Source organism: Carassius auratus, chromosome 21 (genome assembly GCF_003368295.1).
Source record: "Carassius auratus strain Wakin chromosome 21, ASM336829v1, whole genome shotgun sequence".
Taxonomy (NCBI): domain Eukaryota; kingdom Metazoa; phylum Chordata; class Actinopteri; order Cypriniformes; family Cyprinidae; genus Carassius; species Carassius auratus.
The window spans coordinates 8850559-8994737 of record NC_039263.1 but is presented as its reverse complement, the minus strand read 5'-3'; the positions used below and the strand labels follow the sequence as shown (position 1 = coordinate 8994737).

At 38.6% G+C, this 144179-nt stretch overlaps 4 protein-coding genes and 1 long non-coding RNA gene across 14 annotated transcripts in view; 3 read left to right on the top strand and 2 right to left on the bottom strand.

Moving 5' to 3' along the window:
- slc47a1 (solute carrier family 47 member 1) overlaps positions 1-24147 on the bottom strand; it is a 32658-nt gene extending 8511 nt beyond the window's left edge. Inside the window, exons 1-14 of one of the 5 annotated variants that reach the window (XM_026195738.1) lie at positions 23084-24147; positions 16827-16928; positions 9599-9667; positions 8720-8868; positions 8085-8127; positions 7070-7114; positions 6880-6977; positions 6659-6756; positions 5599-5712; positions 4651-4718; positions 4176-4260; positions 3965-4040; positions 3686-3755; positions 818-950 (exon numbers count right to left, since the gene is read on the bottom strand). In XM_026195738.1, coding sequence (XP_026051523.1) covers positions 818-950; positions 3686-3755; positions 3965-4040; positions 4176-4260; positions 4651-4718; positions 5599-5712; positions 6659-6756; positions 6880-6977; positions 7070-7114; positions 8085-8127; positions 8720-8868; positions 9599-9667; positions 16827-16928; positions 23084-23254 — 1321 coding nt within the window. In that variant the 5' untranslated portion in view covers positions 23255-24147. Of the gene's footprint in view, positions 1-817; positions 951-3685; positions 3756-3964; positions 4041-4151; positions 4261-4650; positions 4719-5598; positions 5713-6658; positions 6757-6879; positions 6978-7069; positions 7115-8084; positions 8128-8719; positions 8869-9598; positions 9668-16826; positions 16929-23083 lie in introns of all 5 variants that reach the window. The other 4 variants (XM_026195737.1, XM_026195739.1, XM_026195740.1 and 1 more) reach the window with 4 other exon arrangements.
- Positions 24148-26024: 1877 nt separating this feature from the next.
- tmigd1 (transmembrane and immunoglobulin domain containing 1) lies at positions 26025-28542 on the top strand. Of its 2 annotated transcripts, none has more exons than XM_026195743.1 (6): positions 26025-26228; positions 26659-26738; positions 26987-27271; positions 27753-28037; positions 28149-28252; positions 28403-28542. In XM_026195743.1, exons 2-6 carry the CDS (start codon positions 26681-26683, stop codon positions 28418-28420), a joined length of 750 nt encoding a protein of 249 aa, XP_026051528.1. In that variant the 5' UTR covers positions 26025-26228; positions 26659-26680; the 3' UTR covers positions 28421-28542. The 2 variants fall into 2 exon arrangements, with proteins under 2 accessions (XP_026051528.1, XP_026051527.1); XM_026195742.1 differs by having other exon boundaries at positions 26027-26228; positions 26984-27271.
- A 45505-nt stretch (positions 28543-74047) lies between these two features.
- On the top strand, positions 74048-121742 carry pimreg (PICALM interacting mitotic regulator). 4 transcript variants are annotated; one of them, XM_026195733.1, is made up of 6 exons: positions 74048-74183; positions 74750-75065; positions 75150-75457; positions 76644-76739; positions 77401-77435; positions 121278-121742. In XM_026195733.1, the coding sequence occupies exons 2-5, from the start codon at positions 74778-74780 to the stop codon at positions 77426-77428; spliced, it is 720 nt and encodes a 239-aa protein (XP_026051518.1). In that variant the 5' UTR covers positions 74048-74183; positions 74750-74777; the 3' UTR covers positions 77429-77435; positions 121278-121742. The 4 variants fall into 4 exon arrangements, with proteins under 4 accessions (XP_026051518.1, XP_026051520.1, XP_026051521.1 ...); XM_026195735.1 differs by lacking the exon at positions 121278-121742 and adding an exon at positions 87665-87843; XM_026195736.1 differs by lacking the exon at positions 121278-121742 and adding an exon at positions 77540-77803.
- Positions 121743-125755: 4013 nt separating this feature from the next.
- Positions 125756-136475, top strand: LOC113038377 (uncharacterized). Of its 2 annotated transcripts, XM_026195730.1 has the most exons (6): positions 125756-128269; positions 130618-130832; positions 131042-132209; positions 132381-132555; positions 135232-135343; positions 135888-136475. In XM_026195730.1, exons 2-3 carry the CDS (start codon positions 130631-130633, stop codon positions 132070-132072), a joined length of 1233 nt encoding a protein of 410 aa, XP_026051515.1. In that variant the 5' UTR covers positions 125756-128269; positions 130618-130630; the 3' UTR covers positions 132073-132209; positions 132381-132555; positions 135232-135343; positions 135888-136475. The 2 variants fall into 2 exon arrangements, with proteins under 2 accessions (XP_026051515.1, XP_026051516.1); XM_026195731.1 differs by lacking the exon at positions 125756-128269 and having other exon boundaries at positions 129661-130832.
- Positions 136476-139712: 3237 nt separating this feature from the next.
- On the bottom strand, positions 139713-142227 carry LOC113039171 (uncharacterized). Its single transcript, XR_003274891.1, has 3 exons — positions 142182-142227; positions 140678-140763; positions 139713-139751 (listed from the first exon to the last, which is right to left on the bottom strand). It is a non-coding gene; the product is annotated as an uncharacterized LOC113039171 (long non-coding RNA).
- Between the last annotated feature and the right edge of the window lie 1952 nt (positions 142228-144179).

The window sequence follows — 144179 nt, the reverse complement described above, 5'->3', positions numbered from 1 at the left end:
ATTTTAATATTGCCTAAAATATCCAGGTATTGGCTGTTTGCACATTGCTGGTTGATCATTGTGTGAACAGAGTAGATGACTCATTATGCTTTCGAATCGCTCTTGCACCAACTTTGTATGAACGAACAAAAATATTTGCATCGCTCTGATCATTACTTTTGATCTCACTTTCTCACGCACAGCCCCATGATTGGTTGATTATGTCCAATACCTGCATGTTATTGGTCAAACATCTTTGGATTCTTTAGGCAATATTAAAGGTGCATATGACCAATATAGTCTATAGAAGTTTGTGGTTGGTAAGATGTTTTAATGTTTTTCACCGAGGCTGCATTTATTTGATCTAAACTACATTAAAATAGTAATACTGTGAAAGAGTTATACAGTTTAAAATATTTTTCTATACTAATGTATTTTAAAATGTTATTTATTTATTTGGTGGCAAAGCTGACCTTTCATCAATCATTACTCCAGTATTCCGTGTCACATAATCCTTAAAAAAATGATTTGATACTCAAAAATATTTCTTATTTTACCACAAAATATTTATATATTAATTTAGTTACTATTTATTATTTTTAGAATTCTTTGATGAATTGAGACATTTTTTATAAAAAAATCATATAGTCGTTACTGTTACTTTTCAATTTAATGCATCCTTACTGAGTAAAAGTATTAACTTAAGTTCGGTCTGGAAAAAGGAAAATATTTAAAACTAAACTGCAGGGCAAAACTGGGATGCCACATATCTGAATGGAATTAAAGATCTGGATTGGCTTGATATTCTTTTTTGAAAATAGGAATTAAGAAAGGGTACCAAGTATCCTGAGCTTGGCCAGAAACATCAGTGATATTCCTACTGGTAACCCAATGCAGTAGTAACAGATCAAGTTGGACAATGCTGCTATCTTCTGCTTCCCAGCACCCAGAAGAATCCCTGAACACACACACTAAAAGACAAGACAAACTAGTCTGTTGTAGAGATATTGAGACTTCAGCGTAATCAGTAAATTACATAGTTTCACAAAACGTCCGGGTACGTATGGTAACCCTCGTTCCCTGAAGGAGGGAACGGAGACGCTACGTCTGTGTCCGACGAATATGGGAAATCACTTCAATAGACCAATCTACTTTGAGTGTAAACTAAACGAGCCAATGCACATTGGCATGCAATTATTGCATCCAGCTGCTGCTGATCACTGCGTGAATATAAGAAGGCAGCAGGTGCAATGCATACCAGTTTTTAGCTGAGGAGCCAAGCCGGGGACCCGGCAGCTTAGCGGCGGTACAGCAACCATGGCGACGGGATGTGGCGTCTCCGTTCCCTCCTTCAGGGAACGAGGGTTACCATACGTAACGGAGACGAATATGGGATCCCTGTCAAAGCGCCATGGGTGCTGCCCCTTCCAGTGCCCTGTGCGAGCCGCCTGCGCCCCTATTAGGTGTAGGCCGGGGATCAGAACAAGTAGCCCCACTCACTGTTGTCAAAGTACTACTTCACTGGAACTGGTAGTACTTGTAGTACCGCTTGGAACCGGGACACTGTGGAAGCCCCATCCTTCCCGAAGGAGGTCTCGGAGGCAAATACACATATAGCATCCGTTTAGGAGTATACTGAGAAATTTGAGGTGATTAAAACCCTCTTGGGAAGGCAGAAGTCTGCCGGGGAAACACGGGCTCTAAGGCTATACCGTGGACTATACACATACGAGTACCGATTAGGTCTCAATATGGAACCCACCCTTCCATGGTTCTTATGGATTCATCATGAAGGTCTGGCGCAGGACGTTCCGTCGCATCCAGCAACTTAGGGTGATGGAGGATCTCAACAGGGTCTACAGTACGGACACTCTGGAGCAGTTTAAGCAAGCCGACACTAAGCAGGGCCTCTCAGTGCCACTACCCGTTTGAGGTGAGAACACAGGAGGATACCAGCCTTACACGAAGGCTATAGAACCTAGCGAATGTGTTAAGGGTCGCCCAGCCCGCAGCTCTACAAATATCTGTCAATGAGGTGCCACGAGCCAGCGCCCAGGAGGATGCAACACTTCTAGTTTAGTGAGCCTGAACGGGAAGGGCACACCCTGAGCATGATTAGCCAGGGTTATGGCATCCACAATCCAGTGGGCCATCCTCTGCTTAGAGACGGCACTCCCCTTCTGACGGCCTCCATAACAGACAAAGAGCTGAAGCTTTGTGTCCGGTCTACGTAGCACCTTAGGGTAACACTGACCGTGCACGTTCCTCTGTGAGGCGTGCTGTCTGTGCGACCAAATCCAACTCCATACCAAGAGAAGAGATCCTCTGCCTCAGCGAGGACCGAATCACATAGCCAAGGCTGATGGTCCGCAGAAGCCAGCAAGACGGGCTGGGTAGCACTGACCAGGCGCTTAAAATCCATACAAGTGGGACCAGCGGAACCACAGCCGTACCCGCAGTGGGGCAGCGAGGTGGAACACAGGGACCCAACTTGGGCAGCTTGGCCGGAGTGTGGTGTGGGGTGCACGGCTCACCTGGTTCCACGGGTTGGCAGAGGGTGCATGAGTAGGGCCTTTGTTGACGCTCTCGAACTGCCCGCTGCTGCCATCTGGTGAAGGAGGAGGATGAGTGAGGTCCGGAGCTTGTAGGAACTGAAGGACCTTCACAAGGGTGGTCACGCCCCCCAATAGGCCGGTCTGGGACACAGGGGAATTGAGGAACCGGACCTTGTCGGAGTCCCTCATGTCTGCCAGACACAGCCAGAGATGGCTCTCCTGGACCACAAGCATGGACATCGCATGACCCAGGGAACTTGCGGTGACCTTCGTCGCTCGGAGCGTGAGATCAGTGGCGGTTCGGAGTTCCTTTAGAACTTCTGGGTCGTGATAACCCTTGTGCAGGTCCTTCAGTGCCTTAGCCTGGTGCACCTGCAGTAACGCCATGGCGTGTAAGGCGGAAGCAGCTTCCCCGCAAGCTGCATAGGCACTGCTGGTCAGACCAGACGAATGCCTACAGGCCCGGGAAGGAATCGTGACCATCACCCGGTGCCAGGTAACGACCGCACCCAGAAACGCACGGGTGAAATGGCATCCTTAAAATGACGTCTTTAAAAAGACGCACCCGTGGAGCTCTTTTAGAGAGAATTTGTTCTTTTAGGAATGCTCTTTCAGTGCTGAGACGCACAGGGGAGATGGCCGCTTGCCACACGACAGGGGATAGTGCAGCCTGAAGTGTGCAACCCATTTGATACTGGAACGACCACCACTGTAGCACCGTCCGGCCAACACAGGAAGCTTCCTAGAGCGTGCTGAACTCGCAGTTCACCGTAGACACAGTCAAGGTAAGCAGAACGCCAGAAGAATTGCACCTGCTGCCTTCTTATACTCACGCAGTGATCAGCGGTAGCAGGATGCAATAATTGCATGCCAATGTGCATTGGCTCATTTAGTTTACACTCAAAGTAGATTGGTCTATCAAAGCGATATCCCATATTCGTCGGTTGCCGACATGGCATCGAGAGTGACCGACTGAAAGGAAAACAAGTTTATCACTCATAGCTACTGTAATGATGGAAGACAGAATATAACACAATGCCAGTTAAAGTATATGACCTGAAGTTCAATCACAAAGAATATATGTATTAAAATTATTAATTTGTGTACCCTTCCTTTGAATGCATAAAAATTATAAAACAATTCAAACTTACCACGAGAGCATCAAAAAACTGCAGGAAAACGTACAGGGTGAGAATTTCCGAGACAATTTTCACTATGCTCCTGTTAGATTAAATCAAGAAGTGAGAACTGCAAAACAACAAAAGAAAAGCTTCACTCTCATTGCTAAAATTAGCATTGATTTATCTGTCATCCTGATACTTTTATTTATCTTACGAAGAAAATGATCATGATATCACTTCATCTATAATAATCCTAGTTTTATCATAACCCAATAATGTGTGTATTAGTTATGAGAGAAACAAACATACTCATCAGAAGTGAAGATGTATCCCACTACTGACTTTGAGGAACCCATCACGATTCCCTGTAAAATAGCCAAAACTCCTGCAATGCAGTGAAGGTTTAAAGGAACTTTCCTTCTGGATGCTTATTGTAAGTTATATACTGTTTACTAAACTTTATTGTTAGCACTGTGTATATCTATATTCTACTGACCTGAGATCATAAGAGTAACTTTACTTGTGATCAGGGCCCTGTTAGTGTCTCCAGCTCCCAGCGCATTTCCCACACGCACACAAGCGGCCGCGTGCACACCTAATGGAAACTGAACATAAAATATTTTTATTAAAGAAGCAAATGTTCACACATTAAAATTAACAAATAGAATTTAACAGGATAATTTGTTTGTAAAGCATCTGTTGCAGACAATTTTTGAAGGTTACCATATTAGACCAGTAGGTAGCGATAAAGTTGTGGTAATTGTTTTGGAGCATTACAAACAACTGAGGTGAATCTTTGAAACCTAACAATAACAAAAGGTTTGTCCATGTCAAACTTGCAGGAAAAGCTTTGTTATAGAGACTTCTGCCTCGGTTAGACATTAAGTCCTTAAAAAGATCTCAAATCATCTCCCCTTTTTCTTCAGTATTGATAATGAAAGTTCTTTCACATTAAGGGTGATAACTATAAAAAAAAATAATGATGATGATCTTACCATGTAAGTAATGGCCCCCAGCTCCAGCAACACATGTTGAGCAGCAAGATCCACCTCCCCCATCATTCCTGCCAATCATCAGGGGGAAAAACATAAAAGTATGAATGGATGTCATTTAATTATATGTTAGTCACCTTTATTTATATAGCGTTCATTAGCTATATAGTTTTAAAATATTTATTTTTGTCTGATTGTGGCATTGTACAACTCAAATGTAGTAAGGCAATTTATGAGATTATAAAACAACTGCAAAACAATTGTGCACTTCCACCTGGGGGAATAAAAAGATTAACGAAAAACTGTCTGTCAGGTATTTAACGTGATTGCAGAGGGACTTTGGTTGAAGACCAGTAGGAATATTTTAACCCTATAAACCCTACTGTATTATATTTTATATGGAAATGTCTAAAGCCTCAATTTGTTCAAAACCTGTTATACACAGTCTTCCATTCAGTCTTCTGTCATCTGATTTTTATTTTTTTGATAAACATCTTTTAGTACAATTGTAAAAATGCTCACCTTCAGGTTGTGGTACACGTCTTTTTGTGTAATCCTTACATATCTTAATAAGTAAATGTAAGAATACCTTTCATATTGTTAGAATTGTTTCAGAATGAATTGAAACAACTTAGGTTCACTTGATTATAGTTAAAATATCTAATTGATTTACATTAAATTACATAAAAATTTCATTTTACTTTTTGGTCATAAATATCAGCAACTGCACCAAATAGCATAACTCGATCATGTTGGGTCTCTGAATAAAACTGGGGTGGTGTTTGTTTTTCTTTCTTTCTTTCTTTTTTTAATTGTGATTATGAGCTCTGTATTCTCCCATATCATACATGGGCCATAAAAGCATGATTTATTAAAATATGTTACTATTACAGTTAATAAGAAATACAAGAGAACACAGATATGTGAAACCTACTTCACACATCTACACACCTGCAAGGAAACCTCCAATATCATAGACCCACCACTCAAAACAGAGCATGAGAGTGCTGGGAATAGCCAGTTTCATGTAAGAGCCCCACTCCTGCAGTGCTGCAGTAGACCAGCCTGTAGAGGGCGACAAAGGCAAACACACATTCTTTTAATCGCAACAGCAAGACTACTCATACAGTATACAGTACATATCTCTTGTCATCATTGACTGACTAGCTATGCAGAATAATTGCATTTGTTATCTACTGTATATGTTTTTTTTTTATGTTTTCCTATTTACAGTGGTCATTGTGGGATTTGGACATTTGGGAAAACAGCCTCACAAATAAACAACTAAGTATTTTCTGTCACTGGAAAATTGCCAAGCAAAATTGATTCTGAGGCACTGTTAACTGAGTCCTTTCGACCTTTGGAGAAGAGTTAACTCAGGCAAATCGACCTATAATTAAAATCATTCTCAGATCCTGCATGGTTATAGATCCAATAGTCATATGTTTCAATATTTATTCATCAGCTGAGCTGGTAAAAATTAAATTAAATTAAATTAAATTAAATTAAATTAAATTGGTTCCAACAATATAATTTCTCTATGCCGGTATTGTTATCATTGTGGTGAGGATTCTGGTGTTCTTTTAAATTAGTTTAAAAATATATATTATTGTTATCGTTATAATTTGCATTGGATAATGTTCTCGGCCTTTGGTCTGAAATTAGCTTCAATTCCAGTATCAGTGCTACTGTAGGTCTTATTTTACTATTGTATTCAAATATATCAGATGAGGCATCACTGACTGCACTCCCACTTGTAGTCTCTGCATAAATTGCTGCTCATTTGTATACATTGTAGCTCCTCTAACATTGTTGCATTGTTAATGTCTCTTTAACTCACAGCCATTAAAAATGTATCACTTTGTCAATGTTGAATGTGAACACCCTCTTAGTGTATGATAATTATAGTTGGCTTAATGTAAAAATTGTATAAGTAGAGTAAGTGACCCCATAATGACATAAAAGCAAACTTGAGTGTCTCTGTGTGTGCAGCTCTCCATATATTCCTCACCACCCCAGGTGTTCAAATGCAGCTTTTTCCAGCGTATGTAAGCAAACAGCAAGAGGCAGATGGAGATCTGTGAAACACTGTTGGCTGCAGCAGAACCCCTGCAGAGACACAAGCAACTGCTTATACTAAAGATAATTTATTTCCTGGCTTATGGTCATCACAAATCTATAAAGCATGTACTGCTGTTTAGTATTGATAAAATTAGCAGTAATCATACATACATCACTCCCAGTTTCATTGAGTGAAGAAGGATGTAGTTTGTTGCTACATTTAAAACATTGGCAGCAACTGCTGTGTACAGCTGTGGCAGGATGATGCCCTGAAATATGACAATACATTATCTTTTGTGTTTATATATATTTTGCTGTCTTTTGTCCAGTGCAGAATCTTGTGCTTACTGAGAGGTTGTACCTGGTTTTGCAGATAAGACACCTGCAGATGGTGCAGAAACATGGCCTAGGAAATTGAAGAATGGACAGTAAAAGTCATCAGTACTGTCAGCATTAGGGAAGCTTGTGACAGTGACTGTATGTGTGGCTAGGCTGTTTAAAATGTACGTCTTGAACATAATAAAGAATTCGACAGGAAACATTTTGGTTAATGACCAAAAAATTGTCCTGAAGTGTGAGCAGCACAAGTGTAGACAAAATGCATATTACATTTACATTTAGTCATTTAGCAGATGCTTTTATTCAAAGCGAGGACAATAAAAAAAATTAAAAAAGAGAGAAAAAAATAAAGAAAGCAAAGCAAAGATATACAAGTTCTATAACAAGTCTCAGTTAGCTTTACAAAGTACACATAGCAAGGTTTTTTTATTTTTATAATATAATAAGTAGAAAGAAAAAAATACAGAATAGAAAAATAGAAATAGAATAGAGAATTCTAGAGTTAGAGGGTCAAATAAAAATGGAAGATATGTGTTTTTAGCAGATTCTTGAAGATGGCTAAGGACTTAGCTGCTCGTATTGAGTTGGGAAGGTCATCCCACCAGGAGGGAACATTTCATTGAAAAGTCTGTAAATGTGATTTTGTGCTTCTTTGGGATGGCACAATCAAGCGATATTCACTTGCAGAACGAAAGCTTCTAGAGGGCACACAAGTCTGAAGTAATGAATTTAGGAAAAGGGGTGCAGAGCCAGTGGTGGTTTTGTAGGCAAACATCAATGCCTTGAATTTTATGCGAGTAGCTATTGGTTGCCAGTGCAAATTGATAAACAGAGGTGTGACGTGGAGTCTTTTTGGCTCATTTAAAATTAATCTTGCTGCCACGTTCTGGATTAATTGTAAAGGTTTGATAGAACTGGTTAGAAGACCTGCCAAGAGAGCATTGCATTTGAAATTATACTCTAGATAACAAGGCCAACACAGAGATGAAAGTACATCCACAGTTGTGTTATTTTTGTACAAATGTTGTTATACTTACAGGAACAGCAGGGAGGAAAGCCATAACATACAGCTGTGCAGTGCTGAAAAAGGAGCATAAGAGTCTATGAACAGTGTGGTACCCCAAAAAAGCAGGATCATTGACACTCCATAAATAGGATAGAATTTGGTGTCCTATTACTTTTTTTTAAGCATTAAAGCACAAATCAAATGTTTTGTGTGTGTGCGTGTGTAAAACCATTATATCCCTTGTTAGAAAAAAGTAATTTTAGTATTACAATCATGTACTTAAATGTGCTTTATTTTCTAACATGAAATTAATTTGGATGCATCCTGAAGTGATGCAAAAACTACCCAACTAATACTGCAGTCCTCAATTATATAAACTTATAGGTCATATGCAGACCTATGTAGATTTACATTTATAAATTTATTCCACAGACCTACAGCTCTTTGTAGCCTATTTCTCAGAAGCTTTAATTCTCTCAAAATTTAAAGACGTATAGTGATATTCTGTTCTTCTGGCACAACACACTGCTTTCACTACATAAATATGATCCTCTATCTAAAGAAAAAACTAATAATAATAATAATTTGTATGGTAATATCATAATATGGTAATAGGTACCATACTAAAAGTTCTGATTTAATAATCTAGTACTGGATCAGTCTGACCTGGCCACCTCTGGCTCTTGCCTCAGGGTGAGTAGTATTGACTCAGCATTGATGAGTATGGCCCAGCATGGCAGGCAGAAGAGTAAGAGGATAAGAATGCTTCTCTGGAGAATCTCCCCCACACGCTTAAGGTTCTTACTGCCAAATGTCTGGACATCAACAATAGATAATTAGTTCATAATATAGGTTAACTTAATGCCAAAAAACTCTAGATGTGCAAAATTAAGGTTGGTTCACCCAAAAATGAAAATTTGCTGAAATTTTACCTCAGATCATCAAAGTAGATGAGCTTGTTTTTTCATCAAAACAAATGTGAATTATGTAGCATTACATAATTCGCTCACAAATGGATCATTGAATTGAATTTACAATTCCAGTCATTAAGGCACTTTAACATAAAAATTTAAATGGTCAAAATATGTGTATGTGATTCATAATACTGCTTCCCCCAGAAAGTCCATATCCCTGCTGTTTTATTACATCAAAATATATATATATATATTTTTTTTTACAATAGTTTTATATTTATATTTTCACTTGTAAACAGTACTTTATCTGTGGATATTTCTCTTTTGGCCTGGGGGTGAGAGCATTTTAGGCAGATTTAAATAGTAGTATTAAGTTAGTAAGATATTTTGCATGTTGGTTGAGATTTTAATGGCGATATAAATAAATGCTCAAAAAAGTATAATTAATAAGTGAATTGTTTGATCTCTCAATGTACAACCTGCCAATGTCAGAAATACAACCACCTAAAAACTAGGTTTTGAGGGTATTATACAAACAATGGGCTATTAAGCATATCTGCTGCATATCTGCTGGCAGGGTAACACATATCATTCCTTGAACCATGTTTAAGTCCGCATCAGTTAAGACTACCTGAGAGACTAGTGTGTCACATGCGAGGGCCAGACCGCATCCTGTGGCTGTTGTGGTCACATTAATAGTCTGAGGGAGACAAATGATGATTTAGCAGTGCAATTACCAAACACTCTCTCCTTATATCACACTGCTTCCTTCATGGAGATACAGATATTGGATTTTCAATTGGATCAACTTCAGAAGCACTCCTTGAAACAGGAATTAGTCTTGGTCTCCCAAAAAACAAAAACAAACAAACAAAAACAAACCAACAAACAAAAAATTATATATATATATATATATTAGGGGTGACCCCAAATACTCAACGATTTGATGCTTCAATTCACAGGAGCCTGATTTGACTACCAATGTCATAGTCCAATATTTGATGCTTCGATTCAGGAGCCTGATTCGACTACCAATGTCATAGTCTAATATTTGCAGGATGTTATGAGCGCTCAAATGTCTGATTTCACGTAGAACCCACATAGCAAACAGACTTGGCACAAATGTGGCCTCAAGCTGGCACTGCTGGCCTAATGTCTGCAATGGCATGTACCCTTTCAGCCACAGCTGGGCCATGTGTGGAAATGACGGCACGGCGGGGATCCGGCAAACAATATCTGGGCCGATTGTTGGTGGGAGGCGTGTGGGCCAGATCAGTCAGGTGATATGTGGCCCAAATCAGGCTAAGATCTGGCAGCATATTATGTGACCCATGATAAACAAGATAAATACAATATTGCATGATAATGGTTAAATAATCACAGACATTTTAATGAAGTGTAGTATTGTTAAAATGAAGTCTTTGAAATGGCAAATCAAAACAGAATGAAACATTATCATTTCAAAATTAAGAAAATCAGTCAAGTGCATTAAACTGCACTTAATTACAATTTTATTACATTTTATATTATTATTCTTGGTACAAATAATCTTAGAATCCTTACATGAAGAGAGAGAGAGATAGAGAGAGATCATTTAACTATTATCTTGTAATATTTATTTGTTTTTCCATGGGGCACATAATTTTTATTAGTATGCTGCCATGCACAAGCATTAAATAAAATGATCGTGATTTAAATCCTCTGTTTCCATGTGATGCTTGGTGTGAGGAACAGATCCAAATCACAAACCACATTCATCAGCGATATGTATCTCCTTCCTCTGTAGCTATAGTAACAATTGAAAAAATTGCCATTAAGAAGTTTTACAACAAGTTTTACTGCAACGATATCAAACGCTCATTGGCTTTCGCCGGTTTCGTCAAAGATTACGACATGCCGTGTTTCCGGTAATGCGTGTTTTGAACACGGTTGGCCACCAGATGTCACTGTATGTTTGTTTGAGCCATAGACAGTAAAATAAATGGACACAGCGACGCCATTGGATTCAACAAGGGGGGCAGGGTTTCATATTTTATTGAAGCAGCCCTGGGCGCTCGTCATTGGCTAGCGGACTCCCACCTGCTGTTAGCATTCCATTGACTCCCATTCATTTTGGCATTACTTTGACTGCGAATAACTTTACATCTGAAGTGTTTAAAGACTCCATTTGTCCATTAATTATTTCTAAAGAAACACAAAAATGTATAAAAGGCTCCATTACCATAGAAGCAGTTTTTGTAAAAATAGGCTAACGATTGCGGCATAACCAGGAGGAGAAGCTCACAGGCAATGTTTTACTGTCTATGAGGCTATCAGGGGGACGTGGAGGCATAAAGTCAAGGGAGATCAGTTATAAAAATACTTGCTCCTGTTCACACTCGCCTTCTCTGCAAGATTTGGTGGGTGATTCAGATTTCTCTTGGCACAGTGATCAGAAGACTTACAATTGTCAGACAGGTTGCTCACGTGACATCTACATCATCAAGCTCAGTTTGAGTCTGTGCAGTACGCTCAACCCAGCTTTATTTCTGTATTGTAAACGAAGTAATGCAGATTTTATTTTTGTCCAAGACAGTCATTCTTGTGAATCGGACAACAATTTCTGGAAAACTCAGTGGGGTAATTCAATCTACAAAGTCGTTTTAATAATGCTTATTTGATTATAGCTGGAGATTTTAATGAAACCCCTGACGATGCACGTGATAGATTTCCTAAAAGAACTACCTCTAATTCACATGATAATATTATTTTATGGTTGTGTGAAAATCTTTCAGTGGTAGATGCTTGGCGTTTCTTTAACTCTGGTTTTAGAGGCTTTACTTGGTCGAACAAATCAGGATCACTTAAAGCTAGAAAGCTTTTTCTCATTTCTCATGCTATTTGAAAGATATCCATACTGTCAATCCTCAGTTTGCCCTGTTTGCTGACTACATGTTAATTTATTTGAATCTTGAATCTTAACAGTAAGTTAAATAGAACCAGGGGTTACTGGAAATTTAACAGTTGTCTTTAGGAAGACGCCTATTTTAATGATAGTATAATTCAACTGGCTAATTCTAAGTAATACTCTAGTAATACTGAGAACCCTGGCTCTAGCTGGGAGTTTTTTAAATTTACAGTTAGAGACCTTGCTTTTAATAGAAGTAAGCAAATCAAAAGAGAAAAAAACATTAAAGAATTAGAACTTATTCATAGATTAAGTGTGTTAATGCAGAATGAAAATCCCAGTTAAGAGGATGTGGTAAAAATGAGCACGTCATTTGCAAATTGAAAATATGTACACAGAAACTGCTAAGGTTGCTTTAATACACTCTAGAGCAAAATGGATCGAGAAGGCCGAAAGAAACATTAATTACTTTTTTGCTCTTGAAAAAAGAAATCGTAAAAAGACATATTCACTCTGCTTTAAACATTAATAGTGTTTTATGTACAGATCCAGGAATGTTTCAACTTTGGTTTACTCTTTTTATAGAAAACTGTACACTTCTGACGAGTTTCTTTTGAGTATTTGTGATAAAATTTCAGGTATTAAGGATGACTTTAAGCAACTTGTAATTCTGGTATCTCTATAGTTGAAATGGAGGATGCACTGAAATCTATGAAGAAGGGAAAATCTCCAGATACTGATGGCTTATCTGTTGAATTTTATTTACATTTTTGGGACATCTTAAAGCAACCTCTGCATAGTTTGTTGAAAGACTGCATTAAAAAAGGAGAGATGACTCCCTCAATGAAGCAGGGTCTTATTTCCTTGATCCCCAATACTGATAAAGACCCACTTTTAATTGAAAACTGGAGACCTATATCACTATTAAATGTTGATTATAAACTACTTGCTTTAATTCTGGCAGTTCGATTAAAATCTGGCCTTAATAGTTGGCGAAACACAAAATGGATTTATGAAAAATAGGCATATTAGCTCTAACATAAGATTAGTTCTTGATCTTATTGATTATTCAGAGAATATTGATTCAGAAGCTATTATAATGTTTTTGGATTTTTATAAAACATTTGATTCCTTAGAACACCAATTTTTGCTTAAATCTCTTAGTCTTTTTGGTTTTGGATGTACTTTTATCAACATGGTGAGCATGCTTTATAATGACATTAACGCTTTAGTTATGGTTGGTTTTCAAACTACTAAACGCTTTAATTGTGACGGGGGAGTGCGCCAAGGTTGCCCCATTTGCCCATTTCTTTTTATGTTAGCCGTTGAATTGTCATCAATTGTTATTTTAAAAAATCCCAGTTTAGAAGGTATTTCTATTTTTGGTAAATAATTTAAAATCTCTCAACTAGCTGATGATACAACTATATTTCTTAAAGACCAAAGTCAAATTCCCCTGTGTATCAATATTATTAATTATTTTTCTGAAGCTTCAGGCTTATATTTAAATGTATCAAAGTGTGAACTATTCTGTCTGTATGACACTCAACAACCTTCGATGCACCATATACCTGTAAAAAACTGTATCAAGTACATGGGGATTTTCCTTACTAAAGATAGATTGCTTTGCCAATTACTTACTTTTTCACATACAAGAAAAAAAAAATTATTTGCTATAATGGTTCTGTTTGGTACTATGTCCCAACTGCCCCAATTTGTTACAATCTCCAGAGTTTCTTTTAAAATGTAATTTCACCCCTTCTATATTACCAATTTCTCTCTCCAAATTTCACCAACAAGTTTTACTTGCTTGGAAATTGTGTTATGTGCACAATTTTTCTCCCCTCAAAGAAATTCTGTGGAATAATTTTTTCAAGGTTCAATATAATTTTTTATGGATAAGAGGTATGATAGAGGTATTGTTTTTGTTTTGAATTTATTTAAAACTGATGGCAGTATACTGGAATATGAAGAATTTATGACTTTGTATAATTTTCCTCTGCCTGCTAGGACTTTCAATTCTGTCATCAAAGCTTTGTCTCCAAGTTATGTGCATTTATTTAAAACACATCTTTTCTTCAATGAGAGAAAAACAATTATGCACAAACTTTTATTGGATGGAGTTAGCCTTATTGATAAAAAATTGAATACTAAACTTATAAAGCTATTGTTACATTACACAGTTTACACATCCCCTCGATGTAAATCTTTCTGGAATATTTTTTTTGACAGTATTCACTGGAAGAGGGTGTGGTTACTCCCAGAGAAATATTGCATGTCTAATTAAATTAGAGATGTACACTTTAAGATTCTTCATAATGTTTATCCAACCAACTCACAAATTGCCTCTTTTGTTGATCTCTCTGACCTCTCTGTGTATTTTTGGGAGAGCTTGGGTTGTTATCTTCCTCACTTTATCAATTATGATTTAAAATTTTAATTGATGGATATGTTTCTCTATTTTTCTGGGAGAGACTATGTTATTGATAGTGTTGTTTATTTCTTTGTGCTGCATTGTAAATTGTTTATTCACAAACACAAAATCTCTTAAAATCTCTTAAACTCACTGATAACAGTAAGAACAACAAGTTTCTTAAGAACTATGTACGTTTTTTTCTTACTTGTTAGAGGAGTCAATTATTGTTTTTATTTATCATTATTATTATTATTTTATTTATATTATTAAATATAATAAACCAAAAATAAAACCTCTTTTGGCCCAGTTCAGGGCCAGTTAAGGGTGATTAACTGGCTGAGATTCAGGCCAGTTATGGCCCATGTGTGGCCCTAGTCTTTAATCCAGTTCTGCGCCACTTCAGGGCTGTCATTCTTTGCTGCACTTGTGCCGAGGGAAAAGTGATTGTGTGGCCTGGATCTGGCCAGAAGACATTTGCTAAAAACTTTACTTTTAAACTTTACCAAGATTCACACTGACATAGGCAGAGAATTGATTTTTCTAACAGGTAGGGTACAAGTGATTTCAAAACATTTCAGCCGGTGTATATATATTGTGAATATATTATTTACCTCATTTAAGATGCATTTGGTAGCCTATTGAGTCAAGCGCTTCATTGTAGTACTACGGTGATATCTCTTAGCGCACAGCACGAGCAGGTCAAACTACAAAGCAGAACATTAATAACTATGACAGGACTGTCACACCCATACCATTATAATGAGACCACCATTATAATAAAACGCCATGAATGTTTAGAATTTAGCTGCCGTGTTTCTGCACATTGTTTCGTGAAGAACACGTCCACAAAAGGAGTTTGCATTCAGAACCGCACAGACACGTTCATTTGCATTCAGGCTCTTTTTGCAGATAGCCTATAAAGTCCAAATATCAACATTATGTTGTATAAATAACGAAGCGAATTCTATTCACCGTCCTTCGGATGAGACGTTAAACCGAGGTCCTGACTCTCTGTGGTCATTAAAAATCCCAGGATGTCTTTCGAAAAGAGTAGAGGTGTGACCTCGGCATCCTGGCTAAATTCGCCCATTGGCCTCTGACCATCATGGCCTCCTAACAATCCCCATATCCGCTGATTGGCTTCATCACTCTGTCTCTTCTCCACCAGTAAGCTGGTGTGTGGTGGGCGTTCTGGCGCACTATGGCTGCCGTCGCATCATCCAGGTGGATGCTGCACACTGGTGGTGGATGAGGAGATACCCCCTGTCTATGTAAAGCCCTTTGAGTGCCTAGAAAAGTGCCTAAATAAATGTAAGGAATTATTATTATTATTAATTATTACATGAAATTATGAGTTTAATCCCAATGATTAAAAATGTGCTATATAAATGCTCACTCTACTGGTCATCTTTAGTGCGCGCAGCTCAAAACAGAAATGCTGAACATTAATAACTACTGTCATATAGGCTAACGTTATAATGAGAGCACTTTTGTAAAAAAAAATGTGACTTGTTAGGGTTTCACTAACGTTTAGTGTTGACTATCTTTTAACCTGATAACTGTCAGTCATGTTTTTGAAGATAGACTTGAATGTGCATGATACACACCTAAATTTTTATATTTCATGTCTGAAAACATTTTGTAACATGATTCTGATGTGCCATTTACATGGTAATGCAATGTCTGATTTTAAAATGGGTTTTGAAGGATGAATTTTGAGATTTTATGTTTTCAAGTGATATATAACTTCTGATGATTTCTAAAATGTGATAGAGAAAAAGGCAACAAAGGTCAAAGCTCCTTTTGTAATGTAGATTTCTGAGGGTGCACTCTTGTCATAAATTAATCTATTACTTTTCCTACATAATTTTTAACAAAAAATATTGGTATAATATGTATTTGGGAGTCTTAGACCTTTCCAACGATATATAGTTTGTCAAGATTAGATTAAATTTGATTGTAATATAGTATAGTCAACGTAGGCGTCCCGTATACAGGACGGGGTGACATTTAACAGGTTAATCACAACATAAAAACATTATTTACCTCGTTTGGATCTGTGAGGTATTTGATACACATTTTCCCTGTGTTAACATCAGTGATGTTAGTCGAATGTGAATAAATAAAATAAAACAAATATGATAAGATACTGAGGCTTTAGATTTTTCAGTGAAATATATGAGGGTCTTTAGCGTAAGATGGATTTTAACATTTTAAATATAATAATATATTTTATTATCAGAGAGATGTAATATCTGAAAGTAATGTTTTAAAATAAAATAAAATAAAAGTAAACTGACAGAATAACTGTACTTGTCGCTGTCACTGGGGCATTACCTTCAATTCTGTACTGAATTTACTGAATTTCAGGAGAATTACGGCACTAATATACAATCCTACAGGGCAGATAAGGTACAAAAGTGTACATTTTCATTGTTATTCTATTCTATTATTTGAAAGTACTGCCCCATTGGCAATTTTTTGTACCTCTCAAAGTATAGTTTTTGCAAAAAAGTTTTTTCTTCTGACAGATACATTATATGGTGGATGAATTACCGCAGAGGCCAAGGCATATCCAGCCAATTCAGAATTTCCTAGGTGACCACAGAATATCGTGATGACAAATGGCAGTAGAAAGTTTAGGATCCTGGAGATGAGCTGTGGATGATGAAAATGCAGATATCAACAGGGAACATGAGTGTAAAAAAAAAAGAAAACAGATATATTCACCAGTCCTACACTAGACTATTTGAACTCCAGGTTATGCCCATCAAAACCAATATTAGTTTTAATATGAAATAAATACAAAAAATGTCATAAATATCATTTATATGGAAAACAATTCCACTTTTAAAATAAAAACCAAAAATGAATTTATATACACTGTTAAAAATCGCTGTAAAAAAATGGCCAAATTTTGACAATAACATACTGTTTTTCATTTAAACGGTGCATTCTGGGTAATATTTATCATTTTCGAGAAGGTAGCCTGCTGCGATGTATCGTAAATTAACAACATTCAAAGTCGACACTCAGCGGCTGTGTTTCAAATCACACCCTACACCCTCATTCACTATTCCTTACATGAGTTTACTAATATAGTCCACCTGACAGAGAGAATGAAAACTAATGAGTGAATTCAGACACTGATCAACAGCTGCTGTTAACGAGTAGAATCACTGAAGAAAAAAGAAACAAGACAAACACATGAATTACAACTGACTTCAGCCACAGCCTTAGATGAAATCAACTGAAGATTTAAACAATCAACAAACAGCTTTATCAACTTCACTCATTACTAACCAGACTATTTCTATCAGATCAGAGATCAGAGATCAAAAGATCTTACTGAGAATTACAGAGATTTAGATGATAATGTTAGTTTCGTTTAGCATCACCATTGTGGAGATCAGTGTTTGCTTTAGTTGAGCTCCTGACCCTTAACTTTTGTATTTTAAATTTTATTTCATTGCTGTATTTGTGTTTTTATGGTACATCTGTTACAGCAATATTAATGTTAATGGTCAAGTGGTTATGGCTGTTTCTGTCAGGCATTATCTACTAGACTTGCTTAAAGTGTTGCTGTAATAGTCAAATATTAATTTTGTTTTGAAATATGTGAGTGAATTACACAATTTTTTTGTTTCTTTAATTTTATGAGAACAAACAATAATGAGATAATCTGAACATATGGATTTAACGACAGTTTGAGTTTTAAATATTTTGGGCAGAGACCGCAACACTCAAAGAGAGACATCAACAATCCGCATATGAATCTCAAAAATGGTGACAATCAAAAGGTTAATGATGCAATGCATGCTGGGTACCAGCACAGGATAAAACTCATCCATGACTCCCAGCATGCATTGCGGCATGAATAAATTATGGTGCTGAATTATTCACTTATTTTCTTCAGCTCTTGTGTGCTTATAATTTTGCTTTTGTCTTAAGTTTAGTAGCATGTATTGTAATGTTCAGAACTTATCTGTTTATTTATTTTGTGGATTGTCACCATTGTTGTGATTCATACGCTGATTATTGATGTTTCTGTCTAAATTTCAGCAAAGGTTTTTTTTTTTTTTATGAGCAAAATTTTCTTAACAGTCTTTCATAACTTAAGGCTCAGAAATGTTTCTTATCTTGCTGCAGTATCAATATTCAATAAGATAAGGGACATGGGATTGGAGCAGAAATAATAGTGTTTGTTCTTGTCAATCTATAAACAACAATACCAGCTTTTTTTTCTTCTGTTCATTTCTTTTTTTCTTTTTTTGCAATAACAAGTTCCAAAGATGCATTGTTATAGCATGCAAAAAAAAAAAAAAAAAACTCTAGTTGTTGAAAGGTCAGATTCAAGAGCCCAACTAAAGTAAACACTGATCTCCATCATGGTAGTGAAAAAAAAAACACCTAAACCTATTTAACTCTCAATAATATCTTCTGTAGACATCTGACAGAAATAAAGTCAGTCTGGTTAGTAATTTGAATCTGGTGAAGCTGTTTTAGGAGTTGTTTAATCAGATCTTTAGAGATTTGATGAATTATTTTATTTCAATTGATTTCATCTAAGGCAATGGCTCAAGTCAGTTGTAGTCCTTGTGTTTCTCTTTCTTTTAGTAATTTTGTTTGTTAATAGCAGGTGTTCATCACTAATGCTCAATCATCAATTAATCACAGAATTATCTCATTAACTTCACTGATACAGCGTTACTCAAACACTCTGTAGTGTGCACACATTATAAGTGTTCATTTAAAACTGAGGATTTTGTTGTGGGGTTTAAAGGGTTAAAGATTTAAGATGAAGAAAAAACAGCATGAAACATAATTTAACAGTAATAAACTGTAATTAATTTACAGGAAACAAACTGTAGAAAAACAGTTATTTACTGGCACCCCTGCCAGTTTTTCTGCACTGTTAAAAATCGCTGTAAAAAAACGGCCAAATTTCGACAGTAACATACTGTTTTTCAGTAAAACAGTGCATTCTGGGTAATATTCATCGTTTTCGAGAAGGTAGCCTGCTGCTATATATCGTAAATTAACAACGTTCAAAGTCGACACTCAGCGGCTGTGTTTCAAATCACACCATACTCCCTCATTCACTATTCCCTACATGAGTTTACTAATATAGTCCACCTAACAGAGAGAATGAAAACTAATGAGTGAATTCAGACAATGATCAACAGCTGCTGTTAATGAGTAGAATCACTGAAGAAAAAAGAAACAAGACAAACACAAGAAATACAACTGACTTCAGCCACATCTTTAGATGAAATCAACTGAAAATTTAAACAATCAACAAACAGCTTTATCAACTTCACTCATTACTAACCGGACTGACTTTATTTCTATCAGATCAGAGATCAGAGATCAAAAGATCTTATTGAGAATTACAGAGGTGTAGATGATAATCTTAGTTTCGTTTAGCATCACCATTGTGGAGATCAGTGTTTGCTTTAGTTGGGCTCCTGACCCTTGACTTTTGTACTTCAACTTTTGTTTCATTGCTATATTTGTATCTTTATGATACATCTATTACAGCAATATTAATCTTGATGATCAAGTGATTATGACTGTTTCTGTCAGGCATGATCTACTAGACTGACTTGTTGTTATAATAGTCAAATAATAATTTGGTGTTGAAATATGTGAGTGAATAACACTTTTCTTTTGTTTGTTTCTTCAAATTTATAAGATTGAACGGTAATGTGATTATCTGGATATGGATTTTTGAGCTTTAAATATTTTGGGCAGCAGTCCTCACAACACTGAAAGAGAGACATCAACAATCAGCATATTAATCTCAACAATGGTGACAATCAAAAGGTTTATGATGCAATGCATGCTGGGTACCAGCACAGGATAAAACTCATCCATGACTCCCAGCATGCATTGCGGCATGAATAAATTATGCCACTGAATTGTTCACTTATTTTCTTGAATTCTTATGTGCTTATCATTTTGCATTTGTTTTAAGTTTTAGTAGCATGTGTTGTGATGTTCAGAACTGATCTGTTCATTTATTTTATGGATTGTCACCATTGCTGTGATTCATACGCTGATTCTTGATGTTTCTGTCTAAATTTCAGCAAAGGTTTTTTTTTTTTATTATGAGTGAAATTTTCTTAACAGTCTTTTATAACTTATGGCTCAGCAGTGTTCCTTATGCTGTAGTATCAATAAGAGAAGAGACATGGGATTAGATCAGAAATAATAGTATTTGTTCTTGTCAATCTATAAACAACATCAGATTTTTTTGCTTCTGTGTACTTTTGTTTTGCTATAACAGGTTCCAAAGGCGCATTGTTATAGCATGTAAAAAAAAAAAACCTTAATTGTTGAAAAGTCACGTTCAAGAGCCCAACTAAAGTAAACACTGATCTCCATCATGGTAGTGAAAAAAACACCTAAACCTATTTAACTCTCCATAAGTTCTTCTGTAGACATCTGACAGAAATAAAGTCAGTCTGGTAAGTAATGTGAATCTGGTGAAGCTGTTTTAGTAGTTGTTTAATCAGATCTTGAGAGATTTGATGTATTCTTTTATTCAGTTGATTTCATCTAAGGCTGTGGTTGAAGTAATTTGTAGTTCTTGTGTTTCTCTTTGCTTCAGTGATTCTGCAGGTGTTTATCACTAATGCTCAATCATCAATTAATCACCGAATTATCTCATTAACTTCACTGATTCGGTGTTACTCTAACACTCTGTAGTGTGCACACATTATAAGTGTTCATTTAAAACTGAGGATTTTCTTGTGGGGTTTAAAGGGTTAAAGATTTAAGATGAAGAAAAAACAGCATTGAACATAATTTAACAGTAATAAACTGTAATTAATTTACAGGAAACAAACTGTAGAAAAACAGTTATTTACTGGCACCCCTGCTGCCAGTAAATGACTGTTTTTCTACTGTTTCTTGCCGTAAATAAATGTTTGCCAGCAAAAAAAGTGTTTTTCTACAGTTTGTTGCCGTTAAGTCAAGGAAAAACAGTAATATACTGTAAAATGTAAACGTCAGATTTACCAAATGAAAAAAAAAGTTAATTTAACTAAAATATTTGTAAACATCCATAGAAAAATTAGGCAAAGTCATACACTGATAATGAGAGTAAATACTGAACTTGACTGTATTAATGTGTGTTTGCACAAGAGAGATCGTTTAGTTTAATGTAGTTTGGTTGTTCACCATTGTGCTGGAGAGTAGAGCCTGTGCTTCAGTCAATGATGAGCCACAAATTCTGATCTTCTGCTGCTTTATATAAACACAGTAAATGTGGAGTCGCCGATACAGTGATGATCTCTGTGTTAAGTACTTCAGCACATACATGTGTGCTATAGCTGACAATGAGCTACAGTGATTTGAGTAAAAGTCATGTATTTAGTTACTTTATTACTGCACATTAAGTGTTTGCATCGTTATATTAAGAAATATTCCTTCTCAGTGGACTCAAATGAAATAAGTTCATAGTACTAACATCGTAGGAATGCTAGTTTTAAAAACTCGAACTGTTTGAAGCAGTGGGAGTGGAGTTAATTTCCATGGTAGAATTTACGGTAAAATACTGTTAAGAAATAGGAGCGGTAAATTAATGGTTAAGAGCTGTAAATTAACAGTACTTTACTGGCACCCCTGCTGCCAGAAAATTACTGTTATTTAACGGCAAATTTTTTTACAGTGTGCAGTTTGTTGCCGTAAATTAACGGTTGCCAGCAAAAAAAGTGTTTTTCTACAGTTTGTTGCCGTTAAGTCAAGGAAAAACAGTAATATACTGTAAAATGTAAATGTCAGGATTACCAAATGAAAAAAAGTTAATTTAACTAAAATATTTGTGAACATCCATACAAAAAAAATATGCAAAATCATACACTGATAAAGAGCGTAAATACTGAACTCAACTGTATTAGTGTGTGTTTGCATAAGAGAGATCTGTTAGTTTAATGTAGTTTTGTCGTTCACCATTGTGCTGGAGAGTAGAGCCTGTGCTTCAGTCAATGATGAGCCACAAATTCTGATCTTTTGTTGCTTTATATAAAGACAGTAAATGTGGATTCTCCTGATACAGTGGTGATCTCTGTGTTAAGTATTTCAGCACATATGTGTGAGCTGCAGTGATCTGAGTAAAAGTCATGCATTTGGTTACTTTACTATTACACATAAAGTGTTTGCAGTTTTATATTAAGAAATATTCCTTCTCAGTGGACTCAAATGAAAGAAGTTCATAGTACTATCATCATAGGAATGCTACTTTTTAAACTCGAACTGTTTGAAGCAGTGGGAGTGGAGTTAATTTCCATGGTAGAATTTACGGTAAAATACTGTCAGAAAATAAGAGTGGTAAATTAATGGTTGAAAGCTGTAAATTAAAAGTACTTTACTGGCACCCCTGCTGCCAGTAAATTACTGTTATTTAACGGCACAATTTTTTACAGTATACTGTGTATGTGTTGGGATATGTTTTTAAAGGTTTTTTATGGTTAATTTTATTTATTTATTTATTGAAACAGACAAGGATAACAAAAAATCAAGAATTACCAAAAGTGAGGGACAGACCACAGAAATTCACTTTGACTCTCAGACAAGCACTCTTCACAACTATTAAACAGGAGCCATCATTTACATCATCATCAATTATAAAAAAGAAAAAGAAAATACTATACTAACTCCAACACTAACTTAAGTTACAGACATAGGTTAAAACCAACCATCACCCCATAACCAGATTTAGCTGGCAAAGCTTTTGTATTTAAAGTTTAATGTGAGTTGCAGCACTTGTGGAGTACATGGAAGAGACATGGAACAAAAAGAGGACTCACCAGGGGCCCTGACAGGCGCAGGACATGGTTGAGCTCCTCTCTGTAGGCCAGGGGAACCCAGCGACGCACACGACTGCAGCAGAAGAGTTTAGAACTAGGTGCTGTTGTTTCTGTGATTTGTTCATGGCTTGCCAGGGGCCCGCAAGCCTCAGGCATACCAGCTTTATCCATTCAGCCGTTGAGTGCAAGAAAATAAGAGAAAAGAATGAAGAGAGAGTGGGAATAAAATAACAGAGTAAAAATAATAAAAGCAATATAGGAATGAGACAGCTTCTCTCCAGCAGTGATTTTTCCAAAAATGTTGTTATCAGTCCATGGAGGCAGAAACAATCAAATAGTGCTGAGACCCTGATTAAGTAACCTACTGCCTTCAGTCACTGAGGGAGCCCAAGAGAGGCAGGTCACAAGCAAGCTCTTTATTATTCCCTGTAGCGATTACAGCAGCTCTTTGGGGGCTGTAAGGGGCAGGTTAGCCTTTCATACTTCTTAAACGCAGCGGTAATCTTATCAGGAATGCCTGTGTAAATAACAGATTGCTGTTCCTTTGAGGAACCCATGTTAGAGCATTGCTTTCTAAGTTGTCAGCTTTTTAATGCAGCATAATGAGCAGAAAAAGCTTTACTTTGGGAAAGATGATCCATAAAGAGGTCTTTAACATGTAAATTTGGAGTTAAGTAAATTATATACTTGCTAAACCACGTCTAGACTGTTAAGGTTTGAATCCCACAAGGATCATATTTGTTAGAAAATTTTTGTGTAGTATAAAATGTGTTTTAATGTTTGGCAAACTAAATCACTTAGATCACCTAAAAATCCTTATTTGTAATATACAGGCACATAACCTCTTGGTAGCTTGCCATGGATCTCCAGCACAAGAAGTCATGGTTGGCATATCACACGCAACCTTTGGTCATTAACTTGCCCATTCAGTAAAACAGTAATGCTTAACCTCTGTCAACCTAGTCTTACACAACCTGTGCTGATTATTTACTAAACTAGACTCTTTGTAACTATTCAAAAAAGTGTGTTCATATATTATTAAAGCTACATGTTTGTTACTGAACAAAGATTCATAATGTAATGAGATATAATATTAATAATAAAATTGCTTTAAGAATCTTTAAAAAATAAAGAAAAAATAAATTTGTAATTATTGTATGTAAAGAAACATTTAATATTCTGCATAAAAAAATAAAAATAATAATAATAACTTGTTAGGATCTAACGTACAAAATGTGCAAAAGTCTTTATTTGTGTGTTCTAAGTCATGCACAGTATGTATGTACATCTCTGTGGGTAGCAAATTAGAACAACCTTTAGCCTTTCCTTTGCAAGTTATCCATTTCTTATCTGATATGCAGTAAGAAATGCTAAAGACTGAAAGGCGGAATGGGAGGGAATAGAAGGAATGAACTAACATGCAATACATTTTTTTTTTATCTTCGCTTATACAAATGCTTGCCACATACAGTATGAATGAATGCATACATAAAGTACATGTATAGTATGATCTGACATGAATACACTCACATTTTTAAGCAAAGACAGTCAATTATGTGTTTATGTATGTGTAATAATGTCTCTTTTGACATGTTCTCAAATTCTTTCCTCTGAATGTTCATGCATCAACCTTTGACGCTGATTCAGTAACTGCATTCTATAGTGCATATTGATGCTGTTCAAGCATAAATAAAATTTTATATGTTATGACAAAAAAGACAAATTATTAGTGGGAAAATAATAAAGTTAAATTTAAAACTGATTTGACAAGTTTAAAACTCACTAATAAAACAAACTAATTATTCAAACTGATGATGTGACTCTTTGTACAGAGGGTCACATGTTCCTGCCTCCTTTGAAGATGTTCTTTTTATCATTCTCAAATTACGATAAATAATAACTTATATACAAATTATACAAATAACTAAGTGCACTTAACCTTAGTATTATTTGTGTGTTTATGTGTGTCTGTGTGTGTGTGTGTGTGTGTCTGTGTGTGTGTGTGAGAGAGAGAGAGAGAGAGAGAGCAATACATCAGTCAAATTTTTATTTTATCATTAACATCATTAGCTTACAATGGTCAAACTGGGCCCCCTGGTGGATAATAATCAGTGCCTGCCCATCGTTATATTATGTAAAAACCCTAATGCATGTTTTAACCAAAGAGTTTAGATATTTTTCCTATTTAAAACTTGATTCTTCTGTAGTTACATCGTGAGATTTTCTAGGCTGATATGGCTAAGAACTATACACTCATTCATCACCTATACACTACGGCGTAATAACCAATGAACTTTGTTGACATACCACAGGTGTAGTAGGTGCTGTGATATAATGCATTTATGTGATATTATGTGATATTATGTAGTTGCAGCAATACAGGAACTATTTTTAGGCACTGCATAATATCACTGCATCTGCTGAACCCATGTGGCAGCAAAATTCGTTGAGTTTTAAATAAGAAATATATCGAAACTCTCTGGTAATTTTTGAGTGAGATGCTTACGGTCTAATAAGATTCAATGAACAATGCTAAGCTAAGCTAAATGTGCTACTGCCAGACCTGGAGATGGATTAACCGGATTTCGAAAATGGTAGAGGAGTTGAAAATGAGCCTATTTTCAGAAATAGTCTAATGTTCCTTTTAGATAACAGTATTTCTATCAAATTTTATTTTACTGTAACATTATTTGCAGTACAAAAAAAATAAAAATAAAACATTACCCTGTGTCACCTTCACTCAACACAGATATCACATACAGTTTAAACACTGAAAGAATTTATGATTCACTTGGGTTGGGTTATATATATTTATATTTAATGCTTTTGGCATTGCCATCCATTATAGGACATTCAATTTGTCTTATCACAAATGTTTTATGAATGTGAGATTATATCTTTATAGGATTTCTCTCTTTTCATCCTTCCAATTCCTTCTGGAGAGATAGAGATGACACTTCAGCCATTCAGCCTATTTTTGCACAACACTAAAAGGTCTGTGACCGTGAGGGGAGGTGATTTCAATTCCTGTTAAGTGCAGTAAAGTGACATAATATAAAGCATTGGAGTGAAGACACAAGCCTCTCTAGCCTTCATGCAACCTTTGGATTTGGCATTTTCCAGAGAACTGTCGCACAAAGCTTTGGTAAGTAAATAGTACTCAAAAGTTGCTATGAATTTCTGAGAACGCATTTAAGATTTCACATTTTCTATTAAATGACTTTGCAACTGCCAGAAATGATTAAAAGCATAGTGTACACTGAAAAATGTAAAATCTTGCAATGATTTACTTACCCTCATGTTGTCCAAAACTTGTATATATATATTATATATATATATGTTACGGTCCGCGATCTTTTGTGCTGTGTTTTTTTTTCTCCATTTTCACTCTCATGCTCTCAGGTACCACCTTCCTTGGATTCTGCAAGGAATATTAGATTATATATATATTAGATTATTTTCTTAAATATTTCTGGCAAGATATTAATTTATTTATTCAGTTCCATAAATCATTCCATAAATAAGACTTTCTTATACATTTTCCAGACTTGTTTAGATATCTTTTTGTTATTCAGGATATCTGGCAGATGTTCAAAGATGAAAGTATCTGTTAGTGTTTCTTTGTTCCTGATGTGCCTTGTCAGTCAAGTAAAAGGTAATGTATTACTACATTTTCAAAGTCTCATGCTTCAAAGGAGATCCAAATACTGCTTGTTCTAACATTTCACCAAATGTTGTTTAGTATATCAAAACAGAAAGAGTGTTTTAACCTTTAGAGTATAATTATATATTTAACCTGATTATTATTATAGGACATATACAGGGTATTAACCAGTACTGCAACAGTTTTAGTTTCTTATGCCTGAACGAATTGCTCAATAGTTAATTTTTTCTAAACAGCAGTCACCATTGAGTCATGTCCACTTGCCACCGGGAACTTGCTTCGGACAGAGATTGAGAAAACTCTCACTCTGACTTGTATTATTGATGAAGGTATTGACCCATCCAACCAAAATGAATTGCAGTGGTTCCGCAACGGTGTCCAGGTGAACCTGGCAGAAGAAAACCGCCGGTCCAGAAGTAGTCTGTGCGTACAGCCTGTCACTAAAGAGGACAATGGAGCTGTCTTTATCTGTCAGCTGAAGGCTGATGCAAGTGTAAACAGCTCCATCGAGTTTGACGTCCAGTGTAAGTTTAATGTTACTTGGGGGAATATAAGTAAACTAAAACATTGGTATACATTTAATTTCTGTTCTGCAGTTTCAGCATGAACTCCGCAAGGAATCTATTTTCATTAAATGCACATTGTTATATGTTAAGGAATGTTAAGGTTATATCCATTTTTACAACTTCATTGTGACAATGGGCCTCTAAACCCTAAACAGTGTTACAGTTTAAACAATAAACATGCTTTAAATTAGTTATTAATGAAAGTGTTTTAAACTAACTTTGAAACTTTAAATGGGCCTTGGATTGGAATCTGGACCATTTCTCAAAAATAAACTAGAATGGAACTGAGCCAAACTCTTGTGATGAATATGCTGTTGCAATATGTGAGTGGCTGGTGAAAAATTGCTGGTTTTTAACTTTGGATGTTGGCAAAATAAAATAGTAAGCAGAATTGTCGAGCACTGTTTTATTTTAAGCTTTGAATGCCATTATATTACAGATCCCCCAGACCTTAATGACACTAAGGAAGTATTTGTTGAAGAAACAAGTGATGTTGTTCTGTCCTGTGATGTCCGTGCCAACCCACCAGTAACTGTGGCTTGGAAAAAGGATGGTGAAGTTCTGGATCTGACCTCTGGCAGTTACATAACAACTAATAATGGCATTAATGCTAGGTTATCAATCACAAAAACTAAGCGTGATGTACATCAAGGAACGTACACATGTGAAGTTAATTCATCTGTCTATGGAATTATGGGCAGGACCTTTACTGTTATGGTTCAAGGTTTGTTGTCCTGTTTTATCCTTATTTGAACTTTGATGTTTTGTAGTCTGTTTTACTTTTATAAATTATATTACATTTTTGAAAGGTATATTCAACTTTCTTTTCCCTTAGATAAAGTGCTAAGGTTCCCTGTAGGACCCACAATTGCTGGAGTGGTGGTGGTTTTATGTACAATTGTATTCGCACTCATTTCTAGAAGGAATAAAATTATTAAGGTAAGTCAGCTTCAGTTTTGATTAAAAAAAATAAAAAATAAAAAAAGACAGTGGCCATGTCTAAAATAAAAGTTGTTTATATTACTTTTTTTTTTTGCCTTAAACTATTGAAACAAATTAAAAAGGCTTTGTCTTTTTGGTGTCCTATAGTGCATTAAACCAAACTGAACATCTCCACATGGAATTCTCAAGAATTCAAACCACAGCTATTTGAGATGTTAAGCATGGAGAAGATCATTACTGGACTTCAAAATGGGACACCAATCTTAAATAAAAATTTGAACAAAAAACAAACATCTCCTTTCATTCCTGCTTAGAACCCTTTGTTTTTTTATTGTTAAATTAGAATGTGAATAGATGTCTGTTAAACAAATCTTTATTGTGATTTTTTTGTTTTTTTGTTGATGATTTCATTGTGTGTTTCTTCTCGGATTCCAAGGTTATTGAGCAATTGCATTAAAAAAGACTTTATATTTTGTCTCTGAGCCAGCAAAGACACACCTAAATTGATGGGTGCATTTGTTAGCGACAGTAAAACAATCTCATTAAAGTGAATTGCAGGATATTTTACATTCTCAGGGGCAAGATTTTTATTGCATAAATTGGCCTGTTAAGTGTACTTAGAAGTCATTAACCTTTAACCATCCACTTAGATCATAAGCAATATGTGGTTGTAATCATAAAGAAATGTTCCATTTTATTCTAATAAGGTTTAGGTAGGCTATTTTCACTGTTTGCATTGTACATTGCATGTCAAGTTAAATGCTGAGACAAATAAAAATTGTATAATATTTCAGATTTGTTGAACAGACCTAACTGCACATTTAGAATGTTTCCTTTCTCTGACGTACCAATTTCAGGGTTGCTCGGTGCAAAACATTTTTTTAAATGTAAATGGTAGTGCACTGAACACTGTTCTAATGGCGCAAGAGCTGCAACTATGGTAGCTGAGAAGGCCATTATTTGTGTTCTTTTTGAAGAATTTTCAGAGCCTGATGAAATCGGTATTAATACTTGTTTAATACTGCAAAATATGCTCAATGTTACAGTCACTGCCCCCTTGTGACGATTCGTGTACCAGAGAGACACAGGAGAGAGTAGATCCAATTGCAGATGTTTATTGTACAAGGGTAATCCAAATCGTAGTCGAACAAGCCAAGGTCAAAGCCAAAACAGACAGTCCAAAATAAACAAACAAAAAACAAAGAAGGGAACAGGAAAGGGAACTCGGAAGACGAGAGGTTAGGTTGAATCTCGGAAGATGAGAAGACGAAGGAGAATCTCGGATGACGAGAAGACTGATAACACGAAGGGTAAGGACTCAATACAAACAACAGGAAAAGACTGGTATTTATAGGGAGGCTAATGACAATAAAGTTACTGCACCTGATGCAATTAACAGGAGTGCAATTACTGTGAAGACAGGACCAGACTAGAGGAATTTTAGTGCCTAGGGTGAAGTGCCTAAGGGGAAGTGAGCCCACTAGTGGACACCCAGGGAAACAGAGACTAGACAGTGTGACACCTTGCCGTCCAGAATAAAAGCGAACATCCCAATCGAGTGAAGGGATGTGGTTCCTAATTATTGTGAGCCAACGTGAAGGATAATCCACTTCTTACCTTCAAGACTGTGTTATGATCTATATGACCATATTATTTTTATTGTGAGAATTATGCGTATCATTATTGCTAATCACTGTTGTTGTGCTATGTTATTGTAATATTCACCATTATATAATCAGAGGAGTATAGAAAAGTTTATGAAATTGTCCCTCCACAATACAATAGCAAAATATATAAACATGTATAGCATTCATGTAAAATTAATCACTGTCTAGCACACCTTTCTAAGGAAAGGATATGGACAGTGTTTTCTCTACTTCCTGTTGGCCTTCATTAGCTAATCATAGCTCCATGTAGCTGTTTTTATTTTATATTTTTTCTCTATAATCTTTCTTACTATCACTGTCTGTTTGTTTCTTACTGCTAAATTCAGAAAAAACAGAGATGTTAATCATAGGGCCTAAAAACTCTGCTTGCAATAACCTAGAACACTGTCTAAGACTTGATGGTTGCTCTGTCAATTCTTCGTTATCAGTAAGGAACCTAGTTGTGCTACTTGATCGCAATCTTTCCTTAGAAAGCCACGTTTCTAGCATTTGTAAAACTGCATTTTTCCATCTCAAAAATATATCTAAATTACGGCCTATGCTCTCAATGTCAAATGCAGAAATGTTAATCCATGCATTTATGACTTCAAGGTTAGACTATTGTAATGCTTTATTGGGTGGTTGTTCTGCACGCTTGGTAAACAAACTACAGCTAGTCCAAAATGCAGCAGCAAGAGTTCTTACTAGAACCAGGAAGTATGATCATATTAGCCCGGTCCTGTCCACACTGCACTGGCTCCCTATCAAACATCGTATAGATTTTAAAATATTGCTTATTACTTATAAAGCCCTGAATGGTTTAGCACCTCAGTATTTGAATGAGCTCCTTTTACATTATACTCCTCTACGTCCGCTACGTTCTCAAAACTCAGGCAATTTGATAATACCTAGAATATCAAAATCAACTGCGGGCGGCAGATCCTTTTCCTATTTGGCGCCTAAACTCTGGAATAACCTACCTAACATTGTTCGGGAGGCAGACACACTCTTGTAGTTTAAAACTAGATTAAAGACCCATCTCTTTAACCTGGCATACACATAACATACTAATATGCTTTTAATATCCAAATCCGTTAAAGGATTTTTAGGCTGCATTAATTAGGTAAACCAGAAACGGAAACACTTCACATAACACCGTACTTTCTACATCATTAGAAGAATGGCATCTACGCTAATATTTGTCTGTTTCTCTCTTGTTCCGAGGTCACCGTGGCCACCAGATCCAGTCTGTATCCAGATCAGAGGGTCACTGCAGTCACCCGGATCCAGTACGTATCCAGACCAGATGGTGGATCAGCACCTAGAAAGGACCTCTACTGCCCTGAAAGACAGCGGAGACCAGGACAACTAGAGCCCCAGATACAGATCCCCTGTAAAGACCTTGTCTCAGAGGACCACCAGGACAAGACCACAGGAAACAGATGATTCTTCTGCACAATCTGACTTTGCTGCAGCCTGGAATTTAACTACTGGTTTCGTCTGGTCAGAGGAGAACTGGCCCCCAAACTGAGCCTGGTTTCTCCCAAGGTTTTTTTCTCCATTCTGTCACCGATGGAGTTTCGGTTCCTTGCCACTGTCGCCTCTGGCTTGCTTAGTTGGGGTCACTTCATCTACAGCGATATCTTGCAAATAAATGCACAGACACTATTTAAACTGAACAGAGATGACATAACTGAATTCAATGATGAACTGCCTTTAACTATCATTTTGCATTATTGAGACACTGTTTTCCAAATGAATGTTGTTCAGTGCTTTGACGCAATGTATTTTGTTTAAAGCACTATATAAATAAAGGTGATTGATTGGACCAGAAGACATTGCAATTACTAAATTATATTTAGACCGACTTAAAGAAGTTCCAGATCTATACTTGTGCTCTTATTATTTCAGTTATCTTGCCTTTAAAGGGGGGGGTGAAATGCTAATTTTCACTCAATCTCCTGTCAATCTTGAGTACCTATAGAGAAATACTGAATCCCTCATATCTCCAAAAAGTCTTTAGTTTTATTATATTTATAAGAGAAAAATAGTCTGTGCCGATTTTTTTCAGAAAAACACGAGCCGCTGGAGGCGTGATGTGTGGGCGGAGCTAAAGAATCACAAGCGCAAATAGGCTTTTGCGTTGAGAGCGTTTGGAAGTTGTGACATTACTGTGAGGAAAAAAAAAACATCATTCAAAACAAACCATGGCTAACAGTCAGATTCTTTTTATGAAGAATGAGTTTATTTATGATCCAGAATCAGATCCCGAGGCTGAAACTGAACAAGAGCAGCTGCAGCAACGACTACAACAGCGTCTATGTATTGTATGTATTGAAACTGTATATATTTGCTTATGTAACCCCTCTCTCCTGGGTCCTTTCTGGCGCTCCTCGCACTCGCTCCGAGCGGGGGCTCGAACCCGGGTCTCCTTGATGTGCTTACGCGCCGATAGCCAAGTTACCAACACAGAGATATTTGAAGCAGTTTTTATCCTTAAGAAATAAACGATATGCAAATCCGGCGTCAAACTGGGCCTTGTTTGTAAAACAAGCATCTTCAAAATGCAGGGAACAAACAAAAACACTTGCACAACTCTGTCGATGCTCTTTAAAAATAAACTCTTTCCACTGGTCCCTTAATGTTTTTTTTGTTTTTTTTTTGGTAATCTGTGCAGGGTTGTCTTGCCCTCGCAACCAAAAACACACTTCTTTTGTGACATTTCACTCAGAATGTCTCTGCTCTGCTCTGCTATACGGGAGCGCACGCTCTTCCGGGAGAAGTGCCCTTAGGACCCATATAAGGAAATTCCACTCCATTTAACGTCACACAGACCCATACTCAAAAAAAACTTTCCGAAACTCGTGACAAACCGGAAGAGGTATTTTTGGAACAAAAATACTCCTTCAAACGTACAACTTAATTTTTGAAACCATGTTTAGCATGGGAATACAACTCTTTAACAGTGTAAAAAACTCAGTATGCATGAAATAGCATTTCACCCCCCCCCCCTTTAATGTAAATAAACATGCGCAAACAATATACAGTGCCCCTTCATTTTTTCATACCCCTTCATTTTCCCCCCACATCAATCTAAACTCCATATACCATAATGTTAAAGCAAAAAAACATGTTTTTAACATCTGTGCAAATGTATTAAAAATAAAGAAACTTAAATTATTTAATTTCATAAGCATTCATACCTTTATCTAGGACAGTTGAAATGTAGCTCAGGAGCATTCATATTGCTTATAGATGTTTCTACACTTTGATTGACGTTAACCTGTGGCAAATTCAGTTGAATGGGTAAGATTTAGAAAGGCACATGTCTCAATGATAGGTCCAATTTGTAATCAGCTAATAATGCATATCGGAGCAAAAACCATGCCATGTGGTCAAAATAACTTGTAAAGCTCAGAAACAAGCCACACATCTGGAGAAGAGGTCAGAAAAGCATTCTGCTTTATTGAAGGTTCACAAACATGTAGTCTCTGTTACCCTTAATGGGAAAAGTTTGAAACAACCAGGACTTTTCCTAGAGCTGGCTTCCTGGCTAAACTGAGCAATTGATTGAAAAAGGACTTTGGTTTGAGTGGTGAACAAAAACCTGATGGTCACTCTAGTAGAGCTCCATGATCATATGTGGAGGATAAATAGGATAAATCTACAGAAGGACACACACAGGGACGGATTGGCAATCGGGAATACCGGGAACAATCTTGAACGGCCGGTCCATTTAAGGGCGAATCGGCCGGTGGTCAAATTTTTTATTATTATTTTTTATTATTATTATTTATTTTATATGATAAGCCTTCCGTACCGGCCTGTGGCCGGCCGCTCAGCTGCAGCGGAACGCAGCTGTGTAGCTGTGTCCAAATTCAGGGTCTACATCCTTCGGAGGACGCATTTGAAGGATGTTACGTCACAGCGCCGCGACGAAGGCTGTCCAAATTCGTAGGATCCTTCAAATGCGGCCCACAAATGCGTCCTCCTTTTCCCCGAATTCGAAGGATGGGTGTGATGGATCCTTTCGCGTCCTACCTATCCCATAATTCTTTTCGGCAGGACGAAGCGAGCGGTAGCGGAGTGGGGGAGGAGTATTATTTTCGATGTTTTTTAAAACTGGCTTTTCAAAAAGATATATTTTCAGTGGTTTTCTAGTTAGGCATTTTGTTTTAGCATTAAGCATTTTTTTTTTACATGTGTACGTGTATATGTAAAAAAAAAAACGTTTACTTTCGTAAACTAGCTTCTTCCTTACTGCCTGTGTGAATATCCCCTTACACACAGTTTATTTGTTAGTGATTGAAGCTGTTTTAACGCTTCTAAGGACGAAAGAGCAGACAGAAGTGTTTATAAAGCTCCGGGGAGAGAACGATGAGCTCTTCACCCGCTTCTTGCTTGGCGCTGTCACGGTTGCTAGGCGACAGGATATGAGCAACGGTTAAGGGAGGGAACTGAAAGAAGGGTAGGCTGTCCAAATTCACAAACACCGACTTCCGGTTTTTGCGGTCGTCGGAGGACCCATCCTCCTTCAACCGGGTAGGAAGGATCCTAAGGAGGATGCAGACCCTGAATTTGGACACAGCCTGTGTCTGTCTGTGTGTGTTTCAAACTGGGCCCAAACCAATACTTCCAATCTTAAGGGGGGATACGAGCGGCCCCTCCCAACTTGGACTGATCCTCGTATTTCCTGACATCCGATTGGCTCAAAGGCGCCGATCAAAGGAGTTTACTTGGTTAGGTTTGAGTTTGTGTGAATGCAACAGAGACAGACGGTAAAAATGGTGAAACGAAGGAAAGAAGAGAAAGAAATGGGTGGGGCCGAAAAAATAAGAATGAAAAAGAAAAAAATGTTGGCACAAGAGGCAGCTAAATGTGCCAAATTAACGGACCTTTTCCGCACTGAAAAGGGTGCTGTGGCAGGAGGTGCAGATCAGGAAGGACCCAGCAGCATGGATAGGACCGATAGGACAGGTGCACGATTAGGCCGGCGAGCGGCGGCGACACGCTGGCTGGCTGACTGTGCGTGAGCGAGGCGTTTCTTTTGAGTGTAAGCTGCGTGGTGTTTGCGTAGCGTTTTCCATGTCTTTGCCTGGTCTTTGCACACCAGAAACGTGTCTGACGCAGCGCTGCTGCTAGGTGACATAATATGATAAGACTCTGGTAAAAAAAAAAATAAAAAAAATAAAAAAATAAGCCTCTGGTGATACATTTGTTTAAATTACATTTATATCTTCATTTATGTCAAAACCTAGAGACTCTTAAATATTAAAATGTTATTTATTAATATTTATTCGTGTCAAAAAGACATAAACATCTTTTCCTATTCTATTTTGGCTGGAAACGCTTCCAACACGCTTGTCATACATTAAAAATACATAAATAGTCAGGGATGCATGACACAATAAAGCCCCAGACTTAAATAAAGCCCAAAGACTTATACCCCGAGGAGGAGCAGCAGCAGCAGGAAGAGAGAGGAGGAGGAGAAGAGAGGAATAGGAGCAGGAGAGAGGAGGAGAAGGAGCAGCAGGAGGAGAAGAGCAGGAAACAGACAGGTAGAGGGGCAGTGTGCAGGGCTGGGTAGGCAATCATATTAGGCATATCAATCAATCAATCAAAGCTTTATTAAGAACACGCACACAAAAATAGAAAAATACAGCACAATGTTACATATTTACATAAAGGATAAAATGCCAATAGTTCCACATACTAGATAATAACCTGACTGAAGCACAGATTGAATTAGAAAATGTATTATTCTTTGTCATATTTATTACTCATGTTCTTCTCATGCATATGTTATGTAGCTGTACAATCAGTAAGCAGAGACAGGGTCCAGCACAGGGGAAGCTGAGGCAGGGAGCGTTGAAAGTGAGTACACACACACACACACACACACACACACTCTCTATTGTATGGGACTGCATTGTAGTTTTTGAGTATGAGTGGGTGTGAGTATTTGTAACTATTTTATCACTCCGACTGACTGTACACATGACATGCTGGTAGTTCGCAGTATACTGTGTGACTTATGTGTCTGAGATTAGGTTTTGCTGACCTGGTTGTGTTCAGTGCAGTGGACTTGCTTATACAACCTGAGGAGGCAGGTGTTATCCTAAAGTTTCTTGAAGGTCTTCAGGTAATCTGATTGTCTTTATACCATAAAAACACTATTAGAATGAAAATAACTGCAAAAAATCCTGCTCGTGCTACAAGGGCACTCGCGTAAAAGGCCTCTCCGTCTTAAAGTCCCGGGCTGAATTTCAGTCCCAGTACGTCCCTGGACACACATCACTGCAACACTCCACAGATCTAGGCTTTATAGCAATGCTTTGTTTACAAAGTTGTGACAGTTCTGTTTTGGCTTTACTATTATGGTGTATGGAGTGTAGACTGATGTAAAAAAAAAAGTAATTTAAAGCAGTTTAACAAAAGGCAGCAACCCAAAAAAAAGGAGGAGTACGAATACTTTAGCAAGGTTGAATTTTGACTCTTTTGAAATTCAAAAGTTTGATGTTAAATACATTGTGCGAGCTGTCTCTTTAATACTGCATAGTCTACACTGAATTCTGTGAGACCAATGTTACTGCTGATTGTGCTGACATGATGGACACACCCACCAAACAAGAGAAGACATATCATTCATTGTCTTACTGTAGGGCAGGGGTCAGCAACCTTTTTGGCACGCCCAGCCATTTGCAATTTTCTTGTTAACCACTGTGCCAATGCATTACAACGGTTCAGTTTAATCTGTTAATGTGTGGCTTTAATTGATGAATGTGCTCTCTCACACACACACACACATATCTGAGATTCCGCTGTGCAAAATCTAACATTCAGAAGTCCATAAACTTGTCAGTGATGCCATGTTACTTTTATTAACCCTTTCACAAGTGAGCTTAAAATATTCTAGCTGAGCCCCCGGCGTAAGTTTTTTAGAGTGAACCGCCTTACTGTTTCCAACACCGAGATGAACCAATGGCCACCTGAATAACCACCCGAGGCGACGGATCAAGAAACACAGCGGGAAACGCGCTGGGATTCGCAACAGACTAAGGAAAAGAGCACACAGCCCTCCTCTGCCGAGAATTCTGCTCGTCAATGTCCAGACTTTGGAGAATAAGATGGATCATCTTAGAGCCAGGATAAGTTTCCAATGGGACATTAGGGACTGTAACATCCTTTGTTTGTCTGAAACATGGCTCACAACCTCATTTCCCAACGCTGCTGTAATGCCATCTGAAAACCTCTCTGTTTTACAGATGGACAGAACAACTGAGGCCGGTAAATCCAAAGGTGGAGGAGTGTGTTTCATGATCAAAAAGAAACGGTGTGACCCCAGGAATATCTCCACTCTGTTGTGCTCCTGCTTGTCCTCATCTGGAACATTTATCAATTATTTGCCGCTCATTCTATCTGCCCCTGGAGTTTTCATCGATCATCATCACTGTTTATATCCCACCACAAGCAGACACCAGTTTGGCTTTGTCTGAGCTTCACGATGCGCTTAATGGTAACATCAACAAACATCCTGACACTGCTATTATCGTTGCTGGGGACTTGAACAAAGCCAACCACAGGTAGGTTATGCCTAATTTTTATCAACATGTATCCTGTCCAACCAGAGGACCGAAAACACTAGATCATTGCTACACTCAGTTTAAGAATGCCTACAAAGCTCGCTCACTACCGGCTTTCGGCAAATCGGACCATGCCGCTATTTTCCTCATACCGGAATATAAACAAAGGCTTGTTCAAGATTCCTGGTGCAGAGAGTGGTGACGCATTGGTCCACCCACTCAGAATCCATGTTACAGATGGCTATTGATGAAGTAGACTGGGACATGTTTCAGGTAAGTTTATCTGACGTCAGCGAGCTCACGGATATAGCATTAAGCTTTGTTAAACCAGCTCAGGTGGCATTCGTGGATAAGTCCTTAAGTGCTCCTACCCATGAACAGATGTCAAGTCAAGTCAAGTCACCTTTATTTATATAGCGCTTTAAACAAAATACATTGCGTCAAAGCAACTGAACAACATTCATTAGGAAAACAGTGTGTCAATAATGCAAAATGATAGTTAAAGGCAGTTCATCATTTAATTGAGTGATGTCATCTCTGTTCAGTTAAATAGTGTCTGTGCATATATTTGCAATCAAGTCAACAACATCGCTGTAGATGAAGTGACCCCAACTAAGCAAGCCAGAGGCAACAGCGGCAAGGAACTGAAACTCCATCGGTGACAGAATGGAGAAAAAAACCTTGGGAGAAACCAGGCTCAGTTGGGGGGGGGGCAGTTATCCTCTGACCAGACGAAACCAGTAGTTTAATTCCAGGCTGCAGCAAAGTCAGATTGTGCAGAAGAATCATCTGTTTCCTGTGGTCTTGTCCTGGTGGCCATCTGAGACAAGGTCTTTACAGGGGTCTGTATCTGGGGCTCTAGTTGTCCTGGTCTCCGCTGTCTTTCAGGGCAGTAGAGGTCCTTTCTAGGTGCTGATCCACCATCTGGTCTGGATACGTACTGGATCCGGGTGACTGCAGTGACCCTCTGATCTGGATACAGACTGGATCTGGTGGCTACGGTGACCTCGGAATAAGAGAGAAACAGACAAATATCAGCATAGATGCTATTCTTCTAATGATGTAGCAAGTACATAGGCTGTTATGGGAAGTGTTTGCGGTTCTGGTTTACCTAATAAATGCAGCCTAAAAATCCTTTAACGGATTTGGATATTAAAAGCATATTAGTATGTTATGTGTAAGCCAGGTTAAAGAGATGGGTCTTTAATCTAGATTTAAACTGCAAGAGTGTGTCTGCCTCCTGAACAATGTTAGGTAGATTATTCCAGAGTTTAGGCACCAAACAGGAAAAGGATCTGCTGCCCACAGTTGATTTTGATATTCTAGGTATTATCAAATTGCCTGATTTTTGAGAATGTAGCGGACGTAGAGGATTATAATGTAAAAGGAGCTCATTGAAATACTGAGGTGCTAAACCATTCAGGGCGTTATAAGTAATAAGCAATATTTTAAAATCTATACGATGTTTGATAGTGAGCCAATGGAGGTCAATCGCTGCATCTGATGAAGAGCTCTCTGAGGAATATTTGGCTCCACTGCCCCCCTCCAGGACAGTGACAATGCCTGAATTGGATCTAGAGATGACAGCTATGCTTTTCCAGCCCGCCATGAACTTAGTGCATTAGTGGAAACCTCCAACGTGTCCTGAGCCTTCGAGGCTGGTTTCTCGGGGTGTGCAGTTACACATCTGGCCTGTCCGACAATGCTTATATGTCCTGTGGAGAAGCTGCCTCCGCCTTACATGCTACGGCATTACTGCAGGTGCACCAGGCTAAGGCACTGAAGAACCTGCACTGAAGAGGGTGGTTATGATCCAGAAGTTCTGAAAGATCTACGAACCGCCACTGATCTCACGCTCAGTGACACCAGACCTAACTCATCCCCCATGTGTTCCTGCGGCTCAGTGGTAGAGCACTGCCTTAGCAGCACCAAAGGTTTTTGGGTTCAATTCTCATACTGGAATCACACATACTGAAAAAAAAATTATAGCCTGATTGCACTGTAAGTCGCTTTGAATAAAAGTGTCTGGTAAAGACTTCCGCTTCCGGTCGTATGGCGTGAGCAGAGCGAAGGACCAGCTCCGTGTAAATTGTATTAAAGAGCCAGTAAGATGAAAATTCTAAGCTTCCTATCACTGTTTATAAGTCCTGTACATTAGGTTTAAATCCATCTAAGGTTAAAAAACATTGTCATTTTGTCAAAATATCATTTTAAAATTATCTCAATTCTCAGAGATCCCCAAACGGTTCGTGCGAAGCTGTTCAAAAGATTCAGTTTCCTTAAACCCCACCTTTCGGTAGCATACTGTGTTCTGATTGGTCAACTAACATAACCAGTTTGGATTGGTTGTTCTGCACACACCTCCACGGTAAACTATGCGTTAGCATCTGTTTGGGGTGGATTATGTCTTATTCCTCTCATCGCGAAGCAAACAGTAAAATAAAAAACTTGAACAGCCTCACTGCTTTTTCTTCTGTGTGGGTGTATTCAAGCCGCAGTTTGAATCTGAATAGCGCGTTCAGCGCGGGGGCGTGGTCACATTGGATATAATGAAGGGAGACATGAAAAACAGACATCGCGTTGTTTTCATATGGATTACTTTATCACAGAGTATCTGTTAGCAGCACTTGTTTAGTTTTAAAGTAGACATGTCAAGCTTTCTATGGATATCTCTCTCATGTCTCTTCGTTGAGTATTCACAGATTTACACTTCATTTTAATGACAGCACAAACAAAGGCTGCAGAAGCACACATACTGATAAGACACTCGGGAGAAAACAGACACATAACTTCATAATCATACTTCGCGTTGTGATTCGGAGATGCTCGTTGTTCTAAATAAAGATGGTAATGAACCATCTTTTATGGCCAAACGCTTTGAAAATCCCGCTGTACTCACCGAGATTAGAAAAGCAGTCATCAGTGAAATGTTGTGAACACAACAAAAGGAATTTGTTGTACTGCTCTGGTATTGTGGTGAAAATGAATTTTAGCCATTGGTTCTTCTGATCTTCATTCTTTGGCAGTGAAAATAAAACAAACGGTCTCCTCGACATGATGCTCTCACACCAAACAGAGCGTCTGTGTGTGGGGGTGGGGCAGGTCATAGTTCCGTTTCTCCCAACACGGTAGGCGGAGATTATTATGCAAAGTGCTCCTAGTGAAGTACATAGAGATGGGCAAAAGATTTGAAATCTATAACGACTCGTTTCAGCGATTCAGAGTCGACTCCTTACTTTAGAAGCCAATAACTTTATAAATCGTGTACTTTTTGGTTTAATTATTTGCACATTGTTTACACAGATGGACAGCAACATCATACACTGTAATACAGGTAATTTTTGATTTGCCATCTGTGTGGCTCTTTAAATTTGATTTTCCAGTCCATCTAATTTCAAACAAACTGAGCCACAACGTCCGTGATATTAAAATGTCTCAAAGGAAAGGCAGACAATACACGCAGACGACTCTGGAGGTCGAGTCCCACGCCGCCACCGCAGAAAAAAGCGATGGTGCTAAAGCTAGTGGAGCCACGGGGCTAACAGAAGAAAGCCCAATCTCACTAGGCAGTTTGCTGGCTGAGCTGAGATCAGAATTTAACTCGTACGGAGATACCATGCGATCATTTCTTAAAACAGAAACGAGATCTCATCCTTGCGGGAGACAACCAAAGCGGACATGGAGCAATCCCTCAGCGACACTTCTGACAGGCTCATGGCTCTAGAGAATTCTTGCCAATCTCTTGCTGCTGATCATAAGAAATTTCAGGAAAAATGGAGAACAGGAGCCGCCGCCAAACATCAGGATACTAAACATACCAGAGGAGTCCGAAAACAACACACCAACTGCGTTTGTGGCCAAGTTTTTGTCTAAAGTGCTTGGTGAAGAAAACTTTGACGGCCCCATCCTTATTGATCGTGCCCACAGAAGCCTTGCCCCAAAACCACGTAAGGGTGAACGGCCCCGACCCATAATCGCCCGGCTTCACTACTACTCGGATAAAGAAAAGATCATGTCGTTGTCCCGGTCCAAAGGCAAGCTGTCCTTCGAGGGAGCACAGGTTCATATCTTCCCTGATATGAGCCCAGAAGTAGGATGACAACGAGCAGCCTTTAATCAAGTGAAAGCCAAACTACGTGATGCTGGAATCCAGTACAGAATGTTTTTCCCGGCCAGGCTGGAGATTACAACCGATGGTTCCAAAATGTCTTTCGCCGACCCACAGGCAGTGGAGAGGTTTATCAACAGCAAAAAAATCATCATCACTGGAGTAGCATTAAACGTAAAAACATTAATTTGGACACTTGCGTGTGGTAATTCTATGGCCTACACGAACTGAGTAACGGACTCTCAACCAGGTACCCAAAGAATGTGAATCCTTTTATAATTTATTTATTTATTATTTATTTATTTATTTATTTTTTATTATTATTATTTTTTTTACTTATTTGTTCTTACATTTCTTTACTTTGAATATATATGTACATGCTTCGGCATGTACATGTGTGTAGTGTATGTGTAAGGGAAACAGGTCAATTTAGCTCAAAGGGAATCATTTAAGATTTTAAAGGGAATTTGAACAGAATCACTGTTTCACGGCTGTTCACGGAGACGCGCCTGCGGTTCAGTGAACGAGCTGTTTAACATCAAATCTGCGCTGGATACTAATATCCAAACTATAGTGAAACACTATCAATTAGCACAGTAACAAGATCGGCAGTTTAAGACTTTAACTTGTAAGCACAAAAACACAAGATACTTCTCTTTTCAATATGATTAAGGATTTATTAGATAAATCTAAGACATATAAACTAATCTAACACATAAACGCACGCACTCACACATTCACACAAGTTGCAGGAAGATCTAAAGTTAGGAAAATATGAGTTTAAGAGAATGGAAATATGGAATCCCAAGTTTACAGCAATACGTTCAATTGCATAGACATGAACAACCAATAATCACGTAATTAGCGCTTGCATTGAGTTCCTCAATGGGGTTAAAATTTTATTAGATACACCAGCACAACAAATATCTGGGAATACGTTGCCTTCGTTTGCTGTGAAAGGGACTCCCGTTGAAAGGGGTATCCCGGTGTCGCTGATTGGCTGGAAGTTCAGTAATGGCTGAAGTGACGTCTTGGGGAGCCCGTGCTTGGGCGTTGGCTGAAGCTGGAGTTGTGTGGCTGGTTGGAGTTCAAACGCGCAGACAAGGTCGACGTTACAAAACTTAACTCAGAACACGAAACTCTCAAACGGAAAAGAAAAGAAATAAAGTTTGACGAGACTAGGTTGTGTTCCTTCTCATTGTGGCATAGTAGCAGCAGGCAGGCACGCTGGAACCGCGCTCAAAGAACAATGATGACTAACCGCATGGCTAGATGCTACAAGCTAAAGCTAGGTAGCAAAGCTACAAGCTAAAAGCTAAGAGCAGGCATGACTAATAGCATGACTGATAGCACGAGCAAGGCTGGAACTAAAAGCAGACTAAAAGCCCGCATGACTGATAGCACAAGCAATGCTAGACTAAAAGCAAAATTTCATGGGGTCAAACGTATTTAAACTTCCTTGTTGGCCACCCCTCAAATGTTGCCTTGACCAATCAGATATGGTCTTGAGTCTGGGGTATCATAAATCATTTGTTTATCTTACCAACCATGTGGTTCTTGCCTCACAGGGTCTAATTTTGGACATGATTCCTATAACATGATTATGATATATTTTACAAATAAATGATTGTCAGGACAATATCAAGCAAGAAAATTCGATTATGTCAATACTAGACATGACTATGTATCCTATAGTTATCAAAAGACATACACAATAAGTGATTATACATGATAGTCAAATGTGTGGGTTACACATAAATGAATATGGAGTTAAGCAATGGAACGATTCATTTACAAGTCTTTTTGAGTTCATTCTGGTCCATATATAATGTATAAAAAGCAGTTTCTTTGCCATTCTCTGGCAAAGGGACTTTTCTGTGAAGACAAAGGTTTAAAGCCCTTCCCCCTTAGGAATTTCAGTCTGGTTTCACTGGCTGGGGGGAAGTCAATGCAAGTATTTAACTTGATCTCCTGGGTTTACATGTGATGTCCAGCGTTGCATTCCAATCACGAACAATAAATTTGACAATCTCTTCTTCGAATTAAAATTGTCAATAATTGTTATATTGGTGTTAATGTTGAAAGCTGTTGTGTGAACAAGTTGGTTGGTTGGTTATCTTGCTTGGTTCTTGTGGCACTAGAACTGATTTATGACTTCCTGAGGAGTTCGGCTCTCGTTTCAATGCACACAGCTCTGATAGACTCTTTAATTTGTCTGGTTCGACTCATTTCTGCTACATATATCCCCCTTTCGATCGGCGAGGTGTTTAGGTGAAGACATCGTCGATCGCTGGAGAAACAAAGGCAGAAGAAGCAGACAAACACAGCAAACAGCAAGACAACACCTCCATGACAGTTACTGTACTGGTGCAGGCATCAGGTTATTTAGGTACACGTGGTTAAGTTCAATTAGTCAATGTAGTTTAGCACATTGAGGATAGTTTAGATCGTCTTGGAAATTGTTTTTATTTTGATTCATCAATCAAATTTGTGGTTAACTTTGTTTGGTTCTTCTAGGATGTCTTACTTTACATGTTTACCATTAGTTTTCTAGTAATTTCATTTTCAATTCAATGGATTGACCTATCATGCATGGAGCTCTCTGGCTTCCATTCAGTTTAGAGTGGCTGGCGGATATTAGGTGTTGCGAGTCAATCCTAATATCAGACCTTCGACCCTCGCAGGGTGTCTAGGCGTTTCACCTACTCAGGAAAGAGGGGAAGGAGAAGGATAGGTAAAAGAAGAACAAAACAAAACAAGGCTGCTGTGGTTTTCCTAGCATGTGTTACAACTACTATTGAGCTAGGATGTCAGGTGCAGCTAGTGTGTCGTGAACCTTAACTTAGTGTCAGGTGTTCTACCTATTGTGAGGATGGCTGCACGTTTCTTCATGGTGGGTATGTGTAACTTTGTTACGCTAAAAGTTGGATATTCTACCTGTGGGAAGAATATGTTTGTTGACTTTGTTATCAGTAGATGTGTTTACCTCTGGGTGTAGGTAATGTTGTGTGTTACTGGTGTAGTGCATGTGTGGTCAGATCTGTTCAAGTCTGTGTTGTCTCCCCCTTTTTCTATCATGTCACTGAAGACTGGCTCTCAGCATCCTTGGCTTGGATGAGGGCGTGTCCATGGTCTAATGAGGGTCAGTCCAGCAAGGCAGGAAGTTCTTTAGCAGACAGTCGGAGGCAGTTTGGCATGGCTGTGTGAAGCTGAGTTTCAAAACTTTGTCTCCTATGTTGCATTTTTCTTGTGATGCCTTCTGGCTGTAGCAGACTTTCTGACCTTCTGTGCTCTGGTGGTTGCTGTTGCACAGACAGGGAGTTTGGTACTTGGAGTTGGAGTTAATTTGACAGTTTGTTAGTGACTGTGTTAGGTGTCTGAGGTGATGTCCTTTAGTACCTCAGATTTTTCACCAGCAGTTGGCCGTGAAAGACTTGTTCGTTCTGGGTCGTTGTTGAACAGGTGCTTGTCATCTCTGATGTGGTGCACCAGGTGATCACCGGCCTTCCGTTCTGTCGCTGGTCACAGCGAGCATGACTCAAATTTGTGGTCACCTGCATGTAAATTGTCTTGAAGGAACTCTCTTAGTTGTTCCATGACTTGTTCCGTGTCTTCTAATGGTAAGCGGTCATGTTCTTGTGCATACTCAGCACTGTGCATGTCTGAGTGATGCTGAGGTGGGTTTTGTTGTCGCTTACACACACGAGTTGCTCTTGGATGAGTCAGCTGATTACCTTTGGATATCTGGTTAGGTTTCCAGATGTTCTTATCCTTTTGGTTTCTTGAGAAGCGTGGCTTGTCCCATGAATTTTTCCAAAAAAGCGGTCGTCGATATGGGCGTCACGTTCTCTGTGCTCTTGATGGAAGACTCTGGTGTTGTGATGCCACTGGGTGTCATCCAGTGCAAGGCTTGAGTCTTTGTTGACAGAGTTCAAGAGTGTGGATGTTTTGTTACCTCTCTTTGAGGCCACCTTCTGCTTGTTATAGGCCTTCTGTGTTAGGTCACGCAACTGTTGGATGGTCATGGAGTTCGGACAGGCCATGACACCTAGATGGTGACTGACTCCAGGGTGCAGATTTCTTAGGAAGAGGCTTTTGAAGTTCACATCCTCTTCAAGGTCAGGGCTGTTGTGTGCACCAAAGTAGGCTTGTCGGAGTCGGTTGTAATAAGCTTGTGGAGTCTCTTGACGACCGTGTTTGGTTTCCAAGGCAGTTAACAGTCCATGTTCAGACTCTGGGTCTGTAAACTCTTTAATCAGGACCTCACGAAGTCGCTGGTAGTTTGACTTGGTTTGACTGGGCTGTCGATCTAGAAAGTTTCGTACCTCGTGACTGGACGTGGCTCTAAGGAGGTATAACCAGTCTCTGTCAGTCACATGAGGTCTCACTTCCAGGTGAAATTCGATATCTCGCAGGTAAGCTTGGATGTCGGGGCTCTCTGTGGAGTTCGGGTTGAATCTGCTGATGTTTTTAGACAGCTTGTTGAGGTCTTTGATTGTCATCCCGTGTGCAGCTTCAAGGCCTTGGATGGGAGGTTTTCTTTCGTTGGCAGGAAAGGGTTGTGTGGCGAAGGCAGGTGAGGTTTTGGGTTGTGGCCCTTCGCTCCTTTCGTCATATGCCAGTTCTTGGACGTGGGACTCTGCTCTGCTCAGCAGTGATGAGGCTAAGAGAGGTTTCTCTTTCCTTGGCTCTAGTTTGTGCTTGTAAGCATTTTGGAGTTCTTTTCTGACCATGTAGAGCTCATCGTTGGTATCATCTAGTTGTTGGGTCAGATTGTCCATTTCAGTTCTGTACCTTTCAAGGTGGTCTTTCAAAGCACTGATTTCAGAGTTCTTGTTTCTGATGTCTAGCTTGGCTTTCTCTAGTAGCTGTTCGGCATACTGGAGTCTGTTTACCAGGTCTTTCTGAGCAGCCGTTGTATGTTGCTGGTCGAGCTGAGCTGCTGCCAGGGCTGCTTGGAGCTTCATAACTTGTTCTGTTGTATCCTGCTCCCTCTCGCTGGGTGCTTTGAGTTGATTTTGAACTTTCACTTCCAGCTTGTCTATGTGACGTTGAGCACGTGTCAGCTCCTCTTGAAGGTGGGTGATGTGCTTGTCGCTCAGTTTCAGCTGGGTTGTGAAGGCATAGCTTAGTGAGCTCGTGATCTTGACTAGCTCCTCGTGGTTGTTGTTCTGGCTTGAATCTTGTGTCAGGAATCTTCTCAGGATTAGGATTATTATTAAAAATAATAACAGTTCAAATGTCTTTGGAGTGAGGCTGTCTGTTATGCCTCTCAGCCAAATGTTCACATCTTCCCCATGGGAAATGGGGTCTGCAGTCTACGGCATGTTGGCACGCTGGGGAGAAGAGAGACTGACACAGATCTGTGTGGAGTAAAAGCCTATGTGTGGTGGGACAACTAAGTGTTGTATCAGTGATTGTGAACCACTAGTGAAATGTGGTGATGACTGTGTTGGTCTCAGGGTGTCTAAGTAGACTAGAGATGCGAAGACTTTGTCACTCTAATGAGGAAGAGGAAAAGAGAGACAGAGGTGAAAAACAAATTCAAATGACAAGCAAAATTTCTGTTTTTCAAATGAGGAAAATTATTTTTTCCAATTAAATGTTATCAAAAACGTAAACAATATTATTATATTTCTTGCTTTGGACAAAAGTATACAATAATAATTCTGATATCTCTTTTCTTAGTCTGACAGGATTGACACCGTACACCTTTCAGTTGGACCGCTCACCAGGGAGTCAGCGAAGGCGACAGTTGCTCAACACGTATCTCTATTAAATTGATCTCAACGTCGGATGAGATGCTAAAACTTGGATTGCGTTTCCAAATGTAGGGAGGTTAGGAAGAACAAATGAGAGGATGATTACAATCAAATTCATAAGAATGATTCGTCGTCTTTGGCACGATTGTGTATTTACTTCACTTAGAATTGATTGATGGTTCTTACATGTCCTACAAATGTAAAAAGAGAAGAGGAAAGTAAAGGAGAGAGAGGACGGAGATGGTAAGTCTCAGTAGCGGTTATCTGAACTACAAGGAGAGCGTTGTGTTAGTTGCTGCACAACTTATCAAACAAAATAAACTTTAAGTGAAAGAGAGTTGTCTTTCTAATTTATTTGAACTCGTAGTGAGGGATAACAATGTCTCCTTTTAGGGCTCAGGTTTGTCGTTCCCAGGCTAGGATACACAAAAGAAATGGTAAGAAATAGGAAAATTAAAAAAATTAATAAATGGGCAGAATATGCAAAAATGAAATTAAAAAGAGGAAATCAATACGTAAAACAATAGTGGTTAAGTGTATAACCAAAACAGGAAGAGGGGTAAAACGCATTCAAATAAGTAAAGGTCTGAATAGCATATATTCAGATGGGTAATAAATAAATTAGGAAGAATAAGTTTACTTAACTTCCAAAGTTCAAGGCTTATTCATTCCTAAAATAATTAGGCCCAAAAGAGAATACTAGAAATAAAAGATCATATGAAATGATCTGAGAGGGAAATTTTAAATGTTTCCAAATAAATTTAATGTTTCAATTAAATTTCAATTTGACAATTAATAATTGTGAGTCAGTATTTCCCTTTCTAGTAAAATGAAAATAAGTGGTCTAGTGAGAAAAGAGAGTGATAAAAAGAAAGAGACTAACAAGTGTTAGTTAAGATGTTTAAAATGGTTAAATCACGTCAGCGTTGCCCAAACACACATTATTCTACCACTGGATGGTAATACTAACGGCTAACCTTTGAGGCTAGTGGCTTTAGTATAGACTTCAATGTAAATGCAATGGTTTCGTTAGCTTAGCGACACCGCGGAGTTTGTGCACTGCGCGTGCACAGTTCAGAGTTGCTCCTGAAGTACGTTAGGCTTCCGGGTCACGGTCGTCACTATGGCAACCAAAACACATTCTAGTGGATTAGCACATGAATCGTTGCATTGTTGCAAATACAGATAAGCATGTTACATGAAATGTCGGCTCATTTCAACACTGTACAAATAACAACACCGCCTTTCAGTTGGTTTTGCGATGTGGCACTTAAACTCTCAGTTTTTATAGAGTTAAATTTATCTTAATTCAAATAGCAGCTTCCTGCTGTAGTTATTATATCAATCTCAGCAATTTGATTCTCCGTGCCAGTTTTTCTGGACACAAACATAAAAGTTTTCCTTCGCTGTTGGTACACAGTTAAAATTTACTTGATCAAGCTTTTAAAACAATCCCATTCAAATTACTCTCGGACACACGCAGTGTTACGCGAGATTGCATTCACTTTGTGAACGGATACAAATGGACAAACATTGTTCTCTAATGTTTAACGTTAACTTAGGGGAGTCGAATATCAAATTTGATTCGGCAGTGGAACACGCACTGGCAATCAAACTATATGAAATATGAATACGGGGACTTTGATAAATAGATTGAGGAACCCGCTCAAAACTATTCTTTATTCACCGATTTATATCCCTTTTGAAACACTAACAGTTTAGCTCCGTTCAGCAAACAGTGACTGAGATAGCGTTTGAGACACTGGAACACGCAGTGAAATCAAATCAGCTATAAAACAAGGCATTACACAAATGAGGAACACGCTCAATTTCTACCTTATTGTACGATCTCAGATGTTTACTTTTAAGTTCACTTACTGCTGTTAACATTGAAGAGACGGACTTGAGTTAAAGTCTCTTCTAGCTCCTTTCATTCAAGCGGGAGGGCGCGCGCTGCTTACGTCACGCGTCACACAAACACACACACATACTCAGGTCTCGGAAGCTTTTCATCCGTCATTCCTTTAGCAAAATCAAAGATTAAATAACTTGGTTTATGCTCACAATTTAGATTAAACTGCCCGCATTTTCTCCACCATTCAATGTAAGGGAAACAGGTCAATTTAGCTCAAAGGGAATCATTTAAGATTTTAAAGGAAATTTGAACAGAATCACTGTTTCACGGCTGTTCACGGAGACGCGCCTGCGGTTCAGTGAACGAGCCGTTTAACATCAAATCTGCGCTGGATACTAATATCCAAACTATAGTGAAACACTATCAATTAGCACAGTAATAAGATCGGCAGTTTAAGACATTAACTTGTAAGCACAAAAACACAAGATACTTCTCTTTTCAATATGAATAAGGATTTATTAGATAAATCTAAGACATATAAACGAATCTAACACATAAACGCACGCACTCACACATTCACACAAGTTGCCGGAAGATCTAAAGTTAGGAAAATATGAGTTTAAGAGAATGGAAATATGGAATCCCAAGTTTACAGCAATACGTTAAATTGCATAGACATGAACAACCATCAATCACGTAATTAGCGCTCGCATTGAGTTCCTCAATGGGGTTAAAATAATATTAGATACACCAGCACAACAAATATCTGGGAATACGTTGCCTTCCTTTGCTGTGAAAGGGACTCCTGTTGAAAGGGGTATCCCGGTGTCGCTGATTGGCTGGAAGTTCAGTAGTGGCTGAAGTGACGTCTTGGGGAGCCCGTGCTTGGGCGTTGGCTGAAGCTGGAGTTGTGTGGCTGGTTGGAGTTCAAACGCGCAGACGAGGTCGACGCTACAAAACTTAACTCAGAACACGAAACTCTCAAACGGAAAAGAAAAGAAATAAAGTTTGACGAGACTAGGTTGTGTTCCTTCTCATTGTGGCATAGTAGCAGCAGGCAGGCACGCTGGAACCGCGCTCAAAGAACAATGATGACTAACCGCATGGCTAGATGCTACAAGCTAAAGCTACGTAGCAAAGCTACAAGCTAAAAGCTAAGAGCAGGCATGACTAATAGCATGACTGATAGCACAAGCAATGCTAGACTAAAAGCAAAATTTCATGGGGTCCAACGTATTTAAACTTCCTTGTTGGCCACCCCTCAAATGTTGCCTTGACCAATCAGATATGGTCTTGAGTCTGGGGTATCATAAATCATTTGTTTATCTTACCAACCATGTGGTTCTTGCCTCACAGGGTCTAATTTTGGACATGATTCCTATAACATGATTATGATATATCTTACAAATAAATGATTGTCAGGACAATATCAAGCAAGAAAAATCGATTATGTCAATACTAGACATGACTATGTATCCTATAGTTATCTTCCGTTCGGGTTATTCGGGGCTCCAGCCACTTTTCAGCGTCTGATGGAAAAAATTCTCTGTCTGCTTGCTGCATATGCTGCCGCCTACCTGGATGACATCATCATCTACAGTGGGGATTGGCAGCGACATATGCAGCATTTGCGAGCGGTCCTGAAGACGCTGAGGAGGGCTGGGCTTACGGCTAATCTGAAGAAGTGTGCAATTGGGCGGGTGGAAGTGAGATATCTGGGTTTCCACTTGGGTCATGGACAGGTGCGTCCCCAAATTGATAAGACTGCAGCAGTTGCAACATGTCCAAGTCCTAAGACCAAAAAGTAGGTTAGACAGTTCCTGGGGCTGGCAGGTTATTATAGAAAGTTTGTACCTAATTTTTCGGATACTGCTAGCCCGCTGACTGATTTAACTAAAAAGGAGGCACCAGATACAGTCCAGTGGACAGAGCAGTGCCAGCAGGCTTTCCCCCAGATAAAGGCTGCTTTGTGTGGCGGACCGCTCCTGAATGCTCCTAACTTTTCTCTCCCCTTTATCTTGCAGACAGACGCGTGGAAAAGAGGGTTGGGCGCAGTCCTGTCCCAGGAGGTGGAGGGGGAAGAACGGCTGGTGCTGTACATCAGTCGGAAGCTCTCTAAGAGAGAGACGATGTACAGCACCATAGAAAAAGAATGTCTGGCGATCAGATGGGCTGTTCTTACCCTCCGGTATTACCTCCTGGGGCGGGAGTTCACCCTCTGTTCGGACCACGCTCACCTGCAGTGGCTCCACCGCATGAAAGATACCAATGCGCGGATCACCCGGTGGTATCTCGCTTTACAACCTTTTAAATTTCAGGTGATCCACAGGCCGGGTGTAAAGATGGCTCTGGCTGACTTCCTCTCCAGGATGAGGGGGGGGAGAGGCTGCAGGCCGGACAGCTCCCCGGCCTAAGTCGGGCGGTGGGGGTATGTGGCGAGGGGGGCGTGGTTTAGCGGAATCTGCAACGGGAGATAGACGAGGGAGCAGAGCGAGGCGTAAGTAGGTCAAGTGCAAATAACAAACACGTGTGTTTGATTGCAGTAATTGGCGTGGAGAGACCGGATATAAGCCGAGTCACCACAGAGAGAGAGAGAGAGAGAGAGACACGCTGGGACCTCGTGCTGCATTGGGAAGACTTAAGCCGTGAACTTAAAGTGATTGACTGTGATTGAGGAGTATTGTGCTGATTTTGCCAAGAGGGCATCGTTATTTGTTTTTGTATGCTGAATAAACGAGCGTCCCAGCAACAAGCCGACCCCTGCCTTCTTCCTTCCTATTAAGACTGTGCTGAACCTTGTTACAAGGTGTATCCTATGCGGAAGTCTTTTATCGACTTAACGTGACGCACATATAAATTCTCCTTCTCACATCTGTTGTAATAAATTTGATTGATATTTTACCTTTTTACTTCGAATAAACCATGTACGTAATAAATATCAAACAGGGCATCTTGGTTTATTAATATTTATTATGAATGTCTTAATTAACAAACTTTAACAACATAAGGGCAGATCCCTTTAATCACAGCTGATGACACTTTGAAGTAACGCTGAAGGGAGTGAGAATAAATAATTTCACTTGATTCAAGTCCTCCATCCTCACGTCTTTTCCTTGTGTCCTTCCCTTGCACCCTGAAGATGTGGAGCTAAGACACGAGGAAAGGAAGCGAGGAAAGGAAACGAGGATGCTCAAAGGCAGGGGGGCAGGGTTTCATACTTTTTTAAAGCACCCCTGGGCGCAGCCATTGGCTAGTGGACCCCCACCAGCTGTTAGCATTCCATTGACTCCCATTCATTTTGGCATCACTTTGACAGCGAATAACTTTACATCAGAGGCATTTAAAGACTCCATTTGTCCATTAATTATTCTTGAAGAAACACGAAAATGTATAAAAGGCTCCATTACCTCGTATCTTTCATTATGGTCCCGTAGAAGCAGCTTTTGTAAAAAAATAGGCTAACAATTGTGTCATAACCAGCGACTCTCTGTCGCACAGTAGAGAAATTACTGTATGGACAGGAGGAGAAGCTTGCAGGCAATCTTTTACGGTCTATGAGGCTATCGGGGGGATGCGGAGGCATGAAGTCAAGGGAGATAATTAATCAGAATACTTACCAAAATTTGCTCCTCTTCATGCTCGCCTTCTCTGGAAGATTCGGTTGGTGATTCAGATTTCTCTTGGCACAGCGATTAGAAGATTTACAGGTTGCTCACGTGGCATCTACGTCAAGCTCAGTTTGAGTCTGCGCAGCACTCCCTACCCCAGGAAGTAAGTGATTCTAATTGACTTCACTTGTCTCACCCTGTCTATGGGTGCAGGTTAGCCGTGGAGTGTAAGTTACTATGGCAATGAATGCCGCATTTCAATGTTGATTCAACGTTGAAACAATGTCAGGTACCATGGTTAAATCAACTTAGAATTACCTTTCGATTTTGCAAATTGGATCAGCGTTGAAATCATGACGTTGACTCACCATTGAAATCCTGTCATTGAATCAACATTGAATTACCTTTCGATTTTGCAAATTGGATCAACGTTGAAATCCCGACACTGAATTACTTTTCGATTTAGCAAATTGGATGAATGTTGGGATTCACCGTTGAAATCGCGACACTGTTTTACCGTCTTACCTTCATGACGGGTGAATTAGGGTCATTCTGCAGACCTTGGATTAAAGCTGAAGGAGGTGTTGATTTTGAAAAGTTAATCAACGTTGATAACACGACGTGGTTTCACCGTCGTACCTTGCACCGTGTATATATACACACTTGTATGTTCAATTAGATCCGAGTTTGCATTTAGATCAACACTGTACATGCAAGGCTAAAAATCAAATGACTGGCAGCAATGGCTTTTCAATCAACTTCAATAAACTACCACATGCTCAAAATGGTAAAACAGCAGTTTTATTTTGGAAACATACTGTATAAAACGGATGAAAATAATCCCAAACTTTATTATGCAGAGTATGCATGGGTGTATTGTTAAAAACATGTAGTAGAACAATCCAAATACAATAATATTTAAGGATTTTTGTAAAATGTTTTTGCATATAAATGCATATTTTTTTGCAGCACTTGCCAGAGAATCCCTTTGCTGCTCAGTGCTCCTGTAGTCTACACTGAAGACATATAGCGCCCCCTCATGGCTGTAGACGGTAATGTTTTCTCTTGGTTCTTGGTTCTAAATAAATGCGGCTTATAGTCCAGTGAGACTTATATATGTTTTTTTCCTCATCATGACGTATTTTTGGACTGATGCGACTTATAGTCAAAAAATGCGGTATACAAGTGCCATGACAAGTCTCAGTTAGTCTAGTACAGAACACATAGGCAGGTTATTTTTTTTATTTTTAAGAGAAGGAAAAGTGCTAGTATTAGTTGGTTAAGTTCTGGTGAAAAAGATGAGTCTTTAGATGTTTCTTGAAGATGAGTAAAGACTCAGTTGTACAAATTTAGTTTGGGAGGTCATTCCACCAGCTTGGCACAGTCCAGGAGAAGGTCTGTGAGAGTGATTTTGAACCTCTTTGGGATGGCACCACAAGGAGTCGTTCACTTGCAGAGCGCAAACTTCTGGAGGGCACATATGATTTAACCAGTGAGTTTAGGTATGTTCACAATGTTTCACAATAACTTTGATATTGTGAAATATATTTAACTGAAAACTGAATACAAACTAAATCACACTACTAACTTACTAACTTACACTTACTAACATTTAAATTAGTAAAGGGGGGGGGGGGGGGGTGGGCACCTCTTGCCAGTGGTGGTAAATCACATCTTAAAACATGTTTTCATAAAAAATACCACACGGTTAAACACAACCTCAGCTATAACTTATAAACCGTGTGTTACACCTGCATTAACTCCGCTGCTGTATTCATTGCTAATGAACTTAAGTTAATGTATAAGGTGGCGTGAACACCGATTTTGGATAAAATATTTGTCATTGTTTGCAGACAGTAACACCATCCAAACAGTGAAACCACATAATAAATAACCAATCTACAAAAATTTCTAAATTCATGTAAAACACACAATTTTTTATTATTATTAGTAAGTTAATGTTTTTATATAGTGTATTGTTAATTCTACAGTAACCTATTGATGAATGCAATCATTTAAATTAGTAAAGTTTTTTATTTAATTCACATAGGCACTGTATATTTATTATTAAATATATATCTCTTATCTCTTATTAAAATAATGCTTATGTGTCTGAATCTTATGTGTCACCTTAACCTAATAAATCGGTAACACTTTAAAATAAGGTTTATTAGTTAACTACATTAATTAACATTAACTAATAATGAACTGCACTTATACAGCAATTGTTCATGTTTTTTCATGCTGATTTCCACATTTAATAATACTTTATTAAAATCTTGTTAATAAGTTAATGCACTCTGAAATAACGTGAGAACCTTTCTATTAACTATCATTAACAAAGATTAATAAATACTCTAACAAATGTATTACTTACTCATTGTTCGTTCATGTTAGTTAATACACTAATGTTTAATAAAAATGAACCTTATTGTAAAGTGTTACCAACAAATCATACCATAACATGATTCATTAACATTTTAACATTATTTCTTAACAAACAGGCAACCTATGAAATTAGATTAGATTAGATTCAACTTTATTGTCATTATGCAGAGTACAAGTACAGAGCTAATGAAATGCAGTTAGCATCTAACCAGAAGTGCAAGAATATAGTGTTATATATACATAAAAGTGCAGAGTAAGTAAAGCTTATGATATACAAATCTGTATAAATCTTACTGTATTTACAATCTTACGTAAATACAGTAAGATTGTTATTCATGCCGGCGCTAATGATGTTCGACTTCGCAAGTCGGAGATCACTAAAAATAACATTAAAGAGGTGTGTGAACTTGCAAGCACGATGTCAGACACTGTAATATGCTCTGGTCCCCTCCCTGCTTACCGTGGTGATGAGATGCATAGCAGATTGTCATCACTCAATGGCTGGATGTCTAAGTGGTGCCCACAGAATAACATAGGTTATATAGACAATTGGACGAGCTTTTGGGGCAGACCTGACCTGTTTAAAAGAGATGGTCTTCATCCCTCCTGGGGTGGTGCTGCTCTTCTGTCTAGAAATATGGCACATAGTCTTAGTGTTTATACTTGACTAACTGGGGCCCAGGTCAGGAAGCAGACAGACTGGCTAAACCGACCGTCTGCTAGCTGCCTCCCGTCACAGAGGTCAGTTAATTCTCAGCACATAGAGACTCTTTCACCTAGATATCACACTATAGAGACTGTGTCTGTTCCCCGAACTAGAAAATACAAAAAACGTCCAAACCAAGTTAAGGTTAACAATTTAATTGAGGTTCAACAAATAAAAAACAAATGCAATATGGATAAACAAATGATAAAGATTGGCTTATTGAATATCAGATCCATTTCTACGAAAACACTTTTTGTAAATAATATGATAACTGATCATAATATAGATGTGCTCTGCTTGACAGAAACCTGGCTAAAACCTGATGATTACATTATTTTAAATGAGTCCACCCCCCAAGATTATTGTTATAAACACGAGCCGCGTCTAAAAGGCAAAGGGGGAGGAGTTGCTTCAATTTATAATAACGTTTTCAGGATTTCTCAGAGGGCAGGCTTCAAGTATAACTCGTTTGAAGTAATGGTGCTTCATATAACATTATCCAGAGAAACCAATGTTAATGATAAATCCCCTGTTATGTTTGTACTGGCTACTGTATACAGGCCACCAGGGCACCATACAGACTTTATTAAAGAGTTTGGTGATTTTACATCCGAGTTAGTTCTGGCTGCAGATAAAGTCTTAATAGTTGGTGATTTTAATATCCATGTCGATAATGAAAAAGATGTATTGGGATCAGCATTTATAGACATTCTGAACTCTATTGGTGTTAGACAACACGTTTCAGGACCTACTCATTGTCGAAATCATACTCTAGATTTAATACTGTCACATGGAATTGATGTTGATAGTGTTGAAATTATTCAGCCAAGTGATGATATCTCAGATCATTATTTAGTTCTGTGTAAACTTCATATAGCCAAAATTGTAAATTCTACTTCTTGTTACAAGTATCGAAGAACCATCACTTCTACCACAAAAGACTGCTTTTTAAGTTATCTTCCTGATGTATCCGAATTCCTTAGCATATCCAAAACCTCAGAACAACTTGATGATGTAACAGAAACTATGGACTCTCTCTTTTCTAGCACTTTAAATACAGTTGCTCCTTTACGCTTAAGAAAGGTTAAGGAAAACAGTTTGACACCATGGTATAATGAGCATACTCGCACCCTAAAGAGAGCAGCCCGAAAAATGGAGCGCAGCTGGAGGAAAACAAAACTAGAGGTATTTCGTATTGCTTGGCGGGAAAGTATCATATCCTACAGAAAAGCATTAAAAACTGCTAGATCTGATTACTTTTCTTCTCTTTTAGAAGAAAACAAACATAACCCCAGGTATTTATTCAATACAGTGGCTAAATTAACGAAAAATAAAGCCTCAACAAGTGTTGACATTTCCCAACACCACAGCAGTAATGACTTTATGAACTACTTTACTTCTAAAATCGATACTATTAGAGATAAAATTGCAACCATTCAGCCGTCAGCTACAGTATCACATCAGACAGTGCACTATAGATCCCCTGAGGAACAGTTCCACTCATTCTCTACTATAGGAGAGGAAGAATTGTATAAACTTGTTAAATCATCTAAACTTACAACATGTATGTTAGACCCTATACCATCTAAGCTCTTAAAAGAGGTGCTTCCAGAAGTCATAGGTCCTCTTCTGACTATTATTAATTCCTCATTGTCATTAGGATATGTCCCCAAAACCTTCAAACTGGCTGTTATTAAGCCTCTCATAAAAAAGCCACAACTTGACCCCAGAGAACTAGTTAATTATAGACCAATCTCGAATCTCCCTTTTCTGTCCAAGATACTAGAAAAGGTGGTATCCTCACAATTATATTCCTTCTTAGAGAAAAATGGTATATGTGAGGATTTCCAGTCAGGATTTAGACCGTATCATAGTACTGAGACTGCTCTCCTTAGAGTTCTAAATGATCTGCTCTTATCATCTGATCGTGGGTGTATCTCTCTATTAGTTTTATTGGATCTTAGTGCTGCGTTTGACACAATTGACCACAACATTCTTTTGCATAGACTTGAACACTTTGTTGGCATCAGTGGAAGTGCATTAGCATGGTTTAAATCGTACTTATATGACCGCCATCAGTTCGTAGCAGTGAATGAAGATGTATCATATCGATCACAAGTGCAGTATGGAGTACCTCAAGGCTCAGTTCTAGGGCCGCTACTCTTCACGCTTTATATGTTACCCTTGGGAGATATCATCAGGAAACATGGTGTTAGCTTTCACTGTTATGCTGATGATACGCAGCTCTATATTTCCTCGCAGCCCGGTGAAACACACCAATTTGAAAAACTAATGGAATGCATAGTCGATATAAAAAATTGGATGACGAGTAATTTCTTACTGCTAAATTCAGAAAAAACAGAGGTGTTAATCATAGGGCCTAAAAACTCTACTTGTAATAACCTAGAACACTGTCTAAGACTTGATGGTTGCTCTGTCAATTCTTCGTCATCAGTTAGGAACCTAGGTGTGCTACTTGATCGCAATCTTTCCTTAGAAAGCCACGTTTCTAGCATTTGTAAAACTGCATTTTTCCATCTCAAAAATATATCTAAATTACGGCCTATGCTCTCAATGTCAAATGCAGAAATGTTAATCCATGCATTTATGACTTCAAGGTTAGACTATTGTAATGCTTTATTGGGTGGTTGTTCTGCACGCTTGGTAAACAAACTACAGCTAGTCCAAAATGCAGCAGCAAGAGTTCTTACTAGAACCAGGAAGTATGACCATATTAGCCCGGTCCTGTCCACACTGCACTGGCTCCCTATCAAACATCGTATAGATTTTAAAATATTGCTTATTACTTATAAAGCCCTGAATGGTTTAGCACCTCAGTATTTGAATGAGCTCCTTTTACATTATACTCCTCTACGTCCGCTACGTTCTCAAAACTCAGGCAATTTGATAATACCTAGAATATCAAAATCAACTGCGGGCGGCAGATCCTTTTCCTATTTGTCGCCTAAACTCTGGAATAACCTACCTAACATTGTTCGGGAGGCAGACACACTCTTGCAGTTTAAATCTAGATTAAAGACCCATCTCTTTAACCTGGCATACACATAACATACTAATATGCTTTTGATATCCAAATCCGTTAAAGGATTTTTAGGCTGCATTAATTAGGTAAACCGGAACCAGAAACACTTCACATAACACAGTACTTTCTACATCATTAGAAGAATGGCATCTACGCTAATATTTGTCTGTTTCTCTCTTGTTCCGAGGTCACCGTGGCCACCAGATCCAGTCTGTGTCCAGATCAGAGGGTCACTGCAGTCACCCGGATCCAGTACGTATCCAGACCAGATGGTGGATCAGCACCTAGAAAGGACCTCTACTGCCCTGAAAGACAGCGGAGACCAGGACAACTACAGCCCAGATACAGATCCCCTGTAAAGACCTTGTCTCAGAGGAGCACCAGGACAAGACCACAGGAAACAGATGATTCTTCTGCACAATCTGACTTTGCTGCAGCCTGGAATTTAACTACTGGTTTCGTCTGGTCAGAGGAGAACTGGCCCCCCAACTGAGCCTGGTTTCTCCCAAGGATTTTTTCTCCATTCTGTCACCGATGGAGTTTCGGTTCCTTGCCGCTGTCGCCTCTGGCTTGCTTAGTTGGGGTCACTTCATCTACAGCGATATCATTGACTTGATTGCAAATTAAAACAGACACTATTTCAACTGAACAGAGATGACATAACTGAATTCAGTAATGAACTGCCTTTGACTGTCGTTTTGCATTATTGGGACACTGTTTTCCAAATGAATGTTGTTCAGTGCTTTGGCGCAATGTATTTTGTTTAAAGCACTATATAAATAAAGGTGATTGATTGATTGATACAGAATGTTGCTATATACAATATTGATCAGAGTATATACAGAATATAAATATGAATGTAATGTAGGGATTGTATGTACATTATGAACAGAGCAAAGAAGGATTATATATATAAACATTATGAATAGCAGGAACTTGAGAACAGTAATAATAAATACAGTTGAATGAGTGTGCAAAAGTATTGTTTAACAATTATATGCAAAATAACAGTAGTGCAATGATATTTTTTGTAGAATAGTTTACTGTGCTTGTACAGTAACAGCTTTAGACAGTTTGGTATGGATGGATTTAACCATGTGCAGTCTGTGCAAAATATGAGTAGTGCAATACATGTATGTAAAGTACTGTGACCAGTGCAGTAAAAGAGCAGGTGCAGGTTAGATTGGTGGTGTGGCGTTCAGGAGTGTCACAGCCTCAGGAAAGAAGCTCTTCCTGAGCCTACTAGTTCGAGAGCGTAGGCTCCTGTAGCGCCTGCCGGATGGAAGGTGGGTGAAAAGTCAATGGTTAGGGTGAGAGGCATCCTTGATGATGTTTCTTGCCCTGCCCAGACAGCGCTTCTGATAAATGTTCTCGATGGAGGTTAACTGGGTGCCGGTGATCCGTTGAGCAGTTTTCACCACCCGCTGGAGTGCTTTGCGGTCAGATGCAGAGATATTGCTGTACCACACTGAGATGCAGTTTGTGAGTATGCTCTCAATGGTACAGCGGTAGAATTCAGAAAGGATCCTAGGACTGAGGTGAACTTTTTTTAAGGCTCCGTAAGAAGTAAAGGCGCTGCTGAGCCTTTTTGACCAGGGTGGAGGTGTTTAGGGACCAGGTGAGGTCATCTGAGATGTGGATGCCAAGGAACTTGAAACTCGACACACGCTCCACTACAGCTCCGTTGATGTAGATGGGTGTGTGTGCATGACTCCTAGTCTGCCTGAAGTCCACAATGATCTCCTTAGTCTTCTGGGTGTTTAGTTCCAGGTTGTTGGTGGCACACCACACAGCCAGGTGCTGCACCTCATCCCTGTAGGCTGACTCATCGTCATCCTTGATCAGACCTACCACCGTGGTGTCATCTGCGAATTTGATTATGGTGTTGGAGCCGTAAACAGGAACACAGTCAAGGGTGAATAGGGAGTACAGGAGAGGGCTAAGTACGCAGCCTTGAGGCACTCCAGTGTTCAGGGTTATGATGGAGGAGGAGAGGTTATCTAACTTAACAGACTGAGGTCTGTTAGTCAGAAAATCTAGAATCCAGTTGCAGATGGGTGTGCTGATTCCAAGATGACTGAGTTTGGAGATCAGCTTGGAGGGGATTACCGTATTAAATGCAGAACTGAAATCTATGAACAGCAATCTCACATGTGTGTTCTGACTGTCCAGGTGGGTGAGGGCAGAGTGAAGTGCCGTTGAGATGGCGTCCTCTGTTGACCTATTGTTGCGATAGGCAAATTGGAATGGGTCTAATGTAGCAGGGAGACAGGATTTTAAGTGGGATGCGACCAGTTTCTCAAAGCACTTGGCAATGATGGGGGTGAGTGCAACAAGACGGAAGTCGTTAGGGACCGAGGCAGTGGAGTGCTTCGGTACAGGCACGATGGTGGAGGTTTTGAAGCAAGTGGGGACAGCTGTTTGGGCCAGGGACAGATTGAAAATGTCTGTGAAGACCTCAGCCAGCTGCTCCGCACAGGCTTTAAGCACACGACCAGGTATTCCGTCAGGGCCAGCTGCTTTCCGTCCATTCACTTTACGCAGAGTGGAGTAAACATCTGATGTGGAGAGTGTGAGAGGCAGTTCACTGGGTTGATGCTCAGCTTTGAGTGAGATCTCCTTATTATTTTTATCAAAGCGAGCATAGAAGTGATTGAGCTCGTCTGGGAGGGAGGCAGAGCTGGAGGGGGGCACAGAGTTAGGTGGTTTGTAATCTGTGATAGATTGTATGCCTTGCCACATACGCCGGGGGTCTGAAGAATTGAAGTGTTCTTCAATCCTCTGTTTATGTTTGAGTTTGGCCTGGCAGATACCCTTCCTCAGGTTGGCTCTGGCTGAGCTGTAAGCCTCCTGGTCTCCAGACCTGAAGGCTGCATCTCTTGCTTTGAGCAGGAGGCGAACCTCTCTGTTCATCCAGGGCTTCTGATTGGGGAAAATTGTAATTTTTTTGAGTGTGGTCACTCTGCTTACACATCTGTTGATGTGCTCCAGGACAGAGTTTGTGTAAGTGTCAATGTTAATCTGAGAGTTTGTAGTGGCCTGGGCAGCAAACTCACTCCAGTCTGTGTGCTTGAACTGATGTTGAAGAGTGGAGTCTGCACCTTCCAGCCAGATTTTAACAGTCCTTATTGTAGGTTTCACAAATTTGATGGGTATACTTGGGGAGCAGGAACAAAGAGAGGTGGTCTGACTGACCCAGATGGGGGAGGGATGTGAATTTGTAAGCATCAGTCACATTAGTATAAACGTGGTCCAGTGTTTTATGTCCCCTTGTAGTGCAGGAGACATTTTGATGAAATTTAGGGAGAACAGATCTTAAAGTGCAGTGATTGAAGTCCCCAGCAACAATAAAGGCTCCATCCGAGTGCAGGGTTTGTAATTTGCTAATAGCAGCACAAAGTTCTTTCATAGCCACGTTAGCATTAGCATCCGGAGGTACATAAACTGCAGCAGCAAGAATGCAAGTAAACTCACGTGGTAGATAGAATGGCCTGCACTTGATAATCAGGAACTCCAGATCAGCAGAGCAGTAGGTATCAACAATGACAGAGTCTTTACACCATGATTTGTTAACATAAATGCATACTCCACCACCTTTGTTTTTACCAGAGGTTGCTGCTACTCTGACAGCCCTGAAGAAAGAGCGTCCATCCATATGTACCACACTGCTTGGGACATCGTTGCAGAGCCATGTTTCAGTGAAAAACATAACATTACAGTCCATAAGCCATTTCTGTGTGAGGGTCCAGATCTTTAGTTCGTCCATCTTGTTCATCAGAGACCGTACATTGGCAAGGAAAATGCTGGGCAGAGCTGGTCGATGTGGATTTAGCCTTAGCTTAGCACGCAGCCCTCCACGCTTTCCCCCGTCTTTGTTTACGGTCTCGACGCCGATAACTTGCGGTCGGTACGAGTGATCCGCTTGTCCACGGTGATCTCAGTAGCTCCGGCGGGAGTTCGCTGAAGTAGAAAGGATAATCTAAAACTATGTTGGAACACCGTTTGTTGATGTCCAAAAGTGACTGTTTAGTATATATGTAGTTCGCATAACTGAATCGCGCGAACACGATTTAAATAACCAGGTAGATTAACACTCATTTCCGAAATCTGGTAAGACGCTGAGCCTCGCGATGTGACCGCGCCGCCATCTTGATCTTCCATAAATCTAATGTTATCAATCAGAAAATGACTGAGGTGATAAAAAACCACTGTCATTACACTATCTGCCTCAGGAGATGATTGATGCTGTCGCACATCTGACAAGCCACCGTGCGCAACAGAGAACACTCGCCGACAAACTGACCCGCCCTCCTCTGACTCTGATTGGCCGTGAACCTGAAACAAACCAATCGAATAGGAATAGAATAGGACGACTCTTCACAGAATGCCGGATGATCTGCATGAGATACTGCATTGAAGACGGCTCCGAAAATACGGGACAAACCCCGTCCCATATTGATTCAAAACGGGACGCACTATTTTATTCTCAAATACGGGATGATTCCTTATTTTAAGGGACGGGTGGCAACCCTATTCTACCATAATGACCGACATTAAATTTCAGCAGTGGAGTAGGCCTAACCAGAGCCGTTGAAAAACAGAGTTGCGACCATAGACAGTAAAAGAAATGGACACAGCGACCCCATTGGAACTCAACTGAGACAATTGAAGCCCATTTTTAGCGTTTTTTAGCACTTCCGTTTCTGATGCGCAGACTCAAACGAAGCTTGACGACGTCAGCAACCTGTCTGACAGATGTAAATGTTCTAGTAGCTGTGCGTGCAAACTGCCATCGTTAATCTTGCAGAGACGGCGAGCTTGAGCGGGGAGTTCTTTGGTGTGAGTGAGCAGGAGTAAGTATTCTGATTAATTATTTTGTATAGTATTTTAAAATGTTACGCCAGTACGCCATATTAAGTTAATTGCCTGTGAGCTTCTCCTCCTGTCTGTATGGTAATGCGACAGAGAGTCGAGTGGTTATGACGAACGGAGTCTTTAAACACCTCAGATGTAAAGTTATTCGCTGTCAAAGTGACGCCAAAATGAATGGGAGTCAATGGGAATGCTAACGCAAGTGACGTTCCGGTCGACTTCCTTGCCGCCTGGTTGCGACACTCCCATAGACTGCCATGGAACTTTGGAATGCGGAAGTAATGCGTGTCGTGGAACAGCCAATAGTTCCAAACACTGATAGTTCCAGTGCTGAACTCCACACATTTTCAATGTTTCTCAAGTACGCTCGCTGGAAAATTGATGAAATTACTGTATTTTCGACATTTGAACGCATTAGCCGACCTCTCATGAATCTATATAATAGTTGTATTTTATGTAGCCAGCTTTATTAATGTTTATTGGAGCCTGAGGTAGGTAGACTCTTAATTGCTGCTTAACTAATATTAGCTACCATAATCTGATGATGGGCTACATTTACCTCAGATTTTCTTCAAGTTCGCTGGCATACAACGTTTATCGTCGGTTATTAGATTTGTTGTTAAAGTGATTAACACTTGTTTGCGACCGTATTAGCACACCTGATTACAATTAACTTTTTGCTAGCTTAGAATTTTAGTTTTTTATTTATTTTTTACTAGCTCAACTAGATAACGTAGCTAACTTGTATCTTGCAAGGTTGTTCTTTGGTTAATTTAGTCATTAAAGTTACACAGATCGTTTGTTAGACAGTGCATTGTGATGATAGGATATGTAGCATAAATGTGGATGATCCCAGCAAATAAAAAATATAATTGCAAAAAGAAAGATTATTCATCTATTTTTAAATTGAAGAGGCTGACATGTGAAACCATTTGAGACTGACTTTTGACCAAAAAACGTCTCGGTTACGTACGTAACCCTCGTTCCCTGATGGAGGGAACGGAGACGTTATGTCGACCGACAAATGGGGTCTCACTTGGGAGGCCAATCATCTCTGATTTTAAGAGAAAACGCCAATGAAATTGGCAAGTGGATTAACACACCTGAGCCACTCCCCGTGCCAACGGGTATAAATAGGGCGACAGGTGCATCCACTCATTAGGTTTTACGCTGAGGAGCCGAGAACGTGTCCCGGCAACAGCGAATGGTTCAAGGTTGTGGCATGGGGACATAACGTCTCCGTTCCCTCCATCAGGGAACGAGGGTTACGTACGTAACCGAGACGTTCCCTATCTGTCGGTCACTACGAGTTATGTCGACCGACAAATGGGGTCCTATGGAAAGCGCCATAACCTGAACCTCGTCACAACCCTGAGGCGCTGCAATTGTTGACAAGCCTTGGCGTGCCACAAAAGCTACGCTTAAGGTCGTAACCTTCCCAAAGCCCCAGCACAAATTCAGTGACCTTGGTACCGAAGGGGCCAAAGGGTGAGTACATTGCTGCTGGAGAAGGCTATGCTGCTGTTCCGCCCACATAAAGTAAATGGAAGGGATTTCAACCTTCAGTGAAAGATTGCTTCAAATCTTCCCTATTTGTTCTTTCAGCTGGCAAGACAATGGGGAAGCGAGCCTTTAGGAAAGGTCGCTACGGAGACCACATCCTACCCGTAGGGAGGTGACATGTGGATATACCGATATGGACTGACCCAGGGGGCAGTACTACATATGGAAAGGGTCTCTGAGGCAGGTCCTACCTTGGAGTAGGGATGGAACGGCTGCCAGAAGAGACTGACAGAGCGATCTGTCAAGGGAAGACACGGGTTTGCCAAGAGGGAAACCTTACCGTGGAAGAATACACATATGGGATTACCCGTAGGGAACCCAGCCATATGGACAACTAGCCCAGTACAGGGGCTGACCGGCTCCGGGCATGCTAACGCCAGTACTGGGCCTGGCGACAGACTGCTCCGCCAAGTCTGACGCCGAGGGTGCTGGAGGACGCTCGACCAGGGTACGCCAACCGGGGAACTCTACTGGGAGAAGAAGGCGCTCACATCCCCGTGTTAGGGGGAATGGCGCAGCAAGCGAGACACCCAGCCAGCCCTTCCCGCCAATTACCTGTTACCCAACACACGGGAAGAAACTGGCTCTACACGGAGGTTGTAAAACCTCGCAAAGGTGTTAGGTGTTGCCCAGCCCGCAGCTCGACAGATGTCTGCCAGAGAGGCGCCGTGCGCCAACGCATAGGAGGGGGCCACACTCCGTGTGGAGTGGGCCCTCACCCCCAGGGGGCACGGCTCGCCTTGGGAATGGTAAGCCAAGGCGATGGCGTCCACTATCCAGTGGGCCAACCTCTGCTTAGAGACAGCCTTCCCCTTCTGCTGACCTCCAAAGCAGACCAGGAGCTGCTCAGAGCTTCTGAAGCTCTGGGTGCGGTCCACGTATATGCGAAGCGCTCTTACGGGACACAGCAACGACAAGGCTGGATCTGCCTCCTCCAGGGGCAGCGCTTGCAGGTTCACCACCTGGTCTCGGAAGGGAGTGGTGGGAACCTTGGGTACGTATCCAGGCCGGGGTCTCAGGACACCGTGAGAGTAGGCCGGCCCGAACACAAGGCACTCTTCACTTACCGAAAATGGTCCCCGACCCTCTTGATGGAAGTGAGCGCGATCAGGAGCGCTGTCTTGAGAGACAGGAACTTCAGCTCAACCGAATCCAGCGGCTCAAAGGGACCCCTCTGAAGTCCCGCCAGGACAATAGAGAGGTCCCAGGAGGGAATCAGGGGTGTCCTAGGAGGATGTAACCTTCTGGCACCCCTCAGGAACCTAACGATCAGGTCATGCCTCCCCAGGGACCGGCCGTCCACTGCATCGTGATGGGCTGCAATGGCAGCCACATACACCTTCAGGGTGGAGGGTGACAGCCCAAGCTCCAGCCTTTCTTGCAGGAAAGAAAGCACGACTCTGACCGGGCATCTCCGGGGGTCTTCTCGGTGAGAAGAACACCAATTCGTGAACAGACTCCACTTCAGAGCATAGGCCTGCCTCGTAGAAGGGGCTCTAGCCTGAGTGATAGTGTCTACCACCGCTGGGGGCAACCAACAGGACCTGTTCCTCGTCCTCCCTGACCTTGCACAGAGTCTGTGCGAGCAGGCTCACTGGGGGAAACGCATACTTGCGTAAAGCCCGAGGCCAGCTGTGTGCCAGTGCATCTGTGCCCAGGGGGGCCTGGGACAGGGAATAGTACAGCTGGCAGTGGGAGGACTCGTGGGAAGCAAACAGGTCTACCTGGGCTTCCCCGAATCGACTATAGATCAGCTGGACCGTCTGGGGATGGAGTCGCCATTCCCCGGGGAAAGTGAGCTGTCGTGAGAGCGTGTCGGCTGCACGATTGAGCTCCCCCGGGATGTGGACAGCGCGCAGCGACTTGAGCCACGTCTGACTCCAGAGGAGGAGATGGCAGGCGAGTTGAGACATGCGACGTGATCGTAGACCGCCCTGTCGGTTGATGTACGAAACAGCCGCAGTGTTGTCCGTGCGGACCAACACGTGCTTGTCCAGCACTAGCGGACGAAACCGTCGCAAAGCTAGATGCACTGCCAGCAACTCCAGGCAGTTGATGTGCCAAAGCAGTCGAGGTCCTGTCCAGGACCCTGAAGCTGCCTGCCCGTTGCATGTCGCTCCCCAGCCCGAGTTGGAGGCATCTGTTGTGACAACAACGTGCCGGGACACTTGTTCTAAGGGCACACCGGCCCGTAGAAAAGCAAGGTCCGACCAAGGGCTGAATAGGCGGCGACACATCAGTGTGATGGTGACACGATGTGTACCGCGGCGCCATGCCCATCTCGGGACTCGGGAGTGTAACCAGTGCTGAAGTGGTCTCATACGAAGCAACCCGAGCGGCGTGACTGCGGCTGCGGATGCCATATGCCCCAGGAGCCTCTGAAAGTGTTTCAGTGGTACCACTGTCCTGCCTCTGAAGGATTAAGAGATTCTCTGCACAGGGGAGAGCTTGCTCTTCTCCCGGTTGACCTGAAGCCCCAACTGACTGAGGTGCCGAAGCACGAAGTCCCTGTGATCGCACAACTCTTCTCGGGACCGGGCCATAATGAGCCAGTCGTCAAGATAGTTGAGGATCCTGATGCCCACTTCCCAGAGTGGGGCAAGGGCGCCCTCCGCGACCTTCGTGAAGACACGGGGGGACAGGGAGAGCCCGAAGGGGAGGACCTTGTACTGCCATGCCTGACCCTCGAAAGCAAAGCGCAGGAACGGTCTGTGACGAGGGAGGATAGAGACATGAAAGTATGCATCTTTCAGGTCGATCGCTGCAAACCAGTCCTGGGGCTGGACGCATTTGATAATGCGTTTCTGCGTCAACATCCTGAACGGGAGCTTGTGTAGGGTCGCAGATCCAGGATAGGTCGAAGGCCACCGCTTTTCTTGGGCACGATGAAGTAAGGGCTGTAGAACCCCGTCCTCATCTCGGCTGGAGGGACCGGCTCGATTGCATCCTTCGCCAGGAGGACAGCAATCTCCTCGCGCAAGACAGGGGCGTCCTGGACTGCCACCGAAGTCTCGAGCACGCCATTGAACTTGGGGGGTCGCCGGGCGAACTGAATCGCATAGCCGAGTCGGACCGTCCGGATGAGCCAGCGTGACGGGTTGGGAAGCGCAAGCCACGCTCCCAGATACCGTACAAGTGGCACCAAAGGGACAGTCGACATACCCGCAGTGGTGCAGCGATGGGGAGTCGTGCCGGAAGGCCCAGAAGGCACTGCGTCCTGGGTCATCGCAACCACACTCCCCGTGTTCCCGGAGGAACTGGCCAGAGACGCGTGGAGAGGCGTTGCGTCTCCGAACCGCGACCTCTTGGCCGCTGGCGAAAGGGGGCGTCCAGTGGCGGAACAGAACAAAACAGAAACTGAAGATTCTCCACCCGGCCCTCTTCCGGGGGAAGGAGTGGCACTGTCTTCGCCATCTCCTGAAGAGCAGTTCTCCGCATCTCCGAGTTGCCCGTGTCAGGGCCGCTTGGTCGACTTCTTCGAGGACTTCGCAGCCGGGAGTGACACGGGGGGCGCCGCTCTCCTGCGCGGGGCTCGACGCGCCGGCCTCGAAGAACTCTCAGCACGGGGCGAAGCTGGCGTAGAGGACGCAGGGGGGCGCCCACGGCGACACGCAAGGCTGAGGCGCTACCCGCGACGGAACGGTGGCAGGCGGAGAGACACGTCGGGGCAGGATGTGCTGGATGGCCTCAGTCTGCTTCTGTACCGCCGAGAACTGCTGGGCAAAGTCCTCGACGGTGTCGCCGAACAGGCCTGCCTGGGAGATGGGAGCGTCGAGAAAGCGAGCTTTGTCGATATCCCTCATCTCGGCCAGGTTCAGTCAGAGATGCCGCTCCTGGACCACCAGCGTGGACATCGCCTTCCCGAGGGACCGCGCCGTGACCTTCGTCGCCCGTAAGGCGAAGTCAGTCGCCGTGCGCAGCTCCTGCATCAACCCCGGGTCGGTACCACCCTCGTGCATAGCTTTGAGTGCCTTGGCTTGGTGTACCTGCAGGATAGCCATGGCATGCAGGGCAGAGGCAGCTTGGCCCGCAGCACTGTAAGCCTTTGCAGCGAGTGCGGCCGTCAGCTTACAGGCCTTGGACGGGAGACGTGGACGATTCCTCCAAGTGGCGGCGTTTTGTGGGCACAAGTGCACCGCAACCACGCTCTCCACCTAGGGAACCTCCACGTACCCCCTGGCTGCCCCGCCATCGAGGGTGGTGAGGATGGAAGAGGGAGAAGAGCGGCTTCTGGCCGTGAAAGGGGCCGTCCACGACATGCACCTCCGGGAAGAAAGGCACCGGAGCAGAACGAGGTTGTGAGCCGCGTCCCGCGCCGAGAAACCAATCATCCAGCCGTGAGGGCTCGGGACTGGGCGGTGTAGTCACCTCCAGTCCGATACTCACGGCTGCCCGGGCAAGCATGGCCGACAACTCCAAGTCCGATTCGGCAGCAGCGACAACACCCGAGGGGGGCAGCCCCGCCGAACCTTCATCCTCAGAGGTCGATAACCCATCCCCCGATGCAGCAATCGACATCTGGTCTTCGGGCGGCGCACCGAAAGACACGCTGGGACCGCTGTGAGACGGCCCAGCAGAATCAATCGGCAGCTGCACGGGACAGTCGCTGCGTGAGGAGTGAGAGGTCCGTGGGGCGTGGCCCGGCGGAGAAGCTCTCACTGTGATCCTCAGATCTCCCAGAGCGCCAGCCGGCGGCCCTCTGCTCGAGCCAGAGAGACCGGGACAGGTGGCGACAGAGGGGTCTGCTGCACTCCCCTTGAGGAGTGAGAGACGCGATCGCAGCGCTGCCATGTTCATACGCCCACAGTAGACGCATGAATCATCCACGAGCGCAGCCTCAGCGTGTTGGACGCCCAGACACTGCAGACAACGCTCGTGACCGTCAACCGAAGACAGGAAACGACCGCATCCAGAAGGACACGGACGAAACGGCATCTTGAAAAAGACGCGAATCGTCCGTGATTTGCTCTTTTAGAACTGTCTCTTTTAGCCGAAGCGCCCAGGGGAATCGCCGACTCGCAGGGACACCGCTGTAACGCGCCGTCACACCGACCAGGAACAGTTTTAAAACAAAACAAAGATGATGGCTTTTGTAGCGATTTCTTCATCAACTACTCGGCTCCGAAGCAAAAATCTAATGAGTGGATGCACCTGTCGCCCTATTTATACCCGTTGGCACGTGGAGTGGCTCAGGTGTGTTAATCCACTTGCCAATTTCATTGGCGTTTTCTCTTAAAATCAGAGATGATTGGCCTCCCAAGTGAGACCCCATTTGTCGGTCGACATAACTCGTAGTGACCGACAGATACGGAACTATATTTTTCACTGTTGACATTTTTTCTTGACTTAAACTGAGCAGCTTCTGCCATTCATTGATATTCACTTGTTGTGCATGTGTATATATTTATGTGAATGTGTCTTAACATAACTTTAGGATGTTAGTAATTATGACCATAGAAGCTCAAGAAAAATATATACAGCACATACTGTAAATTATTATACCTTCTCGGAGCAGTCCCCTTTTCCCTCCAAAATTAAACGCACACAAAAATTATATATATAGATATATATATACACATGTCATGTGTGTATATGTGTACACACTAACTCACTATATGTAAAGTATGTGTGTTTATGTACATATGTGTATATGCATGTGTGGGTGTGTGTATATCTCTATCTATCTATCTATCTATCTATCTATCTATCTATCTATCTATCTATATAGATCATTTGAGATGAATCTAAAGTTGTCCCAAAACCTTCTTATTAAGACAAATTAGTTCTAGGAGAACTTTTTTTTTTTTTTTTGTATGTGTGTATATATATTATGCTGTGCAAATACATCTACTGATGCTACTGGACACATCTTCAGTGATGTTCCTGGACTCATTGAGTGTTTCGGGTCTTTCAACATCATACACCCTCATCCAGGCGACCCAGATGTGGTTGATCAGACCACAGCTTGTGTCCAGTTGGCAAATCTAGCTACCCTTCCTCCATGGATCTCCTCTCTTTAGCCATAGCCATCTTGAGGCTTTCTCTGCTGCTTCACTGGTGTTGCGGATGGCTTTTCTCCTCCTCACCCCATCTATACCTAACAAGCTGAAGGCTCTGGCCAGGGATCGGGCTATAAAGCCCCTGCATTCTACCTCTATTGGGAGACACCTAGCTCTCCATCCAGCTTGTCTGCACTTAACGTTAATATTAACAATAGTACACTTATGTTTAGGGAAGGTTTAGCCTATGTTTAGGGAAGGATGAAGGGGTTAACCATACTGAAATGAATCCCCTTAACGGTAATGTTATGGATCGTCTTTAGGAAAAGAGAACACACTTTAAGTGTAGTAAACATAGTAATCAGTTCATATGCGTTAATATTTGACGGGAAAATGCTGTAAATGTATTTTACGCTATAGGAGCCGCCCGATCTTCCCTCTAAAATTAAACACAAAAACTGATTAATGCCGTGTTTCCGCCACTCAACAGAAAAAAATGCTATTATTTGTATGTAATGCAAGTGTCAACGTAATAATCAATACATATTATGTGTCAATATTTACCTATAATTTCTGCAAATATAGTTGAAGCTTGCCTGTCCCGCTTAAAACCATTCAAACTGGTTGACAGCGAGTTGTTTGGAACTATTGAGAGCTACATGAACCACGTGACAGCGTGGCGGTGAGATCAAAGAGTGTCGCAACTCTCATATTTAACGGCTCTGGGCCTAACTATTCAGCTACAGCTCTACAGTTAAAAAATGAGGCAGTTTATTCTAATAAGAATATTAATTGTTGTCAGACACTTTACCATGGTAAGAGGGGGCCTGACACTTTGAGAACCATGGCTTTAAAAAATCCTATTTCTTTTTTTTTGTATTCATTTTCATTAATTCATTAAAATTTTACCGACATTTGCACTTATATGTTTCAGAAAACACTTTGAAACTATTATAAGAATAAAAACATATATAACAAATCTAATGCATGGGAATCATATCAGGAAAATGTGGGAAAATCTCTAAAAGACAGATATTAACACATAACTTACCAGCAACACATTAGGTGAGCATCTAACTTGATCATCTGTAATAAAGCACTGCAAAAATACACACACGGTTATTTATTTATCTGCGGGTTACATGTCCTTTAAGCTACCCATTTGTAAACTCTGGTTATACTTTACTATTTTCAAAAGATAATAAAGATAGCGATTTTCTTACCTCATCTTGCCAGTATGTTTGCATCAGGACACATCTGACCCTTCTTGTGTTCACAGTTTTTGTTCTCCATTGACATTTTGCGACTGAAATTCGCTCAAAAAAAAAAAAATAATAAATAATAAAAAAAAAAAAATACAGGCAAATATTAAATAATTTGGGACTGACCGAGCAGTCAGTTATAACGACTAGCAGCTCACAGTCAGCTGCCTCACTCAGAGAAAGACGACAATAACGGTTATATTTTTAAATGTAGAAAGGCGCGAACCGATTTATTGTCCAGTTTCCTGAATGGCAGCCAGATTAACCAATCATGATCGAAGTAACAAAATAAAACTAGTTGTTTCAGTGTGATAAAGCAGCGAAATGTATAGTTTTATTGTTGTTCATGATAATATTTAACATATACCTTAAGATTTTAGAATAGGTATCATGACTAAAATATTTTAAAATGCTATTCAAATAATAATTTAATTAATTTAAATAATTTAATAAATAATTTAAAAGCTTGTTAACCTTTTTCAACCATTTAATTAGCATTAAACATTTTTAACGTTGTTTCATTAAAACAACTGACCTTATTTCAACCATATTTCAATGTTGAAAGTTGAAAGCTGCTGCAGCCTGGAATTGAACTTCGTCTGGTCAGAGGAGAACTGGCCCCACAACTGTGCCTGGTTTCTCCCAAGGTTTTTTTCTCCATTCTGTCACCGATGGAGTTTCGGTTCCTTGCCGCTGTCGCCTCTGGCTTGCTTAGTTGGGGTCACTTCATCTACAGCGATATCGTTTACTTGATTGCAAATAAATGCACTATTTAACTGAACAGAGATGACATCACTGAAGTCAATGATGAACTGCCTTTAACAATCATTTTGCATTATTGACACACTTTTTCCCAATGAATGTTATTCAGTTGCTTTGACGCAATGCATTTTGTTTAAAGCGCTGTATAAATAAAGGTGACTTGACTTGACTTGACTTGAAAGTTGGTCATGTGCTGGAAGTTTTTCAACCGTTCATCTTTAACGTTGAATCAACATTGTTTCAACGTTGAAACCACAACTGACCTTATTTCAACCATATTTCAACGTTGAAGGTCGTTCATGTGCCGACTGGGTTAAGTGGTACCTAAAACCCAGGATTGGTGCAAACTAACCTAAAACTTACCTGACTAGCCAGCTAGCTTCATGGTACAGGCCCCTCAAAAATAAATCAATCACACAGTTTTGGGAATATTTTGGGCATATTATTATACATTTTAGAAGACTCATAGTTAGTTCATTAATAACAAGCTTTCTGAAAGGGATTTCTGAAATTTAACTGGGCTTTATGAAAAAAAAAAAGGTTATCATATCAATGCAAGCGCTGTGCTAGCGTTCCAAAAGGAAAAACCGCGCGTTACGTCAGATTTCGAATGCGACGCCACGGCACTTTCGGCCAATCAGTGTGGGTGAACGTCACACAGTGGGCGAGTCTCTCTTCCACAGGGAACGGTCCACCGAATTCAAACAGCCACAAGAAACAAAGCACAGGATACTACGATTTCATCAGACTCTGCAGTGTGGAAAAACAACGGTACGTTTAAATTTTAAAGTCGATGAAATGTAATAATAAGTGTAATTTCACGTTATAGATCTGTTTGTTGATTCTTTATTGCACGGTTTTGATTAAAGAAGTTAGTTTTCCAGACTACCTTTGTGCTGTGCTTCAAACTGCTCCGCGTAAAAAAAATAAAATGCGTAAAAATATTGGAGTAATGTGTACGTTAGTTTAATTTTTTTTCTTTTACAAATGTAAAAAAAAAATACAGATTTAGTTTATCATAAGTTTGTTTATCATTTCAAACTGAAGGTAAGCACTTCACAATGAATACTGCTGTACAGCCACAGTCGTGGAAAAATCTTAAGTGACAATTATTTGTTCTTATCTTTTCTGCACAGAAACAAATGTTTACAGCAAAAACTTGTTAGAGTGGGAAAACTATGTTCGATTTAACAGAATATTGCGTTACCGTAAATACTGCAAAAATGAACTTGTATAAATACTAATTAAAGACTTTTACGATCAAGTATCTATTACCTTATATATATATATATATTTATATATATAAAAATAATTATTTTATTTAATTTTGCAAACAGGCAATTATCATCTCTTTGAGATCTCATTATGACGTCCACGATTGTTGACGGGGTCTGGAGGTCGCATGCAGTCCTTGATGAATCAGAACCGGACAGTTCGCCGGAAGCGCCACAGAAGTTTAAGAAGATGCGCTCCTCCAGTTCGCTGAACTCATTGAGAATGTCTCTGCGCAAGCGACTGCCATTGAAACCAGTGCAATCCAACGCGAACATCTCTGAGACCCCCACATGGGAGTCGCTACAGATGAACCAAAAGACTAGTGCTGTCCACAAAATGACCCGCAGTGCCAAAAACTCCATTGGAAGTGTCTATCAGGTGTGCTTCCATTTCTTTGAATCCATTAATGCAGATTCATTCAAGTCAGGTGTTTAAAAATATGTATTTTTATCTTCTAATTAGAGGTTTCAAAGGAGCAGACAGTCACGGCAGGAGTGTCTGGTCATGACTCCTGGTGGAACGTCAGATGGTGAGGAACGTGATTGCTTAGGGACATCAAAAACCCCAAAACGATCTGCTGTTCGTACTACCGTCACCCCCAGGCGAACTCCAAGGTCAACCAGCAAGCGGACTCCTCGAAGGGCCTGTACCCCGGAAGCCAGTAACTCTACAGTTAGGACTGTGAAGACCATGGGCACCAGGAGGCAGCTGGTGCGAATGGCTGCACTCAGAAGCCCTTTTGCATCACCCAACACAATGAACAGAAGGAGGTGAGACTTCTCAGCTGCACTTAGACATACCATTTGGCTTGTTAAACACTTTTTTTTTAAATTAAAACATTTGATGACAATTTTTTTTTTTGCACTAGTATTTGCTACTTGCAGGTAGTATATCAGAGGAAAGGATTTTCACTTTCTAGAGAACATTTGATTGGGTGAACGTGTGGTTCAGGATAAGTCATTGATGTCTTTTCATCTATTCTTCTCCCCGGTGTTCAGAAAGACAAATACCAAACTGTTACTGTGCAGTATTGTATGTGTACTGTGCACAATATTCAATTTTCTTCATGTACTAAATACCCAGATGATTGACTGTATTTGCCAATATATGCAGTATAACAACAGCACACTTTTTTTTTTAAAGGAAAAATAATAGATTATGTTAGAGAGCCAAATGTTTAGACATTTACACCAGATAGAAAAAAAAAATCTGTTATTTTAGTGTCATTGAGGTATTTTTATAGTTTTTATTCATATTATTTTGAATGAGGTTTTATTTTTATATTTGCATTTAAATTGAATTATTTTTATTTTTTAAATGTTTATAGTTTCTATTTTTTATTTTAGTTTATTTTAATACATTGTTAAACTAAATTAAAGGGTTAGTTCACCCAGATAGCAAAATTATGTAATTATTAACTTACCCTCACATTGTTTAAAACCCGTAAGACCTCCGTTTGTCTTCGGAACACAGTTTAAGATATTTTAGATTTAGTCCGAGAGCTCTCAGTCCCTCCATTGAAGCTGTTTGTACGGTCTACTGTCCATGTCCAGAAAGGTAAGAAAAACATCATCAAAGTAGTCCCATGTGACATCAGAGGGTCAGTTAGAATTTTTTTAAGCATCGGAAATACATTTTGATCCAAAAATAGTAAAAACAACGACTTTATTCAGCATTGTCTTCTCTTCTGTGTCTTTTGTGTGAGAGAGTTCAAAACAAAGCAGTCTGGATATCCGGTTTGTGAACGAATCATTCAGTTCACCAAATCGAACTGAATTGTTTTAAACGGTTCGCATCTCTAATATGCATTAATGCACAAATGACTTAAGCAGTTAATGCTTTATTTAATGTGCCTGACACTCCCTCTGAGTTCAAACAAACCAAAACATTTGGGATGACAGTGCTGCAGATATGAACACATGGTATCACATAATGGTCCTCTCTATTCTGTCTCAGGCAATTTGATAAGGATCTGGATTGTGTATCCAAAGGCCTCCGGAGACTGAAGCGTCTCTCTCAAGCCTTTGATGATGCGTTTGGGAAAGATCATCGGTGAGTGCAACAGAAGCCCAATTCAAATCTCATTCTGTAATTTCATTTCCTGAGATGGGGTGAAATGTGCTCACTCAGGCATAAAATTATATTAGTTCCTGCTCGTGACATTTGGCTGTTTCCTGTTTGGGAGGGTGGGCCTCTTCTTTTGTGTCTTCTTTTTTTTTTTTTTTTTTCAACGGACGACAGCAGCTGCCCTGTACCGAACTCTCCTTAAAAAGCTTTCATGTTGCACTTATTACAATTGAATAAGATGATGTCCTTAACTGTAGAAATTCTATCTTTAAGACACTGTGGTTTTTAAGTTGTTTCGTTCTCTCAGATGAGACTGACAGTTTTATTACGTGTTACCGTTAATATCTTATAGCCTTTACTCCTTATCTGAAGGGACCCCATTCCCAACCCCCTTTGAATTCCACACATAACTTTCCAACCACCAAGATTTTCAAATGACTCAAGCTCTCATTCCTTGGTGGGAAGCCACTATTAATCAATCCAACTAAATGGGAAAAGAGGATTTTAGGACTGATTGAAATCCGTTTTTGCAGTCAAAAAAAAAAAAAAAAAAATATATATATATATGTATATAAACCTTTTAGGCATATAGACTTGTGATGTCTTTAAGTCAATTAATATTTTTTTTCTTCTGTTCTGCAAGCAGCAGATTCAGGGAGTGTCTTATGGAGTAAAGCTAAGGTAAATTCTTTTAAGTATCTTTCTGAAGTGTTTTTCTTGTATTTTACAATTTTGTGAAAATGCAATATTTATTCCATTGTGCTTATTTGTATTGCACGTTTTAGGTTTTAACCTGCACCAAATACTTAAGTAGCTTTACTTTTGTATATCACAAACTAAAACTCAATTTACAATGGCTGCTGCTTGTTTGTCCATTTCCTCTCTTTTTTTCTTTTTTTTTACACAATAATTTTACTTTTATATTGTGGTTCGGTTTTTCCTGTATAACACAGATGTATTATGGTTCAAGTGTCAAAGGTACTCTTTTCCACATTATGATAAAAATGTATGCTAATCACATAACTTTTGCTTGTTATAAATACCACTAAGTCTTATTTGTCTAGTACTTATGTAAAGAACAGTTCATAAGTTATTTTCTTTGAAATGGTGTCATATAAGATCCTATTTTCCTTCCTCCATGGCCGATCAGAAAATTATCATGATATCATGTCCCAGCTAGGGCTGTGCGATATGGACAAAAAAAACCTATCACGATTTTTCGATCAATTTTGCGATTTCGATTTTAATCACGATTTTGACACACACATGCTTTACAGTCATAAATGCATTCAGTTTAAATTTTAAACCCATTTCCAAAATAAAACCAATGAGAGCTTTATCTCTAGCTCACTGTAGCGGTGCCTCAGGTGTTATATGTTTTGCCCAATATATTTATTGCCCAAGGGTCACTGCACTCCATCTGCAGCGCGTATACAGAAGCTGCAATGAGAGCACATTATTGTAATGCGAAAGCACATTAAAATCATGCGCTAGTGCAAATCTTTCCACTCGCACCAGTGATGCGGGTCAGTGTATTAATAACCCGCACCTGACTGATGTTTTTAACTAACCTGCCCGCAACTTGGACCGCAAAAAAATAGAAATTAAATATTGTACCCGACCCACTTCCTGACCCGCATTTTTAAAAAGCAGTTAAATGCTCATCGTAGCGTCATTGGGCCATAGGAACATAGGCAAAACTAACTAGGCAAAAAAACAACAACAACAACAAAACTTAATATATTAGCCTATAATTTTGTCAAGAATTATAAAAAAAAATCATCAGTAAGCTCTTAATTTGTACTAAAATAGTCTAGTCTGGCTATGTCTATTTGTATGTTTCTGCAAGGTCAGCAGACAGTGAGGCTCGGGTTTGTTCTGATCCGAGCTCGTGAGCAGAGAGCGCATTTCTGAATATTCCGATCCGCTCGCTCATTCCATGGGGTCTCGCTCAACCCAGAATGGCCTGCTGGTTCGGAAATATGCAAGGAGTCCTTTTATTGTTTAGTAATAAACTGGTGTTTTCTGTGTCGCTGCTGAGATGAAGTTGACGATGCAGACTCGCCATAAACGCCAGAGAGAAATGCACATTTCAAATGGATTACATCATCAGAGAGTAGCCCTTTTATTTTGGTTTGAATATTTTCGTTTAAAAGTAGACATTTCAAGCTGTCTTTAATATATATCGTATATATTTCTCAAATCTGAGGCACACGCTGAGTTTAGTTCACATGCAATGCAAGTGTTCGTGTCGGTGCCTCATTACATTTTCTGCTAGGCTATATATTTGCTTATTTATTAAATACGGGCAACTGATTGATAAAACATTAGCCGCGTTTCCACCGCAGGAACTTTACCCAGGAACTAGGGACTTGGTCCGGTACTTGGTGTGTTTCCACCGCAGGAACCAGGAACTAAATAAAAGTTCCGGGTAAAAAAATGCCCCCCAGAAAGTCCCTGCTGGCGAGGTGGTACTTTTTTAAAGTTCCGGAACTTTCGGGGGCGGGACTTTGGCGCTAAACATGCTGATTGGTTGAGTTCACGCAGCATTGGTTGAGTTCAACCACCATTTATTCGGATCAACATTTTCAAAATATTACTGTTATTGTGTCATGAAATGTAATTTTAAAAGTATTTCAGGCGAGAATGTAGTTGTTTGAAACTCAAATCTGTTGTTTATTTATAAAGACAGCGCCTATTTAAAAATGTGTTTCGCCGATCTCATAGACGATGAGCTCCACTCGATCAGCGGGAGCTCAGTCCTCATTTATACGCAGAGAGCAGCCTCTCCTGGGATAGACCTTCTGATATGCGCCGCTGGCTCTGATGTGTCTTTAGTGGTTAAAACATAACATATAATTCAGCTGCGGGGTAAATCTAACAGGTTTTCTTTGGTCTGTATTCAATTTATCTATATGTTAAAATGAAAATAAATAAGGCAAATTTATATAATATTTCGTTTCATTGAAATGGCTGCATATACACATTTCCCTGAACTAAGTACATTTCTGCAGTTGTTATTATGCTTAAATGAAAACGAAAGGAGGCATTGGTATTTCATATCATATTTCGTTTTATTGTAAATATACAGTAGGGAAAATTGCAGTAGCCAAGACGAGCTGACTGAAGTTATCAAGTATCATATATATAGTATATAGTTACGCTGCTGTTTATAGATTTACCGGACTTGCGTAGTTGCAGACATCACATTCCTCAGTCGAATGCACAAAGTCTGAACCAACTACCAAGGATGCACGTCCAAAATCAGCGTACTTTTTTTTTTTTTTTATCAGTGGTACATTGTATTGAGAAACGCGCGCAGACCTACGTCACCAGTCTATTTGCCTAATCTACCCGGTACTTTACACCGCGGTGGAAACGCAGAAAGCAACAGGTCTGGGGGGAAAAAAGTTCCTGGGAAAAAAAGTTCCTGGTACAAATGTTCCGGGTAATTTCGGTGGAAACGCGGCAATAGATCAAAATTAAGAAACAAATTAATAAAAAACAAAAATCTTTAAAAACAGTTTTCTATAAAACAAAACATAATGAAGCCGTCAAAATCATGTTTTACCAAAAACAGCGCCGTTGCTCCCCATGCAGTCTTCTTTGCTGCCTCCATATGTGCAGACTGAGTTAGTGTGTCATCTTCATGCCAGTTATTCAGCCAATAAAATGTAGGCCTATGTATTTCAAAAATGCGACCGCGACCCAATTATCGTAAAAAATATTATTGGATGACTCTTAACCGCAGGCACCCGCTCATTTTGGATCAACCCGCGCATCACTGACTCGAACGCAGATTTCCTTTGCTCTGTTAACAAAACCAGATGCGCTTGTTCAGATCATTGACTGTATAAGGATCAGATATATGCTGCCTTACAACGTGTCAAACGTGTCATTTTCTGTTCTCATGTTTTTATCGTGTGCAGTGTGAACGTTCTGTTCCGTTAACATGTGCTTGAAAAAAAAAGGCTACGCATCACAGACAGTGTGTGAACCTGTTACGCATATGCCCAGTCTGCTCTGCTCTCTCGCTCCACTCTGGTGCGCTGCATCCTGATTGGTTCAGATAACATACTGCGGGAGTTAAGGGTTGCAGAAAATCATGCTATAAGGCGATTTAGAAATCGCGCACACTGAAATCGCGATTTTATTTCGATTAATCGAACAGCCCTAGTCCCAGCTACTCGAAAAAATTACTTTTTTGTAGCCAGTTAATTAAGCAGTAAGTTCATAGGCTAAAACCCAAAATATTTAGTTTTTTTTCTTTTTTCTATGTATGCTAGGTTATACAGTGAAGTGAAGTGACATTCAGCCAAGTATGGCAACCCATACTCAGAATTCGTGCTCTGCATTTAACCCATCAGTGCACACACACAGCAGCAGAGGTGGGTAGTAACAAGTTACATTTACTTCGTTACATTTACTTGAGTAATTTTTTGGGGTAACTAATACTTTTCGGAGTATATTTAAAAATGGGTACTTTTACTCTTACTTGAGTAAATTTTTTGGGAAAAATCTGTACTTTTACTTTGTTACTGTGGGCGACGCTCCTCTCGTTACTTTATCTTAATGCTATAAATGTTATAAATGCTTCAGTTTATTCCAAACGCGCCGTCTACTCTTCTCTGGGCAATGAGCGATGCCCATTTGCGAATGATTTATTCTTTTGAGTCAATTCTGTTCAAAGGCTTGATCAAACCAATTGGCAAACGAGTGAATTGGTTCATGAATCAGTTTGAATGAGTCATTCAATTCCCTGCCGCATGCGCTGAGCGTCTGAAGCGGTTCACTCAGAGTTGTAACGTTTAAGAACATCAGCAGCGTTGAAAACGGGGCTATGGAACTGCACTGAATTGAAAGCAAATCTGCAAAGGCTATTATTTGACTCGTTTTTACAGCGCTGCCCATTATAACCAATCACACACGATTCAGTTGAGTTTTTGAATGCAATTGCCAATCAGAATTGTTCCGATGAGTCATCACTAAAATGCCGGTGCTTCCTTCACTCGCTCACTGACTGAATACCTCTTTCTGGCGAATTCTCCTGTCAGAAACAACAAAGTGCAGATGTGTGTACGAATCTATATTTAAGATATTGATTTCACATTGTTAACAGTTTCAGTGATTTTAATGGTTTCTGAGAGTGATTGAACTCTAGACTGTCAGTGAAAATGATCTTTAATAATGTAAATGTTATTTGCGCTCTTTCTGAACAATGAAAGATTAGTAGCAATATTTATAACACATTAACTTTCAATGTTAAATTCACATTTAATATAAAGTCAGTCGTATTTAAAATGTTATGGCATGACACCTATATCTGTTACTTAAGTAAACAGACAGGGTTTTATAATAAATTACATAAATTGGAGTAAAGGCAGATGAAATATATACATTTATACACACACACACACATACATTACATACATTTTATCTATATGTAAATAAAAATAGGCTCAGTATATATGACCCAAAGTAACTAGTAACTCAGTAGTTCCCAAAGTGGGGGTCGCGACAGAGTGGGGAGCGGAGGGTCGCGAGATGATTTACAGAAACTTTTTTTTTAAATATATATGTGTTAATTCGAGATGGTGAAAAAAAAAGTCCGAAATACACATTTAGGTCTTTATTTTATTACACTTTGTCTGTTTGCGTCTGTAGATTTTGCGTGAATTCAACAAAAGTTAACGTTGTAAATCATCCTGCCGATCCGCGATTTCTGTCTGCTCTCTTTCATCACAGGCACGGCCGGAAAGCTCTCTCTTCACTGTACAATGCTGTCAGATCCAAATATGGTCATTTCCTTTTTATCAGCAACCAATCGCGAAAGTAAAAGGGATGAATGCGCAATCTCATTGACTGATGATAAATCTTTAAAGCCTGTTTTCTCAAAATGACCTTTCTCTCATACTCCAAGTACGAAATCTCCACTTTAGTAGCACCTATATACACCAAACTTTCCAGTCTTGTACCTAGTTATATTATGAAGACATTTACAGAGGGATTTGTAAATATATTATTCCTAGCCTGATTTATATAACATTTTATTACAAAAAAACATGGCGAAAATCATTTTTTAAGGCTATTGATTGATAGTATATTCTGATTTACAGGATAACATAAGTAGATATCCATAAATCCCTCTGTAATTTTTTCACCATCTAATAGCTATGTGAGCACAATGAAAAAATAATTTTTAATCTGGATTTATCCAGATCACTTTCATAAGTATTTCCCTGAAGGAGACGCTCCCGATATGACTGGATAAGGTCACCATTTAATGTAACCACGGCAAATCATCTGGTGTCAGATATGGAAGATGCGCTGATAGAACTTTCAACCGATCGAACCCTGAGGACTGCATTTGACGGCAAGACGCTGGATGAGTTCTGGGTTTCTGTCGCGCTGGAATATCCACAGTTGTCGAAAGCCGCGTTGGATGTCCTCTTGCAATTTGGCTCAATATATTTATGTGAAAAGACATTCTCCGCGCTGACTTACATTAAGAATAAACACAGGTCACGGCTTAACGTGGAAGATGATCCGCGGGTGGCGATCTCCAAAATTAAACCTAGAGTGGACGTGCTTTGCACCGCGCACAGCGCCCATCCATCACATTAGGCGTTTTTTTTTTTTTTTTTTTTTTTTTTATTATTCACAATTTAGCACATATTACACAAACAACGCAATCACAAAAAAAAAAAAAAAAACATCCAAAAGAGTACTAAGGCCCATATAGATTGGAACTCTTGCAGTCTTGAATGCTGTTTACTTGTAATCTTAAAAATGAAATTAAAATTATAAAAATATACAATTATCTGCTCCACCCATTGACCAAATCTGGGTCCTGATTGGGAAATCCATACATGTATGTAAGGCGTTTTTCTGAATACAAAGTTATTGTTGTATGCGTGTTATAGGCACCTTGTTCGTATTCTGTCTGTAAGCATTTCACAGTTATGGATGTATTTGTTTTTGTCCATAATTTGTTAATAAAATAGCCTGGCTTAGAGATTGTGTTCCTTTTTGTTTTTGCTCTGTAACCAAATCGCAAATCCTCACAAGACGGAAACACAGAGAGGAGGAGGGGGAGGGGGGTCGAGGGTCGCGGGTCGTCAGCAATAATATTGGGGGTCGCGGTCTGAAAAGTTTGGGAACCCCTGTAGTAACTAACTACTTCAGTAGATTTTTTTTATCCGATACTCTTTTACTCTTACTCAAGTAACTATTCAAGACTAGTACTTTTACTTGAGTACAGTTTTTGGGTACTCTACCCACCTCTGCACAGCAGTGAACATACACGCACCCGGAGCAGTGAGCAGCCATTTATGTTGCGTTGGGGGTCCGGAGCCATGCTAAGGGCACCTCAGTCGTGGTATTGCCGGCCCAAGACTCAAACCCACAACCTTTGTGGGTTGGGAGTCAAACTCTCTAACCATTTGGCAGGGAACTACACTAACCTTTTCCACTGGTGGCACTTGGGACTAACTTTTTCAGTTACTGGCGCAAAACATGATTTGGTCGCACAGATTTTTTATAGTAAGCCGTTCTGGATAATACTGAAACTGTATTGCATACAGATGTGCTTTTTGTTATACTTGCCATCTTTTAAACCACATGCCTTCTTGTTTCAATTCTTACAGTACACACAGTGCATTGCTCTGTCTTGCTACCTTAACCCAGGGCCGTAGCTGGAGTTAGAGGGGCCCTGGTACAGGTTGTACCAGTGGGCCCTGTTTGAAATGGTTTAATATTTACTGTATGTTCATTCTATTTATTTATCTGTGCTATTTACACAATGTTTACTTTTTTTTTTTTCAGAAACTAATTTAAAATAGCACTGCATATTATTCACTGTAAAATAAAATACACAGTCAAACCAAAATGTATTCAGACACTTTCTCACATTATCACAGTTTATTTGCTATAGTTTAGAAATTGATAATAAAATATGACAAGAACTCCGACAGGGTTTCCGCGGGGTCATAAATTTAACAATAAGAATTTAAGGCCATAAAAGTCATAAAAACGTCCGGATTTCCCATACAAAAAACATTTAGCCACGTTTTAAATTGATATGCTAGTCCATTAATTTGTTCTTCCATAAAAATGCGCTCGCAGCGTTCCTTTGTTTCGCCTGTTGTAGTTCTGTATGATGAATCTGAGTAGTATCACACTGGTATCATAGCGTTCCGGAACTACAAGGTCCATGCGGCAGCATACAGACTTGTCAGAAGGACTTTCACTGAAACCCGCGCGAACTCCGAACATACTGTATCATACTGAGTCACTGCTTAGCTTAATTGAAATCATCCTGGCTATCACAATGGGAAAATGTACCTTTAACGATCTATGGCTCGAAGACCGTGCGTTTAGTAGCTGGCTCAAGCCCGTCGCTAACAATCGGTATCAAGCATCCAAACACAAGATGCGGAAAAGCTGAACTGAATATCTGGTTACTCGCGCGCTGTGTTCGGTGCGGAGAGAGAGCCGCGGTATCACGGACAGTCCCTCCTGCACATGAACCAACAAATACTAATCGCAGTTTTGAACAAACAAAAGGATGTGAAAGAGCCCAATTCAGTACCACGGTGTTCAGGGCTCACGCTGAGAAAGGCGGCTCAAAACGCTTGTAAACCGAATTTGCTTCTTTTTGCTCTTGTGCCGACAAATACATACAAAATATGTCAAAATACCCGCCTTAGAAAGTATGTTCGAAAAAAAACTTTTTTTTTTTCAGTTATTTGTCAGTTATGTCTTAAGTGAAAGTAAACAGCTGAGGAAAAAGATGCGTTCATTGTCTCTTAAAGTGACCGCGCCTAATTTAGCTACTAGCTGCTATAATGTTAATCCAAGAAAATGAAAGAAAAATCACTCACTCCCTTTGACTGCATTACTTTGTAGTTTTAACAAGAATTTATGCACAGTCAAACCAAAAATTATCCAGACTCCAGATATAATTTTTGATATACATATTTTACTAGTAGGTACAGGACACTAATACATTTATGTAAGTGAGTATATGCAAACTGTGACATATTATACCCAAAGAATCTTCATACAGTGAACTACTAGTGAAATAGATAGATATAAATGTTCTATCTATCTATCTATCTATAAAATTGAGAACAAAAATTATTCAGCACTTTATAAAGCACCATGCATTTTTTTTCAGAATTGCTAATGCAACCTTTTCACACCACAGTCTGAACAAAACTAAACATTGCATGGTAATTGGTCAACAAAGTATTGATAGTTGTGTAAATATTTTCATAATAACAGTTCTGTAGTTTTGGTTGATTGTAACCCATTACGTATACATTTCTTATTATCAAGACAAATTTGTTCTGACAGTTTAACCCTAAATTCTTGTCATATTTTATAACCATTTTAGAAGCAATAGCAAATAAACTGCAATAATGTGAGAAATGTTCGAAGTGTCTGAATAAATTTTGGTTTGATTTGTATATTTAATTTTTACATTGAAGATTATCCAGTGCTATTTTACATTTTAATTATTCGGTTTCTGTACCTGGACACCTGAAAACCTGAAAAAAAAAAATTAAACATTGTGTAAATAGCAAAAATAAATAAAAATCAACGAACATACAAATGAAACAATTTCAAACAGGGCCCACTGGTACAACCTTCAGTGGGGCCCCGCAAACTCCAGCTACGGCCCTACCTGTGGGTGTTGAATACTGTGACCAAACACCAATAACACTTGTTATTTTGGAAAGTAATGCCATAAAATAATTGTTAATTTACAATGTTACTTTACAATGTTACAATTGTTAAGTGTTCCTGTGTTATTGATACTCAAGAAAAAGAAGGCGAAGGCTTCAGTTTCTTAATCTTCAGACATAATAGAATAACTCTGAAAGTAACAAGTTTTATTATTCGAAATGAAAGTCAATAATAAAAAAATACTTTTGAAAGGAATTTTAATGATTGAAGTTATTTATCGTAATTCGTGTAGGTCATAAATTCAAACCCTAATAGTCATGAAAACGTCTTAAAAAGTCTTAAATTTGACTGATTAAACCCTGCAGAAACCTGTCCGAGTTAAACTGTGTCAGAACAACTTCCTCTTGATAATGTCAGATAAGGTTGATAGAAAATTATGTAATGGAATCAACCAAAACTGTCAGTATGACAATATTTACACAACTATCTATACTTTGTTGTACAATTACCAAGCAAGCAAGGCTTAATTTTGTTCAGTCTGTGGTGTGAAAAGATTGCATTAGCAATTAAAGAAAGAAACACTTAAGCAAAACATGGTCAGGTCCCTATTTTTTTTTTTAAATCAATTTCACTGGTAGTTTACAGCAGTGGTTCCCAAACTTTTCCATTCCACGACCCACCTAGACAAGTGTAATCTATTTCACGACCCACCAAAAAAAAGAAAAAGAAAAAAGGTTGACATTACTTTAAGCCTAATCTTACTCAAAAGTTTGATGACAAAAATTAAGTATTTAAGAAAAATAACCATTTTATTTTAGAGTACACCTGAAAAATTGCACTACTAATATTTATGTAACAGATATGCAGGTCATCGATTCATGGGTTAAATTCAGGCATACAAATGAAACCCTTTTTGCATTAAATGCCTGGCCTGGCGCCAGCCTGGCTGGACTTAAATTATTTTACGATACCCATGCGAGCCTCAAAGGAGACCTGAAACCCCCCCAAATTCCTTAACACACACACACAAAAAGAAACGTTTCTTAAAGTTCCTTACTTTTGTAAGTCCTTATTAATACGTATTTTGAATGTTTGTGTATTGCATAAAAATGGTTAATCCTGGGTAAATGGTTAAAGTGCTGACTTATAAGTGGAAATGTTCTCCTCATTCTAACTCTTTCTCAAATAGTCATGTTTATGTAACCCCCACTCCTTTGCAGCTCATATAAACTTTATGACCCCGCTGGGCAACAGGACAGGAGAAAAGCCAAGTCACTGGTTTCTTTTCCCAATGCATTCTAAACTATTACCTTTTGTTTTTATGTTTTCTAAATGTATTATGTATTTCTTTTTGGTACATTAGATGTTTCCCATATAAATTGGGACTATCTGCAATTTATTAGCGTGTGTTAATCTTTAAATGTGTGTAATTCTGCATTTGAATGTAACTTCGTGTTTCTATCAGTTATATATATGTACTGTTTGGTGTTCTTGTAATCGTCATGCTTTGACAGACCCACTTATCTAAAGCAAAGTAATGAAAAAATTATTATTCTGGAATTACGAACTTGCTAGAATATCCCTGATGAAATCTGACAAGCCCTTAATCATTAGGGTGGGTGTCTCCACAGAGACAAAGGAACTTTTCCCTCCGCTTCAGATCGCGCACGTTCATTGGTTGGTCACGCGAAAAGAGGCGTGAACCATTCCAAGCCATAAGAATCGACCGAACAAGGTCCGCCTTCTCTCTCTTCTTCTCGCTCTTCGTTCACGGACACGCTGCTCTCAGAACAAAGGCCCGCTCCCGCTGCTCCACGCTCACGCCAAGATCCAGCGCAGCTCACACGCGTGTCACACGGCCTCCGGCACACGCACGCTGTTTTCAAAAGGACCAGCGCACGCACGCTGGGCCATGCAAGAGTGTTGTTATGATTTGATCCGTTGTTGGCTGAGAAGGGTTACTGACTGTGATTTCCATACCTGAGCTCATTCTGTGATCTCATTCATTTTCTCTCTCTCTCTTTCTCTCTCTCTCTCTCTCTCTCCCTTATTTGGATTCCGTTATGTCTTGTACAAAGGTTACTGTCTGTATTGTCGTACGCATATTTACTCTGTGTGATTTGTAGTTTCGATGTATTATTAGTCAATTATTAAAACCCATATATTCATGATTCTTGTCTCCACCACCCTGCTCACATTACGAGTCACTGAGATGTCTGATCTTTAGCTACAAGCTTTAAATTTAGAAACTAAATTTATCATAAGGATAGGATAATGTTTTCATGGCCAGAGAATATTTTTCCTTGAACTATAAGAAGTGATAACTTTATTGAAGATTGATAGGTCAATCTGGTTTGCTGGACAAACCACTGTTTGATTTACAGTAAGAGATATCACAATAATTGATATGAAGAATGGAATATTGACATATTAATGAGTAAATTACAGTGCCCTGTGCTATTATAGACAATTGAGCTATTTTTCATAATCAATAAAATTTATTGTAACTGTCATATGAGATATATATATTAATCATATTCCTGATTAATTATTCAAATTCCCTATATATCATTTGAGTTAATTATTCTGTACATCCCATTGTTGCTACATTTAATTTTTTTAAATTTTTGTTTACAGACGTTAAAATATGTAGTGTCCATAAAAACGTGAAGCAGGCTCACTCCAGTGAACTGCAATCTGTTCTGCTGTGTTTTGTTGCAGAAAATGCATTCATAATCCTTCCGTGTGTGAAGCCAAGCAGAACTATCTAAAACAGTTTGGAGATTAAAATAATTGTGAAACAGGTAAAAGTTATAATAAACAGATGTGTCTCATTTAAAAAAAAAAAATTCAGCAGTATCTTCAAAAGATTTCTTGAACCTTTTAATGACATTACTCCAAGACCTTCGCTTCAGAACACGCAACGCACGCGGACTTAATTGCAATTTGAATATCACACTAAGGATATCCTCTCTCGTCCTTCACTGTCGTAGCTCATCTTTTGTATCCTTCCAATCTCCTCCGGGGTTCTCGAGACCAGTGAGTTTCGCAGGTGTCGCTCATTTCCAAATCACTCCACAGGCCTCACTCACTTCCCACGGCTCTCGGCCCCGCCCCACTCGTCACATTCGTGCAGCCCTAGACTTCTGAACTGTGTGAGTGTGTGTGTCATTGAAATGCAAATTTAGCTGCAGCCAAGTGACTTTGTGCGACCCACCTTGTTCCATTCTGTGACCCACAAGTGGGTCGCGACCCACAGTTTGAAAAACCCTTGGTTTACAGTATGAAGAATTTTTAGGTATAATATTTCACAGTTCGCTGTATTTTTTTTTCTATACTCACTTACATAAATGAAGTAGTGTCCTGCACCCACCAGTAAAACAATTTAATCAATTATATCTGATTTCTGGATTGACTGTGGATAAATTCTTGTTAAATGTAAGGGAAACAGGTCAATTTAGCTCAAAGGGAATCATTTAAGATTTTAAAGGGAATTTGAACAGAATCACTGTTTCACGGCTGGTCACGGAGACGCCCTGCGATTCAGTGAACTAGCCGTTTAACATCAAATCTGCGCTGGATACTAATATCCAAACTATAGTGAAACACTATCAATTAGCACAGTAACAAGATCGGCAGCTTAAGACATTAACTTGTAAGCACAAAACACAAGATACTTCTCTTTTCAATATGAATAAGGCTTTATTAGATAAATCTAAGACATATAAACTAATCTAACACATAAACGCACGCACACACACATTCACACAAGTTGCAGGAATATCGAAAGTTAGGGAAAGATGAGTTTAAGAGAATGGAAATATGGAATCCCAAGTTTACAGCAATACGTTAAATTGCATAGACATGAACAACCATCAATCACGTAATTAGCCCTTGCATTGAGTTCCTCAATGTGACTAAAATTATATTAGATACACCAGCACAACAAATATCTGGGGATACGTTGCCTTAGTTTCCTGTGAAAGGGACTCCAGTTGAAAGGGGTATCCCGGTGTCGCTGATTGGCTGGAAGTTCAGTTGGCTGAAGTGACGTCTTGGGGAGCCCGTGCTTGGGCGTTGGCTGAAGCTGGAGTTGTGTGGCTGGTCGGAGTTCAAACGCGCAGACGAGGTCGACGTTACAAAACTTAACTCAGCAGCAGCAGCAGGCAGGCACGCTGGAACCGCGCTCAAAGAACCATGATGACTAACCGCATGGATAGATGCTACAAGCTAAAGCTAGGTAGCAAAGCTACAAGCTAAGAGCAGGCATGACTGATAGCACAAGCAATGCTAGAACTAAAAGCCGACATGGCTAATGGCAGCAGCTAGACTAGAACTAAAAGCCAAATTTAATCGTGTCCAAAGTTTTTAAACTTCCTTGTTGGCCACCCCTCAAATGTTGCCTTGACCAATCAGATATGGTCCTGGGGTCTGGGGTATCATAAATCATTGTTTATCTTACCAAGCATGTGGTTCTTGCCTCACAGGGTCTAATTTTGGACATGATTCCTATAACATGATTATGATATATTTTACAAATAAATGATTGTCAGGACAATATCAAGCAAGAAAATGCGATTATTTCAATACTAGACATGACTATGTATCCTATAGTTATCAAAAGACATACACAATAAGTGATTATACATGATAGTCAAATGTGTGGGTTACACGTAAATGAATATGGAGTTAAGCAATAGAATGATTCATTCATAAGTCTTTTTTGAGTTCATTCTGGTCCATATATAATGTATAAAAAGGGTTTCTTTGCCATTCTCTGGCAAAGGACTTTTCTGTGAAGACAAAGGTTTAAAGCCCTTCCCCCTTAGGAATTTCAGTCTGGTTTCACTGGCTGGGGGGGGAAGTCAATGCAAGTATTTAACTTGATCTCCTGGGTTTACATGTGATGTCCAGCGTTGCATTCCAATCACGAACAATAAATTTGACAATCTCTTCTTCGAATTAAAATTGTCAATAATTGTTCTATTGGTGTTAATGTTGAAAGCTGTTGTGTGAACAAGTTGGTTGGTTGGTTATCTTGCTTGGTTCTTGTGGCACTAGAACTGATTTATGACTTCCTGAGGAATTCAGCTCATGTTTCAATGCACACAGCTCTGATAGACTCTTTGATTTGTCTGATTTGACTCATTTCTGCTACATAAAACTACAAAGTAATTCAGTCAAGAGCAGTGAGTGATTTACTTTCATTTTCATACATTAAAGACACTGACAGCAGAGCTAGTAAATTAGGCACGGCCACTTTAAGAGACAGTGCATCCATTATAATGATACACATCCGATTTCTTTCTCAACTCTTTACTTTACTTAAGACATAACCACAGACTTTTCGAACACACTTTATAAGACAGGTATTTTGACACATTTAGTATGTATTTGTCGGTACAAAAGCAAGAAGACTTTGAGACGTGTCTTTGCGTGCACCCTGAACACCAGAACACTGCGGTGCTGAATTAAGCTCTTTCGCATCCTTTTCTGTTTGTTTAAACTGCGATTTGTATTTGTTCGTTCAGGTGCAGGAGGACGCGAACGTCCTGAAGGAGAGCTCGGTTCAGTGTTGATGTCCGTGAGACGTGGCTCTCTCATGTGCACTGAACACGGCGCGCGAGTAACCAGCAACTCAGTTGAGCTTTGCCGCATTGCAGGGCTGAAGCCAACTTGATGTGTTGAATGCTCAGAGCACGTTATAAAATGTTTTTAAAATACACATTTATGTTTTAATAAATGCTCATAGTAAATCATAGCATATTGCCTAAAGCATACAAAAGGTACAAAAATGACCTCAAAAAAATGATGGTCGCAATGTCATTGCAAAAGGTTGCATATGCATTTTGGTCTCTGTGTAGTTCCCTGTTAGGCCATGACTTCGCCCTTAGAACTCTATATACTTTATTAGCTTCAAAGGGAGGAGTATGCGTGTTTGATAAGTGGTTATGAAATTCTGGGAAAAAATATTGCTTTAAGGCAACAACAAATGAACACGTACAGTTATCCACTGTATTTATGACTGTGATATGTTTTTTTAGAGTGAATTGTACTCACAATAGTCTGCTCAAGTTGCAAAATTACACAAAACTGCAATTTCTTTCAAATACTTCTTTGCATACTTTTTTATGCATAAGCTAGGGTATGCATGCAGTGTGTATGACACAAATTTCATAATCAGCCCAATACACAAGAAATTTGTCCACGAGGGGGAAACACTAGCCTCGTGGGTGCCAACGGCCTGGGTTTTTTGGCCTGACGAAAACCTTAGGCCAAAGAGGGCCAGCTGGGGTTAGAGGAGTGGTTATGAACAAGGGTGTTGTTTCTGCATGTCTGGAGAGTGTCAGCACTGCAGATAATTTCATAAAGCTAACAGCTATAAAAGCAGCATTAAAAACTTCTTAAAGTCAGCCTGAATCAGAAGTTGCAAACGACTTTTCTCCAGTGTTGTGATGTATTTCCGAGAGAAACGGAATACTAAATGAGGGAAAATAGTGGGCGTCGCTTTATTTTCCAACTAGTACCTGATTGGATCTAGAAAAGTAGGTGTTTCATTCAGAAATGGAGGCAGATCTAAACGCAAGGGACCCACTTTATATTAAGTGGCCTTAACTACTATGTACTTACATTTTAATTAATGATTTAGTACAATGTACTTATTGTGTACATGTTTTTACATTGTACTTATGTTTTTAAAAACTACACGTAATTACATCTGTATTTAATTTCTGTAATTACATAATTACACTGTTGACCCATACTTTACACCTTAACCCACCCTTAAACTTACCCATACCTCCAGCCCTCTCCCTAACCTTACCCCATCCCACCTCAATAGCAGCAAAAGTGTTTTACAATACAATATGAACACAATAAGTACATTGTACTTATTTTTTATGTAAATACATAGTAGTTAAGGCCACCTAATAAAGTGGGACCAACGCAAGTTTACAATCAGTTGTTGAGGATTGGGATTGCTCGCCGCCTGAAACACTGCCTGCAGCCCCATTTACCGTCAAACTTTGTGAGGTACCAAATGTTGTACACTGACGGGACCGCATTAACTGTTAATGACAGATATCTCACAAACCCCATTCCGTGTTCTGTCCAATTTTTGAAGCATTTGTGCCTGAAGTACTTTGAGCACATCCGTGGGAATGCTGCTGTTATCCCTCCTTCCCCGAAATGTAAAACTTCGAGCCATCTGGACTAGTGCTGCAACAACACGTCGACGTGAGGACAAGGACAAATAAAACGGCCCTTTGTTCCCTTTGCAAAACCGACATGGTGTACCACGGCAGCACAACTGCGATGCGCGAGCGCCTCAGAGGAAAACATCTTGGCGCTCTCCGGTTACGGTTTAACTGGTTACCGTGTGATCTGGTGACCAACTTCCTGGTTCAGGTCTGATATTCTTGCGCTTGCGGCATTCAGAAAAAGTTGAGATGTCTTTAACTCTATGCGGTGTGGACGCGCCTGGAAAAAAAGAGTGCGTCGCGACCGCGCCGCTTCCATTATGAGCGCGCTTATTGCGCGCCTACATTGGAAATGACGTGATATTTGAACGGCCTCTTAAAAGACAGCGCGCCGCAAGACAACAGTCACAAACCACCGAGCTACCCCGAATCAGCTCCAGATCTCTGGAAACCATGCTAAACCATAGCAGAACCCTGACTACATTTTATGGTTTGTGATGCTAAAGAACATTTCATGACGTCTCAGACGACTGTAAATTTATGGCTACTGTGGTTTAATTATAAACGCTATCATAAACTCATATTTACAATAGTAAAATCGTTTTCTTTGCTTCTTTATTATTTTATACTGTAAAAACTTCAACCACATTGGTTGAAAATGAATAAAGGTTGAAATATTATATTAGAAGTTGTACTTATATTTTTTTTGTAAAGTTCTCCAAAGGATTCATTAGCTAATTAAAAAAAGAACATTAAATTAATTATTTATTGTAATAAAAATTATCGTTAGATTAGTCGACCTATCGAAAAAATAATCGTTAGATTAGTTGACAAAAAATAATCGTTAGTTGCAGCTCTAATCTGGACCGTAATGAAGGAATTTTAGGGAATGGGAAAGTGTTTTGTGAGTGCCACAACCAAAAATGCACCTCCTCACCATCCCTACTTTCACGCGCTGTCAATGCTCGCAAACACCCTGACAGCCTGTCCACTGTCAGTTGGAGGGGCGTGGTTACTGATGCTAAGCAGGCACCCAAACCCTTAAGTGGAGCTCAAAACTCACTTTCAGTCAGCAGCAAGTTTTTGAAATATCTTGATACGATGTGGATTATAATCACCATACAAGGCAGAAATAAAAGACTATTGTTAGTCAATGAGTACATGCTAGACATTAACATTACAATAGTAAACATTGGTAAATGTGACTGCTTGAAGAAATAAAATGTCAGCTTCTTATTCTGTATCACAATCGTGTATTTATTTATTAACATATTTTATCTGTCATAAGTCTCATCTCAAGTGTTTGCTTCGCATAACCTATGTCATTAAAATATAATAAAGGTTTTTGTTCAGGAGCTTTTATAAAGAATATAGAAATGGATATAGGCTACTGTGACTACACATACACAGAAACAGACTCAACTGAATAAGCAGGCTATGTTCATACTACTTTATTTCTGTGTGACTCATTTTCAATCCTGAAAATTAATTTATTATGATCAATGTATAATTATAGATGCTTTAGATTTAAATATTTAACAAAGCATTCAAACAAACGGACACTTTTTTCATGTTCGTTTTGTGAACACGCTAGTTCCAGTCACTTATTCGTTTTCTGATAGCTTCTCTTTGTTGGTGAAATTATGGGATTGCATAACGTTGTTCCTGAGAGTCGTGTAAAGAGTGGGTTTTACTTAAGTGCAGCTGAGCTTCTGGCCTGACAGTGGAAACGCAGTACTATTTTGGCCTCGGTGCTGCAGGTCCGAGGCTATTAATCCCGCCCGGCCTGTTTAACCTGTTAACCTGACCCCCCATTATGGGATTCACAGCTGAAAGTGCTCTACCTAACTTATAATTCCTACTTCAGTGTGTTACAAACATAATGTTGGTGTCTTTGGAAAGAAAACCCTTTGGTCTTTACTTTTTATCAACCAGATTTGATAATGCTCAAAAATATAAAAAGTTATAGACACTGAAGTGCCTTGAATTTTTTTTACCACACTTAAATATTTTTTTAATTGATATAAAAATACATGAAATCATCACATTACAAATCTAGAAAAGTAATGGGTTGAAAGTCACATGTCTCATGAGTTTCTGTTTCAAATCTGAATATTTTTATGAGACTATGTCTACACCACCACCCCCCAGATATAACAAATATTTACCAACTGTATTGAAGGCTTCTACAAACTATTTATTCATTAAACATACCACTGCATAGTTTTTTTTTTTCAATTTTAAAACATTAGACAGAAACTTAGACATCATAAGTGATTTATTTGAGCACTAGAAAAATACAATAAGAATAATTTAAGAAAAATAAGAAATGCAGCATTTACAATTAATTACAATGCAAATAAGTGCTGATGTGCTGATGGCCACTTATACAGATGGTTATAACACAATTGCGCCATAAAGTAAATAATCCACTCTCTCTATTCATATTGACACGTTCACTTTGAATAGCCGTGATCATACAGTAATAGCGAGCTGATTTGGGCTAATTTGCACTCAAACAAATGGTAATCATTAAATAAATGGTAATTCAGCATAAAACACGCTCTCACATATATAAAAACTGTAGAAAAATAAAACAAACTAAGAAAAAGGTGATTGCTATAAGTTCCACCTCCATCAGCTGACAGGTGCATCAGAGTGCGTCACGAGAGAGCGCCAGAATTCAAATATACCATCTTTCGCCTATCTTTCATTCACTTTTTTTTTTCCTGTGGATCATCTCATTCTGTTTGTGACACTGTACGCTGCAAAACCATGCAATTTTTTTTTTTTAGGGATGCACCGAATCTAGATTTTATGGGTTCGGACGAATACCGAATCCACGGTTTAAGATTTGGCCGAAACCGAATACTGAATCCTACTCGCATCCTTATTCCATTAACACAGTAAAACACATTAATGAAGTAAACAACGTCCTAGGGCTGGGCGATATGGAGCAAAAAATATATCTCAATATATTTTGCTATATCTCGATATACGATATATATATCTCGATATCTTTACAGGAAAAATTTTGTTTACAAAAACAAATATGGCAAATATTACATGTTAAGGGGCCTTTGAAACATTTTATTTTTTTCTTCACCATATGTTTTATTGTTACCTAATTCTGTTTTTTAGCATGTGGAATTATTTAAATGCATAAAAACAACTTAATTAGTTAAAAACAATTCTTAAAATAGCCTTATGTGAAATGTTTTTTTTCCCTTCAGAAATTCTGTGTATTTAAATTTTTCTGATTATCAAATGAAGGCATAAAACATTCTTTTAATTTATCTTTTAATTATTTAAAATTAAGCAAACTTTATTTTTTGGTAAACAAAGGGGATTTACTATTAAAAATAAAATGTGGGAGAAATGTTGTGTGATTATTCCTTATAAAATTATTCCTTATAGATTTCTGTCAAATACTTTTATTTTGACGGGTTTACCTTTACAGTTCTGTGTATGTGATACCACAGTCTATGATGTGATATGAGCTAGTCTTACTCAAATCAAACGGTCAGATGCTCATGAAGTGACTCTCAGTGCAGTTCTGGAGATGTTCCTCATGTGTTCACGTCTTTATTTAGAGAGAGGAAAGACAATGAAATCAGCGCGAGCGTTATGCGAGCTTCCGTGTTTAATGAATGAAGACGCGCTTCTGCTCCATTTGTTGACACAGACACGCAGAACATGCAGGATTCATATTTAAATAGACTTTTCCGGGTTAATATTTGCAGATATTAGTCCATTTCGCGATTTGATGTAAGTGCATGACCGACTTTTGATTAATTCATTTAAAATTTGACCAATTCCGTGACATTCCGCGTTAAACTGTAAATTCCATTTTTATGACTGGATTCCGCGATTCCGTCCGCGTTTCATTGGGCCCTACAGTAGACATCTGCCTGCCGTTCGCCCTACGCCTTAAAACTGAAGTATCTCCATATAGACCCCTTTTGCGCGGACGTCACAGGTACGTCACGGCGCTAGCTGGAGGCAAAACAAACGGAAAACTGGAGGCGGCTAATACAAACCAACACAGGGTCGGCTACTCAAGGAGCTTAAAATGTCGTCTTGTTGTGTTGTTGGTTGCCAGAATTGACGGAGAACATTTTATATACATTGTTGTGATTAATTGTGACTGGAATTTAAGAACATGGTAAGAAAGAATAAATACAGAAAGTTTATAATTATTTTCCAGTCTTCAGAATTTTTATTTCTAGAAAATATTTACATCTTAATAATAATTTTACTGTAATGTCACTCTTTATTTAATCTAAGGATTTATACACCCTCAGTTTCTCGGTTTCTCTATCAGGTAAGTGTAGATGTCAGGCCACTCAATCAGAGGTAACTTAATCCTGTCAGATCGTCCATCCAATGAGTGATTGTGTACGGGTCGACCAATCTGGTTCCGTCCGTTAAAGTTAACTTTTTCAAATAATTATCGCGGTCCCGGACAGTGAGTTACCTTAAATATTCAGATAAAGCAGATATACTCAGATTTTCTCCAACCATTGTTAAAAAAACAAGCTAAGAAAACTCGCTAGCTACCGTTTGTTCAATTGTTGAGGGGAATCTTTCTGCCTCCAGCTAAGCCCCGCCCACACAAATACGTCACCTTGTTTACCAACTGTAAAAGGGTCTATATAGCTGTGCATTATAGAAATAAATTAAACTTTTAAAATATATTTAAAACTTTTGACCAGTTGTGTACATTGCCACATTTAAATGAAAACTCAACTTGTAATAAACAAAGCACACATTCTCAAAGAACTTACATTCTGGTGACTACTTCCTTCCCTCACTGCTGTCAGTTCCCTTCAGTCATTCCCAGACCTCCTTGTTTTTAATCTTTCCCTCAAATCTACAGAAACAAACATCATTTTACAGACAATTTGGATAAGTCATGAATTGCAATAGTTATATAACTATAATCACAATGCTAATTATAAATATATATTGAATCAGCACACAAGTATCGGGATAGTATTGAATTGGCAGATTAGCGTATCATCCCAGCCCTAGTTACTACAGTCAAAACAATGAAACTCTCTATCAATAACTGATATTTAAAACTGTTAAAAGAAAAGGCTAAAAATATTGCACACATATAATACACAACACATATAATACTCTTCCTTTGGTGTTTTGAATATTTCTATGAGTAATGCTACACGCTGTGACTTTGTGTTGCTTCAAGTGCATCATTCTGCGCACTGGTTGTGTTTACGCGATGCACGCTGTATAGGAGCCATACCCTTTCGTATTATAATACATTAGCACAATGAAAGATTCTTGTTCTGTCCCATCTACCACATGTTGCTGCCTTCATTACTGTGCTATAAATTTAAAAGAAATGTATTTTACACACACATACATTATACACACACACACACACACACACATATATATATATATATATATATATATATATATATATATATATATATATAGACAGTTTCAACGGCAACAACATAAACAAACGTTACTGCGCGCGCGTGCTTTTGTGGACCTAACCTAACCGGTAGACTTCCAAATAGAATCAATAACAACAGCCAAGTCCCTCTAGAGTAGATATTTTTTGATAACAAACAAAATATGTTTGCTGCGTGGATCAGGCGGACTTGATGAAAATGTAAATTCATCCTTTGCCAGCAGGAGATGTTTTAAAGCATAGACATAAAGTGCGAGAAATAGAGGTTTCCCCAGTAACAGCTGTAAACAAAGCAGAGCTGGTACGCTCACACGCTGCTTTATCAGGCATATAACATGCAAGTCTTCCTTCAGAAATACAGCGATATAAAAACACCTGTGCCTCGTTTTGATATTTAAACATATAAATGTTAGTAATTATTAAACGTGCAGTACGTAACGTTACTCATGTTTATTCAACGAAGCCTTTTTGAAAATCGATCAGTTTTAAAATTGTGGCGAGTCTCCAAAAATAAATACATGTATTGGAAACATCCCGCAGCACAACCACCTGAGCCCAACTTCAGTCTACGCATCAGCTTGCCTTTAACTGCGTTTGTAGAAGGCACTGCAGCCAGACCGATATACACAACACAGACTGGAAGTTAACTTAGGTCCAGGCGCGTGCTATATATATATATATATATATATATCAGTTTGAGACCAAAGGTTTGGACACACCTTCTCATTTAAAGAGTTTTCTTTATTTTCATGACTATGAAAATTGTAGATTCACACTGAAGGCATCAAAACTATGAATTAACACATGTGGAATTATATATGGAATTATATACATAACAAAAAAGTGTGAAACAACTGAAAATATGTCATATTCTAGGTTCTTCAAAGTAGCCACCTTTTGCTTTGATTACTGCTTTGCACACTCTTGGCATTTTCTTGATGAGCTTCAAGAGGTAGTCATCTGAAATGGTCTTCCAACAGTCTTGAAGGAGTTCCCCGAGAGATGCTTAGCACTTGTTGGCCCTTTTGCCTTCTGTCTGCGGTCCAGCTCACCCCTAAACCATCTCGATTGGGTTCAGGTCCGGTGACTGTGGAGGCCAGGTCATCTGGTGCAGCACCCCATCACTCTCCTTCTTGGTCAAATAGCCCTTGATGCCTTCAGTGTGACTCTACAATTTTCATAGTCATGAAAATAAAGAAAACTCTTTGAATGAGAAGGTGTGTCCAAACTTTTGGTCTTTACTGTAAAATATATATTTTACAGTTGTATATATATATATATATATATATATATATATATATATATATACACACACACACACACACACACACACACACACACACATACACACACACACACACATACTTTTGCACATCCTGTCATACCAGTGACTGGGTGTTACTGCAATAGACTGCAGCATTAAGGTTAACGATTAATCGATTATTTGATCATTAATTTAAACGACGATCGATCATGGAAATGATTGAAAATTGACATCCCTACACAGAAGTATAGAAAATTCTCCATTGATTTAAATTTTTTTTTGCAAAAAACGACACTGATATCGGATCAGAATTACTGTCTCTTCTCATAGTGACAGCCAATCACATTAGTTTTCTGGTATTGCATGCACTTGATTGGCTTGCGTCTGCGCTAGGGTATTTGCATAAGATGTTCTGACTGGAGGACGGCTGCATTGGCGCTTGAGAAGTCTTCAACTTCTATTTAGAATTAATTTCTAGAATTAATTTCACCATCCTTGACGTCACTTCATTTAAAAGTAAACGAGAGGCGTTGACGCCCCGTGTGATGGGGCGTTATATGTCTGGATACCGCTGCACAAATCTTTCAATCACGAGAAATGTAGTTCCAGCACGGCCTTACATCCAGGACAGCAGAATGGTCAGGATGACCTGAAACACATAACCAACTGAAATCAATTTAAAAGTATTTAGTCTTGCCTGAGTGATACTGAAACAACCAGGTTTAGTTTTTCACCCAGGAGAAACTGCTTCCTGTGGAACAGTCTCCATGAAGAATGATCTCTTGATCCTGGATCCTTGCTGCCATCCACGCAGAGATGATTTGGAGGATATGTGGTTGTGTCTAAAGGGTAATGAATCAATGTTACAAGAATACTGATAGCAGCACTATTGATCCTGTACCTTATGTAAATGTTTTCAGTACTGAACAAGTCAGGAACCAAATTAGTACCAGTTCTTGAAACCCATCTCTACTTGTAATAGTTGTCTTGTTGCTGCTGCCCAGACTGTCTCTTTCCCTGATGATAAATATATGTGTTCATTTTTAAAGCAATAAATAATACATTTAAATTACTAGGTGGTAACAAATATATTTCCTTATAAGGAACTCACTGAATCATGGACTCAACTGGTGGTTGTCAGGCCCTAAGAAAGTGAACAATTTGTTTACTTTTTGTGAAACGAAAGTATCAGATCAATTTGAGAATTAAACTAGCATTAAAAAGCTTGCATGTGAAAAACACCATCAACACCAATAATGAACAGATGACAGAATTTACAAGCCTGCCACTTGAGGGAGAAAAGGGGAAATTATTAATCCCACATAACGTTACACTGAACATGATTTCGGCAGCCTCGGTCTAATTAATGTTAAACTTTATATTTAACGTTCTATCGGTTTATATTCAAGTTCACAGCATGGCTAGCATGAGCATCATCAAGCTCGAGCAGCAGGTATTCAAACAAACTAATTAACGTTACTACGGTTAAAAATTTAATTATTAGAAAGTTAACACTGTATAGTTTATAGTGATAAATTTCAAATAATTTAAAACAGGTAAGGTTATATTCGATTTTTACAGTTAACGTTACCTTAGACCACCTCTGAGACTGCTTTTGAGCTAATTAACCAAACAGAGCATTTATTTATTAAATTGAAAGAGAAAACCTACAAAAATACAAAACACTACTCATCTTTGATGGCATTTAACGTTATATCAGTTAAAATCTATGAATAAAAGTAGATTTATAGGACTTACCTTTCCTCCGTGTCCGTCCGCTGGAAGTTGACCGTTACAAAATGACGGGCACGCGCACGTCGCGCACGTCGCGCACTTCACTCAGAAAGTGACGTGCGCTGCTAGTTTAAGGTTTGAATGTTAATTTGTCCCGTACTCTCTTTCATTAACAAACATTATCACCATTTGCTAAGTAAATTGTTTATTTTATTGTTCTTAAACTGATGGCATATATATATATATAATTATTTTAACATGCTTGATTATTTTATTTGTATATTTCCCAAAGAATATGCTGTTCAAATGGTATCTTAATAATAATAATACATCTAGTGCAATAATATTAAAAGTTATCTGAAGACCAGCTGACCACGTCGCTACAATGTCCCCAATGGGACTAACTAGCGACGTCTTTTGAGTACGTGCCCACGACGTTTCTGGGAAGTTAGCAAAGATTTAAAAAATGGAACTTTACCACGACGTCCTCACAACATTGCCATAAAGTAATGTCGCGCTGACCAAATGACGACTAACTGGCGACGTCCTCACAACGTTCTGTGTTTGCTGGGATGTCACGGTCGGTCGGGTTGTTCGAAATAATTTATTAATTATTAATTACCAATTAAACCTTCTAATTTATATAGTACTAGACGCAATTTTTTTAATACATAGGCCTACACTTTATTGGCTGAATAACTGGCGCGAAGATGACACACAAGCTCAGTCTGCAGGTAGAGATGGATGCGGCAAAGAAGACTGGGGAGCAACGGCGCTATTTTTGGTAAAACATGATTTTGACAACTTCATTATGTTTTGATTCATAGAAAACTCCAAATTAAAAGATTTTTTGTTTTGTATAAATTGTAGCTTAATTTTGATCAATGTTTTATCAATCAATTGCCCGTATTTAATAAATAAGAAGCAAACATATAGCAGATAATGTAATAAGGCGTCGGCACGATCACTTGCATTGCATGTGAACTGGAGGGCACTGAAACTCTGTTTGTGCCTCACAGATTTGAGAAATATAGGTTATATATTACAGAAAGCTTGAAATGTCTACTTTTAAACAAAAATATTCAAACCAAAATAAATAGGCTACTCTCTGATTATGTAATCCATATCAATTGTGCATTTCTCTCTGGAGTTCATGGCGAGTCCGCATCCTCAACTTCATCTTTGCAGCGACACAGAAAACACCAGTTTATTACTAAACATTTAAATGTCTCCTTGCTAATTTAGACACATTCATAATCATTACTTTAACCGGTTCTTTATTGCAAGCTATATGTGTGCAGTCATGACGCTTATTATCCTGTAGACTATAGCCTATTTACGTATTTAAATAAATGTAAAGGGGCGATTTGTCCACGAATGGCTTAAATGAACAACTACTAGTCGACTAGAAAAAAAAAATAGTCGGAGGCAGCCCTTATTCCACATATTTTCGAACCAGCAGGCCATTCTGGGTTGAGTGAGCGACCCCACGGAATGAGTGTATATTCAGAAATGCGCTCTCCGCTCATGAGCTCTGGGCCAGGATTCCGGATAATGATTGATCTTCGCATTTAAGATGCCGTTCACGTATCGTGCCTAAAAACGTGTGGAAAACGCTAGGCGCCCCTGATGCATCTGTTTTTGCTAAGCAACCATGACGTGCTCTCTCAATGAAGACGTGGAAATTTCAGCAAAGGATAAATGGATTTGCAGCTCTAAAAATTGCTTGCAGTAGCTCTGCTTCTAAATTTATTTCAACATGGCAATCCATATACAGCTATGGTCACCTGTTCCTTCATCTTAGCTGAGCTTTCAACTTTGTTACAGGAAAGGATGAAGTTGATTGGTTAGTTCTTGTCACATGACCTGCGGTGCACTTGCGGCATTCTGAAAAGTTGAGATGTTTTTAAATTGATGCGGTGCGGACGCGTCTGGAAAAAATGTGCGCGTCGCGACCGCGTTGCCTCCATTTGAAATAACAAAAATGAGCGCGCAAAAGACGCGATATGTGAACGGCCCCTAGAGCGTTTAAGATTGTAATTTTACGATCGTTCATTATTGTTTCACGTGTGTTTCCTAACAATGCACGTAAAGCAATCACAGTTTTAGAAATTAACAGAATGACACTGTTTTGTTAAAAACAGCATATAGCTGTTAAATTACATGCTAAACACAACCACAGTATTTTAGATTAAAATACTATTATGCACTACATTTTGTTTGTCTATGTGGATTATAAAAAAAACAAAAAAAAAAAACAGAAAAATGCTAGTTATTTTTTTTTCTTTTAATACAACACCATAAATTCTGCACAGTGTTTGTGAATACACTATGCAACAAAACTGTATAAAATATGTATATACTATAGTGCAACAAAAAGCACAAATAAAAAAATCTAAATGCAAAAACGGCTTAGGAAAAAATACAATAACCAATACACAATATAAAAATTACTTTCCTGTACATAAAATACAAATCTAGCCTCTAATCAAGATTAAGCAAACACCAGCCTAAAAAAATGCAGTTTCACTAAAACAAATTACTTAAAAGTATTACATAAATTTAAATCTCAAATCAGCCTTAACAAACAAAATCATATATATATATATATATATATATATATATATATATATATATATATATATAAATTGCATCTAGTGTTCAAATCAATATTAGAAAGAGGGAAAAAAAAAGCAAACAGAGAAAATAACAAATAAAAGTACCAATCAACATTTCTAAATATAAAAATAGCTAAGAAACAATTTAACAAAATTAAACAAAACAATATAAGATATCACTCTCCAGTACATAAAATACCAAATCTAAACTCAAATCAGCCCATAATGGCCTCTAGTAGTCAATAATACAGAAGAAAAAACAAACATCAGCCCACTACATATTTCTGAAAAACAATTGTATGAGTGGGGAGTTCCAGCTACATCTTAAATAAAGTGCCATTCAAAGTCCATAAGTAAAATTAAATTAAATTCAAAAAATTAAATAAAATATTTTATGCATTTAGCAGACGCTTTTATCCAAAGCGACTTACAGTGCATTCAGGCTATCAATTTTTACCTATCATGTGTTCCTGAGGAATCAAACCCCCAACCTTGCACTTGATAGCACAATGCTCTACCGACTGAGCTACAGGAACACCAAGTCTTTTTAAAAGATTTGGCACTTTGGAATTGACAGTCATGGTCGTCTTCTGCACAGTTTTCCCAGTTTTTTTAGATGTCACTTTTCCCCTTGCAGCCTTGGTCCCCTTTTCTGGATTTATCCCAACAAAGCATCTGAAAATTAAGAGTAAAAGATTTTCAGTGAACAAATGCTTTAAACGGTATGATTTACAAAAAATAAATACATGAAATCCTTTGTAATTTTTCTGGAAAGAAAAATGACTGATTTTGTGTTCTGTAACAGAAAATAAGTACTTTCATGTGTTTTTTTTTTTTTTTTTTTTACCAAGATAATGTAATATATTAAAATATAAGGTCTGGTTGTCATGCAGGTGCATCGAAAATGAAATTTTGAGCTCCAAAAAGACAATAAAATTTTAAAGGTAGTCACAAATGATTTAATCTATGACTTCTGAAGCAATCCCATTTTTGGATGATAAGAGTCTAAAATGTGAAGATCTTTTTCATGTTCATGTATGTCAATTACTATAAAGCGTACTCGCAACTGGAGTCATGATCCCTACGGACTGCAGTGGCATGATGAACAGTGAAAAGTGTTAAATTTTGGTCTGTTCTCACCTAAAACTAAACCAAATTAAAGCACTGTACTTGAATGAATTATATTTATGATGCTTTTATGCCCTTTGTAGCTTGAAGTTATATATACACACACAGGTGCATCTCAATAAAATTCTACTTAAATTGTGAAACACGTGAATTAAGTAATTTCAGTGCACACAGACTGAAGTAATTTGTCCTTTGGTTCTTTTAATTGTGATGATTTTGGCTCATATTTAACAAGAACCCACCAATTCAGCATCTCAATAAATTCGAATATGACAACATGCCAATCAGCCAATCAACTCAAAACACCTGCAAAGGTTTCCTGAGCCTTCAAAATGGTCTCAGTTTGGTTCACTAGACTACAAAATCATTGGGAAGACTGCTGATCTGGCAGTTGTCCAGAAGACAATCATTAGCACCCTTCACAAGGAGCCACAAAAATTAATTGCCAAAGAAGCTGGCTATTGACAGAGTGCTGTATCCAAGCATGTTAACAGAAAGTTGAGTGGAAGGAAAAAGTGTGGAAGAAAAAGATGCACAACCAACCGAGAGAACCGCAGCCTTATGAGGATTGTCAAGCAAAATCGATTCAAGAATTTTAGAGAACTTCACGGAATGGACTGATGCTGGGGTCAAGGCATCAAGCGCCACCACACACATGTCAAGGAATCTGGCTACAGTTGTCGTATTCCTCTTGTTAAGCCACTCCTGAACCACAGACAACGTCAAAGGCATCTTACCAGGGAGAATGAGAAGATGAACTGGAGTGTTGCCCAGTGGTCCAAAGTCCTCTTTTCAGATGAGAGCAAGTTTTGTTTTTCATTTGGAAACCAATGTCCTAGAGTCTGGAGGAAGGGTGTAGAAGCTCATAAACCAAGTTGATTGAAGTCCAGTGTGAAGTTTCCACAGTCTGTGATGATTTGGGGAGCAATGTCATCTGCTGGTGTTGGTCCATTGTGTTTTTTGAAAACCAAAGTCACTGCATCCGTTTACCAAGGAATTTTCTACCGACCAGCTTTTTGAAGATGCTGATTTCATTTTCAATTCAATTCAAGTTTATTTGTATAGCGCTTTTTACAATACAAATCATTACAAAGCAACTTTACAGAAAATTATGTTTCTACTATATTCAGTAATAGCTTATAAGTGGTGACTGTCAGTTTGTGTACATATGACTGGATTAAAAATAAATAAAAAAATTACAAGACGTAGTCAGCCAGACGATGAACATTATTAATATAATTAATAATTATTATATGATGCAGTCACACTTGTAGCAATATTTGTTAGTTCTGTTTGTTGATTCAGAGTTGGCATCATCTGGGGTCCTCTGAGGGTCAGCATCATCTCTTCTCAGGTGTTAATCTAGATTTAAACAGAGAGAGTGTGTCTGAACCACGAACATTATCAGGAAGGCTATTCCAGAGTTTGGGAGCCAAATGTGAAAAAGCTCTACATCCTTCAGTGGACTTTGCTATCCTAGGAACTACCAAAAGTCCAGCGTTTTGTGACCTTAGGGAGCATGATGGATTGTAACGTGGTAGAAGGCTAGTTAGATTCGCAGGAGCTAAAACATTTAGGGCCTTATAGGTAAGTGATGATAATTTGTAGCTGATATGGAACTTAATAGGTAGCCAGTGCAGAGACTGTAAAATTGGGGTAATATGATAATATTTTCTTGACCTGGTAAGGACTCTAGCTGCTGCATTTTGGACTACCTGTAGCTTGTTTATTGAAGAAGCAGGACAACCACCTAGAAGTGCATTACAATAGTCCAGTCTAGAGGTCACGAATACATGAACTAGCTTTTCTGCATCAGAAAAAGATAGCATGTTTCGTAGCTTGGCAATGTTTCTAAGATGGAAGAATGCAGTTTTTGTAAGATGGGAAATATGATTTTCAAAAGACAAGTTGCTGTCTAATATCAGACCCAGATTTTTGACTGTGGAGGAAGTAACCGTACATCCGTCTAGTTGCAGATTGTAATCTACATGATTCTGTGTAGTGTTTTTTGGTCCAATAATTAATATCTCTGTCTTATCTGAATTTAATTGGAGAAAATTATTTGTCATCCAATCTTTTACATTTTTAAAACACTCTGTTAGCTTAGATAATTTAGAAGTTTCACCTGGTCTCGTTGAGATGTATAGCTGAGTATCATCAGCGTAACAGTGGAAGCTAATTCCGTATTTTCTAATTATATTACCAAGGGGTAGGACTGGACTATTATGGCCTAAAATCAAAACCTCGATTAATTGAACATTTTGCCTCGATTACAATTATTGAACAATTGTTTTGTTTTCGTTTTTTTTGCCCTCATAGTTCACTGACAAGTTTTGTACTGTAAATATGATTGACTATCAGCAGTTATTTTATCTATGTTCGTAACATTTCTTACTAGGGTTGGGTATCGTTTGAAATTTATCGATTCTGTGTCACGCTGTCTGGTCTCTGTTTCCCTGGGTGTCCACTAGTGGTCTCACTTCCCCATAGGCACCTCACCATAGGCACTACAATTCCCACTAGCCTTGTCCCTTCATCACAGTAATTGCACTCCTGTTAATTGCACTCGGGTGTCTTCACTTGTTAGTCATTATCCTCCCTATATTAACCAGTCCTTTTCTGTTTGTCTGCATGGAGTCCTTATTTTCCATCACCTGGTTTCCCAGTGTTCCTAGTCTTCGAGTTCCTGTTCCTGTTTGTTTATTTGTTTCTATTTTGGACTGATATTGGTTATGACCCCTGCTTGTTTGGTTTCTGATTTTGGATTACCCTATTAAACTCACACTGGACTTGGATGTTCCATTTCCTATGTCCCCGTACGTGACAGAAGGACTCCATCATGCTAAGATCCAGCAGTATGGGATTTCGTATACGTTCCCCAGCCACAATAGAGGATCGGATGGGGAGACTTTCGAACCTAACCACTCTCCGTCAAAAGGGGAGTGAGGTATGGTGCTTGGCGCAAATGTTCTGGACAATGGCAGTGGGGATAGGGTATAATGATGAGGCCTTGAAGGACCTATTCATTAACTGCCTGAAAGACCCTTTGCCTGGATAGGAGATGAAGGGGCTGGAGATATTGCTTTTATGCCACTGACTGGAGAGCAGAGTCATGTGGATACACACACGCTAGTATGCTTTTAACGGGGAAGTGTTAACAGGATTAAAACTAAATAACCGTCATGGGAAAATTACGTTGGTTAGAGGTTATGAATTTCAGTTTTGATTATTTTCAGATTAATCAGCCAGTCCTACCAAGGGGCAACATGTATATTGAAAATAGAATGGGACCTAGGACGGATCCTTGTGGCACTCCATATTTTACTGATAAATGAGATGACTCCCCATAAAGTAAACAAAATGGTAGCGATCGGACAGGTAGGATCTAAACCATCTTAGAGCCTGCCCTTGAATACCTGTAGAGTTTTGTAATCGATCTATGAGTATGTCATGATCTATGGTGTCGAACGCAGCACTAAAGCCCTATTCGGACGGGACGAGTTTTCTAAACTACGTTTGAGTTTCAATTCTTACCACCTGACATCTGCGATTTTCGTGTACCAATTCGGACGGGACTAACATCTCCGTGTTTTTTACAGAGGTGTAAAAGGTGGAGATCACGTGCTCTGTATGCGTGCATTTAATTAATTCAGAATGATTGCCATTTGTATTATTACACAATAAATACTTAATGGCTAGTATAGCAAAACCATGTAAATGTGTGGTTCCTTTAGTTTAACTCGTTTTCCTTTTTTTGTGTGTAGTAGGCTAAACCTACCGTATGTTTAATTTTCATAAAGGTACATATGTAATTAAAACATTATATAACTGAGTGCATAAATGAACGTGAGTAATCTTACCTGATGCTGATATTACAATAGACGGTATTAATAGTTTACGTGATCTTGCTCTTGATTTTATTATTATTATTTTTTTATTATTTATTTGCCGCTAAACAAATATATCAAACATCCGTGCGGTAAAAGCATCTACAGTAATTCACGTTGGCCAAAACACACGAGGAAATGCGTTGTGAAATAAAATATCAACGCCAATCACAAACATTCGCATTCGGAATGGATTAGTTTTCTCAGAGGATCACTGAGTTTGCTGAAAAACAGTAGGTAATTTGCTCTGGAATTATCACAGAGGTTGTGTGAGAAAAACACAGACGTGGCAGATTCGGACGGGATTAAAATCACCAAGTACGTCTGTGAAACGCAGATTTCTTTAACGACCCCATGTAAAACTAGTCCCGTCCGAAAAGGGCTTAAGATAAAGTAAAACTAGAAATGAGATGCAGCCTTGATCTGACGCAAGAAGTAGGTCATTTGTAATTTTAACAAATTCTTCATACAGATAATTTTTGTGCAGGAAAGTGCTCAATTGAGCAGACACAACTTTTTCAAAAATTTTAGACATAACTTTACGATTCGAAATAGGCCTATAATTTGCCAGTTCACTAGGATCTAGTTTTGGTTTCTTAATAAGAGGCTTAACAACTGCCAGCTTGAATGGTTTTGGGACGTGACCTAAAGATAACGACGAGTAAATGATATTGAGAAGTGGTTCTTCGGCTACAGGTAACAACTCTTTCAGTAATTTAGTGGGTACAGGATCTAATAAACATGTTGTTGGTTTAGATACGTTGATATGTTTATTAAGCTCTTCCTGTCCTTTATTTGTAAAGCACTGCAGTTTATCTTTGGGTGCGATGGATGAAACTGAAGGGTTAGACGCTGTAGAATCTACATTTGCTATTGTATTTCGAATGTTATCTATTTTATCAGTGAAGAAATTCATAAAGTCATTACTATTAAACGTTGGTGGAGTATTTGAAACGGGTGGCGTCTGGTAATTTGTTAATTTAGCCACTGTGCTAAATAAAAACCTTGGATTGTTTTGGTTATTTTCTATGAGTTTGTGTATATGCTCTGCCCTAGCAGTTTTTAGAGCCTGTCTATAGCTGGACATACTGTTTTTCCATGCAATTCTAAAAACTTCCAAGTTAGTTTTTCTCCATTTCTCCATCAAGACCACGAGTTTCTTTCTTGGGAGAGTGAGTATTACTGTTATACCATGGCACAGTACGTTTTTTTCTAACCTTTTTTAATTTGATGGGGGCAACAGCTTCTAATGTATTAGAGAAAATAGTGCCAATGTTGTCAGTCATTTAGTCTAATTCATGTGTATTTTGGGGTAAAAATAGCAGTTGAGATAGATCAGGCAGGTTATTTGCGAATCTGTCTTTGGGGACTGGAACAATTGTTCTGCCCAGACGGTAACGCTGAGACATATAGTTAATATCAGTGATACGCAGCATGATACAAGGAAATGTTCTGTAACATCATCACTTTTATGTACAATATCTATAGCAGTAAGATCGATTCCATGCAATATAATTTAATCTAATGTATGATTTAAAACGATGAGTGGGCCCGGTGACATTTTGCTTGACTCCAAAATAGTTTGTTAGGTCAGTAAATGCAAGTCATAATGCATCATTTGTATTATCAATGTGAAGGATTTGGCACCTGCCCACACTTCCAAAAGCACCAACAGTTGGTTAAATGACCATGGTGTTTGTGTGCTTGACTGGCCAGCAAACTCACTAGACCTGAACCCCATAGAGAATCTATGAGGTATTGTCAAGAGGAAGATGAGCAACAAGAGACCAAATGAAATGTATAAAGGAGAAGCAAAAGGAATCCCTACCAAGTATTGAGTACATGTACAGTAAATGTAAACATTTTCCAGAAGGCCAACAATTTACTAAAATGTTTTTTTATTGGTCTTATGGAGTATTCTAATTTGTTGAGATTTTGAAGTGGTGGGTTTTATTAAATGTGAGCCAAAATCATCACAGTTAAAATAACCAAAGACTTAAACTACTTCAGTCTGTGCACTGAATTTATTTAATACAGGAGTTTTACAATTTGAGTTGAGTTACTGAAATAATTAACTTTTCCACAACATTCTAATTTATTGAGATGCACCTGTGTGTAAATATATATTCACTGTATGGAGAAAAAAAAAACAATATCAGAATAGCGTTTGTTTGTGTTCCCCAAATACAAGCAAGTCACTAAATCTTTAATTCAGTTATGCCAAAATTAGTAAAAAAAATAAAATAAATTCAAAATATGCAGCACAGCTTAAGAGGTTAAAGGATTACTTCACCCCAAAATTTAAATTTGTCATTAATCACTTACTCCCTTGTTTTTAAAGAACACAATTTAAGAAGTTTTAGGTGAAAACTGGTAGCCTTGAGATGGTCCCATTGACTATCTGGTAAATTACGCTGTCAAGGTCCAGAAAAGTATGAAAGACATAGTCTAAATACTCCATCTGCCATCAGTGGTTCAATCTTTTCTGGACCTTGACACTGTTATTTACTTGGCAGTCAATGAGACAGACAAAAGCTTCCCGGTTTTCATGTAAAATACCTTAAATTATGTTCTGAGGATGAACAAAGTTTTACGGTTTTGGAACAACATGGGGGTAAGTGATTAATGACAAAAAGTTTTTTGGGTGGAGTAACACTTTAAATGAGAACATTATTTTAGGGGGAACTATTCCTGTAATCACATACAGTGCTAATATAAAAAAAAAAAACCTTAAGTAAATGCAAACTTGTTACCTTTGAAGGAATTCCAGTGTGCATACTGTTTCCTCCTGGTACCGCAAATTAAAGATGTAATACAAACAAAACAATGCATCAAGTCCAGAAATAAAATCTGGCTGCACACCCTCGCATATTATTCTGCCTTCCTTGCTGATCAGCCATCGTTTCATCCACTGCACAGGATTATCATCTGGACCTAAAAGAAATTGATTGATTAAAGTATAATTTATTATTTATTCTGGATATTTATTCTATGATTTGTTATTTATTCTGGATAACTCGGTGTAGAAAAGACAGTGATAAAATTATGCAGTCCCTGACTAAGCCATTCTAAGATGACATTTCAGCTCTTGACAAACGTAGAGCGACTATTATACTTTACATAATCATATATAATGTACTTTATGTACAGTATAGAGAGAGAAAGACGTTATTGGTTTTCGTGCACTTCAGCAAGTCTTTGACATATTCCTCTCCTCCCCACCCCAGCCTTTGAAGCATTTCCTACATTAGTTCTTTAATTTGTTTTTTAATTTATTTATTTAGATGTGTATTTCTGTTTTTGTCTGCCCTTTTTAATTTTAATGTATAAAAAGAAAACGAGTCGTAAAGTGTACAATAAAGCACAATCAAATCATTATATTATAATCACATTGCACCTGAATCAAGTTAAAGGGATCGTTTACCCAAAAATCAAAATTATGTCATTAATAAATGACCCTCATGTCATTCCAAACCCGTGAGACCTCTGTTTGTCTTTGGAACACAGTCTTAGATATTTTTTATTTAGTCTGAGAGCTCGCAGTCCCTCCATTGTGTGTATGGTATACTGTCCATGTCCAGAAAGGTAAGAAAAACATCATAAAAGTAATCCATGTGACATCAGAGGGTCAGTTAGAATTTTTTGAAGCATCGAAAATACATTTTGGTCCAAAAATGGCAAAAACTACGACTTTATTCAGCATTGTCTTCTCTTCCGTGTCTGTTGTGAGAGAGTTCAAAACAAAGCAGTTTGTGATATCCGGTTCGCGAACGAATCATTCGATGTAACCGGATCTTTTTGAACCAGTTCACCAAATCGATCTGAATCATTTTTTAATGATTTGGTAGCCAAGCCAGATAACGAACGAAAGACTGACTCATTCTCGAGTCAAGAACTGTTTCTGTCAGATGCGTCCGATACGAGAAGCGATGAGCCGATGATACTATGTATATGTTGTGTGATGAAGCTAAAGCAGAATGACACACAGAGCATCTGAAACGAACTGGTTCTTTTGGTGATTGATTGATTCGCCATTACGTTGAGTTCAAAAGAACCAGTGAACTGTTTTCTTCATCCGCTTTATTAAATCAAACTGTCCAAAATAATTACTGGTGTTCTGAAAACCAATGCAACCGGTTCTTGACTCGTGAAAGAGTCAATCTTTTCGTTCATTATCTGGCTCGGCTCAGTGTTCATCTTCAGTTCTCTCTTCACAGCAGTTTAGTCAGTTTTTTTTTTTCGATAGTTTTTATGAACTTCTTAGGCTTACGAAGCTTTTGGGAAACTCAGCCCTGATCGGAACAAACCCAAACCTCACTGTCTGCTGAACTTGTAGAAACATCAAAATAGACATAGAATAAAATAGCCTAGTTCCTACGTCTATGGTTCCTACGTCTATAGCATTTCTGTGTCGTGCTGAATAATTCTTCCTCATATTTCCATGGTGACGTGTCATTGCTTGTCACGTGACATACCACAGCAACAGCAGAGCTGAATGAATGATGATCTGCTTTAGTCATTTTTCTTTTTTTTATTCAAAGCATTCACAAATTTGTAAGATATGGCATGAAATAGCTGATATTCTGATTGTCAAATATATGCAAGTAGAAGTGTTTTGTTGTTTAAACACCTTTATAAGGATTGCGTTAGTTGAGTTGTATGCGAGATGGGCACCACCATCTTAGTTTATGCCGCAGACGCAGTTCGGAGAATCGGATCTGTTGGATTTACAACACGTGAATTCATCCACTACCATTTTTTTTTAGTACTTATATGTCTATATAGATCAGATGCATGTTGAAGTTGTGTTTGTTACTATAGCAACCACCCGACCACACACACACCCAAAATTGTAGAGGGCCTTGCACGTCAATTTAGCGCAGGGCGTTGCACCCCTCTTGCGATGGCCCTGCTTGCGAATACGGCAGTCATAAAAAAAAAAAAGTTCCAAAAATACTCCGGAAAGTTTTTTTCGAGTATGGCTCTGTGTGACGTTAGATGGAGCGGAATTTCCTTATATGGGTCCTAAGGGCACTTCTGCCGGAAGAGCGTGCGCTCCCGTATAGCAGAGCACAACAGCTAAGCAAATATATACAGTTTCAGTACATACCACATAGAGACGTCGTTGCTTGCTGCTGCTCTTGTTAAATTTCAGCCTCTGGATCTGATTCTGGATCATAAATATACGTTGAATCTGACTGTTAGCCATGGTTTGTTTTGGATGTGTTTTTTCCTCACGGTAATGTCACCGCTTCCAAACGCTCTCAACGCAAAAGCTTACTCGCGCTCGTGATTCTTTAGCTCTGCCCACACGTCACGCCTCCAGCCGGTCGTGTTTTTCCGGGAAAAATCGGTACAGACTATCTTTCTCTTATGAATGTAATAAAACTAAAGACTTTTTGGAGTTATGAAGGATGCAGTACTACTCTATAGGTACTGAAGATTAACAGGATATTGAGTGAAAACGAGCATTTCACCCCCCCTTTGAAAGATCACAATCTCGATTCAGACACCCTCTCAATCTCATTTCTAAATGACAATGATTATGAAACTGTTTTAAACCTTTGACAAAGTTTTAACGGATCATTTAAATCTGTGTTCGCACTGCCTCTGACACAGAGAGAGCTCTTACCATGTTTGGTTAAGAAACATCTTCACAAACTGTCTTTTCAACTACACAGTATTATTTCTGTCTTACAGTCATTCATATTATAATAGAAATACTGGGATAAAGTTTATCGTTCAGATATAAATATTGATGTCTATATTGTAGCGATCAAAATAGAGCAAATCCCCTTTTAAAAGTACTTCGCTTCAAATAACTTTTGTGTCGATCGCATTATTTAGCCACTAGGTGGCGACAAGTGTCTTAATGTATTTGTCAATGAATGAATGTTCAAGATAATCGTTCAAAAACGCTGATTCATCCAGTAATGAAACAAGTGAAGTAGATTTGAATGAGTGAGTCATTGAATCAGTGATTCAAACAACTTTTTCATCATTCTAATATATTTAACATTTATTATTATTATTATTATTATGTTGAAAAGAGATGAGTAGATTTTTTTCAGGTTTCTTTGATAGAAAGTTCAGAAGAACAAACTTTATGTGAAATAGAAAATTGTTATAAATATCTTTGTCACACTTGATCAGTTTAAAGAATCCGTGCAAATAAAAGCATTAACTTATATATTTATGATAATGAAAATAGTAGTAATAATAATAATAAAATGTTTCTTGAGCAGCAAATCAGCATATCAGAATGATTTCTGAAAGATCATGTGACACTGAAGACTGGAGTAATGATGCTAAAAATACAACTTTGACCACAGAAATAAATGAATGACATTTTAAAATATTTTAAAATATTTTCCAATTGAAAGCAGTTTTTAAACTGTAAAAATGTAGAAATGTCTGTTAGACAAGCTGAGATGCGAGCAGCTACCGTCGGCTCATCAGGATGGAATATGATGTAAAGTTGATTGTCTTCAGCATAGCAGTGGTGCCCTTTGTCAGTAGTGTTGACAGGAGGATCTGGTGGTTAAGTGTGTCAAAGGCAGCGTCATGTGTCATAAAAACGTGCTGATGACTTCCTTGTTCTATGAAGTCCCTCCTTCAGAAATACGTAACGAGTTCTTATTGGGCCAGCGGTTCCTGTGTTGTGATTCGACAGCAGCTTAGAGCAGGCGGCCCTCCTTTAAACGCGATTGGACTAGTATTAAAGTAGTTTTGAGAAGCAAGTGGGCAGGAGCATGTGCTAGAGATGTACTTATAATCACAGGAGCGTTTTTACTGACGAGATCGTTTTTTTGCACAGCCCTAACATCTAGTTAACAAAGCTAAACAGTGTTGCCCTTTGTGTAATAAGTTACAGAAACTGTTAAACGCACCAACTTAAATAATAAAATACACTTACCGGTTATGGTCCATAAACAACACCTTCTCCAGACAAAGAGGGAACTGATCCATCTTTCAAGAAAAATTTTTGTGCGAATCCGGCATTAAACTGATTGAGATTGAGGAAGTTGTCCTCAGCAACATGTGCTGCACATAGTTTTACATGTGGATTATAATTTTCGGGAACCGAGTTAAACATAAATTGTAACCATCAATCTCCAAGTACAGCATCCGTGGGAAGCCCAAACAAAGGTGATTGAACTCCGAGATGAAAATAACAGCGTTATAGAGAGCGTTACAGCGTTACAGTAAATCTACTGTAGGCTACAACAGTAGCTTAATATATTGTCAATTTACTCATGTTAAACCCAACATTTATTTTAATGGGCTGCCATGAAGATCTTTGAGTGTCTGTGTTTATGATATGACAGTTTTCTCAAATGAAACTGTAAATTCTCATGAAGTGACGCTTCATGCGTTCGTGAACTCATATAGTGACACACAACAGAGACTACAAAACGGCGAGCTCCTGCGCATCTGCGCCCGTCACCCACAGAGATGTAGAATTTGCAGAAATAATATTTAAATAGTATTTTGCAGTTTAATATTCACAGACACTAGTATATATTTGGCTACTGTCTGGAGCCCTGCCCTGTGCTGCTTCTTGAAGTTGGTCAGCTGTTCCAAGTTTGTATGCACATCCAACTGCTTCATCTACAGTAATGCTGAGCTGTATATGAGGTTCAACTTAATACACTCATGTTGTTGCACCTTGGAGAATGTGAGTTCATGAGAGATGTCTTTGTCTCCCTGTAACCGTCTTGCCAATTTCTCACTGCGGTATTCAGGATTAGGAAAACCTTGATTTTCCAATGTCTTCATGTACAAGTTGCACATGGACCTTAGCTGGACAACATCTTTGCATTCAATCACATTCCTAAGAATGTAATCCTTTACCACACAATATGACTTGTTATGTGCTGCTATCTTCTGGGCCTGCAGGCTCTCAGTGTTGTCTGCTGCCTTTTCTACTCTCTCCCTTCCACGCTCATGGGTTTGGTACTCTGTGTTGAAGTTGTTTCTGTATGATGGATGATACTTAGCTTCCATTACAAAAAGGTCCTTGCCCTGCACCTTGCGATAAAGAGCCTCTTTCTTTAATTCCTGTGCCCTAGGTTCAATAACTTTCCAGGCTGGTTCCTGTGTTTTCAACTCTGAAACTTTGTAAGCTCTTCAGTCTTGCCCTTGAACTTGGATTTTGCTTTGTCAAAGAAAATGCACTGATTGGGAAACAAGAAGGAACACCTTCTTGGAGCTCCTTCAGATTGAACTGACCGTGATTTGACATGGCGCAGAGAGTCCCTTTTCAATAATAATGATTCACCAGATGTAGAAGCCTTTGACACTTGTAAACGATTTATTTTCCCTGTAAAGCTTTTATAGCAATATTGGTGATAGCCAATTGTATCCATAGACAAGTCCTCTAATTTCAAAATATCCCTCATGTGGTATGGTGAACTGACGTCTTCACAGAGTCTCATATCTCATATCCCCCACCCAACTAAGCTACCAACACTGCTAGTCAAGAATACAGATTCGATTTCCGAAAGCCTGTGATTATAGTAAAAACTGTTGAAAAATCACTTTAAGTTATTACTACAAAGGTATATCTTAATTATAGTTTCAAATACTTACTGAAATTTTTCCTAAAGAGAGAGCAGTGGGAGATGGTGATCTGCAGGTATGAACCGATGACCACCAACTGCAAAGCCCCAAAAATCTAAAACTTGCAGTTTATGCTCAGTGAACTTTTTGGACCATTTTGGATTTTTTTCTGTAGTTTTTTATTTATTTATTTTATTTTATTTATTTAAGCTAATTTGCTTTGTTTTGTTAAAGTAAAACTATTTTAAATATCTTCAGGTTCAGGATAGGTGAAGTAAAAAGTTCAAATAAACCCCATTTCAGGCCGTTAAGTATAATAAAAATGCTGTCAAATGAACTTTTTTGTTCTTTTTGACCACAGATGGTCAAGATGTTATAAAAATTGACAAATAACAATTTCTGGGGTCAGAATTGTATTGAAAAATGTGTCCATTTGTCTCTGTGAGTTGTTTACATCAAAAGTTATGCCACTTTAAATCATATTTAGATTTTTCGGGTTTGGTGCAAAGGGTTAAAAATCAAGCATTTTGGAGATTATTTCAGCTTGGTACCCAATTTAATCTTAAAATAGACACTTGAATGATAAAGAAATAATATGTTGTGAAAAAAAATCACCTTATGCGCTTGAGAAAACGAAAAAATTGTTGATCCTCTACACATCTTTGGCCATTTTTTGCTATTTTTGTCCAGAAATAAGGTCACTATGTTGTCAAATGTCAAAAATAACAATTCCATTAAATTCCTGGGGTCAGAATTGTATGGGAAAATGTGTTCATTTGTCTCCGTATGTTGTTTACTTCTAATGTTATGCCACTTTCCATATCACTTTTAGATTTTTCGGGTTCCAGTCGGGTGCAGCAAAGGGTTAAAAAAGAACCCTTTGGGACATTATTTCAGCTTGGCACCTGGCAGATTATGAAAATAGACACTTTAGGATTTTAAAAAATCAGGTGGCATAAAAAAAGCCGGGGGTGCGCGTGGACCCCTATTTCCATCTAGACTATATAGATCATTGCTGCTAACGCGTTTTCATTTCTTCGCTGCCCTAAACGGGTTGCTTGTGGCAACACAGCACAACTTCCTGTGTTTGCAATGCATTCTGAGCAGCGAAGAAGAACCATGCAGCGGTTAGGCAAAGCTAGCAGTCATAACTAGGTTTTGTGTAAGAAAATGGTATCAGATCGGTATATGGGTCCATGTACTTGCCGATGCCAGAATTTGTTGTGGTATCGGGGATATTTCCGATACTAGTATCGGAATCGGAACAACTCTAAACCGAACTGTAGTAAACACGATACAATGGCAATAGCAAGTAGATATATTGGTTTAATTAAGCCATTTGTGTTTAAACAAGAAATAAGCTGGTATGCTCAAAGTAAGCAAGGAGACTAATGGCTAACCTTGTGAGGTAACATTATCTGTTTGCCCTGGTCAGTACATGGATAATGACTGATAAAACTCTTTTTACTAGCAGACAAATAGTGGATACTGTAAAATGTGTTAAATTTACTTACTTGACAATGTTATGTCCTCAAAATGCTTTGAAGACTCATATGCAGCCAAGTCTGATTCAAAATTGCGTGCCCACGTTCAAACGCGTGTGAGTTGTGGTTGTCAATGTGGTAGAGGTGCGTCTACTTTTACACAGCTGTCCCGGATTGTTATTCAAGTTAGAGGTTCAAAATACAAATAAATAAGCTCTAACTGCTATGAAGTCGTGGAAATATGGGGGCATATTAACAGTTAACGAAACATCTACAAATAAAAATATAACCGTCACCGGATTAACGTGGCTGCCTTCTCACTAGACCTTCTGCTTTGTTGGGTAAAAACAACAACAACAAAAACATGGTTCATTTTAATTTTGTTGGGGTAATTTTAGTGTGGGTTGTGCTACTTGGGCATGTATTTTTTGTGTTATGAGCGTTTGCAGCATATGTGCCATTAAATTGATGAAGATGTTTTCTTAATTTGCTGGTTCTTTTTCTATTTGCATTTGCTTTCTGAAGTTGCGGCACGTTGAGCTTTCTTGGCCACTGTACTATATAACTGTACATGTGACATAAAAATCTTGAATCTTGTATCTAAGGGTGTTTGCGAGTATGCCTTTTGTGGTCGCTATCAACCCAAGATGCACATTTCTACCAAGTCCACAATGAGGTAAACTATGCATCAGACTTGAACCAGGCTGTCAAATTGGCATTATGTCATGAAAATGTGGATGCAGTGTTGAGAAGTGCTTGTGTGAGGAGATTTAGGAGTTGCATGCAATTCTAGTTTAATGGAGTACAGAAAAATTTTATCTGTCAATGTGTCTGGAGAGAAATAGAGCAGACACAAGAAGATAAAACTTTGTAATTTCAAACTTTCTAAAACTTTTCTCTGCATTTGCATGACAACTTTGGACTCGAGGATAGTTCACCCAAAAATGAAAAATCTGTCATTAATTACTCACCTTCATGTTGTTCCGAACCCAAAAGACATTAGTTCATCTTCAGAACACAAATTAAGATATTTTGATGAACTGTAAATAACTTAAATGTTACCAGGCCCAGAGAGATAGTAAGGACATAATTAAAATAGTCCATGTGACATCAGTAGTTCAACCTTAATTTTACAAAACTACAAATTTACTTTTTGTGTTAAAAAAAGAAAACAAAATAATAACTTTATTCAACAAATCCTCTCCTTGTCACCATCTTCCACTATTCATGCAAGTATTTTGTGTGAATTATCCCTTTAAAAGCGTTTAGCTGTTGGCATAAAGATGAGGAAATGTTTAATTTTACCATCTTTATTTTTGGTTATGTTAATGTGTAAAAATGTAAATACACATTTATCTATTATTTTAATATGAAAGCATTTGTTTGTTTATATTTTCTAATTAGGCACCAAATAGCTAGAGTACACTTAAAAATTAGATTGGGAACAGGATATACAAACAAACCTTACTTCATCTTGTACTTTACTATATAAATAACAATTGATATGACTGCAGGGTCCAGGCCTTGGAGCACTACAAAGCGGTCATGAACATGGGATATAGTTCAACCAAGAGCAACATTTCCAGAGGACTGAACAGGACTTCCATCCGAAAACGGACCTAGCACATCCAGCAGACCGTCAGCAGCTGGACTGATGTGGCCATATAAAACATCCGCAAAACCTCTTAAAAAGAGGCACCTGTTTTCATACTACTAAACATGTATGTCATCTTGCTTTTCTCAGTATATGCCAGAAGAAGCCTTGTCTAGTATTTTGAATGGACTGTTTTCTTATCTGTCTGTATCTTTTAAGTGTTTAAAGTAAAGGGCAATTGAATATACTGTATCACTATTTAGGAACATTTTGCATTTACAACTACTAATTATCAGATGTATGTGTATGATTTTAGTTAATGACCATTCATGGCTCAGTATGCTTGACGTAATAAAGCATTTAGCAACTCTGCTGTGAAAAAACACACAGATGTGAATACCAAATTTATGCATATTTGAAAAACATGTATGGAGTGGTCAAGGAAGAAAAAAAACTCAATGTTATTCATCAAGGACAAATAATTATCAAATGTTTTGGGACATATTTTTTGTGGTGAAAAAAAAAAAAATATCCATCTGACTTTAAACTGACATAGATACTAACTGTGGGAGATGTTACCAATGTTATTATGTTTGCTAACTGTCAAACCTATTTAGTTGAAGTTTATTAACAGTATTTTACTGCTTTGGTACTTTACTGAGATTACTTTAAAACTTTTAGTATTTGTGTAAAGGGAGAATAAAATGCAAATTATGCTACATTTTTATAAATTCACCAAGCAAATATTAAGACACTATACTCATCGATTGTAATTTTAATATAGTGATCCATATGTATACATTTCCAAAAGAGAATACAAAAATTCAAATGAGAGAATTTGTCTAAAACTATTACATGCATTTGAGTTTGTTTCAAAGTTTGTATTGCATTATGCATGTGATTTGTTTAGAAAAGGACAAAAACAGCAGAATTGTTTGCTGTTCATACTTAAAAAAACGTGAATATTTGAATGATTTATTACTTTTCACCATACTATTTGAATTATTTTTTAAGAGTTTTTTTTTTTCTTTTTTTTTTTTTGACTACAAAATTAAATTTAAATAACTGATAAAAATGTGCTGTTTTAAAAAAAAAATACAGTCTGCTTCAGCAAATGACCCATCAGTTTAAAATCACTGCTTTACATAACTATTTTAAGGATGGTAAATGTTTGAAACTTCAAAGGGTGCAGTTGTAAAATCACATACAATATTTCAGCTCATTCAACAATTTTATCAAAAAATATTTTAATAGGTTTTGCCATCCTACTGTGTTTGAGGGAAGCTCAGGCTGCCTTCTAGAATGAAACACTCTTTCTAGGGTTGTATACAATTGTATACATGGGCTCAATCAATTACAAGTGAAAACATCAATGCTAAGGTGCTGCCATATTAATCATTGTACTGCAGATTTTTAATTGGACAATATCTAAGTCATTTTAATAGGAATCGAGGGGATCAGATTAACATATAGGCTTCATTTGTTCATGCAGATTCAACATGTTGACTTACAGAAAGCTTTTTGTTTTCCATGGCATTAAATCCTTAAATTAACATACTTTTACCTTTATAAACACATTAAGTCTTGTTTGAGCAAAATTAAGTGATTTTATGCTTAAAACAAGAACAAACTTGTTTTTCAATCAATCAATCAATCACCTTTATTTATATAGTGCTTTAAACAAAATACATTGTGCCAAAGCACTGAACAACATTCATTTGGAAAACAGTGTCTCAATAATGCAAAATGATAGTTAAAGGCAGTTCATCATTGAATTCAGTTATGTAATCTCTGTTCAGTTGAAATAGTGTCTGTTTTAATTTGCAATCAAGTCAATGATATCGCTGTAGATGAAGTGACCCCAACTAAGCAAGCCAGAGGCGACAGTGGCAAGGAACCGAAACTCCATCGGTGACAGAATGGAGAAAAAAACCTTGGGAGAAACCAGGCTCAGTTGGGGGGCCAGTTCTCCTCTGACCAGACGAAACCAGTAGTTCAATTCCAGGCTGCAGCAAAGTCAGATTGTGCAGAAGAATCATCTGTTTCCTGTGGTCTTGTCCTGGTGCTCCTCTGAGACAAGGTCTTTACAGGGGATCTGTATCTGGGGCTCTAGTTGTCCTGGTCTCCGCTGTCTTTCAGGGCAGTAGAGGTCCTTTCTAGGTGCTGATCCACCATCTGGTCTGGATACGTACTGGATCCGGGTGACTGCAGTGACCCTCTGATCTGGACACAGACTGGATCTGGTGGCCACGGTGACCTCGGAACAAGAGAGAAACAGACAAATATTAGCGTAGATGCCATTCTTCTAATGATGTAGAAAGTACGGTGTTATGTGAAGTGTTCCGGTTCCAGTTTACCTAATTAATGCAGCCTAAAAATCCTTTAACGGATTTGGATATTAAAAGCATATTAGTATGTTATGTGTATGCCAGGTTAAAGAGATGGGTCTTTAATCTAGATTTAAACTGCAAGAGTGTGTCTGCCTCCCGAACAATGTTAGGTAGGTTATTCCAGAGTTTAGGCGCCAAATAGGAAAAGGATCTGCCGCCCGCAGATGATTTTGATATTCTAGGTATTATCAAATTGCCTGAGTTTTGAGAACGTAGCGGACGTAGAGGAGTATAATGTAAAAGGAGCTCATTCAAATACTGAGGTGCTAAACCATTCAGGGCTTTATAAGTAATAAGCAATATTTTAAAATCTATACGATGTTTGATAGGGAGCCAGTGCAGTGTGGACAGGACCGGGCTAATATGGTCATACTTCCTGGTTCTAGTAAGAACTCTTGCTGCTGCATTTTGGACTAGCTGTAGTTTGTTTACCAAGCGTGCAGAACAACCACCCAATAAAGCATTACAATAGTCTAACCTTGAAGTCATAAATGCATGGATTAACATTTCTGCATTTGACATTGAGAGCATAGGCCGTAATTTAGATATATTTTTGAGATGGAAAAATGCAGTTTTACAAATGCTAGAAACGTGGCTTTCTAAGGAAAGATTGCGATCAAGTAGCACACCTAGGTTCCTAACTGATGACGAAGAATTGACAGAGCAACCATCAGTCTTAGACAGTGTTCTAGGTTATTACAAGTAGAGTTTTTAGGCCCTATGATTAACACCTCTGTTTTTTCTGAATTTAGCAGTAAGAAATTACTCGTCATCCAATTTTTTATATCGACTATGCATTCCATTAGTTTTTCAAATTGGTGTGTTTCACCGGGCTGCGAGGAAATATAGAGCTGCGTATCATCAGCATAACAGTGAAAGCTAACACCATGTTTCCTGATGATATCTCCCAAGGGTAACATATAAAGCGTGAAGAGTAGCGGCCCTAGAACTGAGCCTTGAGGTACTCCATACTGCACTTGTGATCGATATGATACATCTTCATTCACTGCTACGAACTGATGGCGGCCATATAAGTACGATTTAAACCATGCTAATGCACTTCCACTGATGCCAACAAAGTGTTCAAGTCTATGCAAAAGAATGTTGTGGTCAATTGTGTCAAACGCAGCACTAAGATCCAATAAAACTAATAGAGAGATACAACCACGATCAGATGATAAGAGCAGATCATTTGTAACTCTAAGGAGAGCAGTTTCAGTACTATGATACGGTCTAAATCCTGACTGGACTTGTTTTTCATTTTTAAATTGTTTTTAAATTAAATTAATACTATTAGCATATTTATTATTGTTTTATTTAAACTTAATTTTGATCATTTTGTCATAAAACAAGAAAATATATCTTGATTTAATAATGTTTTGACATTTGTGACCCTGGACCACAAAACCAGTCATGAGTATTCTGGGTATATTAGTAGCAATACCCACAATCTTTTATGCAAAAAATCATTGGGATATTAAGAAAACATCATTTTATTAACATATTTTGTAAAATTTCTACCTTAAATATATTAAAACTTAATTTTTGATTAGTAATATGCATTGCTAAGAACTTCATTTGGCAACTTTTAAGGCTATTTTTATTTAGATTGTTTTCCTAGCAAGGCACATCAATGAAAAGCTTATTAAACTTTTAGTATAGTATATAAATGTCAAATTATATATTTATTTTAGATTTCGTAAGCAAGACGAAATCTCTATTTTAAATAAATGCTGCTGTTTTTAACCTTTTATTTATCAATGAACCCATAAAAATAAGGTATTATTGTTTAAAAAATAAATAAATATCAATTTAAGTAAGAATAATAAAAATAAGCACCACAACTGTTTCCAACATAATAAATCAGTATATTTGAATGATTTCTGAAGTATCATGCACTGAAGACTGAAGTGATGCTGAACTTTAAGCGGTGCATCACAGAAATAAATTATATTTTAAAGTATATTAAAATAGAAAAACATTATTTTAAATTGTAATATTTCACACATACACACAAACAAAAAAGTCTGTATTTTTGACCAAATAAATGCAGGTTTGATGACCATAAGACACTTTCGTAATGCTGCATAATTATCAAAAATGGTAACATCATAAAGTCTTTTCAAGTCACCATTTCATCAGAAACACTTCACATAAAAGGCTTGTAGGTGGCACTGGGCGTTATTTAAGGAGATTACAAAACTAATCTCCTTTATAAGGACTTTCTACAGCTTGTTCTGATGGAAATCAAAGCTGTAAATAAATGCTTTCAGTTGGAAACTGTAGACACCCTCGGTGTGTTTAGCAACTTGAAAGATTGGGCATGACAACTGCTAGATGCGTTCTCAAACCAAGTGTCTTACGCATGAGTAATGACAAGCAGCTCCAGGAACTTGACCTCACAAAGTCTGACATATTTTCTTCTCCCCTCTGGATTCAGACCTGCGTACCACATTTATGGACCAACTAAAGGAAAGCAGGTTAGCCACCAACATGAAGGAGATAATTACATTGGGCTGTATGGATTTTCTGAGAGAACTTGTAAAGCAGTACCAATTGCACTTACCTGCTTCAATGGATATATTGCGCAAACTGGACCCTCTGTCCCCAAAATCTGTTATGTCCACTTTAAATAGGCCTGGAGTAAAGGACTTGACAGCTGATCTCTTCTCATGCCAGACTGATACATTAGAATAGCAATGGAGGAATGTGGCATCAGCAGGGTTCTCTGATGATCAGAACATTGAAAAGTTTTGGCTGGAAGTCGAAGTGTTTTAAGATGCAGGAGGATGTGTTTCCAGGAATTAGCGCAAGATGTCATAAGACTTCTTGTTCTGCCTCTTTCCAATGCCCATTTCGAGCATTGATAGATGATACTAGAACTTGCATGGGACTACCGCTACTCTCCAGCATCATGGATGTGCGTACTGGCCTGGCCAGAAATGGCTGGACCTCTGCAACTTTTAAACATCCCCGGCAGTTGCTGGAGAGATTTGACTTAGCGATGTATTGATCAATCTGGTTCTGACAGTAAAAAGTTTGTTCTATAACATTTCAAAAGCTGTTCTCATCAGTTCAGTGAAGATTTTCTGCCTTTAAAAGGTTTGCGCTTTAATACGCTATTATACTGCTATAAAATTATGTTGTCATGTTTGATAATTAAACAAAACTGAATAGTTTTGCACTAACCAATTTATTTGGGGTTTTCTGTATATTATGTTATATTAGTCATCACAGTATGCATTATAGGATGGTATTTTCTTTTTTTCTTTTCTTTTTTTATGGGCTGGTTTTGAGCTGTAGTTGGGCTGGAAATCTTCAGTCCAATCCGTTTAACACTTGTCATCGCATGTAACACAACTAATTTCACGTGGCGGTGTGCACAGTCAGCAATTTTGGTAAGTTTCCACGCAGCTCCGCTTTCGAAGATTTATGAGTTCAGGGCAATTCTAGCCGAACATACACGCCTGTGCTGGCATTTGTGTGAAACGGAAGCAGTTTAATCTGAAGTTCAAACTCCATCAGGCACTTTTTGTTGTTTTGACAGAAAACAATGCATAATTTTTATTTATTAATTTTTTTTGCATAGTTAGTCCAACACTGTAAAAAAAACTGTAAAAAAAAAAACAGGGATTTTCCAACGGTAAAGCACTGTTATTCAAAAATACAGTTGAATACTGTGAATGCAAACCGTTTTTGGAAAAAAGCCTTTTAATCGCAAACTGCTGTTTAATTAACGGTACAGAACAGTATTTTTTAAGTCTAGTCACGGGTCCGAAGCTGTTTCGAATGCTCACAACTCCTCAGAAGAGAAACCTGCAGGTCTAATCTGAGCAACATCATCAAATCTAGCCTCATCTTTTCACCTGGTGTACGTAAATATTGCAGAACGAAGGATAAAGAGTTTTAGAACACAACAATTTTGAGGTTTGTCCCGAGTCGACTATGAACTGAACGGCTGAAGCTGAACTGGTCGAGATAAACGGCATTCCGTTTTCCCTCCTTGCTTGAGGTAAATGCAATTTTATCATTTTCAATGTTACTCTGTACTAACCTTTATTATATTATTTGCTAATAACAAATCGATTTTTCTGAGTATTATGTACTGAATTAGCAACATGTTAGCTACGTTGCATTCGACGTAAGTTATTTTAGCTCAAAGAGGGCTTGTGTTAAACTAGCATGGTTATTTTGCCGTTGATATTTGCTGACTGCATTATAAAATGTTAATCTGCAATATTTGCAATAAAACCTGCAGCAATTCCTTTACGCATGTCAGGCACATGCGGATGCATAGTTTTTTGCCTAATGCAACGTTTAAGTGCGGTTTCCCTCAGTGCACAAGAGTTTTTTATTTAATTTTCAGCCTTTAAGTGTCGCACATATGGTCATAAATTTGGAAAGAATAAGACTAAACTGCATAAAACTGATGATTTAACGTGTCACATTGACTTTTGTAGCTCGAAGTGTGAGGATATCCGGGGTCTAATCTTACACCTGAAAAATTACCACATTACTGAAGGTAAGACTGTTACATGCCCATTTATGCAACCAAAAATTTACTGTCAAGTCTACATTTACATCACATGTCTCAAGAAAGCATAAACATTGTTCTAATGAAAGTCTACTTGACTCAGTTGCAAATCCTGCCAGTACTAGTGATGGTAATAATACAAGTTGTGATATGCAAACTGACGATTTCTGTCCTGAAGAAATGGATGTGTTCCCAGAAAAGGAAGATGAAGGAGAATTTATAAGACATTTGGCCTTGTTTTATCTGAAACTTCAATCTAAATTGCTCCTTCCATCTTCTACTATTCAAACCATCATCGAACACTATCAGGAAATACATGACATAAATCAGTCACATCTAATTTCCAAACTTGTGGATAAATTGACATTGCTTGGACTAACTAAAGATGACATAAACACTGTGATTGATACCATGAAAAGTGAGGATCTCCACAGGGCTTGTAATACTCATGCACTTAAATCTGACCATAAGAGAAAAACATTTTTCAAAAATAACTTTAGTTATGTAGAGCCCGAATCCATTTGTCTTGGTAAAAATGAGTCGGGCAACGAATGTTTTGTGCAATATATTCCTGTGAAAAACACGATTGTGTCCCTTTTGTCCTCAGAGTTAGTGAAAGACCAGCTACAGCAAATACAAACTAGAGTCCAGACTGATAATATTTTTCAGGATTTGTGGGATGGCACAAACATTAAAAAGAACTTGCTACTCAAGCACACAACATCTTCAATTGGCATAATCCATTATCAGGATGCCTTTGAAGTAGTAAACCCCCTAGGGTCAGGGAGGAAAAAGCACAAGATTTTAGCCATGTATCTGACACTTGCAAACATTTTACCACACAACAGATTGAGTCTTGATCAGATGCAACTTGTACTGTTATGTCGAGATCAAGACTATAAGCATTTTGGACAGAATCTAGTGTTTGGCTCTCTGGTGAAAGATTTAAAGGATTTTGAGACAAATTGAGTAATACTGCCAGATGGCCAGCTCTGCAAAGGAACCCTTTATGCAATTTCAGGTGACAATTTGGGTTCACACAATATTGGGGGCTTCACTGAAAATTTTAGCAGAAGCTCATATTTTTGCAGGTATTGTGAGATTAATCGGGAAGTATTTCTGGCAGACCCTCTGGCCAAGGGCCCTGACCGCACACCACAGTCATTTCAGAAACATGTTGAGGATCTGAGTTTTAACGTGGAATCACGTGACTGTGTTGTCGTGTTAAATTTGACTCCATCTTCAATGAGCTCACATATTTTCATGTATGTCAGCCCGGATTACCTCCTTGCCTTGGTCATGACCTTTTTGAGGGCATTGTCTCAACTGATTTGGTATTATACCTCAACCACCTTGTGTCAAAAGAGAAAAACTTTACTTATGTTCAGTTGAATCGGCGCATAAATCAATTTAAATATCTAGGCAATGATGCTAACAACAAACCTTCTGAGGTGAACCCAGGGGCTGGAAAACTCTCCGGACATGCAGTTCAAAATTGGTGTTTCCTGCGAATGTTGCCAGTGTTAATTGGTGATAAAATAAAATGTCCTGAAGATAGTGTAGCATGGCAACTTATCTTACAGCTGAGAGAAATTGTAGAGCTTGTTTGTGCACCAACAATTTCCACAGGTCAGGTAGCCTATTTACGAGTTCTGATAGATGAATATTTGCAAACCAGAACACAGAGTTTTGGGGAACATCCACTTAAGCCTAAGCATCACTACCTAAATCATTATCCAGAACTTATCATTCAGTTTGGGCCACTCATCCGTTTATGCACATTAAGGTTTGAAAGTAAGCATACTTACTTCAAACAATGTGCAAGGAAGCTTCATAACTTCAAAAACCTCTGCAAAACTCTTGCTGAAAGACATCAACTTTTACAATCTTTTCTAAGTACTGGGTCACTGTTCCCACCCTCTGTAGTAGTAGAGAAGGGAACTGAGTTCATTGCTGGAGACTACAATGCCAAGATAATACAGTCAGTTGGTCATCTGAACTTTGATCCTCTTCATACACTTATTAGTCATAGTGTGACTGTAAAAGGGACAACTTATAAGAGCAACATGTTTGTGGTGATAGGCCATAATGATGACGGACTTATAGTAGGACAAATCAAAAAGGCTATCATTCATAACAATTCAGCTGTGTATTTTATCACTGAGGTATACCAGGCTGTTCGTCAACCTTACAGTAACAGTTATTGCACTACACCAATGCAGGAGGCCTATTACTGTGTCAGTCAATCAGAGCTTCTTGATTATTACCTACTGCCTAAATATTCAGTTTGTGGCATGTCTTTGGTAACTCTTCACCACTCTGTCCCCACATTTTAGATTCCTTTCCTACATGTCAATCCATAACGAGATAAAGGCTATCATCCTCAGGGCTTTGCCCAGTCTGACTGAGGAGATTCGAGAACATGTCATCACTTCACTTGAACGCTCAGGTGTGGAATCTATAGAAGACCTCGTATATGTACAACAGGAAGATCTCAAAGATGTCCTGCCTATTATACAGCAAAGGAAACTTTTGGAGGCATTTAAACTTGGTAAGGTTTTGTTTCTATTTGTAATAATTATTATTATTAATTGTTTTTTTTTACATGTATATGCTTTTTATTCTCAAAGGGATGCTAACCATTGATTTTCTATCATTCAATTTTCATTGTTATATTGAAAGAAAAAAAATTAACCTACATCTTGGTAAGAAATTGGATTTGCTTTTAAAAAAAAAATATTTTAATTGTATGTGTTTCAGAAACTACAAAAGTCACACTTGATCTCCAAATATTGCCAGATGAGTCAACAGATACAAGTATGTCTTCACTCTCCAGTCCACAGCCTTGCACATCTTCAAGCTCAAGCTCTTCACAAGCATCAACACCTTGTACTTTAAGCAAGGCAAGCCAATCACCCAACATATCCAGTAAGTGGTATGAAAATTTTGAGATTCCTTGGGATAAAATGCCTGTGGAAGTGCAGTCAGCTATTGCCAACAGCAAGCGCCCTGCTCCTGACAAGCGACGCCAGATGATACGAATCCTAGCTGATGAAATCAGGAAATGTGAGAATAACCCCACACGCAATGAATGTCTCATCATCTTCCGCAACATTGTTAAGCATTTCCCCAACAGTTTTGCAGATATGACACCAAGCGGTGTCATCATTGGTAGTGGATGTACTTCACTGCTTTGTCAATTAAAAACAAGAATTGAGAACATGAACCGTGCAGGGACAAAGAACAGACTCCGAACTTCAAAAGTGCCTGGACAACTGCATCAGAGGCCAAGTGATTCTTATGGATGCACACAATTTAACCCTGAACTCTCACCAGAAGAAACATATGAAACACTGGAGCAGAAGAGGCAACAGTTGGAGACCATTTATAGACAAGAAGGTATTCGCAGTGGTGTGAAGGGGGAAGTGATTAACCTTATGAAAACAACATTCTGTCTTCAGCGTAGACACATAAATCAGGCTCCATCACCGTCCATCGAAGATATGAGAATCCAGTGGCCTTACCTTTTTACACAAAGAGGTATCTTCATTCACTTCGAGTTACTAACTGACATTAACGTGTTACGTGTCTTGGACCTATCCATTAAGGAATGTGGACAGGGAATCAGGAAGTACCTGCAGACCAAATCAAAGAACAAAGATGTGCAGTCTATCGTCACCCAGGATGAAGATGGAGAGTTGACTCTAATACAGCTGCTGATGGCCTACTTCGATGAAGGGATAGAGGGACTAATACTCCGTGCTGATATATGTTTATTTACATTTACATAATACTTGCTATTACTGGGTTTGTTATTCTGTCATTTATAATTTTTATACAATTGTCTGTGTTCTGCAGATATCTGCCACAGCAGCAGATGTTGAGAGCACCCTGACCATCCCCGCCTCTCCACGACTGATACTGCTGTGTAAGTGTCAGATAAGCAAGGTTCTCACATCAGTCTACCTCATCAACATTGTTTTAGCCATCCCAGGTCATGACAACTTCTGATCTGCAGAAAATGTATTTAATTTACAATGAATAAAGTACTGATGACCATATTAGACACTGTTTAGCTGCAATTTGTTGTCTTTATCAGTTGCCGGTGATGAAGCCACAATTGGAGGATGGATGATCACCATCGAAAATAATGTAATCTGTGAAGGCGTCGACCAAAGCTTCATCACAGGGCTAGCTGCAGTTTTCTCTACTTACTACATCTTTAATCTACAGTATCAAGAAGAAACTTCAAGGACCCTGGAGTTTGTACAAAGGTAAATATTGTTTTGGTATTGTGCCTTATTTCCCAGATCTGTTAAGAGCTTGTCATTTAAATGGCTAGTTCACTTTGAAATTAAATGTTGATGTGTTTTACCCCAAGGGCATCCAAGATGTAGGTGTCTTTGTTTCCGCAGTAGTTTCAATTTTGATGTTTTTAGGTCCAACCGTTCTTGTCTGCCAGTCATATAATACATGCCTATGGTCACCTCATAAAAGAAAATACACAGATTCAAATTAAACCGTAAGTAAATGTAACACTAATGGGCTGATGGTATTTCAGTCATCTGTCCATACTAGTGAATTCCTGATTCTTAACACGTTCGGAGCAAAAGACCAGAACGTGAGTAAACAAGGACCTTCGTTGTTTACATAATTCACCATTTTGGCCGCCCTGAAGTCGGCCACATCCTGCTTTACCTGAAAGTTATTTACGACAAGAAATATGTATTTTAAATATGTTTACGGGTTGCATAAAATGGTTAATTCTTGTTATGTGAAGAGTATAAGTTGCTAGCTTATACTTTAGGAAATGTCTCTCCTCACTTTAACTTTCTCAAATAGTCATGTGTATGTAACCCCCACCTTTGCAGGTCGTAAAACTTTACGACCTCCCTGGACAACAGGAGAGGAGAGAAGCCAAATCTTCTCCCCAATGCATTCTATGGAATGAATTCATTACCTTTTTGTTTTTATGTTTTATAAATGTATTACGTATTCCCTTTTGGTACATTTAGATGTTTCCCATATAAATTGGGACTATCTGCAGTGTTATCATGTGTTAAGCAAATCTTTAAATATGTGTAATTCTGCATTTGAATGTAACTTCATGTTTTGATCACATATATATATTATGTTTAGTATTGTTCTAATCGTCATGCTCTGACAGACCCATTTATCTAGAGCAAAGTAATGAAAAATTTATGTAATCTGAATTACAAACTTGCTAGAAATATCCCTGATGGAATCGGACAGGCCCTAGATCATCGGGGGGTTGTCTCCACAGAGACAAAGGAACTTTTCCCTCCGCTTCAGATCGCGGACTTTCATTGGCTGTTTACGCGAAAAGAGGCGGGGCCATCTCAAGCCATAAGAACGACCGAACAAGGTCCGCCCTCTCTCTTCTTCTCCTTCTCCGTTCTCGGACACGCTGCTCTCCTGTGCGACCAACGTTGCTTTAGCATTTAACATTGTCCTTAGGCCACGCTCATAGCGCAAACCCCCTCAGCACAGGGGCTGAGAGAAAAAGCCATTTTAATGGCTCCTTTGGAAGCTTTCGTTTTTGGTGTTTCTTTTCTTTTCTTTACTAAGTTTATTCAACTATTCGCCTCTCCACGCAAGGAAGACGAATTCTGGAACATTGTTTGTTGAACCTTTCAAATACCGTGCGAGGACAGAACAAAAGACCACGTGCTCCAGCGTGCGCCGGTCTCCAGCACGCGCACGCCGGTTTCAAAAGATCCAGCGCGCCCCGATGTCCAGCTCATACACATTGGACACTTTGCAAGTATCACTTTCTCTATGGAGATTTAAATGCTGCTTTAAATTATTGCTGTGATCTGATCGTTGTTGGCTTCCAAAAGTTACTGACTATGACTTCCATACCTGAGCTCCTTATGTGATCTCATTCTATTTTCTCTCTCTCTCTCTCTCTCTCTCTTTTATTTGGATTCAGTTATGTCTTGTAAAGCTTACTGTTTGTATTGTCGTACGCATATTTACTCTGTGTGATTTGTAGTTTGATGTATTACTAGTTTAATTATTAAAAACCCATATACTGACAACTGGCTTGGACTCCACCCCACTCACATTATGAGTCACTGAGATGTCTGATCTATAGCTACAAGCTCTAAATTTAGAAACTAAATTTATCATAATGATAGGATAATGTTTTCATGGCCAGAGAATATTTTTCCTTGAATTATAAGGCGTGATAACCTTATTGAAAATTGATAGGTCAACAGTGGTTTGCTGGACATACCACTGTTTGATTTGAAGAGATCACAATAATTGATATGAAGAATGTAATATTGACATATTAATGAGTAAGTTACAGTGCCCTGTGATTATTTATTGGTATAGGCAATTGAGCTATTTTTCATAATCAATCAAATTTAATGTAACTGTCATCTGAGATATAAATTAATCATATTCCTGATTAATTATTCAAATTCCCTATATATCATTTGAGTTAATTATTCTGTAAAACTCATTGTTGTTACATACACATTTATGAATTAAGACACGAAACGAGCGGTTTGTGTGAGAAAACCAACAGTATTTATATCATTTTTTACCTCTTGAAAAACATAATGTCCATGTTGCAGTGAACAAGCTTCTTGGTGTGTGAGCGCGTACTGGCTTGTTGATGTGCCGGCGCGACTCCTGGCTGTATGTGCCTCTCGCGCGAGCATACGCAATTCTTTTCTTTTTAAACATCCCTAAACATTTCTTGTTTAAAACATCCCGGATAAGCCGAACGCGCTCACACACCAAGAAGCTCATGCCCTCAACATGGATATGTTTTTCAAGAGGTAAAAAACTATATAAATACTGTTGGTTTTCTCACACAAACCGCTCGTTTCATGTGTTAGGTCATCAATGTGTACTTACGATGTGGAACTGTTTAATTTGGACTGTTTAATTTGAACCTGTGTATTTTCTTTTATGAGGTGACCATAGGCATGCATTATATGACTGACAGACAAGAACGGCTGGACCTAAAAACATCCAAATTGAAACTACTGTGGAAACAAAGACACCTACATCTTGGATGCCCTTGGGGTAAGCTAAAACATATCAAAATTTAATTTCAAAGTGAATTAGCCCTTTAATATAAATTGTGCAATGATTTAACAGAAAGCAGAGAACTGTCAATAACATAAACCATGCACCACCATAATTTAATGTTTGTTCTCATACATATTATGTTTGGAAAAAAAAAAAAGTATCCATATTTAATACAAGTCTCTTTTATTTATGTAGTGCTTTATCAATACACATTGTTACACTCATATGGCAGAAATGTCCAAAATACAAATCATGCAGTTAGTTCATGCACATGTTGTGTGCACTTAATGTAAAATAATAAAGATATTAAATTAGTAGTTACATTAAAGTTGAGAAAAAATATGTCAGTTTCATTTGATTCCGAGGTGGCTTTTTACATCCGTCACAGGTGTCAGTCAGGACTCTGAAATGAGATCATTCTTTCATAATGAATATACACAGAGGTTATTATCATGAGTAAACCTCTTCGAATAGTCTTATATAAAATTCATCATGACTTACCAAGCCTAATATATGTTATTTCTACGTTGCTTTTTAGGCGCTTCATTGGTTTGAATCCAGAGAGAGGGACAAAGGCCAGCCAGGTGAAGGTGATCTCCAAAAAGACGGGGAAACTTGTCCATAAAAAGACTGCAACTGTGAATGTCCACGTAGCCAACCTGATAAAAAATCTTTTGGACTTTGAGTGGGGTTTTGTGCAGTAATACAAAGCCAGTACAGCTGATGTTCAACATCCTGTTTCAGAGCTGAAATCGCTGCTGTGCTCTGCAGTTGAGTGTTAATGCAAAGTCAGTACATTGTTCTGCATTTGAGTGTTCAGTTGAAGTCAGTGCAGTATTGTGCGATTGAGTGTTAATGCAAAGTCAGTGCAGTGTTCTGCTGTTGAATTCTTATGTGAAATCTGAAGTGACAGCACTTTTTGCAACAACATTTAAATTCACAGGATTTCATTATGCTGCTCTTCAGTGTGCATGTACATTGCAGAAAAAAGTATTGCTGTTTTACAGTACATGTTCAGAGAATTGTATTTTGTCCATTATTTTAATGTCCACATATTTGTTAAGTGGAAACAATGTTAATGTATTTTATATATTGGCTTTAATAAAAGTCCAAAGTTTTAAGGCCATCTTTTGTGTTTAAGAAATTTTCTTTTTAGAATACAAATTTTAAATCATAAATAAATTTTTTTTTAATATAACCTAATACATAAAAAACTGTATAATACTAACCAATAAATTACAGTATTACACTGTACATAATATATTTTTTTACAGTTCAGTACTGTAATATATTTTACAGTAATAAACTGTCATTCCATATTACAGTACATGCACTGTAAAATTACAGCTCAAAGCCGGAAAATTTAGCTGCCAGCTGTTTACTGTAAATTAACAGGATTTTTTTTTACAGTCAAGGCTTTTTATTTGAAGTATGTTTTATTTTTATTGTATAAAAACATAATTAAAATTAATTTAGATACTAATTATACACTATTTGCTTAAAGTTGTCTTGTGTTTGATACAAAATAAAGTGCCTGAATAAAGTATGCGTGGAGAAGTGTCTGGATAACATACGCGTGGATAAGCATTTGGATAACGTACGTGTGGATAAGCGTACGTGTGAATATGTACATTGATAATCATTTTGCTTTGTCCTATTTTGCTCCAAAGAAGGCTTTAAGGTGGTAAGTGGTAACCAGAGCTGGGTAGTAACGGATTACATGTAACCTGGATTACGTAATCAGATTCCAAATTTCAAGTACTTATAATTAGAGTAAACTATACTTTTTAAAGTACTCGTAATCACACTACAGTTACTTTTTTATGGATTACATGATTACATATTATTTACACAATGGTAATAAGTCATTCACAATTCATTGAATCTCCTAAATTTTTTTTTTTTTACGTTTATATTTTTTCCTAATAAACCTGCCGCTTATATATGTTTTTCAAGTTTTTCCGGCGGAGAGGGGGAGGCGTATCAGAATCACGCTAAGAATAAATCAGCAACAAGATAATGGAAAATGGAGGGGAACGCCTTTAATAACTGGATGTTCAGCCATCATTTAATTTTTAAAGAAAGACACGGGGAAAATGTCACTATACTCTGCCTACCTATTTAGAAACGGATTCATTTGCTGTCCATGGATTTCTTTGACCTATCAAAGTTATTGCTGGGATTTCATCTCCTTTAATATATTTTTTAGTAATGTTTATTTATCTTCATTGTTACTAACGTTACCTTATGCACTTCAAGTGTTTGAGATGGAATGTTTGACCTGGAAATGGTCTCTATATATATTAGCCGGGGCTCGACATTTAACGCTTGTCCGGGACAAGTGGTTTTGTGAAGGGGCAAGTGAAAGAGAATTTTACTTGCCCGAACGGACAAGTAACCTGATCAAACTTTTAATTACAAACAATAACTAGGGCATCACCGAAACTTTTAAGAGAATGATTCTGATTTTATTACTTTTAGTGTAAACAGTGACTTCCCAGCTAACACAGTTACGTCGTGACGACGTAACTGGACCAGACCATATTTGTTGCAGCGACGTCCCAAATAACGTTCCAGCGACGTAACTTTGTGATTCCCATATCCGTCGTGGCGACATTATAGTGGAACGTTGCTGGAACGTGATGAGTATGTCCTGACGACCAAACTGTCACGTTATGAGGACGTTCCTATAAAATACCATATTGGTCTCAGTGACGTACCACATAACGTTCCAGTGACGTAACTTTGTGATTCCCATATCCGTCGTGGCGACGTTATAGTGGAACGTTGCTGGAACGTGATGAGTATGTCCTGACGACCAAACTGGCACGTTATGAGGACGTGACATTACAGGATCATATTGGTAATTCATATTTTCACCTCACCATTACCTTGAAATACATAAAGAACTAATAAAGTCAATTCATCTCTAGGGCAAAAAATAAACCTTATGAAATCTAATTGTAATCTAATTATAGGGGATTCATAGTTAATACATTAATTACATACATGCAATGCAAACAAATACAAAAACATTCTAATATAAAATAGACAAAAACACACTGCATTCATTCACAAATCAATATTTATTCAGCACTACTTTCTAAAAATACGAAGCCAAAACATTTTGAACATTGCACCTGTTCTTTAACCATGCAAAATGTTACTAAGTTATGAGCACAGAAAACTAAACACATCAATTCATAGATTACACAATATGAACAACAGAAAATGTTTGTCTTAAGGATGGGGAGATGGTTAATCATGTTATCAGTGAAAATTATAAATAATTATCAGTAAACTTATTGATACAACATAATTTAGTGCAACAAAAAATACATGGTATATAGATATGAAACAATTCAGCAGATACTGCACAGAGATACTGCACAAAGTAAAACTGTGAGCGTCGTATGAGGCTCCTGTTATAAATGTCTGGTGGTGATGTGCTTTAATTACACGACATGCAGGAAAAATATTTGGCTAATTCATGCGCACGATTTTCTATTTCATTCCCTCGATTTGCTAAAACGTGTACACTATTTATACATCAAGAGAACTAATTAGTAAATTGTGCATACGATTTAGCAAATCAATGAAATGTAAAAGTAATCGTGCACGTTTTAGTACATCGAGGGAACAAATTAGTAAATCATGGACATGATTTCTTTCTTTTTCTTGCATGTCATGATCAGGGCTCTGTGCTCACTATCAGAGGATAAACCTAAACAATAAAGCAAAGAGCCATAATTTTTGAGCTTCTCAGAAGAAAAACATTCATAAAGCGTAAAGATATGAAAAATGAACAATATAGAGATTTCTAGCATCTCTCCTGTATTATTTGTCCCACCCGAAAAAACAAAGTTTTTTCAGAAAATGAGCATATCGACTTTCTCAGAAGAATCTGTGATCTCTGATTACTGACTGTGGAGAAGACTCTTTCAGACAGTGCTGAGGAGGCAGAGTTAGGTGCAGGACAGCTGATAGAGAAGAGGAAGAGTGTGTTTCTTACCCCAGCAGCAGAAGACAGGCTCTTCTGAGGGAAGGACAGGAGGCTTGATGCAGTGTTTTGCTGTAGAACAAGGCCTACTTCTCAGCACCTGATCTTCTTCAGAAAAGAGTTCCTCTAGTGTAGAGTCAGACACTCAGAATCTTTTAATAACATTTAGCATATTATTGTAGCCATGTTCATTGTTTTTATTATAACACATGGCAAGCTTATGAGAAAATTGTTAAATGTGTTCTTCCTCCTCTTCTTCATCCTGGGCCTGCACTGTCAATATCCTCTGAGCTGAAAGGGAGGATCATCTTGTTAATGTTGCTCATGTATGTTCACAACCAGTCAAAAATCTGGAATCTTTTCTTTATGGTTTTCAAGAGAAGTCTCTTCTGCTCACCAAGGCTAGATTAATTTGATCAATAAAAAAAATAAAAAAAAATAAATAAAAAAAAAACAGAAAGAAAGAAATAACAGTTTTCATACTGTTTTTTTTTTTTTAATATACTTAAACATATTTATTGAAATAATTATGAGGCAAAGCTGAATTTTTCAGTAACTTTACTCCAGTCTTCAGTGTCACATGATCTTTTTCATATACTGATATGTTGATCGGGAAACATTGCTGATTATCACAAATCAGTGCATTTACATGCACCCAATCGCATTATTGCCGCTAAGATCAAAGTGTACATCTGCTCATGACATACATGATGTAAATCACATCTGCAGTTAGCTTGCTACGGTTGTTAGTTCCACTGAACTCTATTGGTAACGAAGGAACTTTTTGAACAAAGTTGGTTTTAGGGAAGCGCACCCCATATTAGAAATGATGGGGAAGAAAACTTAGCATTTCTGGAAAGTTGAATTTTTTCTTCATGATTACTTTATGAAACACAAAGTTCAAAACATTGAAAAAAAAGGTAATCTTTTGTAAAATTACAAAAGTCTACTCTACCACTGGTTTTCAATTGTATGCATTCTTGCTATTAGCCCCCCCCCCCCCCCCCCAAAATAAAATAAATAAATACAATAAATAATAAATAAATAAATGTAACTGTAGTGTAGACAAAAGTTTGGGCAGCACAGCTGTTTTCAACACTGATAATAATCAGAAAAAATTATTGAGCAGTAAATCATCATATTAGAATAATTTCTGAAGATCATGTGACACTGAAGACTGGAGTAATTAATGCTGAAAATATAGCTGTGCATTATAGAAATAAATTAAACTTTTAAAATATATTTAAAACTTTTGACCAGCTGTGTACATTGCCACATTTAAATGAAAACTCAACTTGTAATAATGCACACATTCTCAAAGAACTTACATTCTGGTGATTACTTCCTTCCCGCACTGCTGTCAGATCCCTTCAGTCATTCCCAGACCTCCTTGTTTTTAATCTTTCCCTCAAATCTACAGAAACAAACATCATTTTATAGACAATTTGGATAAGTCATGAATTGCAATAGTTATATAACTATAATCACAATGCTAAGTTATATATATATATATATATATAATTATAAATATATATTGAATCGGCATCACAATTATCGGGATAGTATTGAATTGGCAGATTAGCATATCATCCCAGCCCTAGTTACTACAGTCAAAACAATGAAACTCTCTTCAAGAGTGCACAATAACTGATATTTAAAACTGTTAAAAGAAAAGGCTCAAAATATTGCACACATATAATACACAACAATATCTCTTCCTTTGGTGTTTTGAACATTTCTATGAGTAATGCTACACGCTGTGACTCTGTGTTGCTTCAAGTGCATCATTCTGCGCACTGGTTGTGTTTACGCGATGCACGCTGTATAGGAGCCATACCCTTTTGTATTATAATACATTAGCACAATGAAAGATTCTTGTTCTGTCCCATCTACCACATGTTGCTGCCTTCAGTACTGTGCTATACATTTAAAAGAAATGTATTTTACACACATACACATACATTATACACACACACACACACATATATATATATATATATATATATATACAGACGGTTTCAACGGCAACAACATAAACAAACTTTTATAAACAAACGCTTTTGTGGACCTAACCTAACCGGTAGACTTCCAAATAGAATCAATAACAACAGCCAAGTCCCTCTAGAGTAGATATTTTTTGATAACAAACAAAATGTTTGCTGTGTGGATCAGGCGGACTTAATGAAAATGCAAATCCATCCTTTGCCAGCAGGAGATGTTTTAAAGCATAGACATAAAGTGCGAGAAATAAAGGTTTCCCCAGTAACAGCTGTAAACAAAGCAGAGCTACGCTCACACGCTGCTTTATCAGGCATATAACATGCACGTCTTCTTTCAGAAATACAGCGATATAAAAACACCTGTGCCTCGTTTTGATATTTAAACATATAAATGTTAGGAATTATTAAACGTGCAGTACGTAACGTTACTCATGTTTATTCAACGAAGCCTTTTTAAAAAAATCGATCAGTTTTAAAATTGTGGCGAGTCTCCAAAAATAAATAAATGTATGGGAAACATATCCCGCAGCACTACCACCTGAGCCCAACTTTAGACTACTCATCACCTTGACTTTAAGTTTGAGACCAAAAGTTTGGACACACCTTCTCATTCAAAGAGGTTTCTTTATTTTCATGATTATGAAAATTGTAGATTCACACTGAAGGCATCAAAACTAAGAATTAACACATGTGGAATTATATACATAACAAAAAAATGTGAAACAACTGAAAATATGTCATATTCTTGGTTCTTCAAAGTAGCCACCTTTTGCTTTGATTACTGCTTTGCACACTCTTGGCTTTCTCTTGATGAGCTTCAAGAGGTAGTCACCTGAAATGGTCTTCCAACAGTCTTGAAGGAGTTCCCTGAGAGATGCTTAGCTCTTGTTGGCCCTTTTGCCTTCTGTCTGCGGTCCAGCTCACCCCTAAACCATCTGGATTGGGTTCAGGTCCGGTGACTGTGGAGGACAGGTCATCTGGCGCAGCACCCCATCACTCTCCTTCTTGCTCAAATAGCCCTTGATGCCTTCAGTGTGACTCTACAACTTTCATAGTAATGAAAATAAAGACAACTCTTTGAATGAGAAGGTGTGTCCAAACTTTTGGTCTTTGCTGTAAAATATATATTTTATACTGTAAAACTGTGTGTGTGTATATATATATATATATATATATATATATATATATATATATATATATATATATATATATACACACACACACACACACACACACACACACTTTTGCACATCCTGTCATACCAGTGACTGGGTGTTACTGCAATAGACTTTGCAGCATTAAGGTTAACGATTAATCGATTATTTGATTGTTAATTTAAACGACGATCGATCATGGAAATGATTGAAAATTGACATCCCTACACAGAAGTATAGAAAATTCTACATTGATTTAAACATTTTTTTGCAAAAAACGACACTGATATCAGAATTACTGTCTCTTCTCATAGTGACAGCCAATCACATTAGTTTTCTGGTATTGCATGCACTCGATTGGCTTGCGTCTGCGCTTGGGTTTTTGCATAAGATGTTCTGACTGGAGGAGGGCTGCATTGGCGCTTGAAAAGTCTTCAACTTCTATTTAGAATTAATTTCTAGAATTAATTTCACCATGCTTGACGTCACTTCATTTAAAAGTAAACGAGAGGCGTTGACGCCCCGTGTGATGGGGCGTTATATGTCTGGATACCGCTGCACAAATCTTTCAACCACGAGAAATGTAGTTCCAGCACGGCCTTACATCCTGGACAGCACAATGGTCAGGATGACCTGAAACACAACCAACTGAAATCAATTTAAAAGTATTTAGTCTTGCCTGAGTAATGCTGAAACAACCAGGTTTAGTTTTTCACCCAGGAGAAACTGCTTCCTGTGGAACAGTCTCCATGAAGAATGATCTCTTGATCCTGGATCCTTGCTGCCATCCACTCGGAGATGATTTGGGGATATGTGGTTGTGTCTAAAGGGTAATGAATCAATGTTACAAGAATACTGATAGCAGCACTATTGATCCTGTACCTTATGTAAATGTTTTCAGTGCTGAACAAGTCAGGAACCAAATTAGTACCAGTTCTTGAAACCCATCTCTACTTGTAATAGTTGTCTTGTTGCTGCTGCCCAGACTGTCTCTTCCCCTGATGATAAATATATGTGTTCATTTTAAAGCAATAAATAATACATTTAAATTACTAGGTGGTAACAAATATATTTCCTTATAAGGAACTGAATCATGGACTCAACTGGTGGTTGTCAGGCCCTAAAAAAGTGAACAATTTGTTTACTTTTTGTGAAAGAAAGTATCAGATCAATTTGAGAATTAAACTAGCATTAAAAAGCATGCATGTGAAAAACACAATTAACACCAATAATGAACAGATGACAGAATTTACAAGTCTGCCACTTGAGGGAGAAAAGGGGAAATTATTAATCCCACATAACGTTACACTGAACATGATTTCGGCAGCCACGGTCTAATTAACGTTAAACTTTATGTTTAACGTTATATCGGATTATATTCAAGTTCACAGCATGAGCATCATCAAGCTCGAGCAGCATCATCAAGCTCGAGCAGCAGGTATTCAAACAAACTAATTAACGTTACTACGGTTAAAAATTGAATAATTAGAAAGTTAATACTGTATAGTTTATAGTGATAAATTTCAAATAATTTAAAACAGGTTAAGGTTATATTCGATTTTTACAGTTAACGTTACCTTAGACCACCTCTGAGACTGCTTTTGAGCTAATTAACCAAACAGAGCATTTATTTATTAAATTGAAAGAGAAAACCTACAAAAATACAAAACACTACT

Coding starts and splice junctions, on each gene's coding strand:
- tmigd1 (XM_026195742.1), top strand. CDS start 26,681: ATGAAAGTATCTGTTAGTGTTTCTTTGTTCCTGATGTGCCTTGTCAGT. Junction 26,739..26,983: donor CCTTGTCAGTCAAGTAAAAG/GTAATGTATTAC, acceptor TTTTCTAAACAG/CAGTCACCATTGAGTCATGT. Junction 28,038..28,148: donor CTTTACTGTTATGGTTCAAG/GTTTGTTGTCCT, acceptor CTTTTCCCTTAG/ATAAAGTGCTAAGGTTCCCT.
- pimreg (XM_026195732.1), top strand. CDS start 74,778: ATGACGTCCACGATTGTTGACGGGGTCTGGAGGTCGCATGCAGTCCTT. Junction 75,066..75,149: donor CCATTGGAAGTGTCTATCAG/GTGTGCTTCCAT, acceptor TCTTCTAATTAG/AGGTTTCAAAGGAGCAGACA. Junction 76,740..121,277: donor GCGTTTGGGAAAGATCATCG/GTGAGTGCAACA, acceptor ATATGACTGCAG/GGTCCAGGCCTTGGAGCACT.
- LOC113038377 (XM_026195730.1), top strand. CDS start 130,631: ATGTCAATCCATAACGAGATAAAGGCTATCATCCTCAGGGCTTTGCCC. Junction 130,833..131,041: donor TTTGGAGGCATTTAAACTTG/GTAAGGTTTTGT, acceptor TATGTGTTTCAG/AAACTACAAAAGTCACACTT.